This window comes from Pholcus phalangioides, unplaced genomic scaffold, assembly GCF_987345545.1.
Source record: "Pholcus phalangioides strain wild (caught in Gottingen) unplaced genomic scaffold, Ppha-v1.0 ptg000015l_1, whole genome shotgun sequence".
NCBI classification, from domain to species: domain Eukaryota; kingdom Metazoa; phylum Arthropoda; class Arachnida; order Araneae; family Pholcidae; genus Pholcus; species Pholcus phalangioides.
This window is the reverse complement of record NW_028301608.1, coordinates 113,086,971-113,231,149: the sequence shown is the minus strand read 5'-3', so window position 1 is coordinate 113,231,149 and position 144,179 is coordinate 113,086,971. Positions and strand designations below refer to the sequence as shown.

Sequence of the window (144,179 nt, the reverse complement as noted above, 5' to 3'; positions counted from 1 at the left end):
TGGTTTTGTCAAATTGGCTCTATTCAATTTGCATTATGCTTATATATTACCCCACTGAAATTTAATTTTCACTTTATCTCAAGAACTACAGCCAATCTGGCAAAACCGATGCTATATTCGGATAATTGCCGTTTATCGGTTGTGATGATAAGTAGTAAAATCGATTAAATATAATTATTTATTTATTTACAACAGGAAAACCTTCTCCGAATTTGTGTCAGATGTCTCATTAAATATGCACTTTAATAAATAAATAAATTTAATGAATAAATTTCTCAAAATTTTTAGTTTCTCAATATTTTCTCAAGATTAATTAACGAACACACTTGTCCGCGTGGAGTAGGCCTACAGTCGCGAACTGAGTAGCGTTTAGAGGATGCTTTCAGTGGACGACGTCAGACTCCCATTGTCGTCGGACTTAATGTCAGCTGTTGCCGAGTGTTGTACCTTCCAGTGGACGACCGGCCTTATTGGCAAAAATCGACGAAAACGAAGAATTCACAACGTATAGATTCTAAACAATCCGTAAATGTTTTCAGTGGAACAAGTTGGAGGAAAAACTGTATCGACCAATTTTCAGTGTGTGACGTATTTCAGGAACTCATCGAAATATTGAAACAAACTATTTTTTTAGAGCCACATTTGCCCGAGGATCCGAACAAATTTCATAAGAGCTTTGCAGGCTGGAGTGTTCAATCATACCCACATGTTGGCGTACCACCATCTCATTTTTAATTTATTTTTCAAACATTCGAAACAATCCATGTGGAAAATCAGTTGTTGATATGCAATAGGTAACGCCACAAAAGCTTCATAAATGAACGAAAAATAAATGAATAATTTAACAGTCAAAATGGAAAGGATGTTCCTGGACTTTCTACTATAAATAAATCAAAACAACAATATGATGACATTTTTGGCGCGATAAATTAAATTTGTATTATTTCTTTGTCTCCTCTTGCGATTCATTTCGCACTTTCTTATTCATTTTAAGAAAAATTTAAGAAACTAATTCACACACGAACGAACAAATATGGCATTTTAATGCTCCGCATGTCATCGAATACCCGATTATTTTTCTTTTCTGAAAAGAAAACTAATTTTTAAATGTCAATTTTAATTTTGGTTTGGTTGAAATAACACTGGATCCGTTTTTTAACGAATAGCCTTTCCCCGTTGTGGGCAAATTAGCTTTGAGAAATTTAGAAGACAGATCTATATATATATATATATTCCCGTGCATTTAAAGTATAAGTGAAACGCAAAATAAATGCGCGAAATATAATATGAATAAATAAAATACGAATCAATTACCTTCATATTTTATATATACTCTTTTTGTAATTACTTTTTTGAGAACTTCAAGCAGACATCATCCACAAAAAATTCTTAAAAAAAGATTTAATTCAATAGACAACTCGAGACATGATTATGTAATACACTTGACTAAATTTTTAGTGTTTGGTGAGAGTTTTAAAATTAATATTGTTTGAAAATTTTAACAATCAAATAAATGTATGGAATACGGTAATGAATCGAATGGTTGAACGGCTAATATTTGCATTTTAAGCAGATCTACCGTGTTTTTTTTTAGTTAGATCGAGGGCATCCTCATCTTAATTTCCAGCCCAGGAATTTAAAAGTGGTATACCACTGCACTTTATGCTATGGAATGTGCTGGGCGTGGTGCAAGACAAAAGAGCATACCTGGTATTAAAATTGCACAACAATTAAGCAATCAAAGCAGTGATCCACGATTTGTATGCAGCTGTGTACTTCGAGTTGTGGCATGGTTGCCGTAAAGTACTGCAAATGGCAATCTCTCATTCTCATTCATGGGGTTACTAATGAAGTGTCTCAAATAAGTGGGGAGGTCTCGAATGTATTTCTTTCATCTGTTCAGGGTTGAGATATCTCGCCCATGTAAAAAGTCAAGAGGTTAAACAGTGAAGTGACGATAGTATATGGAATATTATGAGCGGGCGCATGATGTAACAATTTTTATGTTCATTCCTCGATTACAGATTTTTTTCTGAAATTGTTATTGTTAATGAAAATGTTTATTTTCTTATTTAGTCCAACTTGCCTTTGCTAAATGAATTTATCACTGTCCGATTCTAGATGACACGATCTTTATTTAATTCCGCTATTTCTCAGAACCCTCATAATTATTCTAATTAAATTACCGTAATAAAAATCTGCTTATACCAGTAAATTTAAAGGTGACAAGACATTTTTATTACATTACGACTTTTTACCAAGCCAAGTAAAAACCATTTTGACCATAAATCACCAAGGCCCCCACGAAATGGTTTTGTTTGTTATTTTGAAAGTTCTTAAGCTGGGAAATGATAGCTCTAGCTCCATAGCAACTACGGTACTCCATAGACTATGTGTATTACTGAAAGCCCTTAAAGTTTTATGTACCTCCTTAACTTTTTATGTAACCCCTTAACGTACAGGGACAAGATATCTCAACGCCGTGTGTATAGAATAGATGCGTACGTGTTCTCTGACTACTGTCGAAACTTCATTGGCAACGCTATTTTAACGAATTTTTCTTCCTGTACTTCTCAGCAATAACTTTCTTTTCTCTCTGGCTACGGTTTAACGCGTAAAAATAAAACTATTACATTCAATACCGAAAGGGTAGCTTTAATAGAGACGAAGAGAGTGGAAAACCTGTTCCTATATGATGCTTTTTCTCCCTTTCATTTCCTATATGGTAACGATAACACCACTTTTTCTGAGATTCATCTCTTCTAATTTACTGCAAAATGTAAAGAATTGTTGCCAAAAATCTGTGATTAAAACTTCCATGAATGGAAAACGATCTTCACATTTGAAAAATTCTACTTTGAAACTGTTATAATGAAAAAAAATGATGTTTCTATATTGAAAGAAAAATGCCAAGGCACTCGTGAAAGCGAATTTCGAGTCTTTTATAAGTAAAATATATGTACTATTATGCTATATTCAATTCATTATTTCGAGGTAAAAAAATTGTTGTTAACAAAAGCACCATGTGAAACCAATTTACTTGATCACAAAAAAGTTACCATATATATATATATATATGCAAGAAAAAAATTAAACCTTTATTTATTTATTTTTTAAACACCGGTGCTCTAAGAATATATACTAAAAGTAGATACAATATCATGTCTTTTTTCTCAGTATTTCATTTCTTTTTATTTCTTCTTTTTGAGGAATTTTACTTCTCGCATATTTCCCCGAAGACACCGACTCTGTGTGCTATTGTGTTCGTTTCAGTCCATTTCTCTTCTTCAGTGTAGCTTTGGGTATCAAGAAAAACACAGTTTCTCCTTTTTCTTGAGTTTCCTACTTTTATTATCCCGGTTTCCCCCCCCCCCCCTCCGTTATACTGGAAGGGTATTTGTTGATGTAACTACCTTTGGGGAAACTTGCTGTGTTGAATAATGACCAAAAGGATTTTGTTTCTGGGTTGAAACTCTTTCTTCTGTCTCTCACACACTTTCTCTTATATTATACGAAAGAATTTCCCTGGCAGATGGACGTCTAGGTTTTCTTCATTTTCTTCATGCTCTGTTATGTAAAACTTTATTTTTGTTGAATGCTTTTGTTGTTCTTCGATGACACAATGGATTTAGAATCTTATAAGGCTAACAACTAATTGCTGTCTTTTCTACATCTGTCAGAGCGGACGGTGTTAAGCTCCAAATGTTACGGTGGAGATGAAAACCAATGAAAGAGATATGTGTGAGTTATGTTTGAATAATAGTGAAAATAAGACTTACAGTAATTTTCCGCGATAAAGCTTTGGCTTTAACAGCTTTAAAAGTTAATTTTTTAGCTTTTCTGGAAAATTCATAGTTGAGGTTAATTTGATAAACTTCATTTTCTCTGACGTTTTGGCTTTAAGGGATTTAAATGATTCTTATGATTCGCTATTTTATTACAGTTAAAAAATGAATATTTCGAGGCAAAATAGCCTCTAATGCCAGGAAAACGTGTGCGGTGAATTAAACGTACTACATCTAATTCGATATCTATTTTCATTTTAGCTTTTGAACAAAATTTACGTGTGCTTTGTACTCACGTTTGAAGTACAGAAAGACACTACCCTTCGACGAAACTTTTTATTTCGGTCGTTTTTCTTAACGCGGCTCATACATGCCAGCAGTACCAGACATTACGGTGTAGCTCAAGTTCATATACACTTACAAGACCTCAATATTGTCCAAAATAGGTACAAAAGTAATCGACACTTTCGCCGATTATTAAAAAAATACATATTTTATGCATATAAAAATAAATACTCCCCTTTGCAGTGTATATTGACAAGAATTTTTTGAATGAACTAATATGTTCATGTATTAACTATCTATTAAGTATATATGTTCATGTGTTTCACTCTTACCATCCGCCAGTTTCAATGCAATATTCCAGTTTTCGCCAGAGACGCTGGAGCATATCCTCATATGCTCCTTGTATTTGTATTTGTATTTGTATAAATACACTTCAAAGCTGCGAAGATTTCAATAGCTGGTTGATGCAAAGATAAATCCAGGAAAAAAAACTCAGCTCGCCTAGCTTGGAACTGAACCCACGTCCTTGCCGGGTGAGTGGCCCCAGACCACTAGACTACTGCTAATAAACCCACACATGCACCTCATCAGCATTACGCTGCGGAACTTCTAACTGTTCGTGTACGTGTGGTGAACGAATCGCGATGTTGTTTGTTGTTTCTGTGTAATTCTTGTTATGTGTAGTGCTACCATCTGTCATTAATTTGTATAACTATGAGCGAAATGTAATAATTGAATAATTGTACCGTTGTAGGTTGCTCCAAGGAGGGAAACTTTTTAACGTGGAGACTGGGTCGCATTTGCACATGGAAGTTGGGAACCACAGGAAGCCAACTTTAGCCGCCCACCAATGCGGCTAGGCCACTAGACTACAAAGCCAACGAATCCTCTTTCATTTAGAGCTCGTGTGCTCTGAACGGAGCCGTAGATGGACAGCAAGACCTAACTCGGACCAAAGCTCACAATTTCTGACACTGCCACCAGACAGTGACTTATCCGAATATAATGTCACTCTCCACTATTACTACGAAGGTTTCGACAGCTGGTTGATGCAAAGATAAATCCAGGAAATTGAATTAGGTCTAGCTGTGCATTTCCGACCCCATTCAGTGGGGTCGGTTAGTTAGACATGGGAAAAAAAAGCACTTATAAAATAGGTCGGACCCAAACTTTTAACTCAACGAGGGCAGTGCCAACCTCCTTTTCATTAAAGTGCTCTGAGTAAGTGACTTACTAAAGTTTAAGAACACTTTCATAACTCTGTCTGTGTCACTTTAAATAGTTTAACAGACACAAATGCGTAACGTGACAATTTTTTCACCAAAAAAAGTCCAGATGGTGGCTACAGAAGATTTTTTGAGAAATTAAAACGATACGCTATAGGATATTTGAAAAAAAAAAAAAACTATATAGTTCATTATAAACTCATTTCTAATTGAAATTAATTCAAAATGAAATGAATTATTTTAACATAAATTTTAATATTTATTTTTCCGCGAATCCTTTAAAGTGCCTATTTTCTTTGATCATATTCTCTGCATATTCTTTCCCTAAAAAAGATGTAATTCTTTCACCAGATGTAGCAAATAGGCATTTTTCTTCATATCTGGAGACAGCTCTAAGGATCAAGTTACGTATTATTTCATAGAATGATTTGTAGATTTGTGAACTAGTTTCAATTCAGAAATATCCAATTGAAATTATTTTCATCAATCCATTCAATTCGAAAAGCTATTTGTAAAATAAGCTTCTCCCTTCGAAATTTTCACCCAAATTTTTCGTTTTATGTTTTTCATAGCATTTTCCCCAAAAGTCTTTGTACGTACAGAGTTTGAATATTCTCTTGATAACAACACAATTTCGAAAGCAAATTTGTAAATCCCACAGTTCAAAATAATAATGAAATGTGAATAAATAAATAAAACTTGCTAAAAGCATTGTGACAGTATCTCATGTTCTTCTCTCGCTACATTTCTTCAACGACACTGAACTAATTTACACTGAAATTGAGATTAAATTGGATGATTTCAAGTGAGTTATAGGATCTTGAATGAGATATAAATCTAATTTTACATTATTACTTGAAATTTCTCTGGAGATCCGATGTTCACAATTCGTTGCGAATTATATATGAAATTGATATCTCCTGTGGAAAAATTCCCCCGAAGTAAAGGATGAATTCTTTTATGCATTTTTTTCTTCAGAAGTAACTTTATTTTATTTCTGTTATTATTGGATTAATATGACTGCAGTTCCCGTAACCTTCGTTTAGATTTCAATTCAGACTTTTCTTTTGAGCGAAAAAAGAAATAAACTTTCAAAACTTGAGCGTTTTCTGTCAAAATCAGTAGTTTTTGAACAAAAAGTTCAAAATCAATCAGCTTCACACGGTGTTGAAGGCAATTAGTTGATAAAATCTGAGCCTTAAGGGATAAGAGTTCAAGTTGTTAGTCTCCGAAGTTCCATTCTTTCATGAATCTTAAAATTTTTCTTCAAAAAGTTCATTGATTTCCTTTAGGAACTACCAAATATATTAAAGAAAAGAGGTGAAAAAAGTTTTTATACTCCCAAGAGTGACGTCCGTAGTTATAGTGAAATCAAAATGAAAGTTTCTTTCTTTTCAAGGCATTAATTTACCACGAACGTTGAAAAGGAAGCCAAAAGAGTGTGCGTATAAAACTAAAAACGATATGAAGTAGAGTTTCAAACACGTCCATTTCGATTTAATGGATTTCTTGATGAAATTTACGATCATTTGTGATGAATGCAACCATTTAATTAACCAGAAAGTCTCGGATGATATTACAGTGAACACAAGCGAATAATGCATCATTCAACGAATGACACGGAAGTCAATTAAGCTCTTAACTTTCAGAGAAACTTCTCCTTTCAAGAGTTACTTAACCGATGCGTTACGCAGAAAGTGGCATTCATCAATTTGAATATATTAGTTCCGATGCGTTATTTTGCGAAGATGATTCTTCAAATCTGATTTATGGGAGACGTCTTTTAGATACCGCAAAGTTGAAACTACCAGTACTAATATTACTCGCTTTAATTAATTAGAGGGAAGAAAAATGTCAAAGGTGGATTCTCAAAGTTCTTACATACTCATATAGAGTTGCTTTTACGTTTTTAAGTAATATCTGTGGTATGTGGAACGACTTTCATTTTCGAAGAAACAACTTTCATTGTTTTGGAAGATGGAAACTTTCAGTGTTTCATTGAGGTTCTCTGTACAAAACCTTTTGTTCGTGAAACAAACTTACTAAAATGAAATAGCCCATGTTCATAACGATGAAATTAACAATAATTTAACCTTAGAATGCTGAATCATCCTGCGGTGCTCGGAATGTTTTTTTTCTTTTTGACATGACATGCTTCAAATGACGTATAGATGGCATACGCATATTCGCTATGTGTGTACATATACATATTCCTATTTTTTATTTATTTTCTAACAGACTGGCTTGTATTTATTTCTTTTATAATTTATATATATAATTTTATATAATTATATATATAATTAATAAATTTATATATATAATTCTTATATAATTTATACCATATTTTCTCGAGAAAAATACGTGAAATTAGGCTTCGAAATACGGGAAAATACAGGACATCGCCAATAATCGCTAAAAATGATGCTAAAAGTGAGCTAGAAATCTAATTGGAAGAGGTAAAAGTAAACAAAGTCACCAACTCGTGCTAAAATCACCGAAAACTCACCAATCGAGGAAAATGAAGCATTACTTCGAATTGCAGTGAAATCAAAAATATGTGAAATAAATGTTCTTATTTGTAGTCGGAATTATCTTAATTTTGTAATTTCTGAGTTGGGAAGATAATAACACTAGCGCCCCGATCTTGCAACACAAGACCCCCCCCCCTCCACCCCTGCTGCGGTTCTAATCCGCTCCTGGGTACACAAACTTCCTTTGTGTTCGTTGAAAAAACCGATTCTAAGTGGGTCCAGTGAAAACGGCTCGAGAATCATTCATAACACCATACAAACTACTGAACAACCAATTGCGAATGCTTTCATGGAATGATCCGCACGATAATGTATACACGCGTTAAGTTGAAAATACGTGAAAAACCGGGACATTTTTGCAAAAATTTGGGACAGCCAGGAAAAAAAAAAAAAAACCGGGACTGCCCCGGCAAATACAGGGTGGTCATATATATGGTCACCCAACTTGTACTAAATAGGGTGGATGCACATTGTTGAGTAGTGTAGACTTCCTGAATCCCACAAATCGCTATTTTGTCTGTGCTTTTGGGTTCGAACCCAGATTCTCTATTTGTAATGAAAATATTTTTTTTTTCGACTGTATTATACGGCGTTCGAAACGGAACGTCAAGAGACTGGAATAATGTTCCGTTTTGTGTAAAGGTGCACATAAAATCATTAATGAATAAAGTGACTATTTTTCAGTTGAAGACAGGTTTGCGTCTCATACAGTGTCCGTTCTTAGATAGCTTTCACTGTATTCGCAACGTATGAGTATGAGTGCCATTTATCTTTCACAAAAGGTAATTTGAAACAATTTTTTTTTCTTTGCTCAGCCGTTTTGGGAGAAGAGCCATTGCTTCGACAATTCCTGGAGCCTAAGGGTAATCCACAAAATTTCAAATCACTGCAAACTGAGTTAATATACATAATAAATCAAATTCCCGATATATTGGTTAAAACTTTCTGATTGAATGGTACATTTCTGTATTTGTTTTGGGTTTTCCCCATCGTCTTCATCCTCAAGAACCAAAATAGAATTAGATACGATACAAAATAACGACCAAAGATCAACATCACAAACGATTTTTTTGCTACATGAAATCTTTACCCTTTGAAGGTTGAGGGGGGAAAAAGGCCAACTAGCTCATGTCCATATTTACCAACTTGATTAGATTGAATTTTTCTTAAAAATTATTTTAACGTTAACATATTATTTCCTGTACCAAGATTGAAAAGTAAATGGATATGTCACGCCATGTGAAAATTCTAAGGTTGAAGTCGTTAAGTAGCAGTAAAAATAATCTTGAAGAGAGACTAATTCCACTCCTCTTCCAAATTACAAGGAGTATTTTGAAAGAGGAGTATCATTTTTTTTTCATCAGTGAGAAATAACTCTTTAAAAAATTACCTAAAAAAGTGGATTATTAATTTAGCTGGATTATTAATAATCAAGCCTCAATGAATAAAATTGAATTTTGCAGCGTGACTTTGCCTAATAATACTAAGAAAAATCACCAACGAAAAATTCAAATACAAAACGCCTAAGGCATTTCGATATGCTACGGGTGTCGTCTTCAGAGGATAAAAAAATATCACGCTGGCCGAGGATCCCACTTGGATTGGTTACCAAATCCTAATTTTCTTTAGTCAAACGTCGTGACCAGAATGAAGCTGAGCGGCTGCGTGCAGTTCTTTTATAACGCCCTGATTGGCTGCTTGCCATCGGTACAATCGGCAATGGTGCTGCGATCGGTAGTGTTGATTTATTGCCGTTTACAAATTTAATTTTGGAGGCCCAAGTATATGTGGCTTCGTAGAAGTCTAAATCAGTCATGGAATTTACTTTGTGGAAAACTTCCGCTTAATGAATATTAAATCTATTTCCCTTTTGGCAGCAGTAAGCGGTGATGGTCGATATTTCACATTCTTGAAGACAAGTTTTTTGCTCATTTAGTAAACCGGAAGTTTTCCAGCACTGGAAGCACTGTTTTAAGGGCCCAAAAAAGTAAATAATGAGGTTTTTGCGGTAATAATTACTTTACTTGCACAGAAATGCCTTTGAACCACATTTTTTTTTTTAATTTTACGTATTAGTTAGGTGGTGCTCAAGAACAGATTCAACAACCATGCCTGAAATGATTCTCGTTTGACGTATTCAGCATGTTAACCCCAAAGTGGAATAACGCTTAGGATACGGTGGAAGCAATTTGACGACAATACCCGGTTTTTCATCCCAACAACATACTATAGCAACCCCTAAGAACTCACCTTCCCTCCCCCCCCAAAATTGGTGATTTTGACAAATCCAATATTATTTTTGGAGAATTTTCCTCATTTGTCTTTTGAATACACTAAAATGAATCTTTTTGAATCTATTGCATAAAAATCAGTGCATAATATGTTAATAAAGAAAATGCAATTATTATATAGTGAAATAATTTTAGATAGCTGTCAAAAATTTTGACTCAATCTTTATTAAATTTGACAAAAAAAAAAGCACAACTTCATAATGCAGTTGGTGTAGGAGTAGTAGTGACATTTGTGCGTTTCTGGGCCATAGAAGCGTCTATGTGAGACGTAGAATTTCTCTACTATATAAGCATAGCTTTTGGAAAGCTATGAAAAAAATAAGTAACATTTAGATTACCTACGAAGACCGAGAAATTGTCTCGCGGTGTATGATATGTGCGTTTCTGGGCCGTAGAAGCCTCTATGAGAGAGTAGTAGAGAAATTCCACGTTTCCCATAGACGCTTCTACGGCCCAGAAACGCACATTTCACCACTACTTGTATGTGTGGTTACGAGATGCCAATTATTTAGCACCTTCGAGTTTAGGATTCCTTTTTTCTCTGGAACGAATCGCTTCTTTTGTTTTAGTGCGGAGAAAAAAAAATACCGATGAGAAAAAAAGACTTGAAAATCCAATAGTTAATTCAATTTCATTAAACTCCAAAAATGTTTTTAAAAAATGTTGAAATGGACTTTTTTTGTTGAAATTGCAATACATTTAAAACTAAAAGGGGTTTTGTATTCGCAACTCTACAGAAAAAAACCCTTTTTTTTTTCTTCTGTTAGCATCTGCGTTACATCGGGGTCTTCTTTTTCAACTCTTTAAAATCAAATAAAAAAAAAATAGTACAGAAAATTTCAATCAATTCCTAAAGTCAGGGACTTTTTTTTCTAAAATAACGAAACGGATCTAAAACTGAAGGGAAAAAAAAATTCTAGATCGATTTCTTTTTCAAACCAAAAAATAAATTTAAAAAATGTAAACCGAGAATGTAAATTGATTAAACTATTATAGTTATCTATGCTATGGAGGGTTCAATGCATTTGTTAATCTGTGTATTTAAAAATACTTTTATTTATTATAGTTTATTCTTTTGTGGCTTGTAAAAAATGTGACGTGGAGCGTATTTACTCACATGAGTATACAGGGTAATTCAAAATTCAACGTACAAACTTTTAAGGGAGGTAGAAAACACAAAATCAAAACGGAATCACAAAAAAAAAAAAAAAATTCGCTTGAATTCCTTACTGCGCAAATTATCTTCACGTCATCTGCGAATTCGCTAACGATGGCCAGGTCGAGTTTATCGATGAACAGTGAAATCGAAAGATAATGTCACTCTCCGCTATCCATACGAAAGTTTGAACACCTGGCTGATGTGAAGAGGAATTCAGGAACGAAACAAAATTCAACGGTTTTTGCAGGGAATCGGACCCACTTTCTCTCACTTGTCTGGCGAGCACCAGCAACTTGGCTACAAAGCCAAGGTATCCTCTTTGTTTAGAGCTCGTGTGCGCTGAACGCCGCCGTACATGGGGGCCGTCAGCCACACCTAACCCAGGTCAAAGTACAAAACTGCCGACACTGCCACCAAATGACGACTTATCCAGGGAAACTTTCGCAATCCACAAAAGGTTTCAACGGCTGGCTGCTTCCCTTAACCAGATCATACCTCGCCACTGTGTCTCAATGAAAAGATTTTGTAGTTAGACCAGGTTCTTTGAGTAGGTGGTCAAAGACAATCCTGTCCATGCTGGAAACTGTGTGAGTATGTGTTGTGAACCGAACATGAAGTTTGTTTGGGTGTAATGTTTTACATTGCTGTCATCTGTATTTCGAACTACGAATGAATCATAATGATTGATTAGTTGTACCATTGTAGGCCTGTTGCTCTCTTTTGCGAGACTCTAAGCAAGAGACATCGGTTCCCATTCGAGCCTCAAAGTTGGGCACTGCAAAAAACTAACTTAAGCCGAACACCTCTGTAGCGCCGGTGGGGTTCGAACATGGGAGCTCGCGATGTCAACATGACCACCACAGTGTCAGCAATTGTGAGCATTTATTTGACCGTTCATGTACGGTCCTGTTCAGCGCACACGAGCTTTAAGGAAATATTAAGGTTCGTAGCCCTTCTAGCGTGCTCATCCGATAAGTGTGAGGGAGAGGACGTGGGTTCGATTTCCCGCAAAATGCAGTTAAATTTTCTGTCTTTTCTGAATTCATCTTTTGTTGAAACATTCGTATAGAATGAAATACATACAAATTTATCTTCATATGATCCTGTAATCGGAATTTCCCGTTTTTCCTGTCATAATGCTGCAAACCTTATTCGCAAATCTTCAACAGATTATATTGCCATCTATAAGCATATTATTGTCGTTAACAGGGCTATTGATCATTGATCATTTTTGTCACACCACCGTCATTTACTGCACACGAGGGTCAATTAGACCAGGACCTATAATTCATTTCTGATTCCGAATGCCAGTCTTTTTTTTTATGCTCACCAAGAAAGGTTGGTGCAAAACAGGGCTATGACGTGATTTGGCTCTTCGTCAAGCGGACATTAATAAAAGTACACGACTAAGATATTTCGAAAGATATAAAGATATTTCGTTTGTCGGTAAGTGGAAGATATTTGGTTTGTACAGTGGAAACCTTCATAAGGGCACAATTGCACTTGGAGTCTTTGAAAGGACAGTGTCAGTTAATAGATAGTGAAATACATTGAATATCTACTCCCCAAGGTTCACAAAAGCATCTGTTAAGGAACGTGTCCGTTAATTGGACTGTCCTTTATGCGAAGTTCCACTGTGTGTTGTTTGGATCTGGAGCCCAATCTGCTTAATCATGCTCAGCTTAATCATGCGGAAATCGGACCGAGGATGTAGTTGATTAAAAGGGGCTGTGAAAAGTGCCATTATCACTTTTCCCACTTTTAGTGGAAACATTTAACGTATCGTATCAATCTAAATTCAATTTTTGAATTACGTTGTTGGGTTCCGCGAATATGCATTGAATATCGTTTTTTTGACATGATTTGCGAATCTTTGTTTCGACCGCAAAATATATCAGCGATTGTGAAACAATGCAAGATTGAGGAAAGTAAATATAATTAAATAAATGAAAAGTATGATTATCTGATTCGGTTTTCCTTTTATTTTAAAACTTAAAATTTGATGGATAGAATGGAAACAGTTAAAAACCTAAGTTAAGAGCGAAACATCAATAGAATTCAAATTTTTCATTAATATTGAACTTACCTTATCTTAACACTGTATTTTATTTACAATAGTCTGTAAGTCTCGAAATAAATACGATATTCAATATCAGTATTAATATTTAATGTGTTCGTGGAATGTTTTGCTGTCATAGAAATAAATAGGAAAGTATATTTTATTTTCATACTAAATTATGATTTTTATTTTTCTGTTTCTTAGGATATCAATTAATAATAAATAGCGGGTTTTCTCTCGAGTATTTAAACTTCCATTAAATGGCCACCGCTAATTGAAATTGGCAGGAAGTTTAGCGTTAATTTCTTCCTAAATATATAAAATAAATTTATGTATTTGCGAATGAGGAAAGTTTAAATTGGTCATTAACTAGAAGCTACGAGTTTCACGAGACATCAATTTTCACCATACATTTTTTTTTTTTACTTTATTAATTCAGTATACAGATCGCATTTCACTGACTTCGAGAATTCCACCTTGGGTTGCACATCATAAATATATATTAGTCTGTTTTTTTAAAAGATATCATAATTATCATTTCTGAAACCATAAAGTGAAACATATGTACGGTTCAAATTACCTCTATAATAAAAAACTTTACTTTGATTAGATAATTGTAGAAAATTATTGTTTCTTATAGGCTTTATTTTTTTTAAATAATCAGAGAAGATTGTTTAAAACATTTCTAATAAAAATATGAAGGCTACCAATTATGATATTTAAATAGGTTTTAATTAAAAAAATACGTTCAGTTATAGTTATTCTGCTTATATGAGCAGTTAGAAAACACTTTTAAAGGGAATAGTTACAATATTCAAATCGAAAAAAAAAACATATTTGGAAAGTTTCCTCCTTGAAAAATTTTGATTGACTTGGCTCAAAATCCTCAAATTTCTGCTACTAAATTTCCCGCAAAAAATAATGATAATAATTATTTATATTATTGTAAATTTCTGGAATTAAATAGCGTTTTACTGTCACATTTTATGTCGCATAAAAATAAAATTACAAGAACTTAGTTATAACAAAAAAAAAAAAACACTCTCTATGCAAATACAAATACAAGTACAAATACAACGCCACAACAGGCAAAATGCCCAACGAGGCGGCTGAGCAAAAGATGCCCATAAAAACATGGATGTCATACACCTCAAAAACACAGCAACCCAATCAAAAATGCAACTAACAAAAACAAAAAACAACATATACACGTGATAAAATATTATACAATGCCCATGTATAATAGTCTCTATGTAAAGTTTTCATCTTTAAGAACGAAAACAACATAATAAGCATTTTTCTCTTTTCACTGATATTCTTGACCACCGGGAGTTTGAAGATCAGAGTCAAGTCATATATTTTGTACGATTCTCATTCATGTCCCGAAACGCATTCTATAAGTGCTAAACTATTGAAAGAAAAAATGAACTTACAAGGGTCACAAGTTGTTGTCTTAAAAAATTATGAAGAAGTTTAAATTCATCTCATTCAGAAACACATATAAACAAAAATATAACGGCGGAATGCAATTATTAAAGCCACAAAATATTGTATATATATATATATATATATATATATTAATTTTGACATTCACGACAAAAGGGAATTATTTATGCTTCTGCAGTTCACATGCAAATCTTCTGAAAACATGTGCGGGACCAAACTACTGAAGTTTCATGGGTATCTTCAAGGAACATCTCCAACAAAACTGTTTGGATTCCCATTTCTTCACTACAGCGTATGACGTTGAAATTACACAAGAACAATTATATACTGGTGAAAAACTGTCCTAAGAATCTGGTGGTTCCGTAAAGAAGCTACGCGAAGATCTTCAAAAAGGCTTCGAAAATTCTCTCCATCGATTCATTGCGACGTTCCTAAAGTTTCATTATTCTCTGACGGGTAGTGATTTTTTCTCATCAAAAGAGGAAAAAGAAAAAACTAATGGATTAAAATGTCAATTCTTTCTTTTTCACTGACTAGAGGTGACAAATTAGTGCCGATTTGACTAATCCACGTTTTCAACTCTTTTTCAGGAATTGACAGAGCATCGCTCATTAGCCAGTCTTTAATTGATTTATTGGTTGCTACTTAGAAACTTAGAAGAATTTTATACAAAGTGCATAGGAAAGTCCTTTTACCACGAAATAACTGGTGAACTTGATCCTAGAAACATACTTCCAAATTTAAAAAGTATATAAATAACGTGTAGATCTCAGATACGTCATTCATACAGCAAGAGGCTGTATAGTTATTGAATAAAAAATAAATGTATTTTTATTTGATTCCCCTGTCCTCAAGAACCCAATTAGAGAAAGTTTTTGCCCTGTCTCTCCTGAAACCAATAGGAAGATAAAAAAAAAATCAATGTTTATAATCGCAATATTCACGGAAATATTCCAATTCTATAATCGCTGAAACCCAACAGCATATCAAGCGTAGAATGTGCTTGTCCATTAGTTTATGCGGTTCTTCTTCTCATTTTCAGCGATTTTACAATTAACTTATGTCAGCGAATATTGCACTCAAAAACATAGAATTCTAATTGGGTTTTTTCAGTACATGGTAACCAAATGAAAAGTTACATTTTTCTTATAACTATACAACTATGTTTATTTTGATAACTATACAACCCTTTGCAACATGAGTGTCAACACGTTATTTGGATACTTTTTCCAAGTTAAAGCTTCTAGTATCAACTGTTAACGAGTTTTTCCAGGTTAAAGGGACTTTGCTATGCGTCTGTAAATGTAAAATGGAATAAAAATCCCTCACGAAATTCTTAAAATGTTGATGGTTATTTTGGAGCAGTAGTAAAATTAATAGCAGTAAGTGAGTTTGACACCAACTGAGCTTGAGATATTTGAATGCCCTGTCATGTAGATCGAAATGGAGAAAACGCCTTCTAGTAGTGAACTATTTCTTTTGTCGAAGAATCACCTGGCAACAATGCTTCGTTAACCTTAACAATGATAATTTTGAGTCATATAGGAATGTTTACTTTGATTACCGTCGTTCCTTAACAAACGTTTCAGACTTGTTTATCCATTTGTAATGGTTGGTAATTTTTTCAGTGCTGCCATACCCGTGCAGCACCGGGTATTATATCCAGCATTTTAAAAGTTCATAGAAGTTGAAGGAATTACAGAAAATTTGAATGTAATGTGCGAAAAGTTATTCTATCTCTCGAAAGGGGAATTTCTCCTCCTCGCATAGAAAAAGTTCATATTTTTGTGGATAGAGGACGCTGCACGAATGCATATTAGTGGAAATACGCAAATGCGATCTATAAAATGCGAGGTGTCTAGTAAATTTCAGAAATGAGCTGTAATCGTAAGATTGCAGCTCATTTCTGAAATTTCCTGTTACTGGCGCTTGCACAAAATTTTCACTGTGATGTTGACATTAGTGGATGAACCTCTGTTGATGAAGTTGTTTAACCTCAAGCATACACGGAGATAGACTTGGAAGTCTGGGGGGGGAGCACGGTCATTATTGCTGGGGGGGGGGGGGCAAGATCATGATGATGACAATTCATACATCCACTTTTAACGCTGGGCCCCCCCCCCCCCGTATCTCCGCCCACGACCTCAAGCAGGAATTTCCGGTTGAACATTTTTGGACACAGAGAAGAGATTGGCGAAAAGTTCAGGCCCAATCACTCTTGCCGGACTTTCGTGCAGTGCTCTCTGTCGACAAAAAATTGAACTCATTTTCATTACTGTACCAAAAAGATTAATCTCCCTTTCGTGACAAAATAACGTTTTCACAAACCGCATTCAAATACACCAATTGCTTTAATTTGCATATTTTAAACTATTTACGAAATAATGGAACATCCTTTAAATATTGCCTTTGCATAGGTCACGAAACTGATTTTACCAACAAGTAAATAAATATTCTGTTTTGTATGAAAAAATATGAGATTAAATTCAATTTTTTTAATGCAGTATAAAAAAGAAGTAATGACAAGCATGAAAATTTGTGAAAACCACGGTAATAATATTGCGGAAGATAAATCAGATTCTCTTTTCAAAGAAACATTCAAAACAAAAATGATGAAATGCTTAGAGTAATGATTCATTCTTTATTCACAAAAATGAATATTTAATGCAACATTCTTAGCAAACAAGAAAATGGGGGAAAAAAATCGCTTAATATCTGTATTCAATATCCCCCAATGTTAACAAGAAGATTAAGAAGTTGTACGTGATCAATTCATATTTCATAAAATAAAAATACTTTAAGATAACGATAATAAATCTCATCCTATTTACTTTTATTCATTTACTTCCCCGAGTGGCGTGTTTGAAAATTTCGGACCGATTTATCAAGGGATGCAGATTATAAATCATTCTCAATCCATTGCTTTCATTCGGATTCCGTGAGAGGAAGAATTGAAGTTTGACATGAAAAAATGATTCATTTTTCTGTAGCTATTTCAGTGGACATTGATTTGGTATATGCAAAAGAAATGACATTTTTCTTCTTATTTCTTCACCAGGTATCATTAAAGTATTTTTATTCGTTTACCCTTTGGAACGATTTTCTCTTTTCTCGGGTAACGAGCGGTTTTTTAATTATATGTATGAGAAAAAAAGAAAAAAAATACACAAATTTGAATAATTTAAGTAGTAGTTTTATCGTTGTCTGATTCTTGTCATTTATGCGTAGATATTTAACCACTTTACGATCAAGGACGTAATATTGCGTCCAAACGCCCGTGGTATAAACTCAAACAAGCTCTCTCTCTCTCTCTCTCTCTCTCTCTCTCTCTCTCTCTCTCTCTCTGTTTTCTTTCCTCTTTCCTCATCATCGCGAGGCTTTGTTTGAACCACACGAAATTGATATTTCTACCTTCCTTTTATTTCTATACAATTATTAGTGATTTGTCCCCGCCATATGATGCATCCTTCTATTATATATACACATAAGAGCAAAAGAGAACAGATGGTGGTGTGGGTGAAAAGAAAATCTATTTCGTATACCTGCTCTATCTTATCTCTATCTCTTCTCTCTCTCTCTTTCCCTTATCTGTACTTATCTATTATACTGTTTTACTTTCATTTGTATTTCTTTCCTTTTCTTCTACTTTATTTTCAGGAATGTCTTACATTCCTGGCTTGACAAGGGGACACCAGTATCGATTGGTAAAGAACAATTCTAGATTGTGGTGTCGCAGGGAACTTTTCTCTGATAAGTTGTTAATGAACGGAATAGCGTACCCCCGGGGGTGACAAATTTTAACGCAATTGACACGATATATATTATATATGTTTATTTTAGGTTTTATAATTGTATTTTTAGTTAGGTACCTCGTTGGGCATTTTGCCTGCTGTGGCCTTGTATTTGCATTTGGTTCCCCAGCAAAGCATTTTTACATATGTGATACTGTCAGTATTAAGGAGGAAATGTAATACAGTTGAATCCCGTTTTAACGAATATCGTTATAGTGAAAATTTAGTTTTAACGAATACTTTTCCAATCATCCTAGATAAGTTTACACAGAAACAATGCAAAAACTTGGAATTCCTTTATAACAAAATTTCGTTATAACGAAGTGATTTATCCGGTCTCTTGGAGTTTGTTATAACGGGATTCGACTGCATTGATAGTTGTATATTTCCGCCATACGATATAATGTTTTAGCTAATTTCATCTTATGCACTAGAGCGATTGAACTTATGTCAATATAACTGTGGCAATCTTGTAGGCCAGAAATTATTAAACCAGCACAACCTGTTAATCGTACCCGTTGTCCAAAGAAATATATTGTTTCAATTGTATATATGCATTTTTTTGACTCAATAAACACAGAAAGGCTTCAGACTCTGCCACGGAGTTGGACTGAAAGAAATCTCGACGAGGGGATAAGTCCGTTGCCAGAGTTTTGGAGTTCATGCCATACCAAGCTCTCACTTCTAACCGATGGGAATGTATACTCATACTCAATGATAGCGTAAACCGAGAAAATTAGAGTCATTCTAATGGAACAAAGCACTAACATTCAATTAATAGAAAGGATTTCGTAATTGTTTTATGATAAAGAACCCAATATATTTTTTTCCAAAAACTTGCAAATCAATGAATTCAAATGATATTTTAATCAGAAGAAATAATAATTCGGAAAGAAATTTTAATCGCGTAGGAGTAGGTTTTAATTTCTGGTGTCTGATGAAGAGTTAGAACTTTCATTAGAAATAAAACCAGAGTCTCATACAGGACGATAAGTGCTAAACATTCAAAACAATTTACCATTTCACTAATTGAATCTGAAAAAAAATAACCTTTCCCTTTAAACATAATAAAAAAAAGCATTGCAATTATATTTTTAATGTACCAATATTTCTCGCCGATAAATAATGACATTTTTAGGTGAAAAAGCAAAAAACTAATCTATTGAAAATCACCAATAACATGAACACATCTTAAAAATAAACTCTGTACCAATAACATTTCTTTATTTTCAGAAACGTACAAACCTAAAAACTCCATCGAGCAAATTAAACATTTACATAAAAAGCAAGTAAACATCCGTATGTTTCAATTTCTATGGCTATAGATTCAACTGCTTAATCAAAACCAATTCACTCGAAATATTTATAACACTATATAGCTGAATCGAAAATAAACCTTTTTTTTTTACTTTCCATATCCGTTAAAAGGTTCTTGAAAAACAATATTTTGCAATATATACTTAAAATGTTTTCTTTGAAAAAAAAATGTGATTAATGCCAAACAAAAAAGAAATAATGTATTTTTTAGAATTTCTCCATGAAACGGAAAACGGAATCATGGGAATGTATTTATTTTTTTATTTCTGGAATGAAATTTATCCACCGGGGGCGAAACAAAAAAGAAATAAAAACATTCATTTTTCTGAATGAAAAATTGGAATTCGAAATTTATCGGTTATAGAAAAATATATCTCTACAATGTTTTTTTTTCCTATGGTAAGAACTAAAACAAATATGTTTTATGGATTCGGACACATGAAAGGAATTTTATTTTGAATAATATTTTTCTTTTCCGTGGATTAAAAAAACCCGTCATTTTAAAATATGATTATGACACATGTTTATTCATAATATCTCAACCCAAATATTTTAAGAAGATAATCTATATTTTTTTCTTCATTATGAATTGATTTCTATATAAATAATTACACTTCCTCCCAAAAAATAATTATTAAAATGAGTTTGATAGTAAATATGCATAATAAAGTTATGCCTTGGATACAAATTTTTTCTACGAAATGTTTTTTTCCATAATAATGAAAACATCATGAATATTCATTTTTTTAATCAACAATTTTTTAATTTATATTTTTATGTATTTATTTTATTGAAACGTTTAGCCATTAATGTGTGATTTTCTCAAACTTTATTTATTTATTTTTTATATTATTTTTTTTATTATGTTAGATGAGAGGAAAAACGAGAAAAAATAGATTGTGTTAGTTATTTCCCCTTTCTTTTATCACAGTAAAGAAATATACACTCAGTATAACATAAGATTTTCATTGGGATGTTGACATCGGTGGATAAACCTCTGTTGGTGTTTTACCTCGAACACGAATCTCCGGCTGAAGTACGAACATTTTCGGACACAGTTCAGCAAAAGTATTTCTCTTCCTATAGAAATCCACAAACGTCATGGCAGGTGTTTTTGTGTCTTGGTGAAGGATAAAAGCGATGGATGGAATACATTTTCTTGTTAGGGAGAAAAAACAATTATCAGCTCACAATCAGATAAAAAAGAATTATTCTTCTTGAAAATAGATGAAAATTTGCGGAAATTTCGTAACTTCAAATGCGGCAGTTATAATACGGATCAAAATGAAATTTAAAAACCGCTTAAAGGGTTCAAAATAAACTCTATGCTGATAGCATTTGCTTATTTTCATAACCGTGCAAAACATAAGAATAAAAACTCCATCGAGGAAGATAAATATTTATATAAAAAGCAAGTAAACACATCCGTAAGTTTCAATTTCTATGGTATAGACTCAACTGCTTAATTAAAATTCCAATTCACTCGAAATATTTATAACACTATACAGCTGAATCAAAAATAAAACTTTTTTTTTACTTTAAATATTCGTTAGAAGATTCTTCAAAAAATATTATTTTGTAATATGTACTTAAAATGTCCTCTTTGAAAAAAAAATATATGTGATCAGTTTCTAGACATCGAAATAAATACTGTATTTGTTAGAAATTCTCCACGAAAGGAAGAACAAAATCATAGGAATCCATTTTTTTTATTCCTTGAATGAGTTCATCCACGTGGGTAAAGAAAAAGGACAAAAACATTTATTTTTCTGCATGAAAAACTAGAATTCGAAAGTTTTCGGTTATAGAAAAATATATCTGTTTTTTTCTATGGTAAGAACTAAAACAAATATGTTTTATGGATTCGGACACATGAAAAGAAATGGTTTTTTTTTTTGGATGGCAGTGCATTTTTACCCTCTTCTCTCCCGTGTGTTCAATGGATTTCTACGAGAAGAAAAAAATAATTCGGGAAAAACAAATTTGGGGAAAAAAAGATATTTCATTTTGGATATTTTTTTTTCATTGGATTAAAAATAAAAGTTATTTCGCAACATAATCCATGTTTATTCATAATTTCTCAAACCAATTATTTTAAGATGATCTGTAATTTTTTCTTCGTTATGAAAATGACTTCTATATAAATAATTACACTTCTCCCCAAAAAATAGTTATTAAAATGAGATTGTTTTTTTTATATTCATATTAAGGTTATGCCTTGGATAAAATGTTTTGTTGCGAAAAATATGGTTTTTTTGCATAATAATGAAAATATCATGAATATTCATTGTTTTAATCAAAAAAAAAATTTTAATTTATATTTTTGTGTCTATTTTATTGAACTTCGTGTTTTTTATTTTTATTTTCATAACATATCTGTGATATTTGTGATTATAAGTGAAATACATCATTCGATCTGTTTTGCCGCACCACGGTCGTTTCAGGCATTGATTAAAACCGAACTGAATCTGCAAATATAATTTTCTGCTGATTCTGGTCCGTTTTTTTTTCTCATGTCTTTCACCGGAATGTTGGTGCTCCAACCGCTTTATACATTGGCGTACGCATCGTGATTCCCTCTACTTATCAATATCACTCCAAATCACGATAAAATGTTTCATTTGGCGAAAAAATGAAATATTCATTGGCCAAATAATAGATAGTTATTCACCACATAAATGTCTCCACGCAGCTTCCCGACAATTTTCTTTTGCTAAATTAAACAAATTGCTACTATTAATGAATATCGTTCTTGCTTAGTTATCTTTCACAAGTGGAAATAATTTCGGCGATGGAAGATTGCAGGCAATCCTCATGAATTGAGGATTGAACTCGTTCTAAGCTGTCGAAGCCTCGGAATTTTTTTTTCATACTTTACTTAACAGAAATATATTATGGTAAATTTGATAAATCGGCGAATTATGCATAGTCGTTGACCGTTTTGGTAAGTTTGATGAATTTTGTTCATATATTGCGAATTCATCATATTTTATTGGTGATTATTCATTATCGCCAGGTCCTGTTGATAAACACGATAAGTCGGGCCCGTATTTTGCAGTATAATATTCATTACATAGATCCGACCATTAATTTTGAGCAGAGTCTGAACCGACAAAAAAACCAACTCTGATTTAACGATTTTTTTTTTCCCGAACATTCTTAAAATACTTGTATAATTCACTCCTATAATTTTCTGCGGTTTGACGAATTCTGAAATCAGACACCGATATAGCAAATTTCCATTTAGAAACTTTTTATGATTGCACCTCGACGTAACAAACTCTCATTTAACAAATTTTACGATCGTACCCCTATATAGTGAACCTCCATAAGGGCCCTACACGCAATGCAATGAATTTCTGAGGAGCTGTTGAGAACTGACATAATAACGAAACGGATACGCAGTAAAGGCCAGTGCTGTGAAGCATCCAGATGTCTGCAAATATGTTTTGTGTGTAACTATTTATTGTTTTGACTCACAATGAAGCTCCTGAAGGGCGGGATGGTTCTGGGGGCGGGAGAATTCGGTCGTGGGGAGTGATGTGGATTTTTGGGTGGTCGGGTGGCTGCTGTTGGGGCTGAGGATGTTGGTTCTATATAGTGAACCTGAATTTAAAAAATTCTACTAATTAATGAAAAAGTTCTTGTGCGAATACAATGACACCCCAATATAACAAATACCTACTTAAAGAATTCCACAATCGCTATCAACTCATTTTTCTGGGGTTGCGACCGACACAAATATTCGCAGAGACAAAAGTTCGAAAAAATATCACTAAATCATGAAATTCATCAAATTGGGGTTTGTTATAAGAGTTCTGGGTTCAACTATATTCATTAGAAATACCAGTTCCACACTTTGAATTTTTATATATTTATCAAATTCATCAATTGCCCAAGGGTTATGCATTGCATAATACCCGGTAAAGGTGACGGATTTCATATATATTTGTCAAATTTACCAGCTACATGTTTGGGTATTATGTTTTAATAACAGGTAAAATGATATTTTTTTTTCAATATTTATTAAAACCAAATACAAATACAATGTCATAACAGGCAAAATGCCCAACGAGGTGGCTGGAAAAAAGACACACTCATAACAAATATGGAAGTCATATATTTCAAAAATACAGCAACCCAATTAAAACTGCAATTATAATATCTAAAAACAATAGATACACATGAAAAAATATTATACAATGTCCATAAAACAATATTTATGGTTGTCTTATTGTAAGTATGGATAGCTCCTCAATTTACCCCAACATGTTTATCGTATTTCTTTTTAAACGTGTGAATTGCGTTAGAATTAACTTCCGCCCCCTCCCGGAGATAAGCTATTCCATTTATTCACGACCCTATTAGAGAAAAACTCCCTCCGACACCGCAACCTATAATTTCCCTTAACAATCAATAATTTCTTTCAAACCGACCACAACTCCAGTAGTGGCGCCATACTACCGAATGCCGGAAAAGTGTGAATGACTGTTTCTAACACTCTGCGTGCATAGTGTTATTGTCTGATTTTTCAGTGTTGCCATTTATATTTCATACGTGAAGTGAGCAAAGTGTAATGAATGAATATTTGTATCGTTTGTAGGCCTGTTGCTCTCTATGGCGAGATTTTTTAACGAAGAGATCTGCTCGTATTGACACCTAAAATTTGGGAACCACAGGAAACAACTTCTACCGACCACCTACCAATCGATACGGTGTCCCCTTGGCAAAGCAGTCGACTAACAGCGTATTAAGGTATCCGACTACGTTGAAAACGTCATTTTGGAAGAAAATATGGATTTTCATTTTTTTTTTTTTTTTTTTTTTTTTTTATAAAAAGCCCTATTTGTTGTGATTCCGAAACGGGCCTTGTTTTGTTTACATGACGCTTAGAATCAAAGTTACGTTCACTTTAGTGTTGCTTGTTACATACAAGTAATACGCGAATAAAGACTTTAAACGTGTATTACGAAGAATGCTATTTTTTTAACATTTTACTTGACTTTGTGACCTGATTTGTAAACGTTGATGCATTGCATTCTTACGAAATTTTAATTTGGTATTTTGCTATATATTGTTGCTAACCAAAATCTTATCATATCCAAAACCATATCACATATATTTTTGAATTACAGTGTTTTATAGACAAAATGTAGGATGAAATTTCGAAAAATTCACACGTACTTAAACATATTTTGGTGTAAATTATGAACATATCATGCAATCCTTTATATTTTGGTTCATAACCTGCAACACCACTAGCTAAATGCACTGTGGAAATCACAAAGCATTTCATTAATAAAAATTTTCGCAATCGTGTTTCGAATATCACATAAATTTTGCCTACAATTTGACATAAAAACGACTTTTTCATAGAAAATATAATAGATACTTTTAATATTTGTCACTGTTTTCACCATTTCGAGACACTTTCTATCAAAAAAATGTATTTAAAATTCACTCCAGAACCATTTTTGAGAAAAGTGACAAGAAAGGTAGTCGGATATCTTAATAGCCATCCCATCCCTCTCGTTGATAATTTGATAATATCAAATCTCGTCGATAATATCCCCGACACCAGCGTTCCTCCTATGTGAATATATTCGAAAAATGAAGTCCCTATTCGTGTGCCAACAAGAGCACGAGCGACTCTTCTTTGTATCCCTTCAATGTCCGTCTGTAGGTATGGTCTCCAAAACCTTACAGCATACACCAGTCCAGGACGAACTAAAATTCGATACAGCAAAAGAATGATTTTAGGAAAGCGTGTAGAAACCGTGCAAGAATGAAGCGGAGCATTGTATTTGATGTTTTGACTACCGCTGAATAATGTTCAGAAAACATAAGTCGCTCATCAATAAGAATATGCAGATTGGTGACCCTAGTTGCATAAATTTACAAACGACGCTTAGGAATTATGCATAACTAACGATTCATTGCATTTTCCGTGACATATATAATTGACGTAGGCTAGAACCTTCTTAGAATGTCAAATATAAATTGAAATAGTCGAGAGTGGAGTAGAATTTGCAAAACGTAAATAAGCCATTCTATAATTGGCGATGTTCTAGATTATCCAAAAAAAAAATATGTTTACTTATTTAAAAATGGGTGTAAATAATTTTCATACGTTTTTAATTGTTACAAAAAAGAAAAACAACAACAACATTAATAACGTACCTACTTCTAGTTCGAGAAGTTTGGATTCAAATATGTTGTTTGCGAAACAGCTTCCATTTAGTTCAGTATATCAATCGATAAGTATCAGGCTGGTTTAATTTATATGAGACGGAATAGCTCTGTGTCCACCATATCCCACTAATTCTTTCTGGGGGATAGATAATGCGGATGCTAGAAAGACTTATAGAAAATCGGAACAGGAAGTTTTCTGGATTTCCGGGGGAAAAAAGCAGGTTTTTGGTAGAAAGTAATTTCTCGCTTCTTTTACTTTCATCAATTAAACAGCTTCTGCCAGGACGACATTCCACCAAGGTGAAGTTTTCTATATTAAATGTTAGAAAAAAATTTGGGGAGAAAAAAAAAATGGTGTTTTAATCGAAAGTAAGGACACACTGATATTGTGACTGATAGTTTATTAATTTTTTTTTGAACAATACGACGTAATTGAATATTCTGTTTGCATGTAATGTTCACGTCTGGGTGTCAAATTCGTTCTACCAAATACCTTAAAAGTCAGGAGTTGCAACATATTCAGTATTGTATCAAACCTAAATCTTTTTATGGGTTGAAAAAGTGATTCTGGAAGCAGATGTGTGGGACAGACCACAAAATTCATTTTGAAGTTGCATTATTGTTGGTATGAAATCTTACCGACAAGGCGCTATTACACGACAAAAACGCAAATGTTTTTATTTAAAAAGTGTTCTCGACATGTTCACCGTAAGCAACAAAAATTTGTCTTGAACATAGAAGGACGTTTAATGCCATTTTGTGTGTAGTCGCCGCTGGAATGGCTACACATTTAGGGATGATCTCTTTTTCAAGCACCTCGAACGTTCTGTAATTTTTCTGCCACATTCCACATGAAGATGAATGGTACTAGGGAAATCGCTCAAAAAATAAATCATACGAATTCAAATCCGTGGATGTGGATGGCCACTCCATTCCGTTCCCGGTTGATGGATTTCTGAGAAATGGCGCGTTTATAAAATGTTTCTCCAAGAAATCGGAAACCACTGCGTTCTGATGAAGACGTTCATCTTTCATGAACCAAAATGTTATTCATTCGAAGTACAAATCAAGAAATACTGTACCTTTGGAAGTGCCCTAATTCTAGGATATGATGGATGTGAAACAGCGTCATCTATTGATAAAATTTTTATTAACAATAAAGACAGATTCCTAAAAAAATTCTGTGGCTTGTCCCAAAATCTGTTGCTAGAACTATATTTCTAATATAAAAAAAAATCTTTGTTTATTCTCCAAAACTACCTCAAGAACAGAAATCACTTTGCGGTTACGTATTTTGTGATATCTGTCGATATAATTGAAATAAAATTTTAAAAAAGAAATTTCCAAAAACAAGCTCAATCGACACTTCAGCGATAAATCTTAAAATATTTATAAGCCTGTAGCGAGCATATGAAACTAGCTTCCGTAGACCACTCCTGTGGCAACGGTGGGGCTCGAACGCGCACCTACGTTGCGACCATGACCACTCGATTACCACAGCGGCTGTGAACAGGGTTGTCATACACCAATGACTTGATATGCCTCCAGTCTGGAGACTCGGGAAGAAGTAATCAAGGCATGATAGATTCCTCGATCGAACAGGCCAATGCACCAAATGCCCGGAACCACCACTCCTATCTAACGCGTCAGGGAAACATTTCCGACCCTGCACTGGATGTGATTCCCAGTCGTCTGGGTGCACCCTACCCCTTCTAAAAGTTTGAAAACCTGATGCTGAGACAACCTGCATAGTGGAGAAATTATACGTGGAGGGGGGTGGGGGAGTCACTAACAGGAGTGTACAAACAACGAGGAAGAAAAACAGCTGCAGTTCATAGGGTTACAATATAGCATTTGAAAGAAATATTCCGTTCGTGATTGTAATGGGGTTAAATGAGGTTTACTGAAAAAACTGGACAGGCTAACATGAATAGCGTGTACAAGACTGTAGATATTGCTATTAACTTTCATACAGCTTGAATTAAAAAATTTAAAAAGTCTTATTAAAAAATTTTGGCATTAGTGGTGTAGAAAAACAAAAATATTCTTTCAAAAACAGCCGATTGGTGGTGGTGGAGTACACAAGTCAAAGAAAAGATACGCAAATAACGAACAGAATGCCTCCAAACCGTTTATTAAGCAGTATGTGTTCGACATGACCACCACAGGGGATAACACATTGCAGGCGAGTCACAATTCCAGCAACGGCATAGTGCAGTAGGGTTCACATAAACGGTTTATAACGGTGAACTGGTTGTAGATTCGAAGAGCAAGTTTTTATAACCGTCTCATTTGCATATTTACACCGAAGTCGCTCGTACCAGCGCCACCTATCGTATCGGCTGCTTTTTTTTCTCCTGTCAAAAAAAAAACTCCCGTGACCTAGCGATGCTAACCCTGCAAACCGTTTTTTATTTTGGTTATTTTATCCAGTTTTTATTTATTTTTAAATTTTCTACGAACTTTTTGCCCACCCTGTATTTGTGAATTTTCGTACTTTTGGCGTAATACGTCTTTTATATTGCCTGGCGATAACCGACACATTCCCAAAAACTTTCGTTACAAAGTTCTTTGAACATTCGTATTTCAGCGCCACCTGTTGGTGATTTTTTCAGTTATTTTTCCCTGTCAAAAACATTCCCGTGACCTAGCGATGCTAAGCCTGCAACCGTTTTTAATTTCCGATTATTTTTCTTTATGAATTTTTAAAGTTTCTTTTTTTGGAAGGACTTTATTCTCCTTCCTGTATTTCAGTCTCTCAACACTTTCACTGCACAATATACACCATATGTAAGTGAGAAAAGGTATTTCTTCATCCTGATTTTCTTTGTTTTAATTTTAAAGCTATTAATCGCATAACTACTTGCAGAAAAGTGTCTGAATAATGTATCAATACGACGAACATGAATTATTTTAAAAGTTGGATCACATAAAAAACTGGATCACAAAAGAAATAATAAATAAAATAAATTATAAGGAAAAATTGTACAAAAAATACAAAAAGTATCCAAATATTATGTCATACGAGCAAGAGTACCAAGAATACAATAAGGAACTGAAAAAGTATATTAGAAAAATAAAACAGGAATATATCAGAGATACTTTTACGAAATGCGAGAATAACAAAAAAATGCAATGGAAATCTATAAATCAGAATATACTTAATAAAAGTGCAAAGCAAAATATACTCCCTATCTGTGATAACCATAACGTTTTAGCGAAGAAATTTAACGAAGACTTTGTTACAAGAAACTTGGAAGAAATAGAATTAAACACAGTCTGTAAAAACCTAATTAACTCATCTATAACGGAAGGAGTCTTTTATAGTGATTTAAAGTATGGCATAGTACACCCCATTTATAAATCAAGAGAGACAAATAACTTACTAAACTATAGACCCATATCAATTCTTCCAATATTTTCAAAAGTAATAGAAAAGTGCATAAAAAAACAGCTCGTAGATTTTCTTAATTATCAGCATTATTTAGCTCCTAACCAATATGTGTTTCAGAAAAGTAAGAATACAGAAATGGTCATCTTAGAGCTGTGCAATTATTTAAATACCGGGTTCAACCGCAATAAATTTTCTATAACGATATTTCTGGATTTAAAAAGAGCCTTTGACTACGTAGATTTAGAGATACTCACAGGAAAATTGTCAACATCTGGTATACGTGGAAACATATTGAGCTGGTTTAAATCATACTATTCTAATAGGAAACAATCAGTTAAAATAGGTGAAGAAATTAGTACATTCATAGAAGTAAAAAAAGGTGTCCCCCAGGGATCTGTGCTTGGCCCGATATTGTTTCTCATTTACATAAATGATATATTCAAACTCAACATAAATGGTAAATTAATCTCATTCGCAGACAATGCAGTACTGTATGTTGAAGACACTGAAATTACAAATTTAATAAAAAAAGTTGAAGAGGACCTATTTAAAATCAGTAACTGGTTCAAGAAAAATAAACTAAAACTAAACATACAGAAAACTAAATACATATGCTTAAAAACAAGAAACATAAATAGTTTGGCAAATTTAAGCATAAAAATTCATGATCATTGTCCGTGTCAACATATATTACAATGTAACTGTCAAGAAATTGAAAGAGTACATGAATACAACTACCTAGGAATAATAATACAAGATGATTTAAAATGGAAATCACAGTGTGAAAAAATAATAAAAAAAATTAAGAATATATGCAGCAATTCTTTATAGACTAAGAGACACAATAGACAATAACTTTCTAAAAGATTTATTTTATGCTTGGATATATTCAACAGCAACATATGGAATCACTGCTTGGGGAGGTGCATATCAAATAGATATACAAAAACTAGATAATATATATAACAAGATAAGATCCCAAACAACAAGCACCACAATAAACACCAACAAAACAGAATGCCATAAGCTAACTATAAGACAAAACTATTATAAACTAATAAAATTTTCATTCTTAAACAATAATTGGTTAGAAATGAAACAAAATAGAACGTCATCTAGATTAAATAACATATATAAAGTGCCAAAAACAAATAAAACGTTATTTCAAAAGAGTTATAGATACACCGCTCCAAAAATAATGAATCTATACCATACAATCAATCATACAAATAATTACATAAGATCTAATAACAATATATTCACGTTTTCTATGAATACCAGTCTAGAATCTATATTACAACAATAATACAACCACATGATACAATCCATCTGTATGTAAAGTTTCTTTGTAACATAAATACAAAAAAAAAAACTGTATATTGAACAATTATAAACCGACCTAAACCATAATAGGCTGTTGCTAAGAAATACAATCTACGGAGAAACCCTTGTTGACCTACTGGAAGGACAGGCATGTCCCTTGAGGTCAAAAGTGTCTGTTGAATGTGTTTCTGTATATGCTTGTATATATGTTTGTATGTTATTAAAAAAAAAAAAAAGTTTTTAAACAACCTCCTTCTAATGCTCAAAGAGAAACATTATTAATTTTGAAGTCAATTTACATGGAAACATGAAAGAGTGTAAAAAACAATGAAAAATCATTTCAATAATTTATTATACCGACGTTATCGCCTAATTGCCAGTATCCATACGAGAATGAAATTAAGGACTTGAAAATTTATTACGATTTTTTTAGGTAAATATTTTGTTTTTCGTTCCAAGGAAGATATTAAAATTCAAGTATTTATATATGAAATTCGAGTGCTTTTAAAAAGAAGTTATAAATTAATGCACTTTAGAGGATTTAAAATGTTGAAAAAAATTTGCTTAATTGCTTTTATTTTTCTATAAATTTATGATATATTAGGATATGTTTACTAAAATGAGACATCGATTTTAAATTCTACTTTCTTTAATTTAAAGTTTTAGAGGAGGATTAACACCGTATATCATAATTTTTCATAACTATATAATCTTTTTGATCTTTAGTCCGTTCTTTTTGTGAAAATAAAGCATATAAAAGACATATTTTATTTTACTGAAATCTCTCAAACTCATTACAATCATTTTCTTACGCTTTCGTTTTCATTTATTTACGTTTTTTCATTTATTTTATTTATATAACAGCGCTGGCATTAAAGTTTACATTACTGCATAATCTCATGCACAATTGTTTCCATTCAATTACTCATTAGTAGGGCTAGGATTTGAGTTCCGTAAAAACGCGTCACCACTCACCACGGATTAGTTAAAAAACCAGAATTTCTGGTTTTTTTAAATAATCCATGGTGACGTTGAATATTGAGGGCATAGATAGATAGATAGATAGAACCGCTCACAGCCCCGGACTGATGCAAAGCACCTTACTTCCGTTACCTCAAAAGAGGCAGAGTTGTGTCGGAAAAGTTAGCAAAGATTTATAGTGGTGGCTCCCCTTGCCCCGTGCTCGCAAGTTTCGAATTACTCGCGTCGTTCTCCCCATGAAGACAGCCATCAACTCGATGCAACGTACAAGCCATTTGACAAAAATGGGTGACTGAATCCAATGACTAGGGAGAAAAATTGTACGTGCGCCCAGTGGCACATAAGGGCCGGAGACCGCAGCCTGGGATTTCAAAAGAAGGGTGGAAAAGACTTGTGGGCAAGAAAGAAGAAGAAGAAGCTGGCATGTTGAAGTGGGAGAGATTTGAGAATGGTCTAAATACACAATGCATACAAATTACATATATACAGCGCCTCGACTGTGACGGGAAACGAAGAAACAAAGCCTCCGTCCACAGCGCTGAGCAGTGTGTTCTGCTCGCTCTTCCCCTTACAGAACATGCAATATATACACACATACAGAATACACACAGAGCCCGCACTGCGACGGGAACAATCAAACAGAGCCTCCGTTGACAGTGCTGGGCATTCACATTTGAATTACATGCATACATTATTTACTTTACAAAAATTTCCCTTTTTTTTATACTATTGGGAATGCACATGGACATTACTATTAAGGTAGTATTGGGTACAAATATCACCCTGAGCTCATACATATATTCAAGGTTACAAAATTACTATCATACTATAAAAATGCGGCGGGAACAATCAAACACAGCCCCCGTTCACAGTGCTGGGTGGCAGCGATCACATTTGAATTACCCACACATATATTTACATAATATATTTATATGATATACGCTATTTACATAATATAAATTTCCCTTTTTATATAATTGTTGATACACATAAACATTACTATGCACGACACATATATTGGAAAAAATGTCATAATGAGCTCATACAAATATTCAAGGCTACTAAACCACCATCATACTATGAAATTGTATATACAAAAACATTCATAATTTATACAGGGTGTATTACTAAAATATTATGGTTTAGGAGCCTAAGTGCGCCCCTCTATGTTGAATCTGCATCTGTTTCAGATTCTACTTCCGAATCATTAGTGGATTGTTCCCTGCTTTCAGTTATTATCAAAATAGTTTCTTTATTATTCATCAAATAGCCCAAGACTTGTTGTAGTTTCCTCGTTGCAGATCTTTGTAAAATAGTTTTCCGTTTCCACAAGATCTCTCTTCCGTTCGGCGGCGCCTCCAAATGGTATCCCTTTGTGTACTCACAAAGTGTTCTCATTTTGGTATTTTTAAGTGCTTATTTTTGCCTTTTCAAGTATATGTTTGCATATTTTTAGAGCATATTTTGCCACTTTTTTCGGGCATACAATCCGGGCTCTAGTTATTACGCATTTTATATGTATCGTTTTTTCATGACGACATAATTCTCTAGTGTTTGGTCAGAACATGATATCTCTAAAAAATGGATTTTTGATCCAAAAGTAAGTCTTGCTAATTATAACCAATTAGAAGTGAGATAAATGCACAAATACGTGCGTACGGCTAAACAACATTCTGTTGTATGATATTATTCATTTGCATTTGTGCGTATGCTTTATTTTTTATTTTTAAATGCCAATGAGAATGCTTCTATCTGAAAAATGTCATTTTGGAGTTATCATGTTCTGACCAAAACACCACAGAATTCATTTGTCCCCGGCCAATTACGATAAAACTATACGAATTAGAGTTTACAATTAAATTAAATTTTTTACAATATTTGAAAAAAATACAAAGAGATAAAGAAATATAGTAATCATATTTGAATGGACACTGTAGAGCAGTGTCATTCTTCCGCTTTTTTAAAGTCATTCTTCCGCTTTTTTAAAGTCATTCTTCCGCTTTTTTAAAGTCATTCTTCCGCTTTTTCGAGGCTTAGTTCGTCCTGGACTGGAGTATGCTGTAAGGTTTTGGAGACCATACCTACAGAGGGACATAGACTTGGTTGAAGGGGTGCAGAGAAGAGCTACGCGTGTCCTTATTGGCACACAGGGCTTGAGTTATGAAGAAAGACTTCATTTTTTGAATATGTTTACATTGGATGAACGCAGGTGTCGAGGAGATATGATCGAAGTGTTCAAAATTTTCAATGGGATGGATAGGATGGACCATGAACTTTTAGTACACCGCCAATCGACTGCTTTTACAAGGGGACACCAGTATCGATTGGTGAGGGACAATGCAAGGTTATGGTGTCGCAGGGAATTTTTCTCCAATAGGGTTGTTAATAAATGGAATAGCTTACCCCCGGAGGTAGTAAATTGTAACACAATTGACACGTTTAAAAAGAAATACGATAAACATGTTGGGGTAAATCGGGAAGCTATCCATTCTTAGAATAAGACAACCATAAGTATTCTTTATGGGCATTGTATAATATTTTATCATGTGTATATATTGTTTGTAATTTGTGTTAATTACATTTTTAATTGGGTTGCTGTATTTTTGAAACATATGACAACCATATTTTTATGGGCATCTTTTTATCAGCCACCTCGTTGGGCATTTTGCCTGTTGTGGTGTTGTATTTGTATTTGTATTTGTATTAATTCATAACGTGATGAAGAAAGCTGAGATAGGGAAGAGAGAGAGCAGCAGCTGAAATGCTCACGACTCTATATGACGACATCTCTATTAGTGACGTACGTTATTTCTATTACGTAATCTTATTTCTTTTGACCTGAAAGAAAGATAAAAAGAATCGGCTCAAAAAGTGTAAATATATTTATTAATTAAATTTAAAAAAATGAATGATGACAACCAAAAGCTGATATATTGGAATTCAATGCTAACGATTTTTTAAACGTTAATTCGATGACAAGTTGTTAATAATATAGAAGGAAGAGGAAAAACTTGGCAAAAGTAAAAATTAAAGCAAATAGAAGCGATACTTGACATTGATCGTCCTCATAACCAAATCGAGTTATTCTTTCCATTTAAAATTACTTAATTTTTTATTATTTCCATTTCATAATATTTGTTTAGATTGTTCATCTCATAATATTACTTCCAAACATCATTTTGTTCCGCTTGTTTACGTATATTATTATTTTAGTGAATTTCTGATCTATTGAACATCACTATTATTTCATCTCCATCTACGAATCAATCCGTCTTGGATTTCCGTATCTGGTTTTTATGTATTTTTCCGTATATATCTGGTTTTTAATCGTCATTTTTCTTGTTTATGCATATATTGTGTATTTCTCTTCTCTTGTTCATCTATATAATTAGGCAAAGCTTGGTTGTTGAGATTTTTGCAAATATTGTAAATGAATATATAAATAATATATTCCATATCTTTCGGATTGTTATGCCGTGTTCTAAGCTTATTGAAGAAACATACAACACGGCATAACAGCCTCCGAAAGGTATGGAATTTATTATAAACTCCGGCCACAAAAGCCTGCCTTCTCTTTTCAAATATGTAAATGTTTGAAATGGGTTCAGTTATTATACACATTTATATATATATATATATATATATATATGTATATGTATATATATATACGGACACCCAGTCCTCAAAAATCCAATTAAAAAGTAAAGTTGTTGCCTTGTCTTTTTTCGAGGCGAACAAAAACATTTCATGTTTCCAAGTGCAATGATGACTCATGACTCAGATATTTGAATTCAAAAAACGAAGAAAAGTTGGGATAAAACAGCATATAAACTAACGAACGACGTTTCTTTCCCATTTTTCTCACATTTTAGAATTTAAATAGCTCAGTGAATGTTGCACGTAGAAACGTGAAACTGCTTGAGTTGTCCTCAGAGAGACGGGGCAACAACTTTCTAATTGACAGTTAGAGGACAGGGGACCGTACAAAAATTTAATAAACAATTTTTTTATGTAATGACACACTGTGTTTTCACTCTCAAAGGTGGTACAGAGTGATTGCTGAACACATTTTCAATATTTTTCAAATTAGAACCATACCTCTACGACGAATGGTTGATGAGATAAGTTTCGAATTAGGACATACAAAACTTTTTCTTCATAGTAACTCCAGAGTTAAAACTTAATTATAAATATATTGTATTATACAGCAAAGAAAATGTTTGAATAGACCACCTGTTAATCGAAAATTAGATTATAGTATCTGACATAATTTTAAGTAATGTAAGCTTGGAAAATTTGATGCTCTTTGTACAGGGAAAACATAATGTGCAGTAAACGTCACGTACAATCCAAACCGTTGAGTGGCCATCGATTAGAATTACTATGGCTTCGGTACATTGAAATAGTCCGAATTTTTGTGAGAGCAAAGTTTTCTGCCTTTCAAATTCCAAATCATTCAATCACAGTGTCAACCAGACCTCAGTGGTAAACCAAAATGGTACAGTTTTATGTTTTTCTTTTCCGTCTGGCTATAAGTCGTTGGATTTCGCTTTGAAGTTGTTCTCTCGAGATTCCTGCAATGTTTCAGGGCTTTCGAAATATAAAAGTATCTGAGGCAAGAGAGGAAAATAACAGGGATGTGTATCGACAGATCAAAAGACCACCGGATGATTCTGGACGAGAAAAAAAGCACTTTACCCGCATTTCAACGTCCGTATTTGAATTTCAATATACCTAAAGCCTCAATGTCCATTTCGTAAGCTTTCTTGAGCTTACAATATCTCTTTGAATAATAATAGTGGTGCTCTTTCTTTTGGAAATTCAAATTCGAGAGCGTATTTTAACGGGATTTTTTTCTTTCTTATCGCAAATCTCCTACAGGAATATTGAGGAAAAAACCGAGTATTGAAAAACCGCCTAGAAGTACCACGGAATGGAAATTCGTTTTCAGGAAAGCATTATATATACTTTTCCATACTTCCATGTGCTTCGCTGCGTCTGTATATGCTTTCCGATCCATCTTATTCTTCACTTTCATTTTATTCACCACGTCCCGTGTCAATATTTCAGACATTTCGCCATTCAACAAGAAAACTCGAATTTTCCCCCTCCGGAGATGAATGAATGAATGATGCATTCATACCCTGAAGAAAAGAAATATTTCCGATTATTATGCATTTTTTTTTTGTACGGAAGTATTGAAAGGATCATTGCTACAGGTCAAAAGATATGATGTCGTGCTTTTGAAAAATTCTAAAATATGCATTAACTGCCAGACCGATAAAATTGTCCCAAATGTTGACTCAGCAATGTAAACATTTCTGTGGAAAGAAATACATATTCCGATCAAAATACGATAAGACCAGAGAATGGAATAATTCATTGACATTGAATACTTTTTTTTTTTTTTTTTTGTCTGCTCACTTTCTATTTCGAAGTGTACGTAATTTTGAGGAGACTGTCTCATGTGAGTTCATGCACTTCTATTCTCTCAGAATGGTCACACGGGTATAGCCACGTGTGAAATATATACTCGTGTCATCAGCCTTTTCTCGCTGATAGTTTTGAAAAATATGACTTTCAAGAGTGAAAACGTGTGGTTTAGGGAAATGTTTCCCAACGTTTTTGATATTGCGGATTCCCTGTCGTGAAGATCAATGACCGCATTCCCGCCGTAGTTAAAGCCAAATGCGAGCAATCCCCCCACCCACACACTGTGCTCCCCATTCTGCAACAGGGCCTCCAAGCTGTGATCTCTGGCTGTCCCTCCGGACGGATTTTTCACGTACCCTTCTGTTGTGAATTTATAGAGTGCAAAATAAGTAAATAAACATACAGATTGTCCAAGGCCACTGAGCTAGAGCCATGGGCGGAGATACGGGGGGGGGCGCCCAGCGTCAACGGTGGAGTCGACTGATCTAATGTTTATATGTATATATGGGCTGACATCATCATCATCGTGCCCACCCCCCAGACTTCCAAGTCAATCCGCCTATGGGTAGAGCCCTGTCAGCCTCACACTTCAGGCCAAACATAAAATACGCATAAAATACAAAATGTACTGTTTTTATAATTTGCATATCAAAAAAAAAAAAAAATCAATCAATAAATTACAATTTTACAGTGCTAAACGTGCCGTTCATGCAATGGTAGTAAATGAAAATGATCCGGCGGATGTGCTCTTACAAACTACTCACGGATCCCCAAGGGTCCGCTGAACAAAGGTTGAAAGCAGTGGTTCAAGGTGTGGCCAATATGCCCTATATTTTTACATGTACTTTTACTTCTCCGGACCATTTTATAAAATTAACCGTAATTTATTTTCACGTAGGATACTTTAATTTGTTTTTTAAACTTGAAGCTTTTGTGTGTGTGATCCTTAACCTGTAATTGAGGGGTGGCAGATGAGACTGGAATTTTTTGACTGATTATTTTTATTCTCTAATATGAAATCATGACTGAAGCACTGCTTGTGGATTTTGAAAATCATGACGGTGTAAATGTAAATGTTCATTAAATCTTACTATGTGTAATTTTCAACGTGTTTTTGTGAAAAATTTTCAATTCGCTGCAATTTGCAGTGGCTTCCAAAAATCACCGCATTGGCGATTATTTTGAAATTTTTGCAATAGTTAGCAATTTTTTCCACTTTGGTGCTTTTTTGTGACAGTTTCAATTTTTTTTTAAATATTTTCTGTGTGACTAATTGACTGTCTTTCTATCAGTGGTTTTTAACCATGGGTCCACCCACTCTGAGGATGCGAGAAAGTGATTTGGGGTGATGGGTCAGGGGGAAATTTCCTACCCCCCCCCCCTCCCATAAAAGGTGTATTGGAAGGATTGACAGACATGCGTTTTGCATACAGACAGCATTTTGCAGTCATGGAAGAAAACGTTTTGTGGATATTATGTTGAGATGAACGCAGAAAGAAAAGTGCACTGGCTCCTTCGGGAACTGGACGAAGGGTCTTTTGCAATACGTGCAAGAGCACTATCAGTATACTGCAGTGCACTATACAAGAGCACTATGTATATACTACAGGAGACACGACTTAGCATTCTTTATTTCACACACAGTGGCATGATAGGATGATATAGGGACTTAACAATCTCTCATAAATTCAGAAAATGGCCTCCAGGTGGCGGCAAAGATAAGAGTGTTGTTCAAAGTCAAATAGAGTAGAACTAATCGGTTAACTCGAATTTTGTATAATTCTAACTTTTATACGAAGCCCCCTTTGTGTTTTTGTCTACTTTTAATGTTCAAATTTCTTGTTTAATTCAGACTTTTTTCGTGTTTTTCAGATAATTCGAAGTTGGAGGGAAAAAACTCATGATTTCTGTATGAGAAAATTTAGTTTAGAAAATTTCTACCAGAACCCAGACTTTGCTTTTCTCGACCAAGTTGCCAAGAATAAATCTTTAAAGACTAATATAGAAGTTTGAAAATTCTGGTTTTCTCTACTCTTTCTGATGATTTAATGTTCATTGCTCAGCTGAAGTGCATCGAGAGTATACGCCGTTTCACACCGATTATGTTTTTTCAACCTGTAGATCAAAATACAACATTTAAAATCTGAATCTTTTTGTCTTCATTAAGAAAGTTCAGATTGCAATATGTTAATGAAATTATATTTCTAATGAAATTATATTTCTAATGAAATTATATTTCTAATGAAATTATATTTCTAATGAAATTATATTTCTAATGAAATTATATTTCCTTGATAGAGCATAAGAATGCTAAGCAAAATTTGGAAAAAGAGTTTCACAGATGATGACCATGAAGAACTGTTTCCGTAAATCGGGCTTTGAACATAGTCGAGAAATTCTGCAATGATGCTTATTCCAGAACACTGGAATAATGTAGCAGCTAACATCAATTATATTATAATTATAAATTATTGAAAATTGGGAGTTTCGTAACTGATCACAAAAATTTAATAATTGATAATAATCATCATCCTATGTGAATGCTGATTAAGTTTCAATTTGTGGTCATTTTGCAGATCCAGAATAGATCAATTAGACAATTCGAACTTATTCCCAGTGACTTTGGACTCGCAATTGACCAAGTTCGACTGTATATCAAGGAAAGGTAGTTTTTTCTGGATATTATACCATTGTATTTTATATTTTATGGCACTGTCACTTGGGAGATTGAAATTCTGGTAACCCTAATATTGCTTATTCGAGAAGCTGCGAGACTGTAAATTGAAGTTGAGGCCATTGCAAAAGTAAAAAAAACCCTTTTTATAGGTTTAAAAATATTTTCCTTTCATATATACGTATGGAGAAAATATCTGGTTGTCATACCAGATAAGTATATCTGGTATGACAAGTTGCGAAGTTTGAACATTTCCTGCTCACGCAAGTCCATGTAGTTATAATCTCGTTCAACTATGTGTCAAAAAAGTCTGTGAAACGTAGCGAATACATTTCAACAAGTATTTTAGTCAACAGATAGATTTTATACTACCCGAATCACTGTCATGTCCATATGCTATGCAACATTGAAGCTGTCCTATCAGATTAAAAGTTGAATAATAGTGTAATTTAAAATGCTATACAGTACTCCAACTGTATTCAAAAAAGACCAACAAAGAATTCATAATTTATGTTGTATGAGCTGAATTCTGAATTGCTCGATATTTTTTATTTTTATATAAAGTATATATCAATTGTAGAACATGTATGTTCGCATGTGATGATCACATTACATAAGCATTAGTGAACAGACGTGTTTCCAACGAGAAAATCTGTGAAATGTTTTTATGGGACACACACCTGTTTCGCTTCACGATGTTGATGTTGAAGTCATAAAAACTACGATCTAACATTGTCGTGTAAACATGCATTTTAGAGTTTACGCTTCGAAACGAAACTTTTTATTATTTTTATGTTATATTAAATCTCGATAATGTCTTTCAGCGGTGCTACTGCGATTCAAAACAACCAAATACGTTCATCAACGTAGCTATCACTTTTATTTAAAAATTTTCATGCGTAAGAAGCACTTGACAACGTTCTGTTTCCCTCTCCGCTAATATCAGCTCGTTTTGAATAATTTTCACTTTCACCTCGTTCTGCCCCCACCAAAATTTTGTGTCATTGCCATTAAAGTCTCGTGGCACACTTTGTGGAACAAGAGGAGTTGAATATGCGGGATCTAAATAAAAAATTACCATCACAGTGGTTCGGAATAGCATTTATGCCCGGTAAACATACAACGGTAATTCATTTTGTTAAGTTTTTCATTTTTTCTCAATGTTATGAACAAATTTATTTATGTAGGGACCTGTTTTGAGTGTGTGTGTGTGTGTGTGTGTGTGTGTGTGTAAATGGATTTAACATACGATTTTCCAACTTTACAACTGGTGTTCCGCGGAACCCTGAGGTTCCGTGACAGGCTTTTTTGGGGTTCCGCACTGTCAAACTCCACGGAACACTTGAAAATCCCCGATCCCGGAGAGCCTTCACAGAAGAAAACCTTCTTGTTGCTGGTTTCACAAAGCTGATCTTTGTTTTGAATTTTAACGAGAAAGAGTGGTGTAAAAAAATAATTCAGATCACTTATGTGACTAACCTACAGAATGTGGAAGCTTGTGAGTGACCAAAATATTGCGCAAGTATGTGAGTGGTCAAAAGAATGACCTTGTGAGAGAGGGACGAAAACAGTGACCTAGAGGGTGTGAAAATATGTGCGCAACCACGAAAGATAGTGAGATAGTGACACACAGACATTTTTGCGGTATGGGGGAGGGCAAAGTCTAGTCCGGGGCGGCTAATTTAGGGGAATGTGTAGTCATGAAAACTATACTAGAATGGATGGATGAATTGCGGCTAAATTTGTATAGCTCTTAGGGCACAAAACAATAAATCCGCATCCGGGGGGGGGGTTTAATTGTAAAAAACACAAATGTTCCTAATCGAAGGGAATAAAATTATGTGGTTTTTGTAAATTCTCTCTAATTTCACCTGCACAGACCTGTTGTTTCCCTCGGCACAGAATGCAATATAGGAAATTTTTTTCTGCGCAGCAAAAAATCACTGTATGTACACGGCACGAAAGCAGTCTTAATCATTCTCAGACTCCCTATGAATGCCTATATTTTGTAAACTTATTAACCATGAAAAAATGATGTCTTTCTTAGTTACTTTCGTCCATAACCAACAAATGGATAAAAATAAAATTTTATATCAGCCAAAACATGTCTCTTAGAAAATAACTATACAGTACAATATGTATTATATTGAGAAACATCATGTAACTGGAACCCCTTCTGCCACTTATCAAATAAAAAACACAACTGTTAATGATCCTTCAAAATAAAATTGGTAAAGAATAATGTGCCCAAAAATAGCCCATCCTTCAATATTGTAAAAATCAATTTTGGAGGTTATTATAATTCGGGATGTATTCGAGAATTCGTTTCACAAGGTTGGATGAAACGATTCTAGAACCAGTGGAGGATGCATTTAGATCCTCAGTATCAGTATAACAGGTTTCGGGATCGTTCTCAAAATTGCTAAACAGTATTACAATTTAAAATAGAGTTCGATTTTGTATCGAATGTAAATTCGACCCCATCAATTATCAATCTAGAGAGAAACGATGTCACTCTCCGCTGTTCATATGGAGTACGAAAGCCTGGATAACCAAGCGGAGATCGAGATGTAGTTCGGAAAGAAAATTCGCATTCCTCTGTGGGTAATCGAACCACCAATCTCTTACAGTCGCCCGGACAGTTGGAAAACCAGTTTTCAGTGCTGGAGTAAATTCACACTGACCGTTGGTTGTTAAGCTAATAATCTCATCATTGCAATACGTTCTTGACAAACTTATTCAATTTTTTTTCCTTCAGAACTTAATACATAAACACACAAGACGAGAAAAAAATCATTTATTCTTAAAAATCAATGACAGATTATTCGCGGGATCATAAACTTTTCCAGGAAAAAAAACGACTATGGACGATTCTTGCCGGAATGGATATTTATTCGAAATAAGTGATATCTCACTAGAAGACAGCGTACAGTACATTAATATATATCATAGACCATTAGAAATTTATAATCACCGTTTGAGTCAATATACATTCACGCTCGTCATTTGTCTGCATTAAATTACTGGGCGTTTAATTGACCATATTATCTGAGTTGTTCCAGGTCGTAATTCTGTGTAAATTGATTCCAACGACAGATCATAGATGAAAGACGTAACGAGCCGTACATTGTTCTCTGGAAGATGATGGGGAAATAATTTCATCGAAAATGTGTGGTCATCAATGATTATCATATTTGCGTCATCGTTTTATATGTATTGAAACATTTCAAATTCCGTTCATTTTGAAATAATTCGTTTATTTTGACAGCTACAAGAAAAAGGAAGAAAATATGTCTTTTTTGATCATTTTGGATTAATTATTTTTAGAACATAAGAAACTATATCAAGATTAAAAGATTCATTTTCTTACTTCTGCGAACTAGAAAATACATAATACAATTGAACGACCGACGTTAGTTGGCCGAAAATTGCAAAAAAGAACCATGACATTTTGAATTCGAATCTTTTGTCTACAACAGCGAATAACTCCCGCTATATAAGGAGTATTTTACAATATTCTCTTTATTTTTGCTACTGATGAATAAACTTCATATAGTTCCGAAACGCGTATAGCCGTGGTTCCATTTTGCAATTTTGGGCCAACTAACGTCAGTCGTTCCATTGTATTATCTAACCCAAAAAGATAATCCATTTCTGGAAAATACATTTCAAATTGGGTAATTTTCTGTGTGATTTTACCACACATTCCATTTCAAAAGTTATTTTCATGGAATGTTATCGGCAGGTTATAATATTTGTCGCAATATTCAGTCGTGCTTCTTTCAATTTGATAACCATGACACAAAAATTCACGATCGTAATAAATTTTATCTTGATGGGGAGAAGGTTTATCAGTGGAGCCCCCTTCTTTTTAAATGTCAAATTATACACAATAACCTCCGTATGAAGTACAAATTTATTTTTGGCAACTCACCATTATGTGATTAGTTTAATGTTTTTCCCGAAAATATTATCAATTTATTGAAAAAATTTCATGCTTGGAGATAATTAGATGGCTCTTTAATCAGTTAGGAAGCAAGGGGGGGGGGGGGAACAGAATACTTTGTCACATGCATCCATGAAATTTAATATGCGTTTGGTGTTATTAAAGTTTTTTACATGTATATAGAAAGTTCGGATAATATGGAATACGACACTTATTTTTTCGATTATTCCAATTTAAAACATGACAGAAACATGAAACTTGCATTTCTATAACATTTAGATTCTTGTCTTTGCATTGACACGTGTATCCTATTTAAAAATAAGTATTATGTCTAAGAAGAAAGAAAAGGAATATAAAAAAAAAATCCTTTCCTTCTCGGGTAATATGGAATAGAATGTTCAAAATGAAGAAAACTTATTTGAATTGATCAAAAACAAGATCCAATAACTATGGAAAATAAATATTTCATCTTTTTTTTAGTTGATGATGAGGTGGTGTCATATTCTATTTACAAGAGTCGCAAATACAATCTTCTTGTTCAGCCCCCAAAACAGTCGAGGTGAACCCACGCAGAACAGAATACACATCGTTTTCCTAGACCTTTCTTCTTCTATATTACTTAACCTTCCATCTTGAAGAGATATTCTAGCGCAACTCAGATAATACTCACAGTACTATTCCATATTATACGGCACACCATCTGTGAAAGAATAGTGTTCCATCTCTAACCGGAGAAGGATCTCAAGCTGAAAATTAACACAGCACATAACTTTTTTTGGGCAGCATATTTATATTTTATCATAATTATTGGTTTTTTTATTGTTCTTATTGGGTTGCTGTATTTTTGATATAGTTTAGATATTCGACATCCATATTTTTTTATGGGCATCTTTTTTCAGTCGTTTGGCATTTTGTCTGTTGTGGCCTTTGTATTTGTATTTAATAAAATACCAGACCTGTGATGCTGATTCTCCTTAGATTCAAAATTATTTGGCACATTTCCATTAACTGAAGGGGGAAAAAGCATTAAACACTGTAAGTGCCAAAAGAGAAAATATTAGGAAACCGCAAAAAAAAACTGTTTTTGCAGCCCCCGGGGAGTGTCTTTTCTCCAACTCCCAACCCCATCTCGTCTGTAATCACTACAAACTTTGTTAATCGCGACTGTACCCAATTGTGCGGGGAAAATATGTTGTAAACATTTTTGTTTGTTAATTTTTTCTTATTTTCTCTTTTTTTGACACAAACTAAAGTGTTTCAGACTCTGCTACGAAGCTGGGCTGGAATAAATCTCGGCAACGAGATAAGTCCAGTGCCAAAGTTCATTCATTCATTCATACAGTCCGGGGAGCGTTCATATTTGCGATGTCTTCACACAATCTTAGAGGAATACTAGACACTTTTCAGATATGTATCTAATCTGTTACATATCTACTTAAAGAATGTATCTAATCTGTAAACCCCGATAGTTATAAACAGAAGCTTAGAACCATATATAAAGTGTACACTTTGTAAGTATATTGCAAATATTTGCAATAACAAAGAAAACGAGCAATGCAATGAATAATACAACATAAGATCTGTCTCACAGACAGAGCGACGTTAGCAACATTGTAAAGAAATGCTCATTTGACACTTGAAACGCGGTGTTTGAATATATATATATATATATATATACATGCACATATATTGGAACTTACTTTGCATACCATTTTTACCCTTCAATTAATAAACGCTTTTCGAGACTTGGCTGAGAAAATTTCTGGAAGTGAAAAAACAAATATTTTTTCCTATAACAGCCGTGAGGATGGTAAGAAACGACCGACACCAACTCTATAGCATCATGGGAGCATTTTCAAGAGTTGTTTGTCACTGTTCTACTCAGCAGCCATATACCTGAACGCGAAGAAACACTGAAAATTCATCACTGCCCCCACGGGGACCAGACAATAGCCAGTCTCTCAATGAATCTTGTATTGACAAGTGGAGAGGACATTTCTATATTCATGAGGACATCTGGTTGGCCTATGTCATTCACGAGCTATTAGTTGATTGCTGACGCCGTCCATGTACGGTGCCTTTCAACATGTATATACGCTCCAAGGTTGAAACATTCTATCTGCTTCCATAGCTTAGATGGTAGAGCAATCGTCCTGCAAGCGAGAGACCGGGGTTCGTGTTCCCGTGGGGGCAGTGACGAATTTTCTTCCTTGTAATCTTCATCTCCACAAATCACCAGTCTCTCAATGAGTCTTGTATTGACAAGTGGAGAGGACATTTCTATATGCAAACCTTGGTATATTCCATATAACCCTACTATTCCAAAATGTCTGCACTTTCTTTTTTCAATTAGTTGTTGGAGTACCCATTTCCATGTGGTCATATGATAGTTCGTACTATCTACATGGCAGAAAAAGAAATTAAATTTGTGAAATTCTACGGATATTACATTTTTGGCTCTTCATCTGCTGTGCATAATGGATATACATTATTGATATATGTGCACACAAATAGCAGACCTACAATCAAAGGCCATAACAGACAAAATTTTCAACGAGGTAGTTGAGAAAATAAGCTTTTTATCATGATTTGTTTGCGGTTTGTATACATAGAGAAATAATTATTTTAAATTTTGATACAGTTGACAACTGTCCAAATGTAGATCCTGCTCTTAAAAGCAATTTGCAAAAAAATTTCATCTTTTCAAATGTGAGTTATAGCTTTTTTCAACTTATAACCGTGTTAAAGAGTTTTCATTGGCTCAAAGGTTATCATTTTTAGGGATGATCATTAGTGATTTCATCACTGCACATAAATAGAATGATCTCAACTATTTCATTTTTTTCTCCACAATGAATAACAATTGCTTTTTCCGACAATTATTTTGACAATTACAGAATTTTTGCAAGTTTGAATTGAATCTACGTATCGCAATTTGTGAATCACACCCCCAATCTCAGGCGATAAAAGCTGAAAACTTCGAAGCCATATATCTCAGTAAATATTACGTTCAAAAATGTGAAAATTTTTGCTAATGATTTCTCAGAACTGCATTTGCATTTCACCAATTAGAATTTTAACCCCACAGGGTCCACACAGAAAGTTATATGTAATATATATATTTATTTATTCATTTATATTATATATACAAACCCTTGAGAAATGTAAGACATTTTGAGTAACACCACATGATTTGAAAATTTATGTAATTGAAAGTACGTTTCTAAAGTCAACAGTTGCAGAGATGTGCAAATAGCCCAAATGTATCTTACGGTAAACGTGATAAATGGGTTATTATACATAATACCTGGTAATTATGAATACTTTCCAATCCTCCCTGTAAGTTTGATAAATTTGTCACTTTTACCGGTGATTATGCATAATAACCAAGTGTCATTGGTATATTTGATAAATATTGCAATTTTTGATACATCCATGAATTATCATTTATAGTGTGTCATATATTCATGACATGTTTTGTCAACAAAGCGACAATGGATACTAAGCATAATCGCCGGTGAAAGAGATAAATTTTTAAAAATTTATCAAATTTACCGAAATGCCCGTCGATTATGTTTAATAAGCGGCTATAATGTATAATATAACTGGATTTATCCCATTTACCATACCATATACATTCATAAAAAAAAGAACGCTGACGAAACAATCAATGAAAATCCCCCCCCCCCTTCCCCATCTAAGTCTAAGAAACAAAAAAACATGAATATATAATATATGAAAGTTTCATAACAAATCGCCAGATAGTTCATCAATGATTCAAGAATATTATGGTATCTGCAAAGTCGTGTACTAAAAAGCAATCAGGCCGAAAGAACATGTCGTAAGATGTGATCGTACATTTGCATTAATACCATGGAAACGAAATGTACTCAGAGAATGGAGAAAAAAAAAACTCCTTACGAAAAACGCGTTTCAAAGGGAAATAAAAAAAAGTATATATTTTTTTCATTTCATTATTTTGCAGAAAGAAATACAATTAGATCTCCTGTCACGAAACACTTGATGCACTAAGAGCTTTTCGTCCACATCAAAGACTATCAAAAAGAAATCCTAGAAAACTTTCGCTTTTCCGTATATACGTAAGTATTGTTTCTCTTCTTTTTAATCGTATCGCTAATCTTTATATCGTTCCCTTTGTATTATTTGAAAAACAATATATTTAATATTGTTTTCCACCCTGAAGACACATCATTTTTTTTTCATCTCCTGTGAATAACAAAAACATTTAGACAAAAAGAAATACGTGTGAGATCAGTGACAGAATGAATTCCGATTCGTAAGAGAATCTGTTTCCAAAACCGAATTTTTATAGCTTTTGTGTTATTCAAAAACACTTTTGAAAGAGATTATTTTACTCAATATAAACAGTTTACCTGAATCAAGAAACTTCAGTATGATCCATCGCGAGACGTTAGTTGTTAAAAAGTATTAAGATCTCTCTCTCTCTCTCTCTCTGAAATACAATGTGATTATAATTAAAGTCCGAGAACAATTTTTTTTACAAACTACTCATCCGAACACACCAAAATTTTCATGATATCTTAATGGAGAGAGATTTATGCAAAAAAAAAAAAGTTCAATTAATGACCGCTAGAGTAAAAAGTGACACTTTTTTATTGCATTTCTTTTTTTCCCTTTGTCCATAAAGCGTATATATATCAAGTTTCAATGGAATGCTACCGCCAGAATGGTCCTAACAGAGGTCTGAGTAGTTTCAGTATACTTACACTGTTCAGACCTATGTAGCGCCCGTTCTGGTGGAGGTATTCTATTGAAAATTGGTATATGCTGCACGATATTGACCATGGGGGGGGGGGGGAATGCAATAAAAAAAACGCCACTTTTTCACCCAGTGGTCAAAAATTTAACTATTTTCATTACATGAATCTCTCTCTCATGGTCTCATTAAGATATCCTGAAATCTTGGTTGTGTTCGGATGAGTAGCAGAGTACGGGAACTTTAATTATAATCACCCTGTATATTTCAATAATTGTTTTTATTTATGAATGTGTATTAAATATTTTTTCTTGTTTTTAATGAGTTATTGATTCGGGAAATGAAAAAAATAGCCAAAGAAGCATCGTTTATATTAATCATTCCTTCTATGTAAAATGTATTGAAAATTATGATAAATACAAAGGTTTAAAAAATATATATGTATAAAAAGCTAAATACTGTTAGTAATTCCTCCCCGAGACCGTCCATCCCTTTGGGAAATAGCACAAACCATCCCAAGATGGTCTCTCTCTGGGCGGTCAGTGGTCATATCTGTCTGTGTTAAGCAATTCTTTTACCATATTTAAACGTATTATGTAAGTTTTTAAGTATTTTTCTCTTATTTTATCCTTATCGTATCCTTATTATGCCTTTTAGTAACACAAAAAGGCATAATAAGGATACGATAACCGAAACGCGTTTCAATAGATACACATTTGCGTTTCTGGCAAAACTTAGGTAGCCGAATAAGTGATCCAACCAGTTGATAAACCCAAAAGAGAAAATTCGCACATTCATGTTGTCTGACATAAGAGGGACGATATGCTGAACATGCCCGCCATATCCTGGAATTTCTTATAACTTGGATCTTGGCCGTTTTCTCTTTTAAATCAGTAACTTTTGAAATTATCACTATTTTTCGTTGAATCGACTTGTGTTTCCTCATGTCGAAAAATTTGAGGAAAATATTGACTAAAATATTTTAAATACGGTCAATTATCTCAAATAATGTAATGTGTATAGGAACGCAATTTGACATTATATCGGTTTAGTCAAATAAACCAAGTTAAATTATGAACTTTTGATAAAACTTTTAATCGAATTTTGATCGGATTGATCGAGTCGATTAATTCAACTAAAATTTTTAACTGCGATTAACAATTGATCGATTAATCGGACCAACCCTAGTTATTATAATATTAGTCTTGCTTCAACTCAAATTATTATAGTATAAAGAATGAATGAGCGTTTCTGATCCTTATTCTCATTTATTTTCAGTATTACCGCATTAGAATTTAATTGAGATAAAACACGAGATTGTCTACGATAGTCTCTTATGAACTAAATAGATGTGGAAATTTACTTTGTAGAACAGAGACATGAAGTTTAGAAATTACATTTTGACAATTCCGTGACAGCTGTCAGCGGAATATGCATTCAAATGGAGATACATAATGTGACATTTCTCAATCATTCTGTGGTGGAAAAGAAAAGTATTTTGGATTCTCTCTCTCTCTCCATTTTCGCAGTAACCTATTTAAAAAAAGAATGGAGCAAAATTCATTTGAAAAGGAAAGCGATACATAGTTTCTTCATAAGTTTACATTGCTTCAATGTACAGGGTGTCCTGTAAGTCCTAATTCGGCTTTTATTTCATTAAACGTTCGTCGTAGAGGTTTGGTTTTGTCGTAAAAAAAGATAGAAATGTGTTCAAAATCACTCTTTACCAATTTCGAGAGTGAAAATACAGCGTGCCATAAAATAAAAAAAATCTAAATTTTTAAACGGTCACCCTGTCCTCTAACTACCAATTCGAAATTTTTGCCCTGTCTCCCCTGAGTCCAACAAAAACATTCACGTTTTTAAGTGCAATATTCGCTGAGATATTTGATTTAAAAATTCGATCTAAAGTTGGGAAAGAACAGCATGAATGAGAGAAAGAAGCGTTGTTCGTTAGTTTAATGATGGTTCTTTTCCATGTCGATAGATGACGCTGCATGGGATCTAATCACATCTTATCACAGGGTTTACGATTAATAAATAGAAATACATCGCCACAACAGGCAAAATGTCCAACGAGGTGGCTGAGAAAAAGATGCCCATAACAAATATGGATGTCATGTATTTCCAAAAATACAGCAACCCAATTAAAAGCACAATCACAAAAATTATAAACAATATATACATATGATAAAATACTATACAACGCCCATAAGCTGATAGCTCATTTATGAATTTGCTTCACTTCATCACAAAACACATACTCTCGCTCTGTCTCCATGGGAGGTAAAAACTGGGTTCCGCAAGTGGTGTGAGTATGCTGGAAGAGCGTTCAAAGCAGGTATTACAGCCACGAGCACACCATCTGAATTTTGATGGCGCACACCTAAGGTTTCCATTGTGATGTTGACAACATAAATAAAGCAATATTGACGAAATTGTTTTACCTCAGCCATTAATCACCGGCTGAAGCTTTGTGAACGCTCCGAACACAGAAGAGATTGGAGAACAGTTTATGTCCAATCACTCCGGCCGAACTGGCGTGCAGTGCCCCCCTAGATCCATCCTCCCCTTGAATTTTCATCGAATAAAAAAAATTGAACTTTTTTTCCTGCATCAAAACAGGTCTCCCTCCCCCCTTGTGAGGATAAATTTTTCGCAAAGCGCATTCAAATATACTTATTCCTTCAATTGTGATGTATTTTTAAACTATTTACGAATTTATGTGACACCTTATACTCTCATATTCGCCTAGTCTTAGGAGTGGAGTTTTAATAATGAAGAAATGGAAGCATCTATGAAACATCTGCTTCTGTGGCAAAAACAAGAAAAGTTTCAACTCAAAATTTATGTATATTTAATATTTTCTGCACTCATTTGAAGGCGGTTGCTCGCGGAGTTTCTAAATTTTTGTAATAAGGAACAATAGCGTGTTTATTCGATCCACGGGCTTTCAGATTGGAAAAAAATTGTTGATTCACGGTATCTAATGCGTCGAAGGAACACCGAAATGGTTATAATTCTAAAAAAAAAAGTAAATGTTTGTACGTCCCGGATTTCCATGATGCGTATTCGTATCCTGTAAAGAAATTCATGCCCAAATTCACGCAATAAATAATATATTTTTCTGTGAGTGAATTAAAGAAGGTAATAACTTACAACACGGAAATATTTATAGTTACGCGAACGTCTCGGAAGCGAATTTCTCATTAAATTCTTTCTTGAAACGGTGCGTTGGATGAAGCATATTTTTGCTAGAACAAATATATGCAACAAATCAGAGTGGAAACGGAAACATGGCTCGAATGCTCTTTATTTTGATGAAAAATGTTTTTCTCTTCTACAAAGTTTTCAGATTTAAAAGTGTTTATTTGGTTTCTGAATATCTGCGTTTTTTTTATAGAAAATCTGCTAAATTTTCTCTGTTCACAAATTATTCATTGTTTATATTCACTTCAAGAGATGAAAGTACAATATGCATGATAAAACAATGCAATTATTGAAATTGAAGTAATGTGTGCGATCAAAATAAAACTAGAGAGAGGTTAAAATATCAAAATATATCAAGAGGAATCGAATATTTTCTGGTTATTATTCTAAGGTGAATTCAGAAAGTAAAGTCAGCTTGTATTTGTTTGGACTCGAATCCAGGCCCTCTTGCATATCGGGCAGACATGTGCCACAATCTACACCACTGCAGACACGACCCTGCCTTCTGTTTCCTTGATATCTTGTGCTGAGGAAAAGCCGTCTATCTCTATCGTTCCACCTTGGGGCTAATAATGCCTATACTTCAGCGCGTGCGTGAAATAAGGGAGGCAGGGTAATGTCTCTAGTGGTGTAGGTGGTTACATTCTTTTGCTGGTTGTGCAAGAGAACCTGGGTTCGAATTCCGACAACACAAGATGGCATTCTTTCCTAGTTCACCTCAGTATAATATCCAGAAAAAAAAAGGATATTCCTTAAAATACAACTATTCAAAAGTCATTTTAAACAAATGTGTCTTGCTTCATTATGTGAGTACCCATAACCTCTAATATTCTCTTAGATAAAAATAGGGACTATCATTTACTTAAATTTCAAAACTCAAAGCAAAATTCTCGAAATAAATTTAAATTCTAAATTGAAATTCTGAATTTAAGACTTTTCATGTTTAAATATCTCATTAACATTCCAACCTAGTCCTGACGGAATGAAAATTTCCTCATCACGCAAACCTGGATAAGGAGCTTCGAGCTGGAACTTCAAGCGCAAAGCTGTAGCTTCACTTCCCTACTCAGAGCTTTCATTCTTGTATAAATTTTTAACCCACAAAATTTAATGACTTTTTTTTTGCTTTTGTGTTAATGAAATTAATAAGAATGGAGATGAGCCTAATTCATGACATCACATTTCTGCCACGCTATTTTGCTCCAGCGCAGCCCTACACTTTTTCCCTATGTAGAGAAGAAGGAGTCTTGACCCCGTCACGTACAGGCTTTCGACAACAAATTAGAATATGCGTTTGAAGTATCGGCGACGAATCACAAAAACTGTATCCCTTGTTCGCATGTGAGAAAATGAAGAATAGAAAAATATTTGTCATAGATTTTTCTATAGCGATAAACCACATCCTTTACCCTGCTTCTATATGTTATTTTTCTCTTTCGTATACATAATAGAAATACTCTCTACAGGGTATCTTGTAAGTTCAAACGTTCGTCGTAGAGGTATGATTTCAACTCAAAATGTGCTCAGAAATCATCCTGTACCAGTTTTTGACAGTGAAAATACAGTGCGTTACAGAAGAAGAAATCAGAATTTTTAGACGGAGACACTATTCCAAAATCCCGTTTAGAAAGTTGTAGCTGCGTCGCTCTTGAGGCCTACAAAAAATGTCCTCGTTTCAAGTGCAATATTTGCTGCCATATTTGAATTCAAAAATGAGAGGAAAGGTCAGAAAGAACAGCGTAAAGTAACGGACAACGTTCCTTTCTCTCATTTATGCTGTACTTTCAATGCTTTTCTTCGATTTTTGAATTCGAATATCTCAGTGGATACTGAAGTCGGAAACATGGAATTTTTTTGTTGGCAACAACTTCCTTATTAGAAGGTAGAGGATCGGAGGCACGTGTAAAAATTTAGATTTGTTATTTCGTGACACACACTGTAATTTCACTCTCAAAACTGGTACAAAGGTGGTACAGGCTACCGGTGAAATGGTGAATTCCGAATGCATGTCAAGAATTTTTTAAACTGAAAACATACTTCAACGACCAACGTTTGTCGAGATAAAGGTTGAATTAAGACTTACAGGACACCTGATGAAGGGGTGAATCGCTAAACAGGGGTCCAGAAATACAAATACAAACGCTACAACAGGTAAAATGCCCAACGAGGTAGCTCCGAAGAGATACTCATAAAAAATATGGATGTGTAAAATCTAACTAAACTACAACAACCCAAAGTAAGAGCGAAAAGCAATAATTATGGTAAAATAAGTACACTGCTCATAAAAAAACAGCTATGGTTGTCTTATCTAAATATGGATAGCTTCTCGATCCATCGTATGTTTATCGATTTTTTTTTTTGAACTCATCAACTGTGTTAGAATTCGCCAAAGATTCGTAAAAGTCGGAGAAAACAACTTTTGTTTATAGGTTTACAATGAAGCTGCGCGATGATCAGTGATGACAAAATAAGCAAAGAAAACAGGAAGAGCTGGGAATAAATTTCCTCCACTTTAGTTGGGTCGAGATATACAATCCTTGATTGTTAAGGGATTATATGAAATAAATTATAAGTCCGAAGATGACGTCACTCTTGCTATCCATATAAAGGTTTATAACAGCTGGCTGATGCGAAGATATATTTTGGAAAAAGAGAGAAAATATATCTTCGTGAACCACCCAGCTGTTGAAAACCTTTTTAGAATAGTCGAATAAGTCACCCTCTGATGGCATTGCCAGCAACTGTGAGCTTTGGCCTGAGTTAGGTCCGACCTTCCATGTACGGTCCCGTTCAGTGCACGAGCTTCAAAGATAGATTAAGATATTCGTTGCCTGTGTAGTCTAGTGGTCTAGAGCATTCTCCCGGAAAGTGATAGGACGTGGGTTCGATTCCCCGCAGGAGCAGTTGTATTTTCTCTCTTTCCAAAATATATCTTCGCATCAACCAGTTGTTACCTTTGTATAAACCACAAAGCTCACTTAGAGGAAAAACTTTGCGTGTGTTTTTTTTTCCTTTTCATCCACTTGTTTTTCTTCTTTCTTTCCTAGTCGGACAGATTTCTCAGTGAAAGCATCAAACCACTTTTCTTATTAAACGGTGATTTTCTGGAGTAGGAATGTCCTCTTCAGGAGAAGATTAAAGGAACTGGAACAATTTGCATTATTTGTTATTGGTAAAATCTTGAATTTTTGGATGGAAACAATTCGGAAATCTTCCAAATAATTATCATTTTCTGGAGACACATTTGTATTGTAAATAAGCAGTGAACGTTATTCCTGAATATAATATCATTACGAAGTAGTTTCCTCACCGAAAATGTTTCCATAATTCTTCGCCAAGTTTGCCGACAGTTCGTAAATATAATAATTGACAGCTGATTTGATTATAAACGCGAACGAGGGAGATCCTCGAAAATCTTTGTTCCATTTACGTTAGGGATTGCATAAGAAATGTATTTCCTCTGAAGATTTGAGACTAAAATTTTGGTGAGTCCTATCACGACTTCGTATAAACTCTTGCAAAATCTCGGATTAATGACTTTCATGATAGAAAATAATAAATTTACAAGTGAGGATATTGGTAAGATATATTTTACTCGCTGAAATCCAGGTTTTTTTTAGATTGCTGTTTGTTATATTCAAAATAATAATGATAATAATGTGTAGAACAATACCGTAGGAAAGCTATGACATCATGAACAAAAAGGATTGTTTACTTTTACCATCATTTCGTAGTACAATTAAATTATAAAAGTCCATGCACTCCTCACCCGGGAAATACAAGTGGAAATTACGGAAACATTTTCTGAGGAAACTACGCCTTATTGATATTATGTTATGGAAATAACTTTCACCGCATACTTACAATACAAAAGCTGTGAAGATAGCAGAAAACTTTTCCAACACGTGTCTTTCAATGGCGGAAGTTATATAAAGATATTTGATTATTGGCGACTATAAAACTTATGCGACCGGTTGAATGATGACTTTAGTATGATATATAATTCTGAAATATTTATTCTATATTCGTAGTGAGCCCTTTCTTTATTTTAATTTGATGCATCCCCTCAGGGCCGTAGCTAGCCATTCCTGTGCCCTGTGTAAGAATTTGAACTTAGACCCATTCTGCCCCCCCCCCCCCTTCCAAGTGGACCCTGAGCTGGTGCACCTGTTCCACCTGTCTAGTTACGACCCTGCATCCCTCCGTCACTTTTCTTAATTGTCGTGTCTTCATATACACTAATAAATGTCTCGTCTGCCTACTCTCATTATACGTAGTACAGTGAAACCTCCCTTTCTCGCGATCACTGGCGGGACAGAAAAATTCGTCCGTAAAAGAAGAGTGACCGGCAACCACGGCCTTGGAATGCATGCATACTTTTATTATATAAGGGGAAATAGTTATTTGGCCGTAAAAGGGGGGGTGTGTGGCCGGATCTGAGAGGTGTCCGTTAAAAGGGGTTTTACTGTATTGGTAGATATTCTTGTGATCGTGTGAAGTTGAGCATTTGAAAATTACGCTATTTCTTCTCCTGGTCTCTTGTGTTTCGAAACTTTTTCAGTAGTTCCGTGTGAAGGAGAACGGGTTAACCAGTCTCTTTGTCTCGGGCTACTCGAGATCGATTCGAATATCCTCCTGTGAGGAGGCCTATGAGAGACAAAAGTTAGAGATTACGAGAGAAGCTGAGTACCTAGTCCAAAAAAGAAATAAAACAAAATACAGAAATAGTGAAGGAATCAAGTGCTTTTTTGTAGCATTAGCGGAGATACGGGGGGGGGGGAATCCAAGTCTATCTCCGCTAATGTTTCGTAAGTTCAAAACCATCTGTTGTAAATGCTGAAGGTCTTTTTCCGAATGAAGGAGAAAAACTCATAATTCTTCTTTTTTATGGACATTGTGGAGGTAAATGTTCAATTCATATAATTTTTAGTTCAAAAATATAACTAATGTGTATCATTCTCTGATCAAATGAGGAATAAAAATCAATATTTGCATGACTCAAATGCACAATAAACACCTGCTATAGTTTCTGAAAGTTTCACATTAAGACAGAAATCACAGGATCAGGCGTGTAATCAACAAAATTAATGAAGTTGAATTCACACTTAACTGATAGCGCTGAAAACAGTTAACCGCTTCAATTTATCGGCGAAGAAAGGAACTACAACTACTAGCCAGCCGTACATGCTCCTCGTAAATATTCCTCTGCTAAATTTCTGATGAATCGGTAGCTACATGCCAGAATGTGTGTGGCCGCTAAAGTATTCATGCTTTCAGAGTTCCGCTTGTTGATACTAACATCTGGCTTCCATATTTTGAAGTGAAGACGATAAATATTTGAAATTTAATGTTATGTAAGTATCGTCTTATAAGAGCCTTCTCTCTGTGGAAATTTCCAAATGGGAGACGGGTTCGCATTCGTACCGCGAAGTTGGAAAACCACAAAAAATCAACTACAGTCGACCACCACTGATTCCCACACGACTGACCTGCAATATGCACTGAGAGCGATATTCCAGGTCGATAATTTCCTAAAGTACCAAAGGATATCCAGAATTGTCGTGAATATGGTAGCCTATTCGTCTTTCTTAGAAAACTTTCCTGAAGCGGAATCCCACACCGATGGGATGGCGCAACAATCTCTCGGAGAGTACAAAAAAGAAGGCACAATGTCGAACGCTACCGTTGAGAATCGGCAATAAATTTTAGGGATAGGTCTAATTAGCCCTTGTGTGCAAAAATATTACCGTGGTGTGACAAGAATGACCAAATGAGCAATATGTATTGTTAACTCCGTACCATTTCCCCCGAAGAATGGGCTTCGAAAGCTGAAAATCTTACGTGAAAATTGGAATCACCAGATCTGAAATAAAAAATTAAGAAGAGTTTTATGCTTCCTCGTCGCTCTGAACGATTTTTATGTGAATTCTGTTGAATGAAATAACTCAAAACTTGACTGAAAAATATACTTACGTTCATTATTTTCTTAAATAAGTTTCCGTATCATATACCAGTACCGTAATTGTTTTGTTAATGAAGATCGTACATAAAATTTTAGGCGCCATATTTATTCGTTAAACGATTTCCCACAGTAGAATATGAAATTAATACCGGTATAAAACATTTTTGCGAAAAATGCGCTATTTTTCTGTACAATTTCTTTTCCAGGAAATATTGCTATACTTTGGAGATGAGCCAATTTTCCTTTCGTTCCAGACAGCATATGCTAACATGTTGATACCAGTTTACATAAAACCACGAAAAAAAAAGTTCATGTTCGAATATGGAACGAGAAGCAAGAGCAATTTGCCGAATTACGTCATAATTCGTAACACCTGGTTAAAAATTGAAAATAGAGCTTGTTTCGTTACATCGAGATTTTAGGTTATTTATAAGTTATTCAAAAGTAATATTCATTTCATCACGTCTTACGTGTTGGCCCCACGTTCCTCGAACGAAAATTCGCGTTCGGATTTTTATCTATTCGTTCCTCATAAAAGCATATTTTATTGACAAATTTAGCAAGGAATGGAAATATTCTGAACAAGAAGTAAAAACGCCTCCAGACTTTCCTGGGGAGGATATGAAAGTTAATTTCAACTATGATGTTCAGTGATGAGATTTACATGCAAATGGTGGATTTTTACTTGGATGTTAGCTGTGTGTGTGTGAAGGGAAAACTCAATTACATCTACAACGTATATAGACTCCATTTTTTTCCCCTACTTTCCTTTATTATTAAGACGTGAGAACCTTTTTGGTCTAATCAATAAAGGTAGTAGTCGTGTCTTTCCTGGAGCTTTTAACGGAATATGCCAATCTTCATTTAAAAAGTTGCCAGCACATCGCGTGGGTTCTGATGATTTATCACAGCTAAAATATTCTTTCGTGGGGAACGCAGTTTTATTAAACGGAGATTTGTTTGTGACAGAAATTCATGTCGTTTTCATCATCATTAGGCTTAACTTTTATATTTTCGGAAATAATTAGCGACCAGTCTTTCATGAAAAATAGCTCTTATTTGACTTATGATCTCTCCCTGCGTTGAATTCATTCTTGAATAAATAATAGTCTGAAATGAATCTTTTCAACTATATTGGAAGATTTAAGTAATGTTTTTAAGTATGCAAGTAATGAATGATGGGGGCTATTTTGAGACTGGTTACGAAAAAACGTCGTTGTGACACACTGGTCATTAATACATATTGGAGCTTTTGAAATCTATCTTTATATAAATTACTTATTCATCCTACCTATTTGTAAAATTTTATCATTGTAAATTTAAGTCCATTTTGTGTCTCGAATGATATTTTCGTAGTCTTTGAGCAATAGAAGTGACACAAAAAATGAAATACAGTCGCGTAATATCAACGTTTCCAGCATGCAATATCCGATTATGTGGAAAACAATTCAATCGCCAATACCAGGGAAGACCAATACATGTCGACCCAAAATTGCGAAAAGGAACCACATAGGAAGGAATTTCATATGTTCCGAAACGCGTTTAGCCGTGGTTCCTTTTTGCAATTTTGGTTCGACACACGTTTGTTTTCCCTGGTATTATCTAACCGAAAAGGTAATTCATTTCTAATTCAATTGCCATTTTACAACGTGAGTATAGTTTCTATAATGAAAACGGATGAAGAACCAAAATCCAGATTTAAAAAAAATCATATCAAAGATTTTTACTTTTCATCACAGTTAGCGTTCTCTATTGGCTTAGCATAGAATAAAAATAAAATAATTAAATATACGTATTGAAGACAACTTGGATGCTTGGAGACAGTACCTAGGTCTTAAATGTATTTAGCTTAACTTAGTAACATATTGCTCATTAAACCGAATGTACAACAAAGATCAATAGAATTATGCGGTAAACGGTACGTTTATTAGCAAAACTGTAAGAATGTTGTACAGAAATTTCGAAAATTGAGTTTTTTTTAAATTTTTTAAAATTAAAAAAAAAAAAAAGGAGATTTTGAGGTTCCGAAAATCCTCATTTGTGTGAAGAGAAACCACTGCATTCGCCTAAAGTTACTACATGGGCTGCGGTATGCACCAGAGGCATTATCGGCACCCTAAAATCTCCAGGTTTTTTTTTTTTTTAATTTTAAATAATAAAAAAAAAAGCTAAATTTTCGAAATTTCTGTACAACATTCTTACAGTTTTGCTAATAAACGTACCGTTTACCGCATAATTCTATTGATCTTTGTTGTAGAGATATTTAATTTTGAAATAACGGCTTATTCGCTGATCACCCTGTATATACTGAAGGGAAATTTTTACATAACCTATATAAAAAAATAATAATTTGCCTCATTTTGCTAACACACTTGTTTTTCTATTACTTTTCATGTTAGATTAATTATTATTATTTTTTCTCTCATTAATGTTTTATGTAACATTTTCGTGAATTGTACATAAGGGATTTCATTTCTACATCCATTATTTTACTCGCATTCATCGCATATTTTTTTGTTACTACTGATTTTACTGATCAACTCTATTGCGTGGAGTAACATTTTGATGAGGTGTATGGCTGATCTTTGTGTATTATAATATTCTGATGGTAACATTTATCGGACAGTATGTTTGCGGTTTTTCTTCCTTCTATCATTACTTACAAGCACTTCACATTTAACACAAACTTGTCTTCAACCCTCTTCATAGCGAACAAGGGCAGTCTGTAAGTCGCCAGGCAGCCCCTCGGACTGGGCAGCGACGAGAAAAATTAAACTTTGTCTGTCTGCTTCATTTTGTGTACAGCTGCAAACTTTTGGAAGCTTATTTGTTCCTGAGGACAAATAAATTTCTCAGAACATGGCGATTTGTTTTTCATATTATTTTTGAAATCGGCATACAAGAGCAAAGAAAAATGCCACTTTTGATTGTCGCCTACCCATAAATACCATTCTCCCTCTTTCCTATGTCGCCATTGCCCCCTCCCCCCTCCTAACATATTTCATACTATCCATCCCCTCTTTTCTTCCTTCTTTTTACTGAGTCAAACCAAAACCAAAAAAAAACTTGTCACATTGTAGAGATTGAAATCTTCTGCATTTGTATGAATTCTTCACAACTTTGATTTTTTCTCTCCACCCTTTTAATATTTCTAACAGAATGTTGTGGTGCAATTTATCTGCAAAATTGTGTAAAACCGGACCAAACAAAACTTTTTGCGAGACACGTGAAAACACCGGAATTGCCAAAATTTATCTCTTCAACACATACACTTGCATCAAAAACATACACATACTCTCTTGTCTGTATTCCTCATACGTTGTCTTCATGAGGCCATTGCCGTACGCAAGGGTTTAGAGGTTCAAACCTTTCCCTTGAGCTAATATTTTGGTGTTATTTTATTGTTAAAAAGATGAAAACTCCCGCTTCGGAATAAAAATCATGAAAAACCCCTCCGTTGAGAAAATCCTGCACCAGATAGCAGATTTTAAGCCCGTAGTTGGTCCGTAAGGCCAGGCCCATTAAGATACATTTAATTCTCATCTGGTCTGGTATCATTAAAAAAGGTATCCGTTTATCCATTATCCGGTTACTGGACCGACTGTATCTACAATTCAACTCTCTGCGAAATCTCTCCACTCACAATTCAACACAAATAATCTTGCTTTTGAGCCAAAGAAACGAAAAACCCTTTTCCAGCTGTGAATAAATTACTATATTCTGTACGAAAGAAAATTAAAAAAAAAAGCAAAACAGAATTCTAACAGCATTATGGACGGGCTGAAATACAATGAAACCTGTACGAAACGGAACGTCTACAGACTGAAATAATATTCCGTTTTAGACTGATTTCCGTTTTATAAAGGTGAAAATAAAAGCACTAATCATTGAACAGACAATATTTTGATTCCTGTTAAGAGAGTTTTTCCGTCTTAGACAGGTTTCAGTGTATTTCATATATGTATTGATTCAAATACGAATAAAGAACGTATTTCCGCAGTTAATTAAATTTCGACTAAAAGTGGACAGGAGCCTTTTCAGAGCAGACCGATTCATTCGTACATGATTGTTAAATATGGCTAATTAAAAACTGTATTTTAATAATGTGTTCCAAAGAATTGAAAAGAAATAAAACCCAAGTTTTCTTAAATCTAGTAAATTTCTGTCTAGAAGACGAGAGAGTTCTGTCCTCAATCATTTCAAAATCTTTCTGAATTCTGAAAAACGGTCCAAGTATTTTCTTTTTCTTTTCTTAGGAAACTTAGAACTGAAACTAAAATTAGGATTACGCTTTCAAAACCAATAATCATACTTGAAAATATATATACAGGGTGCATAGGTGATAGGGCGAGAATGGGCACAATAAATAGTAGAACTGTATTTAAATGGTTTAGGCTCAAGGAAGCAAAACAGACTCTCTTGGAAATTCAACATTTTAATTATACATTAGAAACTTTACCTTCATTAAACACTGTTTTCTCCAACTTTACTTCGTTTTTCGAATGTGAATATTTCAGTGCTAGATCACCGCGTCGTGATTGTGATTTGATGGGTTGCCATAAGTAATGTGGGAATAATTATCACGAAAAAATACGCTAAATTGACGATGAATTAGGGCTCACCGGCCATTTCGCGAACTGGCAATGTTTAATGAAATTGGCCAATCTGCGAAGAGGCCAGCGTCTTCGCGATAGGCGATATATTGTAGTCTTCTCTTTGATGTAATAAATTGTCCATAGTGGTGGTTCTACTCTATTTCAGATTGATATAAAACATGATGAAGCCAAATGAGGTCGCATCTGTCGCGGCGTCCGACAACGATACCTACTATCACCAAGGTTATTCAATGCCTTTTCAGAACTAATTTTTAAATGAGGCAATGCAATTTTGATGAATACAATGCTGGTATCTGAAGGGGGGGGGGGTGATAGTGAAAACTTTAATGCTTGCGGATGACCTTGCTCTATTGGCAGGATGCCCGGCATTGCGGTGAATATCCGACTGCTCTCGAGGATTCACCGCAAGGTCCAGAAATACGGGATGAAAATAAATATAAGAAAAACGAACAATGTGTCAATGGGCAAGAACGCTCACAACAAAAATTGAAGGTCAACCATTAAAACAAGTAACATTGTTTAAGTACTTGTGGGGTTTGGATCCCCCACAAGGTACTTTGGCTTGGTACTTTGTGGGATCAGGGAAGATGGATACTGCTTAATGACATAAGATCTAGAATCGCCCTTACTAAACAAGAATTCCACGCTAAACAAGGATTGTAGACGAACAAAACTTATCGATTAAACTACGAAAACGCCTTATTAAGGTATATATGTGTGGTCCACCGCACTATACGGATCAAAATCAGTTTAGTGAAATTATATTTAATATTGTAGATATTGAGAGTGCTTGCGGTGTTCGAGATTTATTTTTGAAAATATGTATGATCTGAGAGAAGTAGTAAAAGTTGCTTTATCTTCTGCAAATTGTTGAGAACGTAAATCAATACTAATATTGTATTGTAGTAGTGAGAATATTTTATGTATAAAGGGTTTTATATAATATTAAAAAAAAAAAAAAATCACCGATGGTTGTTTTTAAGAAACCATTTTTTGCCATTGACTGATCCACGATCTGAGAAGACGAGAGCTCAGTGCTCGGTATTTCGCATCAACTAGCTACGTCAACGACAACTATACGAATTACAGACTTGGACCGTAAACAAGAGAGACGCGAAACGATTGGAAGCGCTGGAGGAGCATGGAGCGTATAAGCTGGACGCTGATAAAGGTCAAATTCACAGGTTGGAGAGAGTCACCAAATTCTAATAAGGATTAAATACAAACACTGGTTGGGATTAAAAGGATTAAATACAAACGCCTCCACTGGTTGGGACATGTTCTCCATCACGGCGGGTTGCTACGAGATGTGATGGAAGGCAGGATAGAAGGGAAAAGACCCAGGGGAAGGCCCAGGATCACCTGGATCTCAACGCTACTAAATAACGCATAATGTACCAGCTATAACCAACTAAAGAACAAATCCCAAGACAGAGATGAGTGGCGGCTGCTCAAAATGGGGGCGAACGAATCTTACGACTGATGTGTCATTGATGATGAAAAAATATAAATTTCAAAAATATGTGAATACAACATTTATTTTTTAAAATATACTTCCTGTAGGACAATTATTTACTTATAGGAAGTATTTTTGAAAAAAAACAGGTATTAGTTATTATTATTATTATAATTTTTGCTAAATCGGAGGTTCATATAGCAAAATTGTTGTTTTTTTTCTTTTGCATACAGTGCTTTTTTTTCTCCTTTTTCCTTTTAATCTTACGCATGAGCTCAAAAACTGCAATCTGAGAAAATCGTATCTGAAGTGTTTTTCCTTGAACTAATGAACCACACTACTACACTGTAAATCATTAGTTCTTTCATTTATTTTGAAAGAAGAAATTTACCGATTGACACGAAATTTTTATATATATAATGTGATTTGAAATTAAATGAAATATTTTTAAATTAATGTTTTTTAAACAGACTTCAAGGGTTGAGTTACCCCCGAAACTATAAAAAAAAAAACCCAGCATTTTATGAATCGTAAACCACCAGGTAAAAATTTAATTGAAAGTTTGTTTAGAAGAAAGAAACTCCGGCCGATTGATAAAGTTTCGACGCAACAAGCCACGCAAAATCGAACGGATCGTCCTCTGGTGGACGAAATAGAGGGCGTTCACGATGTGGAAAATGAGAGGATAGAGCAGTTTCCCGTGTTAAAGCGAAAAGCCAATAATATAACGCACATCTCTGTCTCTCTCTTTCTCACAGATCAAACTGTTTCGAGGTAGAAAAAGCTGGAGGCGCCCACACAGTATCATCCAGATGACGAGAGAGAAGTTTGTGCAGATGGAGCTCCACCAGCCTCATATCGGAACATCGTGAAATTCCTTCTCGGGTGCAAATAAAAACTCTTTTGAACACATCGCTCACTAAATTCAGTTTCGTATGAGAAGTGAATACTCTCCTTTCATATACCGTAATGGACATGCGATCAACCTGAATAAGAACTTGCTCAACAGGTGAGTGTAAACCAGAGAACATATTTTTAATACTACATTAGCTTTACATATGGCGAAGAGGGAAAAATTTTGAGTTTTTTTTTCTGCTGACGGATAATAATTATATTCATAGAACACTCTGAATATGTTCTAAATTTCAAGAATAATTTTTCAAACGTAAAATTTACTGTATTATTTTTTTAAATCACATTCAGCAAATAAAATATTAATCCTGATTGATCAATAATTATTTTTTTTAAATAAAAGTTAAGTAATAAGAGAAAATATATTCACTTGGCAACATAAAGACATTTTAACGATGCCATATAATTAATTGTAATATATTTAATAACTAATTTAACTGGTTAAACATCAACTAATTGTTAACCTACTAACTCGTCAACTTATTATATAATTAAATAAGTACGTACCTTTACATAATTAATTGAAGAAAGTAAAAAAAACTATTTTAATCAATAAACTATTTCAATTTTCTAATACGAAAGTCACTACCAATTGATATATTTTTCAACAAAACCGGGTTGATTAACTAAAAGAATGGATAATAATGCGTATCATAACGAGAAACAGAAATATATATTGCGAATGCATATAAGTTATCAACTACATTAATCAAAGCTGGTGTATTAGGTATTAATATTTCATTTTGATTCTCTTTAATCCCGTCGATGACATTAAACAATTTTTAAGTTCATTATCGAAATTATTATCCGAGTTTTTGATAATAAGATGAATCACTTAACGGTGAGGAATTTGATTTCAATAATGAAAGTTATGTTTTTCTCATTCAACTAATTTATATACATTTCTTACACGTTAAAAAGTTTTGAAAATTTCTTATATATTTTAGTTACGCGTCTCAACGATTAATCTTGACACTGATGCAACGCATAGTTCTTAGCGTGTATGAGTATATAGCATATATATATATACAGTTGTATAGCTATGTCTAGATAATTTTATAAATTATGTCATGGTTTTTAATAAAATTCTGGAGTGAAGAAAAAGTTTCGAATATTTTAATTCTCAATTGTTTTTATTTTCTCAATCGTAATGATAGGATTCGATTACGAAATATTTGCAAACTTTACTTCTTGAACATAAATAAGAATATAGTTCATCAGGAGTCAGAGGACATATAAAGATAAATCATAAATTCTTCGTCCTATCTTAATTATTCTTATCGAAAAATATTAATGAAATGGTAATACTTTCGGAAAGGTTCCTCTTTCATTGGGCAGTCTCATGAATATGAAGTTCGATTAGACCTGGGCGTATAGTTTGATTATAAGATAATTTTTAAGTTCATCTGATAAGTATTAAACGCGTATGCAATTCTGAACTATACAGGATATAACATTTAGAATGTTATATTGCTTAATATTTTATTCAATATGCCCTTTTTATTGTTAATTATTGATGAGGATAATAATTTTTGTTAGTTTTAATACATTTAACTATGGCTAACTATTTTACATAGTTTTAATCTAATAACTATGGCTTATTCATAATTAGTTCAACCTTTCGTGCTGGTTCCGACCATTGACAAAAGAGAAAGAGAGAGAGAGAAACCGTTAAAAAACAACTGATTATTTAAAAGTGCGTAGTTGTGTAATTAATCTATAAGTTGATTAAAATTAAATTATCATTATAATTACCATACTTATTCTCAAGTCTATCATGGGATTTTAATTCCGTGTCGTTTATGAATACATAATGCCAATTAAGAAATAATTATATACAATGAGGTTAGTCATTTCTTTTCCTTTTCAATTTCGTAATAAAATGTCATGCGGAAATTTTGCAAAAATAATGTAAATATGTTTTCTTAGTTTCAAATTAATATTACGATAATTACGCTACCAATTCAAAAAATTCATCGTAATCAAAAAAATAGTTTTAATAATGTAATGTGTACAACACACGCAAATACCAAATCATGATTTCGTATATAGTACATCAATGATTAATATATTGTACAATATAATTTGTATAATAAATGTAGCTGGGAAATTATAAAAAAAAGAAAACGTTTTAATAATGGCCGTAATAATTTGAGATATTAGAAATTGATGAAGTATATCAAATTTTCTCAATTATTCAGTAGAACCTCTCTGATCCAGACGGATACCAGGGGCGTACACAAGATCGACCCCTTCACAGGGGGCACAAAAATATTATCTCCTCGAAAACTTTGGAGTTACCACCTTTCGAAAAGCATTTAAATTGACAGAAATTGGTAAAAATACTATATAAAAGGTATTTTCTTACAATTTTTTTTTTCACTTCTTTTTTTCAATTCTTCTCTCTCTCCCCAAGGCTGTTGAATAGTATTTATTTGTTAACTAGAAGAAGATCCTTCAATTACTTCATTATGAGGACTTGAAAGAATCGACTTGGAGTAGAGATTTAAGGTCCAATCCGCACCTTCTCGTGGTGCAGCCCGTAAGTAGCCATGTTTAACACGGGGTGAACGGACGCGGATAGGTCTCCTGCAACCCGCACTGGCCAGCGTAGAGGATTACGGCCAAAAATCCTCTAAAAAGAAAAATGAACTCTGTCCATATGCATAATTAATAACCGGTTATTATGCATAATAGCCGAGTATCGTTCCATATCGATATGGAACGATTTATCATGTTCACCAACGACGCGACACTTGGGTATTGCATGATCACCGGAAAGGTGATAATTATTTTATTTTTTATCAAATTTACCAACGAAATGAGTATCATTCATACTCGCCGGTAAAAGTTATAAATTTATCAAACTTACCAAGACGATTAGTAAGTATGCATAATAACCGATTTATCACATTTTTACCGTAACATATATATTGCTTTATTAATCAGGGTGTTCTATAAATCCTAATTCAACCATATTCAATCATATCAAAACTGGCACATCTGCTTTCGATATTCAATTTTTTTACAAAAATATATGTAATTTTTTGTTAATCGTCTTAGTGTAGGGAGGTGGGGAGCACGGTCTCTCCACCTCTGCGTATATGGTCTGCCTTAGAAATTCCACACATAAAAGGCACCAAAAAGTCATTTTTGACTAGTTTGACATGGCCTTCCTACACATAAATATACAGGGTGATTATAATTAAAGTGCGTTTTTGAAAAGGCTGTTAAAAAAAGAACCATTGGTCAGAATAACCTGATATTTCACCTGAATATACATGAAGCAATGGGATTGATTTTGCCAGGCCAAAGAAAAAAATTAGTGCGTGCATTTGCCGATAGGTGACGCTGTATTCGTCATAATATGCATGGATGCCGCACAACTGCTACGGGAATCGGCAGAGTTATGATGAAGGAAGTTTGATGGGTTATTGCTACCCAATATATTGGAACCCCGTATCACTATTTATGGCTTGCGGGGCGAGTTGAGCGGGAAACTTTAACATTATCCCTATGGGAGAAATTTTTGTCAGAGGATTTTATCCGTATAAGCGGGTATCAGGCAGGCGCATGTTATCCGTTTAGGCGAGGCCAACTGCCAATTAAATTTCATTCAGTTATCATAACTAACTTTTGGTTCGTCATTTCCTTTGATAATTATTTGAAAGGTACTAAAACATACGAAATATTTTTATCAGAATAAAAATTGATATCCATTTATTTTCATCGCATTAAAATATGCGTCATATAATTTAATTTCGAATCCTCATATCTTACATATTTTAATACCAAACACACTTTCGATGGAAAAGTATCGTGAAAAATTTGTGATTTTGTCACTTAATTACCAGTTAATGCCTTTAAAAGTTTTCGAGAAACTATTTCAGGGCAGAAAATTGAATACAATGTATCTCTTCGACAGTTTTTAATAAATATTTATGATTATATGGCATTAAATTTTCGCGTGTGTGTGTGTGTGTGTGTGTTTTTTCATTAAACTGCGGCGCTCACGATAATACTTTTTAATAATTTAAGATTGCGTTTTCCAATTTGACCGTAAAAGAATAGTTAAAAATTGCCAGCGAAAGATGAAGGCTGCTTTTGAACTTGTTTGCTCAGATAACGGAAACAGGGAGTCTAAAAAGGTAGTTTGAATGTTGAATGCTCAGCAACGCGCTCCAGTACGATATTGTTTTCATTTCTGCTATTTGTGCAAATTATGGGATAATACAAAAAAAAGTGTGTACAGGGTGCATAGCTACAGGGTACTAGACGCATAATTCCAATTAGAAAAAGTATCCAAATAACATGTGGAGCTCAGAGGCGCCATTTATACAGCAAGAGGCTGTGTAATTATTGAAGGAAAATAAAAAAATATATACTTTTTATATGAGGAAACCCCTGCGCTTTCGAAAAGCCAATCAGAAAGTTGTTTCCCAGTGTCTCTTGATCCCAGCAAAAGAATTCCACGTTTCTAAGTGCGATATTCACTGAGATATCTGAATTCGAAAAATAGAGAAATGTTGCGATAAAACAGGATAAATGTGGGAATAAATAACCACTTTGCGATTGCTGGTACACTGTCTTTGTCCATACAAGTTTTTCTCACCAAGTCGTTTCCTATTGTGTTCTACCTCACTCCTACAAGTCTGAATTTTAGTATGCCAAAATAGCGTTGCGGATCGATTAACAGGGCTGCAACTATACGTTTGGTTAGCCTGGGCAAGCTCACATTTTGATGTACATTAGTAATATTGAAGACAGGTTAAATGGTGAAATTTGGGCCCCCTTTGGTCCGACGCCCGGAACACCAGACCCGCCTGATTCCCTTTAGTTGTGGCGTGTTGATGAATCCATTATTATAATATTGCAGTTTTAATATAATCACGCATTCTAATACAATCAACGTAATCAGTTACAAAACGGATTATTATTTCACATGTTATATACGTCGCAAATTTGAGGTAGTTCCTTTTTTTTTTCAGAAATAAAACAGCTGTTCCCAGTAACGGTGACTTCGTATTAGCGGCCACATTTCCAAGCTCCCGTTAGTGGCCGTTGTTGGGAGGTTTTATTGTACGGGGTGATTATAAAAAAACTATCCCGACATATGGGCCGCTAACTATCATACCATTCACAGAAACTGAATGAAATTTTGGCATTAGGTATTTTGAGGTATGCACTCAAGAATGATATGGAAAACAACAGTGTCGATCTAACAGTTACGGTTACAGTGAGAAAATTTCGAAAATATCAAATGGCAACACCAAGTTTTTTGTATTGGAATGCGATCTCCATACTGAAAAACACTAAATAGAGTTGAAATGGCACCTGTAGCATGAAAATCCCCGGAGCTAGGCAAGGAAAAAGGACTTTGCCGTGCACCAGAGCATTAATGTTCGTTTCATTCGTCACACCGTTTCTTCGGCTGAGATCCCAGCCTGATTAGTCCTCCACAAGGTCATGTGGAAAATTTGTGAAACACAATAAAATGCTTTATTTTATGCTGCTTCTCTGTCCTTATTGATTGTCCTTACTTTTAGCCTATCTACCGCCGGTGCTTTTCATGCTACAGTACCGTTCGAACGCTATTTAGGGTTTTTCACAATGGAGATCACATTCCAATACAAAAAACTTGGTGGTGCCGTTTGATATTTTCGAAATTTTCTCACTGTAACCGTAACTGTTAGAGTGACACTGTTGTTTTCCATATCATTCTTGAGCGCATACCTCAAAATACCTTTTGCCAAAATTTCATTCAGTTTCTGTGAATGGTATGATAGTTAGGGGCCCATATGTCGGGATAGTTTTTTTATAATCACCCTGTACTTATTTATTTGTTTTCAAAGTTGTAAAGGATAAACCATTGCATTTGCGTTTTATTTGAAATCGTAGCGGGCTTTAAAAAGCTAAGCATAAAAATTACAATTATGAATAAATATCAGAATATGTCCGGCACGAAATTTTTTTGTTTTGGCCCTCTCCTAAAAAACGTTTGCCCACCACTTGTGTATGATAAGTTGAAATATTCAAGAAACTTCGTCACGAATAACCACCTCAGAGCGGATCTCAAACTTTCGTTGTTTGTACGGTAAAATAATTATGAATTTTGTTTATTGATTATGAATTTTAATTATTCACGCATCTTATATGTTCTGGATGCTACGTCTTCGCTGATTCTGACGACTTGTCCCCATTTTATTCACACAAATGGTACAGTTTTGCTCAACTTTCCGCCACTTCGAATGATTCAAATGAAGCACGAAAGACACGCCTATCCCCGCAGCGAAATCACGATTCATTGCTTAGGCGCAAAACATAAAATGTGTAATTGAACGTCCGAAGCGTGCTCCGACGAGACGTGTTTATTGAAAAAAGAGCGAGCGTTTATATACGACGCTTATATCCTGCTGTTTCTCGAACGCGATGGAATAGTCTCATAAGCGCGGCGCTCAGGCAATATGCTTACGTCAGCAGATTGCTTTTCAAGATGCCTTTTATCTGCTTCCAAAATGAGGATGAATCGTCTCATCACTTCGGACGACATCACGGAGAGATTCATTCAATATTCAGCCGGCGGCACTTCCATGCCAGGATTTAATGGATGATAATTTTAGATGAAGGCGACCAATGGCATTATGACTAGGACGCGCCACGAATAAACGTAAATAATAAACATCCGTATTTATACCATTTTCCCGAAACTGACCCAATTTCGGGAAATACGCTAATAATCACGTCCGTCCACTCGCTCCGAGAGAGATTTACGGGATACCATGTTACATGAGAGGTGATGAGCGGATGACTTTTAATTTGTATTCACATAAGAAAAGGCTACGATGACGTCTGAGTATGACTAAAATAGAACCCGAGGGAGGGGGGGGGATGGATGAACTCATTGTGGGTTGATTCATGACATGTTTTCTCGAAACACATATATATGGTTAGAAATACACATCTTGTAACTGAATGAAGATTCCCCGAGAAGCTACGTGAATTATTTCATTTCTACTTGAAAATACCGAAAGGTCCAGAAAACAGTTTACATTTCAAAATCCCTTATTTTACCGATTTATAGACGCACTTTGACCTTTGAAGAACAGACACACCTCACTTCACATATCGGAGACACATCTGTGCGTTCCTAAAAGATGGGTGTATCCAGAAATTTTCATTGAAAACAAACGTCCGTTTGAGGAACGGACGTACGTTTCTTCCCCGTTGATCCGATGGACGGGGAGTGACGGATGGTGTCGTCCTGCTGTAGGTCCGGCGGGACCTTGGGCTGCCGGGTTGTTCTTTGAGTGGGTCGGAAGTCCGGTGATGCGATGCCGGCCGGCGTTCGACCGGTGGTCTTGGTGGCTGGCGGGGCTTTCCTTTTTCCAACATGGCCCAGCCGTAAGGTAACCTGCTTATATCCCACAAGGGACAGAGCGGGGGCCATGTTTAGTGTTTGAATTGAAAACAAAGAAACATAGACGCCTCAGAGATGGACTTACTGCAAAACAAAGAAAAGATTATAGTAAAAGTCCGTTATAACCAGTACGGCTTATAACGAGAATCTCGCTATCACGAGTAATTTGAAATTGATTGTAAAAAAAGAACTAATTTTAAAGATGAAAAGATATCCGCTTACAGAGCGAGTTATTTACGAATGAAAATCAGAACACATTCGGTATAGCGACAACGGAAATTCTCGAAAAGCCATTTTTCCTTTCCCATTTCTTTAAGAATTGGGAATATAAAGAGTGATTTTTTTATCAAAAATCCCTCAACCCGTTCATAAACGTTTATAAACGGGACGTATCAGTACCTCCCCCATGGATAAGAATACCACATTATGTACCTTATTCTCTTGTTATCTATATAGGAGCTGGAAAACACAAAATTACATCAGTGGTTGGGCAGGTGGGGCACGACCTCTGGCTTTTCTATCGTTACTACTTCCCTCGAAAAAAACCTTATCTTCCCAACTCTTTACTTTTTTGGAATTTTCCGAAATTTGTCACAAGACAAACAGGTCTTGATCATTTTCTCTACCTTAAATGTTATTATACACTTCTTTGTGCGAAACGAATACTTCCCCAGTTGCAGAAACTACTGCATTTGACAAAGTGCAAAATTTTGCAATAGGAACAACATTGTGTATAAAATTAACTCGAGATGCTTATTTTGTAAGTAATTCGAGATAAAAGAAGCAGAAAAAAAGGTGAATATTTATCTACAGTCGATCCGCTAATAACATTTGTGAAAAAAACCACCATGAAAAAACGTTGTAAGTGGGAAAACGCTTTCAACGGGAAATTTCGATGAGAGTTATAAGAGTTGGGACAACAAAAATAAGTTGTACTAAGCGGGAAAACGTTCTGGGAACGTCATAAGTAAGAGAGAATATAGTTTCTCCATTTATATGTTCCTCTACAGCGCAAATAAAACTAATTATGAACTGTCGTTAGAACCAAATTTTAATGTAAAATCATACAATTAAATATCATGGGGTTTTATTTTTTAAATTCGAACAAAAAAATGCAATATTAACTTCCGATATTGGCCAGCCAGTGAATTATAAAAACAGTTCCGAAAGAGAGACTGATAAACGGCGTTGAAATAAAGCATTCGAATCACATCTTTGCAAATTTGGCCATCAATAAAGAGAACGCACATGAACTCTACATTCGATTCCCACAGTTTGCATAATTTATTAATGTAATACATTTTAATATTATTCACCGTTGACTAAATATTTTCTTACTTAATAAAAATCAGATTTTCTACTGATCAGCATTGATGCAAACTATATTTGTTTTCTCTCATCATTTTTTTCACGTTCAATGTCTTTACGAGCTTCTTGTGCATCCTGTCTATGCCTTTTGAGATTCCGTCGTCTCTCCGATATCATAAATATCATTCTCACTTCTACAGACAGATGGCAGCACCTCTCGAACACGGAACACCCATATATATAACTCTGACAACACACACGCACACACAAAATAATGTAGTCGTATGAAATTCCTTACAGAAATGTGATCGTATGGTTTATCAGTATAGTGGTTCTCTCAATAAGCGCTCCTAACCAAACATTGTCGAGGGCATGTCTTCAAGCCGAAGATACTGATTACTGATATAAACCTAGACGGACATCGGTGGGCATTTAAGTCTTGTCTATACACACGTATTATACGATGTCCTTGAGTAGTAATTTGCTTGAAGTTCCGCGTCAGTGTGTACAGGTGTCACGAAATATTTAATTGCGAGCCTAACACGCACTAGACGAATGTCCAACTTGGGTGGATCGAATCGCAATCGGCACATTAAGGAGACATCCGTTGTGACTCTAGGAATAAATATGGTTGCAGGCTGACGCGGCACTGCAATCGCAATAGGATTTTGTATGGGCGGAAAACGAAAAGAAGAAAAAAGGAATAGAGAGAGAGAGGAAAAAGCAAAAATGGCCCGCGATTATGGTACTGCCGAAGTCCGGAATTGGCCAATTCGCAACGAATTTCGTTTCAAATTGATCAGGGAAATGTCTGAATTTCAACCTTTGGCCAGCCAGTTCGCAAAATGGCCGGTGATCCCTGGCCAAAGACCTATAATGAAAGACATGATTCGGGATCATCGTCAAGTTGGATTATTTTTTCGCGATAATTATGTTCACCTTAGTTATGGGAACCCATAAAACCACAGTCACGATATCGGTAATCGTTTTTTCTCCATAATTTGGCAGAAAAAAACTATATTTTTAAATTATTATTTGTACAGTTTTTTTTCTCTCGTCACGTGGAGCTAATCCGGTGAAGCTGCTATACATAGACGTGTATCCCACGTTGGCAATGAATTAATTTTTCCCTCCTACCGGGCCATCTTGCATCAGCACATCGAGCTTTAGCCAACCTCTGACAATTTCGCGAAATGGCCGGCCAAAGTCCTAATCATTTCTGCAATTCGGACTCCAGCCAAAACTCTTGTCTGATTCGCGAAGTGGCCAGTCAGTCCCGTGACGAATTCGTCACACTTCGGATTTAGCAGTAATATATATGTATATTTGTTATCCCTACGGTAAGAACGAGTAAGCACATATGTAGACCTACTTTTCGACAAGTGATTTCCAAATTATGTCCCACCGGAGTTGGTGTACCGTCAAGTAAGAAAGCCCCTTCCTCCATTGATGTACATTCAAATGTGAACGTGAATAATATTATCAGGAAATTCTATTTACGTGGCGGGCACAGTACCCCATGATCATTCATCAACGAATAACTGGCAGAAATGGTATTAAATGAGGAGCTTATTTTCAAAAAAGGAGCGACATTTCCACTTTTTTTCTGAAATGCACTTTCTAACGATTCATGAATCTTTGAGAAAAGCTCTGTCAGAGAGAGAGAGAGAGAGATCATGCAACCGGTATTTTTTTCGAACGAGAATATTTATGGTAGAAATTACAATGTATAAAGTTAGTCAGGCCCAAAGCCAGAAATTTCGTTCGGAGAGGGACCACTTTCATATCGGAAAGGGAACCAACTTTTCCTTTTACCAACATTCAAGGAAGTTATCCACATTCGAATTTTGGAAATGTTCCGTTTTGAAAAACAAATTTGTGAAAATGTTACTTTCTGATCAAAATTTGAACTGGTCACAAGCCTGACAAATTGAAAATTTCTACGTCAGATGTTTATTCCGGAAGGTTTTTACTAACCTAAGAAGGTAGCCTTACTGCCTTTCCTCTCGTCATTAACATAAGAGACGATCATTCTTCAAACTTATTATTGAAGTTATTCTTCTACCATTCCTAGATGCTACTTGTTGGGCTTTTGTAAAGCAACGTTTTTTACTTCTGCTGTAAATCTGGCAAAAGTGGAAATACTTCCCCTTTGAGAATAAGCTCCTCAAATGTATGAACTTATTTGATTTTTGCGTATAAAATTCCCCCTTCCATTCATATCACGTAGATCTTTGAGCCAAATATTTATTTGAATGCATAATAAATATACTGCAAACGCGATATTTTCCCACTTGAATTCAACAGTTACGGCAAAAATTTCCAGATGAAGCAGTTTGATTTATTTCCTCAGTTCGCGAATAATCCAAACTCTTTATTATTAACTTATTTATGTCACGGGATGCGGCTCGTGGACGTGTTCTCAAACTGTGAATGTCGGCCATTCACGGTAGCCAGGCTTCTCTGAAGTGTATATATTTTGCAACAGACTTGACTGTGAATATTATTCAGTCACGTTGACACTCAACCACCGCGGGTGAAACTCTTATTTGATTTAAGATACGTGACGGCTGATTGCGTGCAGGTTCAGCTCGTGCTTCTATTTCGCTTCGCGTATTTCCAACCCGTCTGGCATTGTGAATTCCATGCGAGAAGTTCTTTCGATTCTAGTCGAGGCGAAAATTATAATTTTTTTTTGCCGTAGAATGTAATAAATAATTAATTGTGAGACATAAGGTTTTCATAAATGTCGTATAAACGCCGAAAGCGGAATGTATAACACTCACCTCTCACTAATTATAAGACATCAGAATATCTTTTAGAAAACTGTAGATTTATGTTATGAACTTCAAAGGAGTTTAAGAGTTTAAAACCATGATATCTACTAGAAATATCATTAAAAATACTATTTATATATATAACCATTCGTTTATTTCAAATGTTTTATACATGTTTTATATTATATTTGCTATGTATATATAATGCCAGTATAAAGTTGTACATACTTATAATACTTAACTGTTTTCAAATTTTCAAACATTTATGCATTAAAAACAGCTTGCGTGCATAATAAAATAGCATTACATCATGTAATTGAATAAAAATTGATTCAAAATGAAGAAAACGGTTCAGTGTGGTCGTGAAATGAAGCAAAATATTGACATTTCATTGAATCAATCTTATTTTAAATTACATTTCAAGTTTTAAATTTTCAAATTGAAAAAAAATTAAATTTAAAACTTAATTTTATATAAAATGGACCTAATGGAATCTTTATTTATAAATGAAAAATAGCATATTTTGCTTCATTTTTCATGAACTGTTCAGTGTCACTTATTTTGAATCAATTTTCATTCCATCATATCCATGTCATGTTATTTTATCATGCGCAGAAGCTTTCCTTGACGCATGTTTTTTTTTTTTTTGAATTTGCAAAAAATCGAGTAGTAGAGATATAGGGAATTTTATACTGACATAAGATAGTATATACAGTATAATCAAAAATATATGTAAATAATTTGAAATAAATCAATGGTTAAGTATGATTTTTAATTATATTTAAACTAGAGGATAGTTTTTCACTACGTTAAAAGTCATGGGACACCTTAAATTGAGGTCACAAAACTGATGAAAGCCGTACACACTTCATTGTTGCATTACAAATTTGTAAGACATAGTTTATTAGTAATTTTCTTTTGTCTAAAAATGACTTCAGAAACATCAGCAATGTCTTCAAAATATGTCATTCCGTTGCGAAATTTCTAGAGTAATGATCTCTACAACCATTACTCCTTGTGGATTTTCTACCGGTTCATGAAACTATTCCGATGTCAGAATAGCCGTTATAATATATAGGCTACATGCATTCTGTAGAAATTATATTATAATTTTACTTTTTTTTATTCCGTACATTACCTTTGTTCATTACCTATTTTTGTCCTGTCAGCACACTACTTCCATTCATTTGCTTTAAACTTAATTCATTTTCCACTGGTTCGCAAAAATTGCTTCTACAATTTATTTTTTTCTCTTATTTACTATTTTCTGCCGGCCATCAAATTACTTCTCCGATTTTCAACCGTCCGCAGTTGTAAAAATGCTGAAGAACACACTTCTAGATAGTCTTTGACTACTGCAACAATCACCTATTTTCGAACAGTTTCTGAAAGAAAGTATGGATTTAGCATTAATATTCTAAATCAATTTACATTTTCTATTGTCGTACAATTTCTAGAATAATCTTCAATGATTTAGTCCAACACTACAGGCTACAATAATATTACACTAGAGAGTAAACAATAACTTTCAGACTTATGGTCTGTTCTTGAACAATATTTTCCACATCAGTTCTGTTCAGACCAATGACTTCTACACTAATTCTGCCTTAAATAATGACTTCTGTAATAATCTCATGATGACTTCACAATAATTCTACAGTATTACAAACTGTGACTTCTCGAATAATTTCACAATAACTTTCTGTAATAGTCTTACAATGATTTCTGCAGTAGTCTTACAGTGATTTCTGCAGTAGTTTTACAATGATTTCTGCAGTAGTCTTACAATGACTTCTGGAACTATCAAGCACCGACTTCTAGATAAATCCTCTCTCAATTAATAACTTCTTCAACTTTCTACCAATGACATCTAGATTGATCTTCTGTTTTTGAGAAATGGCTTCTGACACAGTCTCACAATTACTTCTGGAATAGGCTGAAAATTCGTTCTGGCAGAGTTTCTGAAGAAGTTTAAAAATGATTTATAAAATAACCATTTGTTTTTCTGAATCAAGACTTTTCTGGTAATGTGTCGCCGAACAACATGAAATGATGTTTGGAATAGTATTCCGTTGTGTTAAACCGTCAATTCTACAATATTATGCTTCCGAAATCACTGCGTTTTCGACAAGGGTTATTTTGAATCAAATATTTCCAGCTGATAATAGCAAATTTTGGCACATTGGTTTTTGTTACATATGTGCAAAACATAGTTGATATACAATGTCTTGGCAACCCAACATCACTGTTTTCCCGGCAGCAGTGAAGACTACTTTACGCAAGACTTCAAAACTGGAAGCAGGAATATTTTAAGTTCACTGCTGGTGGATCATCAAGACATTATTTTATTTTTTTAAGGAAAAAAAAAAGTGTGGAAGGACGTGACGAATATTTTTGGCGCAATCGGAAGCAAGGCATCTATCCCATGTTTAATGAAATGTCATCCCAATACTCTCGGATTCCTTGGCGGAAATGACAGCTTTTACCAGTTTTCCCAACGGAGCGCGAAACTTTTCTATTTCCTTTTTACGCTATCGGTGAAATGTCATGGAGAATGTCCATTTTTTACCCTCGTCCTAAATGGCGGATCTTGTATGGGGTCTTTTGGATTTGCGAAATGTGTATTTCTTCCCGAAGTTTGGTTTCAACATCGTATATCATATCGTGCACCCACAGATCCATATACACACGCATATTCTCATTTTTTTGGTTCAAGTATTTCCTATAAGCGCAGCGTATCTATCATCAACTTCGCTGGGGAAAAAACTTTCTAGCCATCTATCTTGGCTCACATTTAAATACGTCAAACTAAGTTTTATATATGCTTTCTTACGCAACTTTTATCTTCTTGAAGCAGTTCCCATTCAGGTGACCATAAACCTGCATAAAAATCTCGATGACTTTGCTATAACTCATAAATTGTAATTTAATCCTGCGCAGTATATTTGAATCATGTTGTGGTAACATAATGGTATAAGTACCATTTCCTATCCAATCATATCTTTCAATTACTTTTTAAAGTGTTTTCTTTGATAAAAGTTTGTCCTCTAGGATAAAAGGAGAGATCGTCGACATTTAAGACCCGAAATATTGCATGAATTACTTTTAAAAATTTGGTAATTAGCTTTTCTTACTCTACCTGAATTGTGCTCATTATATATATTATCCCCAAAAAAAATAACCCCACTGATGTTTATGAATTTCATATACACGTCACAGCAATCAATAATGCACCTGGATTAGAATAGCTTTTCAGCAATCACGCAACAATTGTTCTCTCAACACCACCACGGATAAAAAGATCATAAAGTAAAAATAAACAAGTGAAAACTCAATAATTCGAAAAGCATAAACGATGCAGTTTTGCACAGAACGACAGGATTTTATTAAATATCAAAAATGTTTATCGCCAAAATAATTACATTTATCACACACTAATAATGTCATATGCGCTAAAATTTGTTAATTAAAATATCAGTGTCATCTGTTTATGAAGAAAAACGTAACTATTCCAGTCATGCAATTTCTCGCTTATTGAAAAAAAATTGTGTCTTTTTGTGAGAAAACATAAAGATATTGCCCGCGTACAATGAATGTTGTACATAAAAGACTGTGTTTTGACTACATTTTTATAGGTTTTTTTTGCAGTGTGTTATATCCGGATTATTTTCTTGGTTAAGCCTCCCCCCCTCCCCCCCCCCTTTTTTTGGTTTGTTATACCCACAGTGTATGTTTTAAGCGGGGTATGTTATAACAGAGGTAAAAATGTATAAACGTGAATGGGGCAAATGTTAAGGATTGCACAAACTGATTGATCTCAACTTTTGCTCTCACTGATTGATGCAACTTTTTGGAATTTCGATAAAAGTCACTATAAAAAGCATTTGAGAAATAAGGTTAAATTAGGAGAAAGGTAGAGATTACAGCAATGTAAGCTTTCAACTATGTACTTTAACACTTCCCAGTAATACGGCTGGTTTCTTTTTTAATGCAAAGTTTTTGATTTGAACTATGCTTTATTTATTCGGGACTGCGAAATTTTTCATTTGGAATTCGTTACAGCGAATAAATGCGAAATGTTTGATGTGAATTTTTTTTTCTGCGAAATTTCTGATTTTGAATTTTTTTTTTTTGTGAAATTCAAGTACCTCTACTCATGGTCCATCCTTTCCATCCCATTGAAAATGTCTGAATACTTCGATCGTATCCCCTTTACACCCACGTGCGTCGTGTGTAAATATAATCAAGATATCAAGCCTTTCTTTATAGCTCAAGCCTTGTGTGTCAACCAGAGCACGAGTGACTCCTCTCTGCACCCCCTCGACCAAGTCTATATCCCTCTGCAAGTATGGTAAGTTGAGTAAAAAACAAATTTTTATTCCGTGTTCAACGTTACGGTGCTCGTTCTGATTCGGTATGAAGTGAATGCAGAGAGAAGCAATTTATACCAAATTACCATCCAGCACTGGTGGCGGACGGGGCGCTGCACGTGTTTTTTTTTAATAGAAGTTCTACTTTCACATATTCTCATCTGTTAAAATCAATCTACCTTGTACAGGGTAATTAGAGTTTCGAACACACATATCCATCACTTTTTGCATTCGCAGCAATCTTAGGAATAAGATTGTAAGCCTCGTGTTCCCAGATTATTTGTCTCAGATAGAGAAATTTTCGCCGTTTATTGCATTAATTCTTTCTTTTTAGTGAAATTAGCATCTAAGTATTTCTTTTCCCTTGATTTTTGTGGCTTTCATACTTCATTCTTGTGTTACTTTCATAGTTTTGTATTTTCTTCGTTTAGAATCTAATTACAATTTATTTCCAACAACTGAAGAACAATTGGGAATTGGTATTGTTGCATCTTTTCTATCGTTTATCGAAAATACTTCGGTACACAGTATGTATGGCCCGTAATGAAAATTATCAACTCTGAAATTCTAGAATGTGAAAAAAATCAGATATTAGTTTCATGTCCTTGGAAAATGAGCCAAAATCCCTTTTTATACTCTTTTTTTCATCTAAACTAAAACAAAAACTTTTCATTATTGCTGTTTAATTCATCATGAATATTCAACACTTTTAATTTTTATGAATTGAATTATAATGGGAGTTATTTTGTGCTGGAATTTTATCACAAGTATATTAGTCATTTATCCAAATCAAAAACTATATTAATTTAAGTTTGGGGGGGGGGGGTCTATTGATTTCACTCCATCATATCGAAATTAATAGAATATCTTGGGAATGACATAAGTTAAAATGTATCGGAACCTATGCTTGTCCTCGGTGCAGTTAATGCAGCATCATAGGTGGGAATTCCTATTATGAATTGGAAAGCAACTATTTTTCCAAAACCTTCAAAAAGTACACTACTTGGACATTGCAAGCGATTCTTATAATAGAATATCATTTATTATGAATCCAACTAAGAATAATAGTTTTTCAAGTATTTCATTCAACAAGATGATCGATGTACGAGAGACATGTAATTTATATATTTTTTTGAAAAAATTGAGAAAATTGTCTTTGCGAAACATTTGAATTACTTTATTTTGTTTTCTTCTCTTTCTTTGTGGGAAAATTACAAATTCTCTTACATTTTGTTCATAAAAAAAACAGAAGAAGAAAGAAAAAGAGGTTAATTAAATGCGACAGTTCAATGTTTCAGTTTTTAAAGAAGAAAGATGAAAGCTCATATCATTTATTCGCAAACATTTTTCTATTCAAAACTCTGCATGATAAGTTCTTTTCCTTTCTGACAACATGTGGTCGAAGTAAAGAAACAACAAAATTATTTTCCATTCCCACCAATTTTTTTCTGAACGATGATTCTTTTAATTAGGTTGAAGGAGGAGAACATTGAATCAATATACGACATAAGAAATCGTCTTTTTTGGAGCGAAAATATTTCTAAAATACCAGAAAAAAATTTTAAATTTATGTTATTTCGGCATTGCTGTTTTATAAAAGAATAAATTAGTGTTATCGATTGAAGACAGAAGGTAGGCTTCCGACGATTCCATTAGTTAAGGTCTTTCTTAATGAAGCAATGTTCGTGCCGAGTGTTAATCTGAAAGTGCAGGTAGGAAATATATCGTGATTCATTATGCAAATATTTTTTAAAAAATCATACGGCTTTACTCTTTTAGAACTTATCGTAAGAATTGAACTAAGCCGTAGGATGAATAAATAAAACATGACGAGTCTTAAGCTAACTTTCCCGAACTTTTCTCTTCTTTGAAGGAAAGACACGAAAATCTTATTCTTATTTTGAGAGCTGTTTGTAGAGATAACTATATAGAAAGTGGGAAAAAAAGAGAACTTTTATAATGATCAAAGACTTTTTTTGCAAAGAATCAATTCAGAATTGAGTATGAAAAGCATTTAGGAGTATGGAAAGTTACTAGAAGTTTTAATCATAGACAGCACAGAATTAATCTCGATTATATACTAAATTTATACACTTTCTGAATTTTTTTTTCTTGAGGTAAATGAAGTTGTTTTTATCCGGACTTATAATTCAAGAATGTGGTGGGGGCGGTTGTTATATGTATTTCAGATTGTAACTGAGGCTCCGTCAATCAGATGGTTTCACATCTACCCCTTATGTGTCTACCTGAGGTTTGAGTACACCCATATGGTGGAAAAATCTTGTGGCGGGAACGTGTTGGTGAAGGTGTAATCAATCTTTTAGTTTCAGAGATTACCAGCAAGGGCTCTTCTCTTTCTGATTGAACCCATTGTCTACAACCACAACACTGTTGTTCCTAACATGCACCTCGAGCGCATTTTTCTGCGAAATTTCTAAAGAACTGGTTACATGCAGAATCGTGTTATGTAAGTGGGTAGTAAGTGTGTATTATAAAGAAAGTCCTTAGGCTACATTTCACTGACTAATAGTTGATCCTAGAGGTATACATCCAAATAATATAGGAATATTATCCAAATAACGTGAAGATTTCAATTACGCCATACATGTTGCAAAGGGTTGTATACTCATTAAAATATAAAAACTAACTTTTATATGTACACCCAGTCTTGAAAAACCCAATTAGAAAGTTGTTGTCCTGTCTCTCCTGAGGGAAAAAACACTAGGTTTATAAGTATATTCACTGAGATATTTAAATTTAAAAATTTGAGAAACATTATAGAAATACAAATATACAACAAAAAATATCTGTTTTTCATATTTTTTGAAGCGAAGAAAGTAAATGCTTGTATTTTTCATGTTATGCGAGTATCGTATTGAAGTCATGTCTGATCTCTGAGGAGAGACTTTTTCAAATGGAAGACCAGAGCTCACATTCACGCCTGGAAATTTGAAAATTGCAATTAACCAATTTCAGCCGACACTGTGCTATCAGCAGGGTTAGAACCTAGATCTAAACTACAAAACTAAAAATTTGAAAAAAGTAAATTAGTTTAACTTTAATTCATATCGTCACATATATTCATGAGAAAGGCACGAATCGTCCGAAGACGTGATGTCTCAAACAAATCACATTCTAGTGTTAAACATTGAATTTAACAATTAAAAGATTACTGCAAAAAATTGGGAGTACGATTTTCAAGATGAATTTTTGCCATTAATATTGTCTGACGAAAATTTTCCACATTCGCGCTTCATTTTAATGGAAGCCATTTTTCTCATTATTAAGTTTCAATTCACCATCAATTGAACATTTTCCCGCGAATCATTTAGTTACGAACTCCAGTAAGAAAATTAATTTGTATATCACAACTAGTGCAATTATTGCTGATTTCTAAGTGTTTTTCGACGGCACTTGTTTGGCAACTGTAATATTCTAAAAGTCGTAGAATTTTACAAGTTATTTATGCATTCTAGCAATGGGATAAACTTTCTCCAAAGAGTCCTAAAATGTTTTTCTGTGAAACGTTTGGAAGTTATTTTATAGAATGCAGTAAAGTAACCACCCCAACGTCTTTTAAAATATAAAAGCTGCGAAATAATTCGTGTCATTCCTGAAACGACGCTCTGAGCGCTTATAAAGAATTCAACTCACGTGAAAGTTGCGCCGAAGTGCTGCTCTCCTGCAACCAAAGAAAAGGCTGTTGCATCTTTCAACTTAATGATGCAGAAATCTCGCGAAAGTACTGCGACATTTTCTCTATACTATTATGACTGGCATTTGGGATTCCCTTTCTTTGGCTGCTAACTGGTACAACGATGTGTTTTTACTCTCGCTTGCGAAGTGTTTACTGGCATTTTGGACGTTGTGGGTGCTAAGGACTGTTATTATTTTTTTCTCTCCAATGAACACATATTATCGGAATGAAAGATAAAATAAATTCTCAGACAGTCCCAGGATCAGTTTTGTTGTCAAGAATATACGCAACTATAAAAGCAACTGAGATACGGATACGGTTAACAGATTTTAAATCTACAAAGTACGGATACGTATATGATGACCTTATAGATAGCATCCCCCCAATTGACTGACGGTTTTCAATATGGGAGAGCAGGAAAATGGTGACAGATATTAAAGTCATTCTTGTGGAATCAAAATGTGGGAATTCAGGAATTTCAGCTAAGTCATCCATGTTCCAAAGGGTTGTATAGTTATCAAAATAAAAATAAAAAAATAACTTTTTTATATGGAAACCCTGTGCCCAAAAACCCAATTAAACAGTTGTTGCCCTGTTTTTCCTGATGCCAACGAGACAATTTCCACGTTTCTAAGTGTAAAATTCGCAGATATATCTGCATTCAAAAAACCGAGTAAAGTTGGGAAAGGAGCGTAGTTAGTTGTAGTTTTTTTCCCCAACTTTCCTGCGATTTTGAATTCAAAAAAATACCGCAGTGAATATTTCACTTAGGAATATGGGGAAAAATTTTTTTGGCATCAGGAGGCACAGGGCAGCAACTTTCCAATTTTGATTTCGGGCACAGTATGTCCATCAAAAAGGTTAGTTTACTTTTTTTTTACTTCAATAACTATACAACCTCTTGCAACATGGATGACGTAGCTGAAATTCCCGACTTCACACATTTATATCTCGCAAGAAGGACTTTAATGTCTACCGCCGTTTTCTTGCTATCCCATTTTGAAAACCCTCACTCGATTGTGGGATACTGTAACTTGGAGACAATATCCGATGTCTAGCGAATCAGCACCATTTGACACTCAATATTTATTGAAATCATTAAACTAATGAAATCTGAATGAAATCACTATAATTATTATAGACTACGCGTCCGACTAAAACTTAAATTTCTAATCCTGCGGATCACTAACACACACACCACAGAACTTATTAAGAACTAAAAGAGTATTTTCTATTCGGGAATGCCTATTGGCTGCAGATTATCACATGGTGGATATTGTCTGACTTCTAGTAAGCGTCACAGAGAAACAATTTCTCATTCAGTCAAACCCAGCAAACGAAATAGGTTGATATAGAAATTTTCAAAAGTCTTTCACGGAAAATAAGACGGGCCGTTGCTCGAAAAAAGAAAGCAAAAAATAAAAAAGAGAAGTGTTTGAGTGAGAAATGATCCACTAAAAGGAATAGAAAGTACTTTTCTAGCCAAACGACCTTATGTGCGACACATATATAATAATTCAATATTTCCTTGGAATTTGATTTTTTTTTTATAATTTGAAATCGACTGAATTGTAAGACATTTTGAAAAATACGGACGAGTTTTATTTATTTCATAAAGTTCGGAGTGGACAAAGGCAGAACATTCGCAATACGGGCATATGGTAACCCTATTCACTACACGAAATTCTCAATAAAAAAATTATTAGTTCTCTAACAGACGATCCTCTAAAAAAGAAGCAAAATTCTTTTCTGCTGAAAAACTCTTTTCCCCCCCTGTATATTTTTTTCATAAATTCAGTTTTTTCCGGATTCTTTATCGAATAAAGTCTGAGGGATGACTCGGACGTATAAACAGTTATTCAAACAAGATCTAAAAGCTGAGGATTCCAGATCCATTCGGACATTATTGAATAACATTGGACTTTCCAGCCGATGGGGGGGGGGGGTTGAGGTGGATCAAGTAAGTCAATTCTGTCAGCTGCATCAGTAAAGTTCCCAAACACAGAAGTATGTATTTGCAAAGCGAATTTCACTTCTGTCACAAGCAACTCCGTAAAAAATTTTCTTCTCCCAGGGTTTATTTCTTCGATAAAGCGAAGATTTGGTCGGTTTTGATCAAAAGTTTTTCATTGCGTTGAATAAGAGATTTTCGCGCTTCGAAATGACGAGTTTGGGATTGTTTACATAAAGCACGAAGGGGCGGGGGACCTATTAAATTTTCAACATTGTGAATGAATATTTGGTAGATCTCGTTTACATTCACATTGAAATATTTCCATGATATTTCATTCCCTGATTTCCCTTTCTCCGAGAACACTCTGAGACTAGTGTCTTGTGAATGGTTTATTTATTTTTATTTCTGAATTTTTCTATACGATTCATTTAATTTCATAAATTTATTACGTAAGAAATAATAGGTCCAATTGTTTGTGTTATATTGGCTTTAAACCGGTGTGCAGCATAGAAATGAAAAAATTCCACGATACCAAAATGGTATATTTTCGTGCTACACACCTGTGTAAATTTTATGCGCGTCATAATACCGGTTCATATTTTTATCTTTGTCATAGAGCTACTGTTATTTATTTTCGATATGCTAAATGGAAATGTTTCAGCTTTTGGACAGATAAAAACGTATCTTTATCAGGCCGTATGTTATTTTGCCTGTTGTGGCGTAGTATCTGTATCTGTAGGGTGGCTCTTAGTTATAGGTAATTTTCCAACCGTTAAATTAAAACTGCTCCCATCCCCTAATCCTGTTCCCCAGTCAACAAAATAAAGAAAAATATCTATGCGAAATTTCAGCTCAATCGGACAACTGTTAGGGAACCCTCAAACGCCTTGAAGTTGGAACATACAGGGCATCAGAAAAGTTTAAGGACAACACTAATTTTCAATTTTAAGTTATTTAATGTGAATCGTGAGCTTTTGCACATTTTGCGCAATATTCCTGTGAGAAATGAATAAAACAACAAAAACAAAAGAGAAATCATGAATATCTGCTAGCGAAAACAATGAAAATGCATGCCACCAAAGTTTATGGACAAATTTTAAACACTTCTGTTAGAAATTATGAAAAATATTTTGAGTAACTTATGTGATCGACATTGCTTTTCATTCATCAAATGCACGGATTTTCATCGAAATTACAATGTTTTATAATTATTCTGGACCATGCTTTTTTCAATTGCATTTCTGAGTATGGAAACCGAAAAATATCGTTTTCCTCTGCTAGGTACAACAGGTGTAATGGTACATTATAGGTTTTTTATAGGTTTGAGGTTCGGACTGAAGGCTGGTCATTCCAGAACCGAGACGTTTTTAGCCGTGAGCCACTTTTTCGTTGAATTTGAGGTGTGAATGGAAGCATGATTCTGCTGGAAAGTCCAGTTTGAAACACTTAATCATGGGCGGAGATTTCGCTCCCCCCCCCCAGCAATAATGACCGTGCCCCCCCCCCAGACTTTCAAGTCTATCTCCGCCTATGCACTTAATATATCTCCAAATGGTGATAAATCACTTTCAAGTGTTTCTTGATACATTTCTGAATTCTCAATGGCATTTAACAATGTCAATGAGATTGTTCATCATAACTAAACGCCTCCCCCCCCCCCCCCTTCAACACCATCATTGAACTTCCACTTTGCTGTGTACTGAATAAATTTAATGGACTCTTTGTTAGATCATACCATTAATAAGAATAATCGTCCGGGTCGTCCATAAATATTCCACCACTTTTCATCACTGAAGAGTATATGCAGTCATTCATCTGAGTACGACATATGGTCTCGAGTCCAGTTCAACTGCGCTTGCTTATGATGATGTTTCGAGAAGGGTATAGGAATCAAGCTGCTCTCTCGCAAATAGCCGACTCCGTGAATTCACCTAAGAGCAATTCCTCACGAAGTATTCAATTCTGTGTGTGTGTGTTCAATGATTTATTTCACTAGCAGAGTGTTTCTGTTGCAGAGCCAGTCTTCGTATTTTTCTGTCTTCGTGTTAATTCCTCATTCAGGGTCTTCTAGGTTTCGATTTTTGTTTATAATGCTCACCACGGTGCGACCACTCTACAGATGCCTTGTTTAAATCGATTTAGTTCAACAGAAATTAGAGAAACAGATTTTGCTTGTGGCCTCCGTACCCATATCCACATTACTTCCTTGTTCGAGAACTGGATTTTAACATGGTGCATGACTCACGAAAATATTCGAGGTTCACGTAGCAACAATGAGAAACACCCCTTTGTGACGCAAATATATATGGCGCATTGAAATTTGCATAAACTTGATTCTGTGCCTATACTTTTAAGGCACGAAAAATTCTTTTTTTTCTTTGGAATTTTACTATTTTATGAAACTTTCACCTCATATATTCTAGAATACATTATTTCTCTCATTTTTGAGAAAATTATCAACAAATCTATGAGTTATTTTTAGTTTTATCGAAGAATGTCCGATAACTTTGTGCCTAAACTTTTGTGGCGCATTGTAGTAATGAAATGCGAATTCCTTACTCGCAATGATTGATTCCGTTCAAAAACGGAAATACTCTTCTCTGTCTCGACCCTTTTCTTTTCCTCTTAGAGAAATTGATGTGAGGACACATTCAGGCAACTCCCAGCAATTGTTTTAGAATATTCCTAATCAAATTTTTCAAAAGTTAATTAGAAAAATGCCCCAAATAGAATGAAAAATTTGAAAAATTTTAGATTTTTTTAATAACTTCTATAAGAGAAATTTCTTATTTACAGCAATCATTTTTGTACAATCGAAACATAATGTGAACGAATAAACATTGAATATTATTTTTTTCTTCAAAGAGGATTTAGTAGCTGTTTGGTTTTTTTTTACAGTTTAGACCAATTTTTTCTGGGGGAAATTGGATTCAGAATGTTTGTTCTGCCGAGTTGTTTGTTTAAACAAAAAAAAAAAAAAACATAACAAACATTTCCTCAGAAACAAACTTCACCCTCAGAACACTTGCATGGAGCATTCCGACAAGCACCGATTCGTAAGAGATTTCTCAGGGGAATGTTTACGAGATACATGTGCCGTTTAATAGTAGTAGTTTATGGCGCATTATTGCGATATTCTGATCCGGAGCGATCCTGCCTGTGTGTATGTGAATTCATGAAGCGCAAATCCGTGTTTTTCTCATGTGAAATATCCGTAACTTAACACACGTCATCCATCTACACACTTAGTCAATATATCGAAATTTTATTTCAGAGCTCCCAAGTATTTTACGGCCAGGAGCAACTGCTTTAGTTTAGCTCTAAATTGATCTATAAATTGTTTTCCGTATGCTTTTAATAATAATAACGAGATATTTTACGTTTTTCCAATATTTTCACGTAATCTGTCCAGGAAATTCGGGATTATAACGTTATTAGTAAGTTATCACAAAATATGCAAACCTCTGGTGAATTTTCATGAGGAAAAGCCACCATGTATTCAAATAACTAGAAGAAAAGGCGAAAGATCACAATATGTCTGTTATCAATATCCGATACGTACATGATAAGGGAGTTCCAATTTCTCTTGGCCCCGTAAACATCTCTTTTAACTATTTATTTCTCGAATCGGGGGGGAGGGGGGTTGAGAGATAATGAAACATCTTCTACAAACCTTTTAGTAGTTACTTGAATCAGGACAATTAGGTATGAAGGTATTACGGTAACTTACAACTTTATCTGAATTTTAATTAAAGTATTGATCTATACCTCGAGCTTTCAAACGTTCTCTGACACTTTTGCTTCAATTAATTCATGCTCATGTAAGGGAAAATCAATGATTTTCATTGAGAATGTTTTACCGGAGAATGTGAAGGTCGTGACTCAAAGCTTCATCTTATTTATTCACTTGTAAGATCTAATGAATGCAAGGAACTGTGCCTAGAGCTGTGATTAGTTTGGTTGTGAGAAAATAACCATTTTCCAAGTGTACCACACGTTTGCAAGTTATTTAATTATAATTTCGGGTTCGTTCCTTCATCAACAAATGGGCGAGAAGCATCTTAACTTGCCGTTGTTGGAAGTACCCCGAGAACCCAGTGGTCTAATCTTCTGAAAATGATCATCATTCTTCGAAGGATAGTTATTTTTAACATTTTTAAAGGAAAAATAACTATTTTTTCTCTCATTATAGTTCTCTTAGCACTCAGGTTGTTTTTTTTCAGCATTATTTTGAAGATATAGTTATTTTCAGCTTTGTTTCACGGTCATTGTTATTATCATTATTTCCAGGTCGCTATTATAAGCATTATCATACAGCTTTGACAATGTTTTTAGCAATAAATGCTTATAGTTATTTTCGACATCGTTTGAAACCATACTTATCATTAGCTTTCTTTGAAGTTTGTTGCTATTAGTATTTTCTCTGAAAGTTAATTTTATTAGCATTACTTAAAAATCCTATGGTATTAGCATTATTTAAAACAATTTGTTGCCTTCAGCACTGTATATAGAATGCATAGGAAAGTCCCTTTATCCTAGAATAGCTCGCAAACTGTTCATCCTAGAAGCATACTTCCAATTGGAAAACAATAACTCTAATTAGTGTAATACTCAGATACGTCATTCATGTTGCAAGGGTATGTATAGTTATGAGAATAAAAAAGTTAACTTATATACTCACACCCTAGCCCAAAAAAAAACACAATCAGAAAGTTGTTTCCCTGTCTCTCCTGAACCCTAAAAAGGAATTCAAGCGCAATATTCGGTTAGACACCTGAATTCGAAAAGCACTTAAAATGAAGAAAATAATCGCATAATACACCCAACACATTTCATTCAGAAAAATACGGGAAATAGACAGCTTAAATACTGTAGAATATTGAATACCGACAGTTTTCACAAAAAACTTGGTCATAAGACGCGCAAAATCACCAGTTATTGCTCATAACTTATTAGTCAGAGGGTAATGAAGGATTTATCAAAAATCGCAATGTAGTTTGCGGGAAAAAAATTAGAACATAGCAAATATGTTTATTTTTGAAACATATGACAACCATATTTTTATGGGCATCTTTTTATCAGCCACCTCGTTGGGCATTTTGCCTGTTGTGGCGTTGTATTTGTATTTGTATTTGTATTTGTATTTATAAGAATACATTATTGACAAATGATGAAAATTATCTTCCAATAAAGATTGCCAATTCAAATATGCTTCGTTGAAAAAAAAAAAACGGGAAAAGTGAATAAAAAAGTGAAAACGACCAAAAAACACAGAAATACCACAAAAATACAGGGCATTCTTGTATAATATGTATTTCACTCCTGAACTTGAATGTCCTGTGCATATGGTCACGCCACTCATGTTGTAGATTAGTGGTCCGTGGAATTGTTTCAGACATTTTGCTGGTACGTCAATCACCCGCCTTTCTTTTCAGTGTGAAACCAGGAGATGTTTGATTGACAGAATCCAGGGAAAGGGGGACAGGAACGAAGAGATAGGATGAATCGGGACTACATATATATATTTCCACCCAAGGATGAATCGGGACTATTTCGACCCAAGGATGAATCGGGACTATTTCGACCCAAGGATGAATCGGGACTATTTCGACCTAAGGATGAATCGGGACAACTGAGAGATAAAAGGACTTTCTCCTATACACTCTGTACATGTATTTAGCATTGTTAAAAAATCTAATGTTGTCTTCGTTACTTTTTGAGGGCCGTTTTTTTTTTCCATAATAAGAAACTATATTCATAATTCTAGCAGTATTCAGCGATATTGTTTTTACAAAATCACGGATATTTTAAGGGTTTGTTCAAACTCATCATCTTTGGAAAAAGGAGAGAGTCTCATGCATAATAAATATTATCCTATTCAACAGTTATTGATGGTTTTTTCGAGAAGTTTTTCAGATTTATGATAGTTCGTGTTATTTTCAGGATTAGTGAAAATCGGGAAATATTTTTTTTTTTATTGCGAAAATTTTTATAAAACATTTTGGTTTTTGAAAGACGAGAGTTTGAAATAATACGATTAGCTCTAGAATTTCTGAGAAAAAGAATCTCGAGCGTTGAAGGAACTTTTCCTTTGTTTTCTTTGCAAATAATGGGATTACCAGAACGGCAATTGCTTGTAAGATAAATTTTCTGAAAAGGGAAATTTCAAAGATGTACCAAACTTTAATGAAATTTAAATACCGAATAAATTATATTAAAATAACAGTAGTTTTAGATTAATGGATGCCAATATATCGAGATCAAAAACTTTGTGCTTGACCGCTCATTTTAAATCATTGTTCAAATTTAGGGTTGCCAGACGTACGTTTTAATTTCGTTTATTTAAGAGAGATTTCCAAGTGCCCAGTAATTATTCTTAATAAATTTTATAAATGTGTAACTCCTTTTTTCTTCGAAATATTGGTCTTATTACAAAATTTTTAAATGATAAATTGGGAATAATTCAAGATCGCCACTGATGTATTGTATGTGCTTAAACCTTGTCAATACGGTGAAGGATACAATGGACCGGATTGAAATAAAAAGATTCTAATTCTTTCCATTGGAATCAGTTGTTAGAATCAAAACAAAATTGACATCATATTTATATTGTAATTTCGAATCAATGATTACAATTCAAAGTCTTGCAATTACATGTTAGGTTAATATTGTTTTTTACGGAGTAGGTAATACAGAAATACATTGTACGAAAACTTTTGAAACTTCATACTTAATGATAAAGTGAAGAGTTTCCAATACACGGATGTGAACATTATGTACATTCATCGCAGATTCAATATAGATCCATCTCATCGAATAGTAGATCCATCTCATCGAATAGTAGATCCATCTCATCGAATAATAGATCCATCTCATCGAATAGTAGATCCATCTCATCGAATAATAGATCCATCTCATCGAATAATAGATGACAGCTGTTTCTGAACACATTGCTCTCAAAACTAAGCACACACTGGTACACCATTTAGCTTCTTAGGCTAAGTTTTCTCTGGCCCAACCGACTTTTTCAGGGATAAAACGTAAAATGACTCGTCTCTCGACGTCGAAAGAAAAATTCATTCTCGTCGCATAATAAAGATTATAGTAATGGAATGTCTAGTAAAACCTGACATGCTAACATTTACAAAATATTTCTGGCTCGCATTCATTCCTAAACAAATGTTCAGCGGTTTTCAAACGATAGAAAATAGAAACGAATCAGAACACACGCATCTGGTCAAGAGCCCTTCAGTAACATTCCGGTCGCCGAATTCTCGAAACCGACTGCACGAAATGAATCCCGAGCTCCCGGTATTTGCTTCAACGAATAAATATTTCTGTACCGTCAAGTTCAATATTCTCGGGAAGTTTTCTAGCTAAAGACAAACGAGTAGAAGCAACTCCATTCAGTTTTGCTGGTACATAAAACGCGTATCTTCGGTAATATGAGATGCCAGATGTTTGGAGAACAAACACAAAACTTTTCGGGGGCTCATCAATAAGTAACAGAGTCAGCCGCGCGCGTACTGCATCCCTCTCCGTAGTGTTGCTTCAAAAATTCCCGTCCTTCACATCCTATGAAATCGAGAGCCGAGAGTACGTATAATATTATATTATTCTGAAACTTTCTGAAAAGCCGGATGATGCACCACTCTGTTTAATGACCTGTCATTTTTCATGGAAGAGAAAAAAATCCATCTCTTGCGACACGTGTATGTGAACGCCTGCGTATATTTATGACCAAACTGGAAGATTTCATATTCGCGCTCCGTAATATTTACTTGATGTGATGTCCATCGTTGATGTCAGAGAAATGTCACGAAGAAATGTGATGTTTTCCATTAAAGAAAGATTTAAGTATCTTCATGGAATGAAGTAGTTTAAGTATAAATTTCTTTCATAACTCAGTAGTTATGAAAGAAATCCAAATTCATATCTACAGAAGTGCTAATGCGGCCTTTATCTCATCAACCGTCCGTCGTAGAAGTATGGTTTTAGGAACATGTTGCGTGTGTATGTATATGTAGGGGCCATAACGTATTTATGTTGTCAGTATTATGCTTGTTTTTCGTGTTATGGTAGTGCTGGCATCCGTCTTCATATTTTTAAGTGCAAATGACAATTGTCTGAATTTTCATGTTACGTAAGTAATGTATAATGTTTGCTTTCCCTTTGCGTAGAGACTTTCTCAAATCAGAAACTGGCTCAAATTCGCGTCTTGAATTTGCAAGCTCACAGAAGTGGTTTAACCCTTTAAGTGGTAATTACGAGATATCTCGTCTCCATAAAAGCCTTTTATTTTAACATTGACAAGCCCAGATATATTGTAAAACTGATTTCTCAATGGAAAATTTTTCCCTGTACCCCTTAGTTTGCACTTGTTGAAAATCGGGATAAAACCTACTAAAATAAAAAAAAAGATATGGGATTTTGAAGGGCAATTTAGTGATTTCTAATTGCCGCTGGAAGGGTCAATGTACAGATAGAAATTTACTAGTAACATCTTATTGAAAATTTGTCAAAATATCACTGACTGAAATCCTTGTTTTATCGTCTGATATCTGTTTTCATTTTTTGGTGTGGTGAAATTACTAAACATCTCAACAACTATGAGGACGGCAAAAGATATTGGCTTAATATGATAAAATTCAATAATTTTATTCAGTGATACGTCAGTGAATTTTCATTCAAATGCTACTAGAAAATTTATTCCAATTCTATAAAGGGAGTTACAAGTTTCGTTGTTTTTTTTCAATTGAGGGGCCGTTTAAAAGTTGCTAATTTTTCTACTTCCATAATTACCTTTTATGGATTTGGCGCTATGAAGGCTGAATTACCTTCTTTGTTTTGTTGACCATTACTCATATGTTACTCAAACTTTAGTATAAATGATAGAACTTTTTGTGAAAATACAACAGCAAGTTTCTAGAACCTGTTCCCCGAGTAGCGAGCCCCATCTTTCTTCATCACCAGAGAAAATGCACCCATACAGGTAATGTTAGATGAGCTGACAATTTCTGATTTCCTAAACAAATATTAACCCGTGAAAAAAAAATGAGCATCCATACGGTAAATCATACGTTTGTTGGTAATTCTTCATTTCCTTAAAAAAATATTAAATTTGAATTTCCATTAATTTTTTTTCTTCTGTAATTATTTAGTTTGAAAGTCAACTCTAGAAGTCGCTAAATTAATATTTATCTTCTACGTTGATAAGAAATAAGATTTTTTATTTATTTTTTCCTCTAAGAAGGAAGAATAAAAACAAAAACCACATTAAACTTTTAATTTAATTTCTATCCTTTACATGCAAAAGCAAAATTACTTCCTTTTTCAAAAATAAATAACTCTTAAGTTTTTAATTTCTTCTTTTTTCCACCATTTTCATAATCTATTTTTAACTTTCAAGGGGGACAAACATATCGAACAGTTTAAGCGAAATGTCTAATTTTATATTAAAACAATTATTCCTTTATTTTTGTGAATTTAATCAATGGAATAAAGCTTTTGCAAAAGATTATTTGTTTTTGAATGGGATGGATTTTGTTGAAATCAACAATAGTTGTGATAGATAATATTTTGTTTGGATCCTTCTTCCATCTTCAATCTGCATTTGCCAAGCGATTTATATTTGAATTAATTACTAATTAAATCCTCGAGCTAATTAATTAATTAATTAGTTAATCCTTGCAAATAGCGAGAAAATATTTCATTTAAATTTATATTCGACACACCGAATATTTAATTAAAAGATATCACAGTATTTCAAAACCTTAATAAAAAGTCTTTCCGCAGAGCGCAGGCTGGCCTTCAACGCGCGACACTTGCAAAGCACGAAAATCAAAGCATTTACGATCGTCCCTTGAAAATATAAAAGACATGGCAGAACCAGTGGAACACGAAACATGCATATAACTCTGACAGCATAAATACTTTAGAGCTGCACATACACTCCAAACAAACATTCCGGCATGCATCAATTCGTAAGATATTTTCTAGAGCAATGTTTTCGGGTGCATTTACAGTAATATAGCTGTAGTATTTGAAAATATACTAAACACATTAAAAAAAATTGATTATGCGGCTTTTTTTTCCGAATATTTACGGGTATTTTTTTTTTTCGGAAGTTGAAACGTTGATCTGTGTGTTTAATACCCTCAAAATACCGTTCATTGGAATTATTATCAGTTTAAAAAATTTTTCTTCATTCTATTATTCCGTCATGAGACTTGAGCCTAAACTTTTCTTCAGACAGAGCTCTGTGAGGATGCCTATTTTTCATCGTGATGGACACGAGACACTCTCTCAAATGATTTTAAAAATGGACATTAACAATATTGGATACACCAATTTTTGCCAATCAATACTAATATCTGACAATTGTCGCAGCACCAATTGTCACCAATCAATGCTAATTTCTGCCAATCTTCACCAAGTTTCACCAATCATCACGTTTACTGTTAATGATCGCATTTCTGCAATTTCTCCTACGACAATTTATATACGAGTATAAATATTTCTAAGTATTATTTCTGCATATTTTTGGATAATTTAGCAACCTACCATAAAAATCATCTTGTTTTGATGGGTTTCTCGAAATGCGATAAGTATCTAAAATTTCTATACATGTCGATGTCCCCGTGTCTCGGTGATAAGACCTAAGACTAAGGGCGGGCATCTTCAACCCGTTGCTCGCGAGCACCATGGTGCTCCCCAAAGCACCCAGAGTGTTCGATGTCCGTATCCGATTTCGTGCTCGCGAGCACTTGATCAACAATTATAAATAAACAACTTATACACATTGCAATCAAGAATAGAAATCATCCTAATTTCATTCAAACATGCTGTAAGGGTGCTCTTCTTTTGATGATGAGTACAGGCAGTCCTCAAGACTAGAAAAGGGTTGGAAACCTCTGACTTAGGGTCTAAGTAAGATAGGGTTTCGCCAGACCTACAGTTGCGCTATTTTTTGCGCTCCAAAATATCTGTGTTGTACAGTTGGCTCCACGTAATCGGATAACGGATAACCTGCTTAAACGGACAAAATCCTCCGGCACCAAAATTTCTCCCATGTTACACATGTTCACCGTTTAATATAATTGTTTCAACGATTTTAACCCGCGTAATTGAATATTGTTTCACAGGTCAACTGTCTATACACATCAACCACTATACACATAATGTTTTTATACAATGAAGCATTTGGAATTAATGGAAACATGTTACTAGATACTAAGATAAATATATTTTAGAGTAAGTGACTGGAAAATTATCCAAGTTGTCTTCAATACGCACATTTAATTTATTTTTGTTCTCTGTCAAGCCGATAGAGGTCACTAACTTTCCTAATGAAAAGTTAAAATCATATATATTGTGTTCATTGTAATTCAATATAATTTTCATTTCATTTTTTTCATGTACGATTTATTCAAGAAGCTTTATTAATATTGATCTTTTTCATAAGTTCCCAATGTGCAAAATATACTAACGTTGTAGAATAATAATTGGATTGTTTCCCGCATAATCGTAGACCCCCTCTTAATCGGATATTGTTTGTCGGAATCGGTGAATTAAGCTAAGCCGACTGTCTTACTAGGATGTATTATTACAATATCGTTTTTATCTCAGACTCGACTTGGGGCTGCTCTTTAGGAAATGCCTCATTTGGTGGGTGTTGATACTGATTTCGTGCTGATATTTTGTCCTTATATTTCCAGGAAAATATTGAGTTCATTTTTATTACAAATTAAAAATTTTCAAATTTGTCAAACTCTTATACCGTTAACAGTTTCTTTAAACAGTAAGTATTGTGCACCCACGCTGAATTGGCCTCTGGCGGAAAAGGAGCAAGTTGTTATTTTTGTCTTTTACGCTATTATAGCAAGTTTTTTCCCGTTTTCCTCCGTTTCCCCTCCTTGGTAAATGAACCCTCCCTTCGCTCGTCAAGGTCAGAGGCCAACTTAGTATGGGCATACAATACTTCTAGAATCACCGGAACCCCCATTTGATTTCATTAATTTAATCTTCTAATTAAATATTTCATTTCATCATTTTCTGTTCAAAATATTTGCTAGAAATAGCTGAATTATTCCTCCATCTAAGAGATGCTATAATAATAATTATTATTATTGTTTTAGTAAATTATTAAAAGAAAAAAGTTGCTCATCTGTGTGCGAAATTCGAAAATTCGAAAGAAATGTTTCTTAGGTAATTATATTAAATGTCTCTTCGGTATTCCTTGAACAGAATCCTTATTTTATTATGAAAAGTGTTAGTTTGGATTTTAAGAATCTTTTCGAATTCTTCTTTGGTCTTTTCAGATTTACACGATGTTAATGCATCAAGTGATTAAACACACAATTAAATCCAAGAATATGCGTGAACATCAATGCAATTTTCTCCTGAAGAACTCATTCCATTTCACATTTTATTTTCACTCGTTATTTAATACGGTTGATTACATTTTCTGAATTGGATGAAAGCGTCTTGAATTTTCTCACAAAAGTAATGGTGGCTACTATGCCCTCACATTTCAGGAGAATAATTTCTTTTGTCGCTTTAGAATCTTAATCATTTTGTCTGTCTTATCACAATATGAATTATATCAACTGGACTCTTTGTGCTACACATCCTTCTGAAAACATGAATAACAATGCTCGAAGCCATTCTTCACCTAACTATTCAGTAAATGTTGGAAAAGCTGCTGATTAACCGTGGTTACCAACAAAACATTTTTCAAAAGTCCTTTGTTTACGACTACAAACCGGAAAGCTTTCATTTGCGTTTAGAATATTTAATGACATTAGTTCTATCTAGTTTTCAGCAGGAATATTCTCCACTGAGGTTGCAGTTAACATCAAACAAGCAATTGTTGTTGTTAAAGAATTTAAGTGTGTATTTTTAAAGCCGGGATTTGAATTCGTCCCGAATAATATTTATACCGTATCTTTAACGGCAGGGGTGCACAATCTGCGGCCCGCTGGCCAAACGTGGTCCACCAAGAGATTCTATCTGGCCTGCGAAAGATGCTCCGGTAGAAAAGTATCAATACACACAACACGATAGAAGCCTATATAGAATGTTATATATATGTCAAATATTTGCCAAATATGCAATATTTCTTTCATAAAAGTATGAGAAATGAGATATCGCCAGTTATCGCAAAAACATTGTCAAAGGCGAGAAAAGTTGCCTATTACAGCCAAAACAAATATTTAAGGCTTCTAAGGTTGCCAATTACAGTCAAAAACTGGTAAAGTAAAGTTGTCAAACACAAGTAAATATGTCAATTACATCTGAAAAAAAATTTCAAAGGCAGATAATGTCACAGAAAAAAAAATGTCTATATAAAGTTTCCGATTACAGCCGAAAAAAAATTGTGAAAGGTAAATAAAGTTACCAATTACAGTCAAGAAATTCTCCAAGGCAAGTAAAAATGCCAAATACAGCCAAAAGGCAAGTAAATTTGCCAATTACATGCGAAAAAAATTACAGACGGCAAGTAAATTTGCCAAATGCAGCCAGAAATTGTGCAACTCAAGCAAATTTGCCAATTACGGCCAAAAAAATTGTCAAAGGCATTTGATTTGTGAGTCATTCGAGTAAGGTATTCTTTATTTCCAAAATTCAAGTACCGTATTTTCCTGCGTATAATCCGCAGGATTAAAAAATAATAATAATAAAAACTTGTGTTTCAATATTCAATCCATTGGTATGCTAATTGATTTAGCATACTAAATCTATCTAAATAAAAACTTAATTTATTTACGTAACAATAGCATTATTTACACACAAAACAAAACTCGCAGTTCAATCAAAAATTTTCAAATTCAGACTCATCAGAACACTCATCACATGATACATTGGCGTACGCAAAGGCGGGGTTTTGGGGTTCTAACCCCGCCTGAAGCCGAGATTATAGTGTTATTTTGCAGGAAAAAATTTAAAAACCCTCTTTGAGAAGAAAAAGGGAATTGAACACCCCCCCCCCCCTCCTGAGAAAATTCTGCGTACGCCTATGCGCTCATAACATCATTTTCTGCAGAGATTGTCTGCATTTTTCATCGTTTAACTACTTTTTAACACATAATCCGCGGAATATACGGAGGAAAATACAGTAAACCATGTTGAAAACAAGAAAAAAAAAACGAACACATTTTACGAAAAAGTTGGGACGGCAAAAATAACGGGAATGTCCCGTAAAAAACGGGTCAGACGGTCACTAAGTTTCTGGCCCGTCAGCGGCAGAATTATTGCATATTTTCCCCACGGATTGAAAAAGCTGCGCAGTCATGTTTTACGGTATAAACAAGTTTTCATATCAATAATAGTACATCAATAAAAACTTTCCTGTTGTGATCAAATTTAATTTGCTTTGATATATTTTTAATACAAATATATCTATCTTTACAAAAAAATTCTACTTAGGAAAGATAAATGTATTTCAACTTCTCTCCACTCAAAACAAAACAAAAAAAATGAATTTCCGAGATTTCAGAACATTCTTCGCAAACAAGATTCTTGAAAACTCGTTCATATCTGCTTAAAAGCTTGTATCCATCGATTCATGAAAATAAAAACGAAATTTTATTTCAAAGGGAAATCTCATAACAATAATAAAATAGAAGCTAGATGTTCATTTTGCAAGAAACCAAAGACGCATAACAATCTTTTTTGTTTTTGCCCCTGTTATTATATATATGTACGTGGATTTATTCGACTTTTTGTTTTGTTTAGTAAGAATAAAAATCTTATTTAAGACTTTATTCAAACTGTGAAAAACTACTGAGGAAAACTCAAACGATGCGTTTTTCTTTCATATTAACAAATATTCTTTACAATCTGCTCTAAGCATTGTACAGGCTGACTCAAATAGTTAGTGCGAGACATAATTATAAGACGCCACGAGAATTCATGAAAAAAACACAAATAAACGGGAAGAATATTTCTACGGTAATGAAACTTTAGTAATGCATGCTGTTTACAAAATTATGAGTGAAATTGGAAGGACTTCTAAGAAACAGTTTTTGATGGTTTGATATTTTTAAGAACAGAAACATAAGACATTTTCTCACTTCTACTATTTTACATTAGTGTAGCCCAGTATTACTTCACTCGAATCATATTTTTATGTCACCTCTACGTCACTGGATAACAAACCAATAAGGATATGAAGTTTTTTAACAGCTGGCTGATTCGAAGATGAATTTAGGAGAAAAAATGAAAATTCAACTGCCCTTGCGTGTGGAAACGAACTCGCGTCTTTTCACTTGCCGGTTGAGCGCACTAGACTGCAAAATCGGACGAACTTTAATTTCTCCGTAGTGCTCGTGTCTACTGAACGGGACATGCATGATGCATGGACGGTTGGACCTAACCAACACCATCTATAGCAGAAGGCTACCGCGCGAAGCTCGTGACGTCACTGATGAAGGTCATCTCATATATAGCCAATCGATATAATGCAAAAAAACGATAAAGATTGCGGACTGCTATCTCCGCTATCCATATGAAGGTTTTTATTTTAACAGCTGCGAGTGTGATACGAAGGTGAATGATCATTTTGATCATTTTTTTCGCTTCACGGTCATTTTCGACCTGGCATACTCTATGCTTGTCTGCCCGAAAAAAAAAACCGCAATACTTGTGATCACAGGCTTGGTATGCTGTCTCTTGTGACACTGTGATTGATTTGGTTGAATCAATGCCAAATCGATTTCTTTCATTTACCCATTTCAGGAATGGGAAATGTAGCAAAGCTAATACAGGCTGGAATGAGTAGTGAAACTTGAAATGCAATCTCTTGCGAACAAAATGTGGTACATCGTAAAATGAGTCGTATAAATGAAAAATAAATAGCATAATTTTCCTATTACTTTGGCCGAGAACGCAGAATATCTTATAACGTATAAATTAGGGGGGTGTATAAGTGAGAGAGATCACTGTATATTTTACTTGCCTTAGAGATCGAACACGTATAAAGTATGCACGAAGGCCTAGTTCGTGATAACAAGGAATTAAAGGGTGTCCATCGCTATCGAAAATACCGAATTCCGAACATCGTTCAGACATTAAATATTGCATCCGGCCGGGAAAACACTTCATTGTTTTCTGAAGGATCAAAACAGTGAACGATGAGACATTACAATGAATTCATCTAAAATTTATGAGTGACATAACGATTATTTTCAAAACCTCCCGACAGGGTATCGAGAATGATGAGAGGTCCTACGTTTTCCGTTTCAATATTCATGTGAATGGTTATAATAATGTGGACTAGTCCACATCAGCCCTTCTATTCATAAAATATAACTTTTGATGGTTAACGGTTACGGCCACAACCAGAAAATTTCGAACAATTCCAAAATCAACATTCATTTATATGCATTACAAGGTGATCAACGTATCAAAAAACATTAATGGTGTTGAAACGGTACCGGTAGCACAATAAACGCATGCGCAGGCGCAGACAAAGAAAGGTCTCATCAAGTTGTTGCTGCGCTAGACGTTCGGTCGGGATACTTAGAATAAGACAACCATAAGTATTCTTTATAGGCATTGTATAATATTTTATCACGTGTATATATTGTTTATAATTTTTATTAATTGCAGTTTTAATTGGATTGCTGAATTTTTGAAATATATGACATCCATATTTTTATGGGTATCTTTTTCTCAGCAACCTCGTTGGGCATTTTGCCTGTTGTGGCGTTGTATCTGTATTTCTTCAAATTTGCGGAAGTCCGTGATCGAGCGTCTAGCGTACCAACCACTTGGTGAGATCTTCTTTCTTTGTATGCATCCTATGTCCGCGTTTACGGTGCTACAAGTATCGTTCCAACGCCATATATGTTTTTTTTTCCATACGCTAATCGTTTTGCAATGTACATATAAAAGTAGGTGTCGCTATTCGAACTTTTCGAAACCTTTCCGTTATGACCGTAACCGATAGAGCTAATTTTCATTTTTCTCACATCCTCGAGCACATACTCTGAAACACCTTTACCTCGCATTTCATCCAAATTCATTGATTTTTGCGGTGTCTAGGGGGGATTTGTACATCGGCAAGTTATTTTATAACCACCTCGTCAATAAGACGTATCACAAAGCATGAAAAATAATGATGCGACATCAAAAACCAAACATATATCATGTCATGGAATAGTAATTGCATGTTCAAATGAATTCTTAAAAAAATAACCATTTCCGCCAAAAAAACGATGACACTTCAGTGGAATAAAACTATTGTTATTCGTCTTCTTATCCCTTTAGTATAAATGGGTGGCTCAAAGTAAAATAAGCAATGACAGAATCTATCCGGTTGCTGCCAGGAAATATAATGGTTGCAGTTTATTTTCAGCCTGGAATAAGGGAAAGATGGCGGAGACACTTTTGTCTTGGAGACAGTTGATAAAAACAATGGCCTTTTATTTTATTATTATTTTTTTCTTGTCTCGCAGATACGCTCCGGAAAAGAGTTTCTTTGTTTGAGTAGCACGTGAACATCCATAGAGAACATACGCACACACGCTGCTATTGGCATTGATGTCGGCACTTTCATTTGACTACGGATCGAGAATGTTACAAGGGAGGAAGAGAGTTCTCTTCCTTCCTGAATATAATGCTTGATTTTGTAGATAAAAGATAGTTTTTGGAAAATAACGATTTTCTACATTTGAATAAAAGTTCCATTTTACAGGGACGTGGTCATTACCATAATAATAAAAAAAAAAATGTTTTACAAATTTTATTCGTTACTTGAATAAAAGTTATATATAACTTTTATTCATCTGAACAATTGTTCCGGGTATTCATTTCAAATCGTCATTTATATTGTTTGCAGTCATTTCTTTTACAGATCTGCCAACTCTTATGGCAGCGATGTCCGTAAAATTCCGTCTTTTTTTTCTTTCGGTGGCATTATTATTGGTCGTAGAGGCGTTGAGAGACATTTTCCAGACACGTGATAACATTGTTAATTTTCATTTTTTTGGAATCCAGTCAAAATGTGGAGCTGATGTGCGGTCGTGTGGATAAACTCGCATTGCGAGGTCCCAAGTTCGATTTCCTTAGGTGACACTTGGCTGAATTTGGTATCCTATCGTCTCCAACTCGTTCCTGTCGCGTACCCTCCACTAAGGCTCATTTCTACACTCAAGGGCGTAGCGGGGGGGGGGGGGTAAAATGTGAGAGAAAAGGGCCGGAGAAAGGGAAAAAAATGTCCAAATCTGTTGTTCTATCACTTTGTTCCTCCCGAAATGAAAGCGGCCCCCCCCCCCGAACGAAATTTCTATCTACGCCCCTGTCCACACTGGTCCTAAAAGCGATGCAGCCTGCAACTCGACTCGGATTTGTTGAAAACCTAAATTTCAGGCTTTTTATGCAATCCGTGCCATTGGCACGGGATGTATTTTAATGCATTTCCATTCAAAGTAAAAATTTTTTTTCTTATATTGCCACGGCAATTTTTATTCAAACTGTTTCATTTCCATTCGAACCACGTTCTTTTAAACTGCATTGATTTTGCTACCTCGTATTTGTATTCATTCACACTGCATTGCTTTTATTCACCACCTCTCTTTTTTCTCATTTCCATTCAAACTATACTCATTTTTGAAAGAAACACATATTTTTTTTGGATATTATGCTAAGGTGAACTCAGAAAACAAAAAGTCCTCTTGGCTCTGTCGGGACTCGAACCTAGGCCCTGGTACATACCGAGCAAGCATACTATCTCTTCTTTTCGAGTTCACCTCAGCATAATATCCAGAAAATATGTTTCCTTGATATATTGGACTTAGAAAAAGTCGTCTACCTCTCCATATTGTTTTCTATTCATATAGCATTCAGCATTCATTTTCCTTTTCTCTTTCATTCATTTTCCTTTTCTCTTTCATTCATTTTCCTTTTCTCTTTCATTCATTTTCCTTTTCTCTTTCATTCATTTTCCTTTTCTCTTTCATTCATTCATTCCTTTTTTTTGTTTCATGTGCATTTTGTTTTTTTCTCATTTTTCTTTTTTTCTCATTTTTCTTTTTTCTCATTCATTTTTCTTTTTTATTACATGAATTTTTACATTTTCATTCATTTTTATTTCTATTGCATCCTTCTCTATTCATTTCAATTTCCGTTGCATTTGTTCCATTCATATGGAATCCCTTTTTATATACAAGTCATTTCTACTGTATGATGTACTTTCAGTGATTTTAGTGTACTTTCCGATTTGTTGGAGATGTAGATGGGTTCGAGATCAATACTGGCAGAATAAAATGTACCCTTATTTGGTTATGGTTGGTTTAGGAGCTTTTAAAAAATTTGAAATTCTAATGGCAACGCATTATTTTTAATCTTCTTAAGCATCCCGCAATTTTTAATCATACAGCACCAACATTTTCGGTTAAAAGCGGCTTCTTTTAATGGGATTTGAACATGCTATCATGTGCTGAACAAGGGAACATTAAAGATCATAACGTATTTTTTTGAACAAAGAATTTCTCAATTCATTTTATTTTGTTTGAGGATGAAGGACGTCATCCAGGGTTTTCCTACCCGAAGTAAGTGCTCGATCATTCACACAATGTTTTGTCTATTTCATTCCACAACTTTTCAAAATTTATGGACCTGTAACCATAGACTAGAGCTATTTTAGCTCCATAAATCTGTAACATATATCTTAAAATATTTCCCTTTTAGGCTTTATATTACAACATTTTTCTTGAAACATTTTGGTCACCGGAGACAGATAATTTATGATTATCCATGCATATAAAATAACATGTCCGTACTGACTCACTGACTGATTCATCATCCGCAAAACCACTGAAACTATAAACATGAAATTCTGACAGTACTTTAGCTTCATGATGGAAAGACTCAATAAGAGGGAGGTTATTTTTTTTTCTTCAAATTCGACTCCATAAGGAGGGGTTCAAACGTTATATATACAGATCATGCCGAGCTGAAACCGCTGAAGCTATAAATATGAAATTTGGTCAGTAGTTTTATTTCGTAATTTAAAGACGCACTAAGAAGGAATTTTTCAAAATCCAACCCTCCCTTGGTGGAATCGTAATGGAGTTCTAATGTTATTTGTGGAGAAACGTTGAAGCTATGAAATTTGGTCAGCAATTTTATTTCATAATATAGAGACACACTAAAAAAAATTTTCAAAATTCAACACCTATCGGAATTATGTTGGGGGAGGGGGGATTTTCAGATCATGAAATCCACGAAAGCGAAGCCGCTCGTAACGGCTAGTCCAGCATATTTTCTACGAGTACATGTGAATGCATATATCTTCATGCTTTACTTTCTTGTTATTTCTTTATCAACTCGTTCATTTAGAAAAAAAATAGCGTGTAAGGAAACTACATCGAAATATCTTCATGAAACTAACCATGGACATGTCATGTCTACGTGAAACAAAAGTCCTTACTCGGCATTTTATACATGAAAGATTTTCTGTTAGAAAGAAGAGGAGTCTTCCCTAAAAGTGTTCTGTCAAATCGATGAAAAAACGAGGTATTGATTTTCTATGACAACATAAAACAAACTGAATATAAAGTGTCAGCTCAGCTATTTGTCTGAAAAAATATTTTTAAAGCGAGAAGCAATATTTTGCTGCATCAATACAACGTGTCAATTTTTATATTTCAACATTATAGAGCATATATGCTGACCCCATGGCTCGCGGGAAAAATGTGGCTCTCGGAGTCATCTAATGTAGCAAGAGACCTCAAACCAAATTTTTTAAAAATGAATTAGGCGGCACATTTATAGATCAATTAAAGGGGCCGTGGCATATTTACAGGAAACATGAGTGAACAGCGGCACAGCTCCGGGCACTTAAGCGGCGCATGGCGAATTCACAGTTCACTTAAATGGCCCGCGTTGCATTTGCAGATCAGTTGGTTTGGACTGCGATGCCGTTCCACATCACTCAAGTGGCTCACGGTACATTTCCAGAGCACTTAAGTGAACACGTGGTTCAGTTCCAGAACACTAAAGTGACACGCGGTACAGTTCCACATCACTCAATTAACCCACGGCAGATTTCCAGATTGCTCAAGTGGCCCATAGCTCATTTCAACACGACTCGAGTGGCTCGTGGCTCATTCCAGATCACTTCAATGACCCGGCACAGGGCACTTAAACAAACCGCGACGCATTTCCAGATTACTTGAATGATCTGCGGCGCATTCACAGATGACTTGATTGGCCTACGACTCGTTTCCAAACGAGGGGCAGTTTCCAACAAAGTGGCCCGCATTTTTCTAAGAATTGAGCACTCTTGTTATAGAACATGAACTACATGAAAGGGAATTCTATTCTAAATCACTAACATGATGAACAATTCATGTAGGGATACGTTATTTCTTGAATTCTCTCTCTCTCTCTCTCTCGTATCCCACTTTCAGTCAGGAGTTATTCGCATCGCGAAGATCCAGGTTTGAATACCGTTGGTGGCATAGTAGCTGTCGGTTGAAGTTTGGTTCTTGTCGATTTTTGGTCAGTCTCTGTTTGAAAAAAGTCTTTCCACAAAGGATACCCCCACGCAGCTCACATAACATGGAAATTCCGGCATTCGTCATGTTTAATTTAAAATATGGAAGGCACGAGTGCGACACAAAACAAGAATAAACGCTGACAACAAAAATAGGTTTGAACCACACATGTACTCAGAACACTTGTTTCAGTATGAACGAATTCGTTGGAATTTCCCTCAGAGGAATGTTTAGGAGGTACATGTGCGGTGAAGTAGTAGTGGTAGTAGTAAGGAGTTTTCGTTTGCTCTCAGTTTATCGCAATCTGAATCTTCTGTAGGTTCATTAAGGCGTGGAATCGTCTCTGGTTAGGTATCGCAAATTGAATGGGGACTGCAATTTCTAGAACATGAGCCAATATCAAGTCAGGAAATCTTACTCATTTTCATCAATGCTCCCATTTACGATATTCAGACGTCCCATATACAGGGTTTCCCGTATAAGTCGTAATACGGCCTTTATCTCATCAACTGCTCATCATAGAGAATTGGAAAGTATTTGCCCTGTCTCTCTAGAGAGTTTAAAAAATAAACCCCCGTTTCCAAGTGCAATATTCGCTGAGGTATTTTTGAATTGAAAAATTGGAGAACGGTCGGCAAAAAACAGCATAATAATCTTGAAGTACCTTTATACCGAGATTGCAGTGTATTTTCGCCGAAAAATACATATTACATAATACTTAAGAAAATAATTAAGAAAAAAAAGATAATAGGATACAGTATTTCATTTGCATCAAGAAATTCCGATTTTTTTTTTTTTTTTGACGTATGGAGTATATTAGATATTAGTAAAGAATTTATTACCGTATTATTAAAAGAAAATTATGTTTATCGGATCATTTTCCACGCATCGGTCATTTTCTGCACACGAGGGCTAATTAGACCCCGGGACCTACAATTTATTACCGATTCTGAACGGCAGCCATTTTTATACTCATCGAGAGGTTGGTGCGTTAACCTCGCTCGGTGTGGGACTCAATGCGATATCAATCTTTTTCTGTGGTCATGTCGTCGTTTCTGTTGTTCCCCTGTGTCAGGAAAGTTTCTGACAAGGACGAATAGTGTATTGAACTCGCGACACCTCTAAACCTGGTAACCCTACTTTAGGTGAATATCTTCTAGACAGAAAAATATGTGATTTCTACACATTTTCCAATTCGTACGTGTGCTTTCAAGTAGCACCACTATAGCGTTAACTAAAAAACGAGAAGCCGGGGTTCGAGTTCGGGTGGGGCCAGATATGAATTTTCTTGCAAGGATGACATCACTCTCCGCTACCATACGAAGGTTTTTAACAACTGGCTGTTGCGAAGATATATTTTGGAAAGAGAGAAAATTCAACTGCCCCTGCGGGGAATCGAACCCACGTCCTTTCACTTTCCGGGTGAACGCCTAGACCTAGTTGTTAAAAACCTTCGTATGGTAGCGGAGAGTGATGTCATCCTTGCATAAGTCGCCATCTGGTGGCAGCGTCAGCAGTTGTGAGCTTGGCCTGAGTCTGGTCCGGCCGTCCATGTACGGTCCCTTTCAGTGTACACGAGCTCCAAGGAAAGATTGAGAGATTCAGAGCCTCTGTAGTCTAGTGGTCTAGGGCGTTCACCCGGAAAGTGAAAGGACGTGGGTTCGAATCCCCGCAGGGGCAGTTGAATTTTCTCTCTTTCCAAAATATATCTTCGCAACAGCCAGTTGTTAAAAACCTTCGTATGAATTTTCTTCCTAAAATTATCATCTCTCCAAAATATAACCAAAAACCTTAGATTAAGAAGTGGAAATGGCACCTTTACACATAATAAGTTTATTGGGTTGTTTGGCCGAACTCAGTTTAGCCAAAAACTTCACCCGTCATGACGTCTTGCTATCCTCGGTACTCGTGGCAACCACAATCAGTTCGGGCTTATTCCTCCGGTACACGAGAGATTGTTAGCAATGTAATTACGTGGCCAGGACGGCTGTTTCGTTCGTTTAGGAGTCTATGACTTATAACTAACGTTATCGAAAAAATTATCAAAATCCTCCACTCCTCTCGTAAGACATTAAAGACCACTCTGTACTTATGATGTCGGCACATGAAATAAGATTTAAAAAGAATATCCTTATATGGTTTTCAATATCATTCTATTTCAAATAACATAAATTAAAAGTTTCGACATAGTACTATTCTTTATAAAGCTTTAAACCGAAAAGCTGATAATTAAACTTGGACCTTGACATAATTTGCGTCATTTTGCAATATGGCACGTCTATATTAAAATGCTTTAGGTTAGTAAATTATATCTATTTGATATGCCTGTACACACACACACACACATATATATACACTGAAAATTTACTTCAAGGAGAAAAAAAATGTCATGCGAATTAATTTATTACATTTCTTTTATTTTTTTCAGGCATTTTTTCCCTAAAGAAAAATATTGTCTCATAATAACTTGAGCCTAATTCTTCATTTTCATACTCGTCTCACACATTCCTCATTTCCTGAGAGTATTAAATGCAAATAAGAAGAAAGGGAAAAACCATTTGTGTCCTTTTTTTTGTTAAAAAACGCTAAAAAATACTTATTCCGGGGATAAAAACTTAGACAGGGTTTTACTTATTTTTCTTCTTTTTAGGCGCAAGGAAAGTGAAGTAGACAATTTTGCAAACATCCGGGTTCGTCCAGACTGAAAGTACACTAACTTATGGAATTTTTATTTCATACTTGAGAAATTACTTAAATGAATTTTTGACTTATTTATTTAATGAGGCTCATGCAATTAGTATCATCAACTGCTTTAATGACTGCCGTTATTTTTGTCAATTTTATACGTATTTTTAACAGACATGTCATGCCATAAATTTGATATATCCATGATCATATTGTGGTGATATTTCCAACATGAAACGATTGTAATAATAGTGTAAATAGTAAAGCTTTTTCGAACGTCGGGGTAGTTAGTGAGCGTAAGAGACAGCACATGGATAAAAAAAAATTCGTTCGATCCCTCATTTGTTTTTTTGTGGGAATCTATATTTTGAATTAATGGAGGCTTTCACCGTATCTTACGGTGATATTAAAAAATCACAAATATTCAGCGCAACCTCCAAGTAATCTATATACATAAAATTGAGTTTCTATCTGTGTGTGTGCGCGTGCGTGTCCCTGCTTTGTACAAATTTAAAATTTTTAGACCGATAAAAGCCAAATTTTGCATATATACATATATACACACACACAAAATATAATTATTTGAAGGGGAAAAAAAGATTGAATTTATGCACGAGTGAAATAGAGAGAGAGGAACTTATGCAGTGGGTCGTCATCGGGGGAACTCCATGCATATTTCGGAAAAGTAGACGTTCCTGACGGGAGAACAGGGGTCACCAATATATATAGTTATGGGAGCTGGCTTTGAGACATAACTATATGACTCGAGAAAGTAGATTAAACAATAAAACAATTATTTATTTACAAATATAAACGAAGGTAAAATAATACGGGATTTGGACGAAAGCAGGGACATGTACAAAGATGCGACCTCCTAATATAAAAAATAATAGCTCTCTGGCCAGACGGCTTTGACATTAGATTTTTGTGGTGTTGCCACAAAGAGGAAAATAATTTTTTTAAGTGCTGCGAAAAGACACTACATTGCCTAATTTCATTTAAAATGCCATCCCTCGTTTCCCAACGGCCGTCTTCTCAAAAAAACATGGTGGACGAAAAAATTCGAAGGATGAAATAATCATAGGCCACTTTGCAAATTTGTCAGAACTGCGCAAATGTTCAAAATGAGCGAGAAACTTTCGGGAACGATGGCTCGTGGACCTTAAAAATGACCTTTTTTGGAATATTTACTTTGGTTACAATGCGTTTCAAACATGTTTTGTCCCTTTACAGTGGTTTGGCACTTTTTAATTCTTCCAGTACATAGAGAAAACCTGAGAAAGCAACCGGAATTTTCGCTAGTTCATACTATAATTTTATTACAAGATATAACTTTATATTTTATTACAAAATATCTTCACAACATCCAGTCTTCTTTATATCTTGTATTAACAAGTGGAGAGCGACATTCATGTCATATAATTTTATTTCCGAAGAGAGGAGTTGAATTGATATCACGTTGATTGAGGCTGACAGATCATGCGTGCATCTTTAACCTCTTCACGCTCAGGTTTTTGGCAACAAGTTTGAAGGATCTCTATTTGACGCATCGGAGATAAACCTGAAAACCTTGTGCTAACCTAAATGCAAAAAAGAAGAAGGGGTGGGGAAGAAAAAGAATACGAGAAAAGGAAGACAAATAAATGAATAGAAAACAAAGCATAAAAATAACATATAAGTAAAATAGATCAGACAGTATAAAGTAGATTTCTCTTTCACCCTCACCCTACGTGTTTTCTTTTGCTCTGTATATGCATGTGTAGAGTAGAAAGATTCATTATATTTTTGGAAGAAATCACCAATCGCCGTAGGACAGGCCCTTTAAGCAAAGTATAGAAAATACGGGAGGGGAAGAAAAACAGTTACTAAACCACACATGCACCCAGTGCCGTAACTAGCCGTTTCTGTGTCCTGTGCAAGAATTTGCATTTAGGCCCCTTCCAAGTGGGCCCTTGCACCCGCCGCACCTGCTTAGTTACCTTTAGACACTGCATGCACCTCGTCCATATTCCTCTGTGGAACTTCTAACCAGTTGGTATATGTTTGAAATATGCGTGTCCGTGTTGTGAACATAATGCGAAACTTGTTTCTGTGTAATGCTTGTTACACTGCTGCCCTCTGCTTACTATTTTTCGAACTATGAGCGAAGTTTAATGATTGGATATTTTACTGTTGTAGGCCTGTTGCTCTTTGTGACGAGACTTTTTAGGGAAGAGACAACTTCGGTTCATAGGGTTACAATAAATTTTGCGATGGTGAGGATAGAGGAAAAAAAACACAGAGAAATAGAATGAAATGGTTCCACTGGTGTTTTGACGAAATTTCGTGAAGTGATAAAACTCTTAATTCGCTTGTGATATTTGTCATCTGAAACAGAATTGAAAAATTGACAACTAATAAAAGTATAAATTGTGTACTTTTAATTATGTGGCTGCCGAATATTACTAGATTTTTTTTAAATAAGAAGGTTTCTCGTATGTGCACCCCTGACAACTGGTTCGTGGGACATTGGTTCAGGAAATATGGGACATCTTGATTGTTGTCTATCTCATTAGTGAACAACGTTAGCTGATCGAGTTTGCGCCGTGCACCAACGAACTTCGTTGCATTATCACAGTATATACTGTATTCAATGTGGGCCCAAGTAAATGATTGAATCTCTTCAAGGCTGCAATGAACGAATCTGAGAGATCACTCACAATTTATAGATGTATAGTGTACATCTCGAAATATGAGTGAGTGAGTGATTTCTCATCAGAGGTCCTTCTCATCACAATCAAATTAATTGTAAAGCATATGAAAAGAGCAATCTATGCCTTCGCAAATTCGTATCCACGACCCTTATGAAACTTTATATAGATAGGGCTCGCATAATCTACTCCACAATTAGTGGATGTTTTGCTCATGGTGACTTGAGGATCTGGCAAATCAGCCATCAGCTGAGAAATTGATTTGCAACGGAAACGGAAACACACAATCACTGGTGAATAAGGCTATGAATAATCCTCCTAGCACCAATAAGCCGATACGATTGTTTCCAGACGTTTGATGAAAGCGTTGGTCCAGCATGCACAGATTCTCATTGTGATATTCACCAATAATAAGCAAACTAATTTAATGATCTTTTGACAGAATTATCGGATGTTTGACGCTATTTGTTAATTTTGGCCGTTGAATCCTTCCTCCTGCCCGTAAAACACCATCTTTTATCGATAAATGGATGCAATGACCCAATAATGCTTTTACAGTTCAATGGCTTCCATTACGAATGGGATCGATCTCATCGTTGAAGGAACAGTCTCACCGAATGATCCCTTTCTTTTCACGCTCTATATCAGATAATTGCAATGGCTTTACAGTGGGTTTCGCTGTGTTGCTGCCAGTGGGTTTTGTTCCGAAGCGTTTGAAATAAACCTGAACCAGTATGCAACGGTACGAATGATTTTAGACAGAAATGAATATTTCTTGAAATAAATTACTCAAGGCGATATTAGTCGAAGTGGTGTACGAGAATATTGTATCCATTCTTTCTTCGATAGAAGTGACGATTTCAGCAAGTTGTCATTTGGCTTAGGCCAGGTCGTAGATGGGTCTCTGAGAAATTGTAGTTCATGCAACCGGAGTTCCCATCCTTGCAACAGCTCAGGAATATATTCCCGATGTGACATGATTCCACATACTTAATGGTAGCGTAACGAGAATCTCTGAGGTCCGGTTGGTGACAAAGATTTTCCATCTTCGTGGATGTGACGCAACCAAGACTGGAATCAGTCCATGCAAAAACTTGAATATGTGGCAGCTTGATAAATTTCAGCGCTGATCTAAACAGCTGAGCTAGCAAGCATACCCCACGGAATTCAAGCTTTGGAATCCACAGTTGTTTTACAGGATACAAGGTGATAGTAATCCCATTGTATCGAATATCTGAGCAGATCGTGAGGGGACTTTGCGTTTCGGCAAGGGATCATCAATGATCGAACATGGTGAGAAGAAAAATGCATCATTCACAGAGTTCCAGTTCAATCCTAGGACCTAGGACTGTTCATTGCTGTCAATTACAATCTCGTGGTCATCACAATCCGCGTGCAGTTCCCTTAACAGTGATTCTGAATTCGATCTTCACTTACGAAGCTCAAAATCTCTCATTCGAAGTAACGAAGACACTTGTGAATGTTGTGTTATTACTTGTAATGTTGTGCAATTACTTGTTCGAATGACTTCTACGCGGATAGTAAATCATCCACGTAGAAGTTATTCGAAATGGTTCTTGCTGTATTCGGAAAATCGCAATCAAGAAGTCATCACATTTCGTATGGGGCCATTCAAGTATTACGTAAGCAGATTTTCAGCCATTTTTGATCCCCCCCCCCTTGTCAGCAAAAGTCAGCAAAAACTGACCCCCTCCCCCCTGTCAGCAAAATTTCGTCAGCAGCTTAGAATATTTCATATCTTCAAAAAAGGGTGGTTGATGACGTAAGCAACCTTCAAACCCACCTCCCCCCATTGTTATCAAATGTCAGCAAATCCGAAACCCCTCCCCCACCTCGATGCTTACGTAATACTTGAATGACCCCTATTTTTTTTTATTATGTGGCTACCGAATGTGACTAGATTTCTTTTTAATAAGAAGCTAGCTCTCATTTGCACGCCTGACGATCGACGCGTATCAATCACGTATCGACAGGTATCAAAGGAAACAGTATTTAAACAAGCGCTGTACTTTTTCAACACTCATGGAACTGAATATCTCCTTAAGATGCCGATCACCCATTATGTTTAACGGGGCATATAAAATCCAGGTAATGTCGCGAATATCTTATAGAACGATTGCCACATATAAGTTCTTTTGATCAAAATAACCTTTTCTAATATTCATGGTAACACGTTCTGACATTCGAGTTAGTATCGAAAAGAAAATATACGTATCGACACTTCGCGTCGTTGTTGGAAACACGAAAACATTCGGAGAAGAAAATCATCAATATTTTATTAAACCGAATAGTATAGAGACATTTTTTTTTGTGAAACATGAAGAATAAAATGGGGAACAGAAAAGATATTGAACATTAAATTTTCCGAAGTTTTTCGATTCGGTGACATGTTCGGTTCAGTTTATGTCTGTTAGACCAGAAGTAAGAAAATATATTGGCTATATATATACTGTATATATTTCTTTTGTGGCGGTCGTTCTGTACACGTAACATTTCAAAAATTTATGAACTTCGCTGTATAGGACTTGGTTTTCTTTCGGCGGCATTTTCTGTTTGATAAATATGTCCATATTTTTTTAAGAGTTCCATCAGATTTTCTCTCTTGTAAAATACGTTTTGGTTCTACCCGAAGAGGGTCGGATTTCAGCAGGTATAACTAAGGGTGCCATCGCAACTGGCCGCAAAATGTTGGGGGCCGTGCAACTGAATTTTATTAAAATGATTTTGCGTCTTACATTCAGCTATAACTGATTTAAAGGGCCAGAATTCGGAGTTCTGTTGATCTATTGATGAAAAATTGTTGACTCATCAACAGACACGCCTGTCATAAGCCTATGATAATCAATCCGTGGCTCCACCCCCATAAGCCTTGGATGGGGGCCTTGATTTTTGACCGGACCTCAGACTTGAATTTTTATCTTCCTCCTTATATTAATTTTCAAGAAAATTTATAATTTTAAATATTGTAAAAATATGAGACCAATTCCTAAGCCCCGCCCAGATCCCTGTCAGCCTTTCCCATTTAGTAAACCATGGTCTTAATGGAAACATGAGCCATTGGGAAAAGAGATTCTCTGGTCACGTCTTAGACATGAAGTGTCAGTCACCCTAATTCAATGCATTTTCCATGTATGTAATAGACATTATCTTGTTATGCATATTACATTAGGTTCGATATACACCTGAACCAGTGGGCCTATGCGACCCCGCACTTTGGTACCTTCTCAGAAAGGTTCTTAGACGGACCAGAATCCTGAGCTCTTAGAGGGGCCCATAAATAGATTCTCGGTGAATGCATGGAGCAAAAATGTTCCAATGTTACTTTCGAGATGTAATCCCTATCGTATGTCTCGTAGATTTCGTAAAACATGGAAAAGCGTCATGCACTTAAAGATTAGAGAGAAAGCTGTTCTCGCACCGGGCCGCTAAATAACCAAGTCCAGCCCTGTGTTCGGGTCCCGATCAATTTGCTGCCAGACACATTTCTCATAAGTTTAATGATCGCTTTCAAGATTCCTACACTAAGACAGACAAATAATTTTCTTCCAAGGAGTAAATGTGGAAAACTCTTAATGTGAAGAAGCTGATGTTGTTTCCACACAGACAGCAATATGAAGACACGATAAGATTCTCTGACTTGCTCTGAGGAATAAATGATGCGAGTCCATTTAAGAACGTTCCGGACGGATATGGAACATTCTCTCATGATAATGATCTTTCGCTTAAGATAATGCATTTAATGACTTGCCATCACAGTTACTTGACACTAAGTGGAAATTATTCTGATTTCACAAACTCGAGATGCTGCTGCTGCTGATTATTATTCTGGAACAACTTTGATCACATTGAAACTCATCATTGCATTAAACTGACGTAAGCCGACGCCAAATGTAGAGTTAATATAATGATATGTATATCCATATTGCCGTATACTGTTACTATTCAGATAAATATGGCTATTCACACATTTGGTAGGTATAAAATATGTATCAATATCTTACGCACAGTAAATGTGACAAATCCGGTTATTATACATAATACAAATACAAGGTATCAATCCAAATACAGATTATGCATAACAGCCTGTTGTTATGCATAATCGCCGAGCGTTTTGGTAAGTTTGATAAATTTCCCTAGATTTATTACTTTTACCGGCGATTATGCATAGTATCCAGGCGTCGCCGTCGTTGGTAAACATGATAATTCGCACTATATGATATCTATACATGATAATTCTTTCATATATTCTATCATTATATCGGGATACGATCCTAAAATCTATTATCATTATATCGGGGTCAGACTATACCACACATGCAAAATATACTGAAAAACTGGCTTTTTATGTAGAAATACTGTGTGATTTTTGGGAAACATTCATCAACATTTTTCTCCACTTGTATTAACAAGTTAAGAAAGTACATCTTTCTCGAAATATACCACACATTCTGGACTCATTTGGATTTTTTTTTTTCATGTTTATCAAATTCACCCATTACACTGAGGTATTGTGCATAATTACAGATAGAGGCAATAAATTTCAAGTATTTATTAAATTGACCAATGGCACTTGGTTATTATGCATAATCTCCGGTAAAAGTAATAAATTTATCAAACTTACAATGCTATTGGTAAGTATGCATAATAACCGATTTGTTATATTTAACCTAACAAATATATTACTACTACAACTACTACTTAACCGTACACGCACCTCGTAAAAATTCCTCTGCAAAATTTCTAACGAAGTTACATGCAGTAACGTGTGTACTGAGTGTATGTGTGACCTTAACCTATTTATGTTATAGTTATGCGTGTTTTGCTATAGGGCTGCAGCCCTGACCCCGGGACAATTATCATCATTTTATTTCATGCAATAAATACACTATAGAAAGGCCCGTGAAAAGTCTTTCTCCGTGCCCGCCAATGATCTCCCAGTCTAAGGGTTCTGCCCTAGATGTGGGGAGGGGGGCATGGTCAGAACTAGAAGAGGGCGGGGGCAACTGCCCCGACCGAAAAAAATTAGGGGGTGGCAGTTTTACATATGGGAACAAACAACACCGTTATAGAATTATCGCATTTTAAAGTTTTGGGGGCGGTAAAATACTGTTTGCCCGGGCGACAAAAATCCTAGTTAAGACCCTGGCCATGGTTGCGCCAAGGTTTTGATTGTAATTCTACAACACAATTAACTTAATCAACACAATAAAGTTGTTGAGTGAAATCGATCACAGTTACAAATTGTCACGATGTCTAACAGGTTCAGTTTAAAACTTTTATGACCTTTTATTTATGTTATGGGTGTGTGTATGAAACAATACTCAAGACCATATTTAAAGAACAAGCAGCAAAGAGATGGCTTTTATTTTGGAAATTGAGAGCCAAGGGGAGAGGACATGATTTTTCAGGGGGAAAATTAAGAAACGGAATATAAGAGTTTTTCGAAGGGGTGGCAAAATTAGCGATGCCTAATACAGCTAAAAGCTGAAATCCGTGTCTGCTAAGAGGGCCCGGGGGTTAGCACCTTATTATAAATACGCCGCCCGAATGGAATTTCATTTTAAAAACGACCGAGTACTGCACGAATGAATTTTGAAGTCATCAAAATCTTTCTCGTGAAAAAGTAAAGTAAAAATTTATTAACATTTCAACGCGATAAAAATCACCTGCAATCACAAGGAAATGAAAAATATTTATTGAAACATGTGGAATTGGTGTGGAAATGAGACTCGATCGATAATCAATAGAAAAAATCCTCAACCAATAATTATTTTGAATATGGCAATTTGTAAAATTATTAATTTGATTTAAAGTTTGTGATTGAATCGTTGTCATCATTTTATTGTTCCCGCCAGTCACACACACCTTCGTGAAGCTACCATTTTTACAATCTTCTTTGAAGCTTTTGTATAGATTATTAAGCAAAAATTATGCGATGAAAATTGAAATTTTTATAGAAAACATTTATATTTTCGTGAATTACGTAACATTATCCCGAAAATGCACAGAAGTATTGCACAATATATATATTGCACAATTACATATTGTTATACAACATGCATACATATATATATTTTTAAGTTGCAAATCATTTGCAGCTTTTTTCTGACATAGGGTTGATCTAATTTTTGTCGGTCCCTTGAATATATCTGTGACTATATTTTCACTTGAAATGTTATCAAAGTAGAGTGTTATATGACCGAAATTTTAGTGCAATTCGTTCAGTATTTTTCCAGAAATTCGACAATATGTCTAAACTCCGAGGTCGTTGCAGCTCAGGTTGATAAGACACTCGCCTAAAGTACCAATAGATGTTTAGAAGTGTCGCGCGTTTCATACCTTGTTCATCCTAGTCGTAAGCTTTCCTGACGCTGGGGTAAAGTAGAAACGGCGAAATGACCACAGAAAAAAAGATGCTACCGCAGGGAGTCCCACATCGAGGGGTTAGCGTACCAACTTCTCGGTGAGTATAAAACAAAAAACTGCCGTTCGAAATCAGCAATAAATTGTAGATCTCGGTGTAATTAGCTCTCATGTACAGAACACGACCATAGTGCGAAAAAATGATCAAACTAAACTCCATAAAAGACGCAATTTTGACAATATAGTGTATATCGAAGGAATTATTTTTGCTAACAAGTTAAAAAAGTTGGAGTGAAATTTCTATCGTCGTATAGAAATCTAATGGACAAAAGTTTGGAAACTAGTTACGAGCCAGAACACAGAATGGGAAGTTCCCATTCCCTTCTTAGAAATATAAGAAAGAATGTGTGATGAAAGATGATGCTCCAGGTCACCACAAGTGGGAGATCGAATATTGAAGGTGGAGAGGAGAGAGATTAAAATTAATAGCTGAAAGGCCGCATGTCGTTGCGAGATAAGACCCAAAGTAACGACTAGTATGAATCGTCTTTGCGCTTAGGGTTTAATAACTGATGAAGTTCTGAATGAATGTGCCCTACGTGGATTCGGGTTCTGCAAAGATTTACTCCTCCGAAAAAGATTTTGTATTTTCTGTCACAATACCACACCAAAGTACGAATCACGCGTGCATATTCATGAGTTTCTCTCGAACTCCGATTATTCAAATCGGCCACATTACCGAAAAGCTTTATACTCACGGCACATTCAATTACGCCGAACTGCGACTAATGTTTCGGCACATGCGAGTAATAGCTCCCCTTTCAGTTTTCCTAATTCAAATCGAGTTTGTTGCTAGCTGCACTAATAAACGTTTGGCAATTCGAAGTTAAGTCTTTCCATTTGTCAAAACTCAACAATCCGTACAAATCGTTTAATTTAGCTAAAATTAGGAGACTCTTTCTCGTTCTAGTTCTCTTTGAGTGATTCTGTTTTCCCCGCAGCTTAGGACTTTCATACAATACATAGAAAACGGAAATTTATCGTTTAACCAAAGTGTCATTTGTTTTCAAGACATTAAATAGTCAAAAATAAACCACAATTTTACTCTAGAAAATTTCGAATCACAATCAAAAAAATTATAATAAATTCGGCTTTTTTCATGGCACTTCGGGAAGGAATTAATGACTAATGGCTTATCTAGTCGAGCGGTTCGTGGATCCTCAGGCCTTCACTAGACTAAAATGGTTCATATCCTTTTGGTCCTCCGGGGACCCTTTGTGACAATGAGATGTAAACGAAGGACATCCCCCACTCGCCCGTTCCTAGAAAGTAATGCCAAAGAATCCTTAAAAGAATATTATCTGGCACATAATAATGCATATATTGTACATTGAATTAATTGATTTCTCATCCAAACTCACGAATTAGAGGACCCCCCAAGGGGGCCCGTGGCCTTCTGGTCAAGATAACCAGATTTCATAGAGAACAAAAATATCGAGTGGCTTTGCCATATCTGAAGCGTCCTCTTCTTGGTGGTTGGGAAATGGTTTCCTGGGTAGGTTACTACACCGGTTACCGGACTACTTTACCGCTCACCAACTCCGGTCATGCATCGCCATATGGTGGTCATATATACCGGTTGGCAATTTCCAACCAGTGGAGTTAGGTGGGAGATGCAGGTGCAGTTGCATCATTATGAAAGCCAAAAAACGGAAAAGTGTTAAAACTTTTTCTTTGTATTTATTTCTGCTCGCGTCGGGTTTTGTAGCACCACGGTCATTTTCTGCACACGGCTAATTAGACCGGGACCTACAATTTATTGCCGATTCCAAACGGTAGTTTATTTTTTTAATACTCACCGATAGGTTGGTTCGCTAACCTCTCGATGAAGGACTCCCTGCGGTAGCAATATTTTTCTGTGGTCATATCGCCGTTTCTGTTGTACTCCTGTATCGGAAAGTTTATGACAAGGTATGGAACTCGCGGCACCTCTGAACATCCTTCGGTACTTCAGGCGATTATCTTATCGACCTCGGGTACTCTCCCTCCCCCACGAAAAAATACATGCTCGGTAAAATGTTTTACATGCCCCGGCAATAGATTTGTCCAGCCCTGGTAGGTTTCAATCAAAAAACACTGATTAACGCATCATACAAATTGGAATTATGATTAGTATAAATATTTATAATTAGTATAAATATTTATAATTTGAATAAAGTAAAATAATCTGTTTAAAGTTTATTATTCTTAGAATATCAAATAATTTGTAAAAACATTGTAGGTGCTGAATTCCTTTTTCCGCATTCGAATGACCTATTTAGTTGAAGATTGATAAAATGAGACGCTCGCCAACTGCCACTAGGTGGCGTGCAATAATAAAAGGCACTTGAATTAATTCCAACGGTTAGTGTCATCTGAAATTAGTTTGATAAAAAAAAACTGGGATCAACCAACAAAAAAAATGAAATAAAATGAATTTAAAGCAATTTTCCAAAAACGAAATTAATGTCCCATAAATTCTATTGAATTCCATCCCAGATGCGACATGAATGACCTTAATCTTTCAAAGATAAGCGTCTTCGACAAATTAAATGCAAATGGGATATGATTTGAATAGAAATTTCATACATGAATAGTCATTCCATTTGCAAAAACGCATGAAATCTCATAATTTACGCGAGAATGCGCTCAAAAAGAAAGAAAAAGAAGTATGAATAAATTTTTTCCGACCATTGAATAAAGAAATACCGGGAACAACAAATGTTAGAAATAGCAGATTATTATTTATATTTGATCGATATTCAATTTCAAAGTGTTTAGATTTCTTTTTGTTATCATTGTGAAAATCATTTGTAAAACCATTGATTATTTTATTTTATTCAAAATGATGCCAAATAAATAAACTATCGAGTACATTATTTAAATAGTGTTTATACAAGCAATAAAACTAAATATCTCGTGCTAAACTGATTTCCGTTATATTGGAAGGAAAAACTTCAGAAATCAAAAGAATCATTTGGAAAAAACATACAAATGGTTGTATGTTTGCGTGAAATACAATAAACGTATGAATATTATGGCTGTATTTTTAATTCTTACTTACACGAGAACTCTTTAATGCAGGCGTCTTCAATCTTCCAGACATTATGGGCCAAATATAAACTTCCTATGAACCCTCGGCACCAAGTCACAATATATAGGGTGCATAGCAAACAGGGGGTATAACACTTTACTGGCGAACCGTTGATCCTAGAGGTATACTTCCAATATTAGAAAAAAAAACTCCAGATAGCTTGTAATACTCAGGTATGTCACTTGTGTTTCAAGGGGTTGTACAGTTATCAAAATGAAAAAAAAATAGTTTTTAAACAGTCCCCGTGCGCCCAAAAACCCTCCTAGATAGTTATTGCCCTGTCTTTCCTAATCCCAGTAAAAAAAAAAAAAAAAGAATTCACTTTTCTGAGTGCATTATTCACTGAGATATTCAAATTGGAAAGTAAAAGAAGTTTAAGGAGGGGGAGGGACACTGTTAAATGCGGGAAAAACGGCTTTTCCACAACTAGAGCTGTTTCGCCCTAATTTGCTCCGTTTTTCAAATTCGAATATTTCAATGAATATTATACTTAAAAACATGGTTTTTTATTGGCATCAAGAGAGACAGGGCAACAGCTTTCCATCAGGGTTTTCGGGCATATGCGGATTGTATAATTTATTTTTATTTTAATAACTACACAATCCCTTGCAACATGAGTGACATATACCTGAGTACAATACGTTACTTGGAACTTTTCCTAACTGGAAGTATACCTGTAGGATCAGCTGTTCGCTAGTGATATGCCATACCCCCCCCCCCCCCGTATAATTTTAAGATAGAGTCCAGATTCACAGAGACTTATTAGTATGTGCAGTGGCGTCTTGACGGATTGCCAAACACGATCCGCATTGAAAACAGGGACCACAAATGATTCACAATTTTTATTTATTCTGAAATAATTTCTTTCACCTTATTTTTCATCAATTATTGCTTTTATTAATGCTGAAATCACTCCAAATATTTGTGAAACCATTTCTGTCATTTATTTCGAATTACTTGTTTTTTTTTTGATAAACTCTTTGATTCCTTTCATTAATTCTTCCTTTAAAATATTTCTCAAAATTATTTTTTCAATTATTCTGAAATAATTTCTACCATTGATTCTGAAATATTTTCTGTCACTTAATCTGAAATTAAAATTTCTTTAAAAATTCTGAAATTATTTCGTTCAAAAATTCTGAAATTATTTCTTTAAAAATTCTGAAATTATTTCTTTAAAAATTCTGAAATTATTTCTTTAAAAATTCTGAAATTATTTCTTTAGAAATTCTGAAATTATTTCTTTAAAAATTCTGAAATTATTTCTTTAAAAATTCTGAAATTATTTCTTTAAAAATTCTGAAATTATTTCTTTAAAAATTCTGAAATTATTTCTTTAAAAATTCTGAAATTATTTCTTTAAAAATTCTGAAATTATTTCTTTAAAAATTCTGAAATTATTGTTTTTATTAAGGGGTTTCCAAGCATTTTTTCTGTAAATTGTAGAATTACATATGCCGACTCTTCCCTCCATAGATAATGAAATTTATGTCCCAAAAAAGTGTTTGAATCCCCTTTGAACTTGTCGAGACAGTCCTGGTAACGTAGCAAGATGCACAGCGCTAATAGTAGGAGCATAATGTAGGCTACACAGAATTATTTGTTTTAGTTTAATCATCATTAATTTTTTTTCCAACTATTTCCTCCGAAATTCTCCAAGGGCCACATCTGGCACGCGGGCATGCATTGAAAACTACTGCTTTAGTGGAACACTGAGTAAAACAAAGGTCCATTGTTCTATTTCCTAGCCATCCACATGTTATTCCAATTTCTCATCCTGAAAATACGGAGCCCCTTCGAAACCTCTCATGCCCCCCCCTCCCCCCCGGGTGCCAGTGTACTTCTTGAACACCACTGCATGATTGTTAGGAGTACAAAACAAAAAAAATTCCTTTTTTTCGATCACTTTGAAATCCCTCAATAGGGAAAAATTATTCGGTTACAAAAGTTACACCTTAAACATTTTTAGTGAAACAAGGATTAATTGTATGGCACATTACGCAACCCTTTTTTGGCAAACTCTTGAGGATTATCGACATTTTCCGAGTTTTTACAAAGTTTCAAATTATCCTCGTTGTTTTGTTTCCTTGGAAATTTACATAGAAAAAACATTGTCAGGATAGAGAACATATTCTATATATATGTATGGAGAATCGCGTAAGCAGAAAGAAAATCAATTTTCTATAAGTAAATAGATAAAAGCCCAGTGCCAGCTTATGCAGTGATTCCATTTTTCCAAATCGATATTCAAGATCTTACCATTATATTTCTTTCATGTTCTTTCTCATTTCTAATTCGAGTCAATACCTTTTACATATTCATGATCTGTAATAAATTTGAATTTTAGTTGAAATCTCCAATAATGCATTTTTTCCGGTTTTACTTTGGATGTATTTTATGTTATCTATTCTTATCTTCATACAAAAATACATTTTTAAGGGAATACTATAAAAATTATTTCTGATAAATACAGAAAACAACTCCAAATGATTGAACATAATTAGAAGAAATGTAAACGATTCAATAAAAAAATCGCATCTTGCTAGAAGGTTTTAAATATTAGCAGCGCTTTAGAGGGTGTGCAATATTGCAAGCGAAGATGAAAAATAGTTCATTTATATTCTAAAATATTTTCATTTCCTTTTTTTCACCGAGTTTTCGAAGAAATTGAATGGTTTTATCTCAATTTCACGTTTTCAAAGGAAGATCGTAGCCTCGAGGGAGGATTGAAATTGTCAAAAAATGGAGATATAACCTCATTATAAACATTTTGACTTTAGCATTATAAAATAATTCACTTTCAGCCAAAAAAAAAAAAATCGTAATACGGTATATACGCATTTAAATTAACTAAACTGTCAGTGAAAAATCCAGATTTTTCCTTCAAGGGATAAGTCATTAGAATTATATTTTAATATGCTATTAGAATAGATTTTTATTTATTTTCTGCTGCGATTATGAAAGGTTTAAAACCCTTTATGTGGGAAAGAAAAACAGAGTTGTCCAGTTTTACCAATACCCATTTGCCATACATCCCGTTTTGTCAAACGAGAGGTATGATCGCAGTACTTGCAAACGGGATTTTTTTCGGTTATACTTACCATTTAGTTAATGTTATCAAAAACAATAAAATGTTATCAAAACAAGGTTGTTGTTTTTCCTTCCGTTTTTCACTATTGGGTATCGTCTGCAGATGACGAGACCTAGAGGTCGCTAATAAATAATAGGCTTTTGTATATATAGAAGCGCAGTTTTTGCATCAACTGAGCCATTTAGCATTTTGGACCTTATTTTTTGTGTGTCCATTCATGCGTTCTATCATTGGTGACACGTAGGCTTCGTGGGAAGTTACCCCTGCTCCAAGATGTGAAACTATATGCTTTGTATAACAACATTTACGGGTGAAGGGGCTACACACATCAAATTATATTGTTATTTATTTGTAGAGGACCGACCAGTGTGTTCATCTCGTTTTTATCTTTTAGGACAGCTGATGAATGTTGTGTTTTCTTTACATATTTAACAGAGCTGAAAGCCAGTATTATGCATCATATCAAAACAACTCAGCAATGTTCAAATCTGTTATTAAACGTGATATTTTTATGATTTCTATATACAAACGCATTAAAATTCGTTGAAAATTCATTCCATGCTGAATATATTTTCCGTGTCACTCGTAAATATTTTATTGCTTTCTACTTGAATTAGATACGAATTCCTAAATGCCAATTTAGGAAAAATCGGCAAAGTGGAAGATTTTTTTTTTTTTTTTGCATTATTTTGCTTCCTCTTCTGAGATAATAAAAATGGCATTGTGCGCTTCACAAGTAATCATGCGAAATTTAAAAAAAGATTCTATTTTGAAATCATAAATTTAATTATAACCGCCTAGTTTCCAATAGAAGGTGTGAGCGAACTACCTCATTAGTGACTTGACTTTAGAAATTTTTCAACGATAATGGTATTCGATAAATCAGCAAACTTTTCGCCTCTTGTGGTTAATTTCATTTTGAACAGAAAAAATCCACTTAATTAATGGATATCTCAAAATAATATTTTTTTAACGACGCTAATTAGTTGAAATGAAATATTTGGTGCTTCGGTAGTTTTATTTATATCCTCGAAAAATACTTATCTCATTCCCATTACTGTATACAGCGGTATCAGTATATGTATGAATATATTCTATAATAAATGGGGGCGAGGATTCAATTCATAAATCTTTCACGTGGGATAAGAAATTGATCTCCTAATAAGAGGTCGGATATCCCTCGGTAATGTCATAAATGCCGGAGAATGCTCTTTTCTGGGATAAAGTAATAACCCTTTTCTGAATGATATTCGATCCCATGTACCAAAAATAACAAGAACCATTGATGTCATAAGAGCAAATAATAATAATAATAAAAATACCACTTTTTCTGGGAGAAGAAATGGTGGGAATTAGAAAAGAAAACATATTATACGTTCCCACGCTTGTTGTTGGAAAAGACGAACAAAGGTATGGGGGAAAAAAAGCCAAAAAATCAGCAGCCATCAAACTTTTCGAAAAGAGATAAAGACCATTCAAACTGGTGTTTCTCATTGTAATGGCCCTATAATAGAAAGTTCCATCCAGATTGTTATCGTGAGCCATAAAAATGATGGTTGTGCGCCATTTGTTGCCGAAGAGGGGAAACGCACCCATTGAATTGATATTGTCAATGGGAATTATGGGGGAAGTTACGACTGTGTTGGAACAGCCGCTGTATAAATACTGTATACATTTTATATGCGTAATGACTATTTTTATTTCTCTTGACTCAATTCCAAATGTGTGAACTTGAACGAGTATTTTTCCTAACATATGTGCGATTTTCAAATTGTTAAGAACATTTCTCGTTCTTAAGAACTTACTTCTCAGACCCTGGTGCCACAAATGTGTGGGTTGCTTTTCCTCACTGCAGAATTTTTATTTTTTAATTTTGACTTCAGGGAGTTAAGCCCTGGCTTAAAGGATTGTGTAAGTTTTGAGTCTGAAATGTGGCGAGTATGAACTTTAAAGGCTACTACTACTACTAAACCAGACATGCACCTCGTCCATATTCCTCTTCGGAACTTCTAACGAATTGGTGCATGTTAGAATGTGCGTGTGTGTGTGTGCGCGCGTAGTGAACCGCTCATGAAGTTTGTTATGTGTAGTGTTGCCATCTGCCATCAATTTCTCTAACTATGCATGAAGTGTAATTATTTAATAGTATACCATTGTAGGCCTGTTGATCTCAACGGCGAGACTTTTTTAACGGGGACATCGGCTCGCATTTGTGCCTCGAAGTTGGGAACCACAAACCAACTTCAGCCGACCACTACTGTGGTGACGGTGGGGTTCGAACCGGGCGATGCGAGTCCGTCGCTCTAACCACTCGACCACCAAAGCGGCAACTTTGAAGTCTGTCATCAGAGGCCACCACAAGTTGAACTTTCAGGGCTTCTTTAAGATAGCTTCCAAAAGAAAGTGCCTCCGAGAAAAGGGCGATTTATTACATTAAATTGAGCAATAAAATTCTGGGGAAAAAATTGTATGTGAAGATGAATACACACCCTGCATCATTTTGGGTGGAAAAATTTGGACGAAGTTAATTATTTCTTCACAAAAATAAAATTGAAAATTTGAAAAGAAAATTTAAAAAAAAAAGAGATTTGCTGACATATTTATGTTTCTATGCATTCTTTGAGAATCAAAAATGCAAACATTTTGAAAATTCCAAAAAAAAATGAATGTTCGGTTCTGAAAGGCGAATAAATTCATACAAATACAACGAAATAATTCTCTATGAGCACAGAGAAGAATATCAACAATTTTTTTTTTCCTGTATAAAACAAATCTCGAGATTTTTCTCCCTCACCGTAAGCCCAAGGAAAATGTCTTCTTTCTTCAACATGAAACATCTTGTACTTGAAGTACGTAATAGACGCTCGACGCGGCATCTTGGCCTAGACTGGTTTGGACCTGCGTCAGAAATAAAACCTATATAAAAATCGAACACCGGTGTCATCTTGTCATGCCATGATTGATCGATTCCTTTACCGAATTAGGTTGCATGCTTGTGGAAGTCTTGTTCCGGCGACCCACAATAAGCTGCGATATAGAAGGTGGGGGTGAATAGAAAATGTCCATACCATTCCCAAATCATCAATCAACATGCGGATGTCTTCATCTTCTCCGCGTCATGAAGATATACACGTATACCACTCAACAATTCCCTATAACTTGAACAATATTTTTTTCTCTTTGCGAACTATTGTATTGTAAATTTTCCTGCATGTATGGGATATCGTAAAAGGCAGATGATGGGTTTTTATGTTCTTGAATACATATTAACGATCTTCACATATACCGTAATATTTTATACCCGAACAAATCACATTTATCATACTTACCAGGGCTGGGCAATTCTCCAAAACTTTACATGCCCCATGGAACACGAAGCTTTAAACTAATAGATGTCTGAATCACACACATACAAAATTTTACCTGCCCAAAATTTTTTTCACTGAATTTACTTGAATACATATCTCATATTTATATTTTGCTATTATAAATATGAAAAACTTCGTCAAGACAGGATTCCTGCTGCCACCCATTGAACAAAAACAAAACTTTCTGTCATATTTCTTAAAATAAAATGGCTTTTGGTCTTTAAACCAACACCCAGAATAAAAATGAACAATATACGGTATGTGAAACTATTTTTCTTTATTTTTATGCTGAATACCGCTGTAAATTTTATGCGCCAAATTATCAGCTACTGTACATATAACGGTTATTATAAAACCATTCGTGTCCTCCCGCCTAGCACCCCCGCTAGAAGAGCTGAATGGAGGACACTTGTGGTTATCACGTTTACATCATTGTTACGGGAATGTCATAAAAATTCTTGTTCGGGTCCCGCTAGTACATGCTATATCTTGTACGTGTAATATTTATGAATTTGAAGTGTCAGTCATGTGGATATTGTTTTTGTCGATGCTTTTATCCATTTCTGTTCCCCCCTTATTTTCGTAACATTTAAAACATTATTTTATAAATCTGGTGGACAGATTTTTGGTTTTTAGTTGGCGTATATACATCTGACAAGGCTTGTCTCATCTGAATATGCTGTGTTTTTGATTATTTGAGTGAACCATTGTTTACTATTGTTTTCGGAATATTTGAACATGTGTAGATGCTTTGTAAATTTGCACTCTAAGGCATAGTGAACTGGAGAACCCACCATACAGCAGGCACATTTGTCTGTTCGCCGGCGTTTCCGTTCGTGTAGATATATAGGAATGGGTCGTGTCCTGTTATGGAGATGGTCACCTCCCTATCCCAGTTTGAACATTTACAGCAGTATTATATAGACTCAAAAATACAGTAGGTGAAGATTTTTTAGAATATATATTTTATGGATGGATATGCCCAATTGTAACAAATGGAATCTGTGCTTGGGGAGGTTCATACTATACTAATATAAACAGCCGCTGTGGTGGTCGAGTGGTTATAGTGCCGGACTCGTGATGCGAGGATCCGGGTTCGAACCCCACAGTGGTGGTCGGCTGAAGTTGGTTTTCTGTGGTTCCCAACTTCAAGGCGCAAATGCGAGCCGATCTCCCCGTTAAAAAGTCTCGCCACAGAGAGCAACAGTCCTACAACGGTAAATCATTCAACCATAACACTTCACTCATAGTTTGTAAAACTGGGGGCAGATGACAGCACTTCACATAACAAGCATTACACAGAAACAAACTTTACGTCAGGTTGCGCTACACGTACACGCACATTCCCACATGTACCGATTCGTTGGGGGGGGTGCATGTGTGGTGTAGCAGTAGTAGGTAGGGGCTCGGGGATCCATGATGTCTTAGGTCAGCCACCTCGTTGGGCGGTTTGCCTGTTGTGGCGTTGTATTTGTATAAATTAGATAATATTTATAATAAAATATATGGTTAATAAAGAATCAAAATAGATCACCAACTAGATTAAACATTGACTATCAAGTGCCAAAAACAAATAAAAAAAGTATTCAAAAAAGTTTTAGTTACACTGTTCCAAAAATATTAAATCAACATCAAGCTACTAATCATACTAATAAGAGATTAAATTATAATATTTTTGTTTTCGGGAAAAATGTTGTTTTTGAAACTCTAATACAATAGAAATATTTGCATTGAAAAATATTTTTTTCCCACTTCTCCAATAGATGTGTTTCACTTTTGCACATAGAGATATTTGTCAAAATATGTGTATTTTCAAAAAATTGCTTGATCACTAATCATCAAAATTCAAAGAGATCATGCCAAGAATAAGACATAACTATTTTAATTGACAATTTTTACGATATATTTTTTTGTGACATATTGTAAAAATTTAATTATTGTGCTCGTCTACGTGTATGAATGATTACTGTTTATGATAATAGAATGATAATGAAGATTGCTTTGAAAAATAGAAATTTAATATTATAAATTATTTTTGACCTTCTGGAATGGAAGGATAAGCAGTCCCTTGAAGGTCACAAAGTGCTTGTATATGTATGTCCATTTTTGTTTATCTTTGTTTATTTTTTGTGCATTTTCGTCTTTTCATCTGTCTTTCTTTTGTATTTTGTAACATGTTCTGTCCAATAAAAAAAAAAGAAAGGAAGAAAATCCAACTGTCCTTGTTGGGGATCGAGACCACGTCTTCTAACTGCTAGGGCTATCACCCGGCATGTGAGAGTTAGTCGTGGGTTTCATACTCCGCGAGGGCACTTGAATTTTCTTTTCTTTTTTTCTAAAATTTCTCTTCGCATCAGCCTGCCCTTAAAAACATTCGTATGGATAGTGGAGTAGCATCATCATTGGATAAGTTATAAATATTATAAATACATAAAAAATAACTCAAATTCGTAACAATGCTAATGTGATCGGTTTTCAATTATCAATCATTTTCCGACCTATTAAACAATCTTTTTTTCCTGCCCATTGTGTCTGATGTAGATTCAGACAAACCGGGGGAGAGGGCATCCATGGCACAATGAGCCACAAAGGAAAAATATATTCTGGAGAAGGGGGTGAGGCTACTCATCTCCTGCCAACCAATTTAAGTATTCTCTCCCCCTAAAATCATAGTACCAAATCTAATTATCGCGAGGCCTCTATTCCTTTGAGCCGCCCTCCCATTTCATTCACCCTGATCCATGAATCATACGAGTATCAGCCCTGCGTCGGGCAATGTTAGAAAGTTCGGAAATTCCCCATAATCATCAAAGCATGGGTATCTGAGAATTTGAGAGCTCCATATCTCTGGATTAATTTATGTTATTCTTCTATTCAATGTTGCGACTTAATAATAGCTCATTGATACTCGACATGGCTAAAAATATTTGGAGAAAGACAAAAAAAAGAATCGAATCAATTCAGATCTGAATGAGCCGCAATGGCTGAAAATGAATATTGAAACGGCTTTGTTACGAAAAATATATAATTATGGTATTAACAGTTTTCTGGAAAGTTGCTGAACATACATCTATATACATGTGATTTTCGTGAAACCATCAATCATCTTATCCCGAATCATCAGGTAATTTTCAATATATAGATCCGAGATCCCTCAGAACAGTGGTTCTCAACCTGGGGTCATGCCCCCCCCCCCCCGTGGTACTGGGATGTTCTAAGGTGGGCCCACAGAAAAGAAAAATTGAATGAAAAAGGAGCCACGACAAGTCGTGAAAGGGCACACAAAGAGATGTGAAGAAATAAAGTTTTTAAGTGCATTTAAGTTTGCATATTCGCATATATTGGGAGAAAATGTGACAGTTTTCAGAATCCAGCAGCCCTTCGAACCTGGGTCATTTTAACCCGTGTGGGCATAACTTTGGGGAGTCTTCATATCCATAGGGAACCTACATAATGAGATCTGGATTGTCGAGCATAAGTATGTACACTCTTACGGTTACTTGAAGTTAAGGACCCGTTAGCATCCCTTTGCCCGAGTGTTCATGATGCTGAGACGGCCATGCATGGACATGCAAGAGAGAAGCTCACTGACATCTAGCCCACATTAGGTGAGGATCCATACTGATGTGTCGTAGGGATGACTTACTGTGTGGGTTCGTTGGACCGTCCCATATTTTTAACAGATCTATTTCCCCCCCCCCCATATAATTCGGTTCATGGGAGGGATGATGTCCGCTTCCACTCTACCCCCACTATGTGGATCCATGACTGGTCCAGAGTTACAGAGATTGACCTTATTTAAAAACTTTTGCTGATTACAAAATTATTTTTCACTAAATTCAATGAGCAAAAAGGATCTCTGGTTCCTGCATGAGGGTAGGGGCCCTGAGTAAGACGGGGGGGGGACGAGAAGAAAATATGATCCTGATCCGAAGGGAGCCATCGGGATAAAACATGTTTGAGAACCACTGCCCCTCTCTCTCTCTCTCTCTTTCTCAGAAAGTGTTTAGAATGAAACTTGATGGTAGTCAGTGAGTGGCTACTATGGAATTGTCTCAGAAAGAAAAAAAAACACATTTTGTGAAAGAATTGTCTTATGTACACAATGTATAATATGTTTGATCATTGAGTCATTGATTGCATGTTCGCATATTCCTCTTAGCTCATTCTTTGCGACTCAAATGTCTTCTTTCTTTTTCTAGGATGACTGCTTCCCTTAGGGATGTTTCTGTCTTCTTCATTGCTCAATGATTCTTCGTGACAGAAAGCAATGATGTAATCAATGATGTAAGTCTCTATTGCGAGCCGAATTATTCCCACTTGTATCATTCTAATAATGCATTGGATCTAGATTGCTCTATGAATCCGAGTGCACATTTCCAGAACATGACTTGCTTTTCCATGACTGGAATTTTTAAATGATGTGTGTATTAGAGTTTTTATTATTGGATTGAACAAGTGACCAAAAAATGGAGGTTTATACGGACGATTCGTTTTACAACATGACTTTCAACTGCTCAACACTCGAAAACGGGACGTGCGAAACTGACGCAGACGGTATGAATGGTTTTATAGGGCCACCGGTACTAGCTCTACAGATATCGAAACTTTTATACGGTATAGTGTGCGTCGTTGGGTTGTGCGGGAACACGCTCGTGATATACGTCGTCTTCCGCTTTTCCAAGATGCAGACCGTCACCAACATGTACATACTCAACTTGGCAGTAGCGGACGAGATGTTCTTGATCGGCCTACCGTTCCTGCTCACAACCATGATTTTCGAATCGTGGCCTTTTGGTAAGGTCATGTGTAAAATCTACATGACCACGACCAGTATAAACCAGTTCACCAGCAGTCTGCTATTAACGGTGATGAGTGCCGATCGCTACATTGCAGTGTGCCACCCGATATCGTCACCACGTTACAGGACTACTTTCATAGCGAAGTTCATCTGCTTGACTGCTTGGGCAGTATCCGCTTTGCTCATGGTTCCCATATACTTGTACGCCACCACGATGGAAGCTGGTCCGATGATCAGCTGCAACATACACTGGCCTGAAAATGCGTACATGACCGGCGAAAAAGCGTTCACCTTGTACGCCGTGACATTGGGATTCGCCATACCGCTGGTACTCATAATGCTCTTCTACATTCTGGTAATCTGTAAATTACGGACGGTGGGTCCGAAAAATAAGAGCAAAGAAAAGAAGCGGACGCACCGTAAAGTTACGTACCTGGTATTGACGGTTATAACCGTTTACATCATTTGCTGGCTGCCGTATTGGATCACCCAAGTTTGGCTCACTTTCACTCCACCAGAGACCAGCCAGAGCATAGCCAGCTTCACTATGATTCTCATCGCCGGATTCCTATCTTACGCCAATTCGGCCATCAATCCCATACTCTACGCTTTTCTCAGCGACAACTTCAAGAAAAGTTTCGCCAAGGCGTTCACATGCGCCGCCAGAAAAGATGTGAATGCTCAACTTCACGTGGAGAATAGCGTGTTTCCAAGATCCACTAGAGGAGGTTCTCGACACCAGCACGACAAGAAAAGTAGGCCGAGCCTGCCGAACATAAGAGACAAGGAACAGTCCACAGCGATGACTGTAATGACAAGACAAGAAAATTGTCATTTGGGAAACGGAGTGAAGAAACTCGAAGACGTCAAAGACACCACAGAACTCTGAATTACACATATCGGATACATTCTGTGCGCGACATGATTTTTCATAGTTCACTAAGACATTCCACTTCCTAGTGTGCTACTTGTATAAATATGTATCACATAGTCGTATGATGTATCTTCATTATGTGAATTTTATTTGCATGTACTCTATACATTTAATGAGCACAAGTCAATGGTGTAACCGAATTACCAAAAAAAAAATTAATCTATTCATCAGCTGTTTGTGAGGAACTTTTCTGTGCTTGAAATAAATGTCAAAATTAAAAATAATGTTTGTTTTCTCTCCGCTTTCAGACATTTGGCGTGAAGACATAAAATTCATGCATACATTACTACACATTCATTACATACCATCAACCGGGACACTTTGCCACTTTTTCTTTTCTTTCAACTGCTGTGCCAACGTTAATATACGAAAATGGTTCAAATCGCATCATATAAGTCATTCGTCTTGACCTCTAGTTTCTCAATTTGTGGAAATATGACAACTTAAGTCAGGCGCATCTTCAACCCGTTGCTCGCGAGCTGCACTGTCCTCCCTGAAGTAGCCAGTGTTCTATGCTTGTGTCCGATTTCATGCTCGCGAGCACTTGATCATCGTTCCAATTGATGAAAAATTGCATTCAAAATTGTAAAAATTGCATTCAAGAATTGACATCATCCTGATTCCATGCATTCGTTTGCTAAACTTGCCGTAAGGGTGCTCTTTTTATGATGACGGGTACACGCAATGCTCGCGACTAGAAAAATGAAGACCCTCACTTAAGTGAATATTCATGCGTTGAAGAAATAAAAAACAACGTTGGCAATGTTACCTTGGAAACACTGGGGTCACTTTGCCATCTGTGTTAAAACCGCAGGAAAAAATCACAAGAAAAGAAACTATATTTTTGAGCCACGCATTTATAAAGCATTTCAGCATTAGTATTAACTCTTTATTGGAAAGGAAATGGTGCACCTAAATATTCAAAACATTGATTTAACAGAAGATTTAAAATTCACAACGTTCAAAGAAAAGTTCTACATTTTATTCAGAGAAGTTAAATTTTCATTGTAAGAATAACTTACGTACACGATGCCTTGGACATTGAGTTGGTGTTCATCAGGTACGCTTGGGAAGTAAAAGCTTTAACCTCTGTTAGTCATAAGAAGATATAACAACCCGAACTCTCCGTCTCCGTAGAATCGAGTGAGTTTACCAACACAAAATGCTTGACACTTTATTTTTGACAAAAACTTTACCGCAAAAATCATTCCAAGCTGTTAGTTATTTAAGAACCCTGCCACCAATCTCCTGGCCCACGTTGACGTTCATCATTTCATCATGTTTATGGTTGAATCATCTCGATCTTCACAAAGAATAAGCGAGAATAGCAGAAGCGATTAAAATTAATTCCTGTCAAAACCCCTCAGTAGGTTTTGCATCTTGTTCGGGCACTGATTCATATGTGCCATGTAAAGAAAGAGCGCAATTATATTCATCACTACTGTGATGGTCATTCATCAGATTTCAAGGAAACACTTATTTTCCGGATATTATGCTGAGGTGAACTCGGAAAGAAAAGCCTTAACTTTCCTGAAGTTAATAGAGGCTACTAATGCCTCTACTTCAGCGCCTCACACCACAGTGCGTGAAATAAGGAAGGCAGGGACATGTCTCCAGTGGTGTAGATGGTAGCATGCTTGCCCGGTATGCAAGAGGGCCTGGGTTCGAGTCCCGGCGGAGATGTGATGACTTTTCTTTCCGAGTTCACCTCAGCATAATATCCGGACAATAACTGTTTCCTTGATATCTCGGGCTGAAAAAAAGCCATGTATCATTCATTAGATTGTTCTTACTATCACGAATCCCCTCAATTAACCTCGTTGTAGAGGCACTCGGAAGGAATTGGTCCTTCTCCATCAAGTGCGATCTGCCATCGGCCACATCAATTTGCCGAGTTCCTCTTTTCTGTAGAATCTGGCTGCAGCGTAGCATCATCATAATTTTGATTACCTCCTGCCTCTCTACTTGGTACCAATGTGCCTTGACATCTAAATAAGCTCTAAAAAATAAACACGAAAAATGCACAAATTTACACAAGAATGCAAGAATTTTGCAAAAAATGAAGGAATTCCAAGTTGACAAAGTTGCCCCATTTCACTAAGTTTTCCGGTGCAACATTGCCAAATTATATTATCGAACCTAAATACAAACTAAAATTTACATTTAAACGTGATTCTGAAAAGAGATTATTTGTGGTGCATCAAGCAAAATTGGCAGTTTATGCTTACCTCTGAATGAACTGGCTGGGAAAGACACTTTTGTAGACTACCAAAAACTCCTACTCTACAAGTCGAACACAAAAACACTGATAAAGAACCTGTAACAACCTGTAAACACCTGTAAACAACCGTCTCGCTGAAAAAACGCGAAAAAGCTATCTGTGCGATGAAAAAATTGGCACCTCTATTAATTGGGTAAGGGAATCAGCAGGGCGCAAAACATTTTTTTTGCAAAAACTGGCAGAGTTGCTTCCCGAAGCAAAGTTATCCCGGTTGACGGCACACGAATAGTTAGTAATGGTTTATTTTAAAACTCGATAAAAATTCCTAGTTTTCAAATTGCAATTGATATTCATTATTTCGCTTCACTCATTTTCATCTTGGAATTATTGTAAGAGTTGCGCAATTGAAATAAAGAAGAATTGAGAGTTTTATAAAAGTGTATGAAATAGGGGAAATAATTAATGCGATTATAATAATATTCGAAATCTGTAATTCCTCTAAGAAAAACTGAACAGAAATGAATGAAAAGAAAATTACGAAACATTTACAGAGATCCGGTGTCTCAGGTGAATACACAATACGACAGATTATATTCTTATTGAACGTAAATTTTCGTCTCGCTCTCGATAAACTGAATGTAATTAAGTCGAATTAATTGTCATTTTCCTTTAGATTTTTAAATGTATTTTTTTCCATTATGATTTTACGCGTGAATGAATGTCGAAATCAAGAATAACATGATCGTTTTTCTTTGCTTTTTTGATATCAGCCGTAGCTGTAAAATAGAATGAAAATAATAGCAAACATTGAAATTATTTTTGACATTACGTGATCATTTGAAAGTAGGAATTATTCTTAAGGTTTTGTAAAAAATTAAACATTTTACAAAGGAATGAATGTCATTTCATACAGATATTATAAAACATGTCAAGTACTCAGAAAGAATAAAAACCAACAACAATCGGTAGGGCCGGACCGAGAAAATATTTTCACCCATGCGAGACACCTTTTTAGCACCCCTTTGACGTATATTTGGGTACACATGATTGTTCAGATGAAAATTTCTTATTACTCTATATTTCTCGCTAAAAATGCTTTAATGAAATTTCAGTATTAATATAATAAAAATTTCGTGTCTCTTAGTTGAAAAATTTGTGTTTCAACAATCTTAGCGTCTTATTTATACAACGAAAGGCACCAAAGTGGAACGGTCATTTTTTACATCTTTTGTCCCATGGGTCTCAAATTTCATTGAAACGCATCCATTTTTTTATTTTGCTCTGTAAGTATATATCAATGAATTATAGCATCTAGTATACTGTGATTTTATTTTCATGATAATTTTAGTAAAACAAAAGTTGAGCATGATGAAAAATTTGCAAAATTGTAGTTGACAAAACACAAGTAGACTGAGAAGAATTTTTATATTTCTTGCAGAAAAATAATGTATTGCGTATGTGGCTGATGATAATTAATATAGAGCAATAAGTAAATTTTCAACTTAATTTCTATAACCTCTATCAAATCCCAGGATAAAGCATGTTTTCTACAGTGAAAACTTCGAGTCCCCTCATTAATATACTTGAGACAAACTGATGGCAGTCTTTTGAATGTTATAAGTATATACATATTCTTTGATCCTTATTAAACCTCGCCTTTCCCCGGTATGTTGGGAATGAACCAGACATTCAAAAATCTGACGTAACCCGAGTTATGTAGCATTCCGGTTGATGATTCGATCGAATTCGATGATTATTCGATTGATCGAAAATTGCGATTTCAGACCCCAAAAAAAAAAGTTAAAATAAAGAGTGGTTTATGAATATCGTATTTACAAAATTTGTAAAATTTAAATACAGAACAGTAAATGAATTTGACATTGTGTACAATTAATCAGAGAGAGTATCGGTCTACTTACTCTTTCACCATGTGAGCATGAATGATTTTCTAGTATCTGCGTTAACATGCATACAAGACCAATAATCAAGGAAACACGAAAAAATTATGTTCTGGGGTCTCCTTTCTTCATTTATGCGCGATGCATTTTTTTCGCGTATGCTTTTCTTTGTATACACAATGAACTATCTAGTGTCCGCTTTCTTCGTGTAAACACGTTTAATTTTCTAGTGTCTGATTCCATACTGTATATACACGATGCCTTTTTCCTCCGTGCATACTTTCTTCATGTACGCAAGATGAAGTTTCTCGTGTTTTATCTTTTCGTGTATAAACCGGGAATTTTCTCGTGGATGATTTCTCCATGTATATATGCACGTTGAATTTTCTTCTCTGTATTATGCTTTATTCTTGTACTCACGATGAGTTTTGACGTGTCTGCAGTTTTCCTGTATATACGATTAATGTTCTCGTGCCTGCTCACTTAATGTATACACGGTGAATTTACTTGTGTATGATCCTTGCATTTGCGTACGATAAGTTTGTTTTTTTTTTCGTGACTGATTTCTTTCTGTATGCATGGTGAACTTTCTCGCATCTGCTCTCGTCATTTATAAGCGATGCATTTGATTTCTATATGATTTCCTAAAGATCAATTTTCTCGTGTCTGGTTTCTTCTTTTATACACGATCGATGTTTTCGTGTCCGCTCTACTCATTTATACAAGATGCAGATTTTCATGTATGATTTCTTCATGCAAACATGGCAAATTTTAGCATGTCTGCTTTCTACAAGTTTGCACGTTTACACGATGCGTTTTTCCGTGTATTCTTTCTTTCTGTATACACGTTGAATATTCTCGTGTCTGCCCTATTTATTTATGTTTGATGATTAATTTTAAGAAATAATTCATGGAACTGTATGAAAAATCTCCAAAAATATACTTCTCACAAAAATCACGTTCCGTTTGAGGAATCAAAAAGAGCAAGAAAAAAACAAGAAATTGCCACTTACCAGTTTCAAGCCGCTCTATATTTTTCAAACTTAACCAATTTACAAGAATTAAATGCCAAACTGAACATCAATTCAGACAACAATTTCTATTGCAACAAGGATAACACCGAATCGTCTTCGTACTAACGGCGAGCCTCTGATAGCATCTTATTATGGATGCTATTCCCGGATGACCCATAACAATTTCCTTCATTGATATTTTCGGTTTCGCTCCCTCAGATGATGGTTCCCTACATTTCCAATTAAGAGCACAACACTCTTGAGGATGCCGATAAAAGGATACAGAACTCTGGATACACTGTATAAATAGTGATCGAGCCTTTCCCCCCCCCTTCCCCCTTCATTTCCGAGGATATCAAAAATTTCCGAGGCGTACTTTCGCATCGGAGGTGATTGAACGCCTCAGTTATTTTACTATGTATTTAATTCAAACGCCAAGTACTTCTTTCACATGTAATTCAAACATCAATGTAGTTGAAAAATTATTTCATTAGTTTGTAAAATGTAAGAAATTTCATAGATACGTTACTAAACTCAATAGAAAAAAATTATATGTTACTGCCAAAGCCCGAAGTTGGCGACTTCGAGAAGTGGCCAGCTCATTTCACTCGGCCAATGTCCGAGATTCGGGCTTCATCGGCCTTTATATGCCGATCCCTATATATGCACCAGTAATATGTCGATATCCAAATTCCATTGATCGTTAGGTAAGCCTAATAATTATGGTTAGCTATGGGTAATTATAAATGGCCATATATAATTATCACAAAATAATACGCCAACGGGATGACCTCGAATCATAGGGTGCTGATGTGGGAATCGATATATAGGGGCCAGCTGAAGCCCGACAAAAGTCCGAATTTCGAACATTGGCTGGATCATCTGGGTTGGCCACCTCGGGATGGCAGTAGCATATATAAAAATCGATTGATATATTTTTCTGTTGATTTTGAAGTCCTCTTTAATTCTTATCGCATTGTATACAGGTGTCCTGTGAATGCAAATAATGCCTTTATCTCATCAACTGTCCGTTGTAGAGAGATGAGTTCAGTTTAAAAAATGTTCAAAAGGTGTACCCTGTACCAGTTTTAAGAGTGAAAATACAGTGTTACAAAATAAAAAATCTGAATTTTTTATTCAGATTATTAGGGCAACCTATCATTATCATTTTTTAGGGCAACAATTCTCTAATTGGAAGTTAGAAGACAAGGGGACCGCATGAAAATGTAGACCTTTTATTGTGTTACACACTCTCAGAACTGGTACAGGATAATTTTCGAACGCCTTTTGAGCATTTTCTAAGCTGGAATCATACGTTTACGACGGACGGATGGTTGATGAGATAAAGGCTGCATTAGCAGTTACAGTATATGGTACCCTGTATATGGTAAGGAAAATATGATAAATCGGATATTATGCATAATGACCCACAATTATACATAATTACCAATCTTCTCGGTAAGTTTTATAAATTTACCTACATTTATTCCACCTCAACACACATACCAACTTCACCTTCTTACTTGCCCCACAAGTCTTCTCAATTCTTTTGAAATCCCAAGTTGCGGTCTCCAGCCCTTATGTGCCACTGTGCGCACGTGCAATTTTTCTCCCAGGTCATTGGGTTCAGCTATCCGTTTTCAGTCAAATGGCTTGTACGTTACATCGACTTGATAGCTGTCTTCATAGGGAGAACGACGCGAGTGATTTGATACTTGCGAGCACGGGGCAAGGGGGCCACAACTATTAATCTTTGCTAATTTTTCCGACAACAACCCTGGTTCTTTTTAGCTAACAGAAGTAAGTTGCTTTGCATCAGTCCAGGGTTGTGAGCGGGGGTTTCTATCTATCTACATTTATCAATTTTACCGGTAATTATGGTTCTTGGTATGATTTCCCGAAGTTGGCAAGTATGATAAATATGGAAGAAATCATGCGGAAATATATATCACTTGAATTCACCCACTTATTAATTTATCCTATGCTGAAGTTTGAGCAAAATGCCCGATTAATTCGAGTAATTAATTGACGATTTATCATATTTACCGATATGAGCTGGGGATTATACATATCACCGGTAAATGTGAAAAATTTGCAAAATTTATCACTTTCCAAAATGACCATTAATTATTCATAATAGCCGGCGATTATGCTTAAAAAGAGGATTTATCACATTTACATCGCGTAAAATATCGCTATTAACTCATCATCAGTGCAATTATTTAATCATATCTGTTCCTTTCGCATGTACGGTATTTAAACTATCGGGCCAGAAAAAAGGCTCGCACGCTAAATATTTTATTGGACAGGCTTTGTGCATTCAAAACAACATGCATTAATCGTTAATATTATTATTCTGATCACATAAAATATTTAAGCACTTATTTGTAGCTATAAATTTGTATTATTTTTCCACTAAGATCCACGGTGGATCAAGGAAGAGACGAATCATACATCAGCTGTCCCTTACTAAAGGACTATAATAGAAGTCAGCCACCAAATTTACCTAGTGGACTACTCGATGACTTTTTCCCCCTTACCAAAGGTTGACTTAGATGTTTGTGCGGGTCGCTGCCGTAGGCGGGATATAGACTTGAAAAGCTGGAGGGGGGGGGGGCATGTTGATGATGATGCCAATTCATAACAGGAATATGTTGTATCAGCCAGCTCCATCTTCGACGCGGGGGGGGGGGGAAGATGGCATTGACCCTCCCGTATCTCCACCATGGTCGCTGCTATTTCGTTTTCCGTGTATTAACACTTTTAGAGGCAATGACGAGATATCTCGTCTGCATAAAAGCCTCTTATTTTAGCATTGACAAGTCCAAATATTTTGTAAAAATGATTTCTCAATGTAAAACTGTTTCCCTAAACCCCCTTAGTGGACACCTGCTGAAAATCGGAAGAAAACCTACTTAAAACAAATATGACATTTTGAAAGGGGGTTTAGGGATTTATAATCCCGTTTAAATGGTTAAAAACCGGAAAGCTACCGAAATATTGCTAGAACGTTTTGTCCATTATTTTATAACAGATCTTTGAACTCAAATTGCAAGAAGCTTTAGAATCGCCACGCATGGGTGGAGATACATGGGGCATTGGAGGAGGCACTACCACCCAAAGTCGAAGGTGGAGTCGACTAATCTAATGTGTATGTGTATATATGAATTGACATCATTATCATCATCCTCCCCAGACTTTCAAGTCTATTTCCGCCTATGTCGCCAGGGAAAAAAAAAATCCAAAGATTGACCAAAAATATTTATTGATCGATGGCGACTGATGGGTTGCCGATCGCTGTTCCATAGGCTCTAGGTTGGACTCGATTGATTCAGGATCATGTAGTGGTCAATCAAAAGTTCCAACTATGCCTATTGCTTTCCCGGAAAATTTTCACAGTTCGATGCATCTCGGCATTGTCATCTTAATAAAAATACAAATACAAGGCTACAACAGGCAAAATTCCCAACGAGGTAGCTCAGAAAAAGAGGCCCATAACAAATATGGATGTGCTATATTTCAAAATACAATACAGCAACCCAATTAAAAATGCAAAATGCTTGGAACATACCACAGTCGTGATCGTAAATAATGTGTCTCTCTCTCTCTCTCTCTGATGATGGATAAATATAGTTATTAAGTATGTTGAGAGATTCGCTACTTCATTTTTCCCAATGGATATTTGCTTCTCTAAGGATATAACATGTTCAATACGAAGATTCGCCAATCAGAAACCGTGAGACTTCCCCGAAAATACGCTAAGCATTATTTAGGTACATACTTGGATTAGTCACTAACGAGTCCTTCAGACTTGTATACAACCAACTGTTACAAACGGAATTCCCCCTTATGGTGTTTAGGTCTTGAATTTTGAGAAATCCCTTCTCTTAATGAGTCTGCACATTGTAAAATAAATCTAATGACCAAATTTCATATTTATACTTTCAGCGGTTTCGGCTCGGTGATGACGAACAAGTTAGGATATGTTGCTTTATATGTATGGATTGAAGCCTACGGGACTTATTAAAGAGGGAGCTGGGGAATAACTCATATTTCTGCCTGTTTCGAGCAGGATTACTTTCGTAGCAGTTACCTAGCTTGAATACATTTTGAGATATTACATGATCTCATAAACAGGATCACCGCAAAAGCAAGGGGAATTCATGATGGAGAATTTTTGTATACATTTTCGAAAATATGTGGTTTCA

General features: G+C 35.0%; 1 protein-coding gene and 1 non-coding gene across 2 annotated transcripts; both read left to right on the top strand.

Moving 5' to 3' along the window:
- Window positions 1–64,524: 64,524 nt before the first annotated feature.
- On the top strand, window positions 64,525–135,074 carry LOC149077624 (somatostatin receptor type 2-like). Its single transcript, XM_089245177.1, has 2 exons — window positions 64,525–64,824; window positions 133,307–135,074. The coding sequence occupies exon 2, from the start codon at window positions 133,574–133,576 to the stop codon at window positions 134,792–134,794; it is 1,221 nt and encodes a 406-aa protein (XP_089101303.1). The 5' UTR covers window positions 64,525–64,824; window positions 133,307–133,573; the 3' UTR covers window positions 134,795–135,074.
- On the top strand, window positions 109,360–109,433 carry TRNAS-GGA (transfer RNA serine (anticodon GGA)). Its single transcript has one exon. It is a non-coding gene; the product is annotated as a tRNA-Ser (tRNA).
- Window positions 135,075–144,179: the final 9,105 nt, after the last annotated feature.

Excerpts from the sequence above, each read along its gene's own strand:
- LOC149077624 (XM_089245177.1), top strand. The coding sequence starts at position 133,574 with ATGGAGGTTTATACGGACGATTCGTTTTACAACATGACTTTCAACTGC.